Source organism: Cyanistes caeruleus, chromosome 6 (genome assembly GCF_971803275.1).
Source record: "Cyanistes caeruleus chromosome 6, bCyaCae1.hap1.1, whole genome shotgun sequence".
Lineage (NCBI taxonomy): Eukaryota > Metazoa > Chordata > Aves > Passeriformes > Paridae > Cyanistes > Cyanistes caeruleus.
Genome location: NC_141706.1, coordinates 42,108,348 through 42,252,526, shown reverse-complemented (window position 1 = coordinate 42,252,526; position 144,179 = coordinate 42,108,348). Strand labels below are relative to the sequence as shown.

The 144,179-nt window shown below is 38.2% G+C and overlaps 1 protein-coding gene and 2 long non-coding RNA genes across 24 annotated transcripts in view; all 3 read right to left on the bottom strand.

Annotated features, from left to right (window-relative positions):
* Positions 1 to 43,778: 43,778 nt before the first annotated feature.
* On the bottom strand, positions 43,779 to 52,851 carry LOC147652625 (uncharacterized). The gene is made up of 2 exons (XR_015288534.1): positions 49,086 to 52,851; positions 43,779 to 48,286 (listed from the first exon to the last, which is right to left on the bottom strand). It is a non-coding gene; the product is annotated as an uncharacterized LOC147652625 (long non-coding RNA).
* A 12,545-nt stretch (positions 52,852 to 65,396) lies between these two features.
* On the bottom strand, positions 65,397 to 142,225 carry NUBPL (NUBP iron-sulfur cluster assembly factor, mitochondrial). 17 transcript variants are annotated; one of them, XM_086894816.1, is made up of 12 exons: positions 142,046 to 142,196; positions 141,034 to 141,181; positions 135,562 to 135,596; positions 125,083 to 125,173; positions 113,241 to 113,280; positions 113,057 to 113,147; positions 110,053 to 110,112; positions 93,786 to 93,879; positions 83,104 to 83,189; positions 77,449 to 77,569; positions 73,462 to 73,544; positions 65,397 to 66,325 (listed from the first exon to the last, which is right to left on the bottom strand). In XM_086894816.1, exons 1-12 carry the CDS (start codon positions 142,184 to 142,186, stop codon positions 66,263 to 66,265), a joined length of 1,053 nt encoding a protein of 350 aa, XP_086750942.1. In that variant the 5' UTR covers positions 142,187 to 142,196; the 3' UTR covers positions 65,397 to 66,262. The 17 variants fall into 17 exon arrangements, with proteins under 17 accessions (XP_086750942.1, XP_086750943.1, XP_086750944.1 ...); XM_086894817.1 differs by lacking the exon at positions 110,053 to 110,112 and having other exon boundaries at positions 142,046 to 142,225; XM_086894818.1 differs by lacking the exon at positions 73,462 to 73,544.
* Positions 142,226 to 144,082: 1,857 nt separating this feature from the next.
* LOC111930870 (uncharacterized) overlaps positions 144,083 to 144,179 on the bottom strand; it is an 8,398-nt gene continuing 8,301 nt past the window's right edge. For all 6 annotated transcript variants that reach the window (XR_015288531.1, XR_015288528.1, XR_015288532.1 and 3 more), the window contains one exon: positions 144,083 to 144,179. This exon is cut by the window's right edge. This is a non-coding gene — a long non-coding RNA (uncharacterized LOC111930870).

Below are 144,179 nucleotides of genomic sequence, written 5' to 3'. Positions count from 1 at the left end.
TTGTTACAGAAAGGAGCTTGTAATAATTCAGAAGCTTTCAAAAAAGGAGGAAGTGCCTTTCTTCTAAAACTGACAAATTTGGATCACACAACCTTTTAGCATTTGATATTATCCTTTAGAGCAGTCTTTGTTCTGGAGAAAATATTCCATGAACACTGAATATTTTAAGATACTTCTAAAACAAAATAAAAATAAGTAACTGTATAAATTTGATACAAGCTCCAGAGCCACAGAAAAACAAACAAAAACATTACTTCAGTTCATGTTTACATCCCTTCAGTGGCAGGATAAAGAAACTCTCTTAAAAATGTGTGGTTTGCCTTTTATTTCTAAAGACAGAAATCTTTAGATCCCAAAAATTACACTCCTTCAAAGATGTCCTTGTAATTTTTCACCACAGTGGCTGACCCCAATGATTGTCAACAACATCAGAGACTGAGCACTAGACCCAGGAAAGCACCCCTGGCAGAAGGTCTTTGACTCATGTCCCACAGAAAGTAAGAGGTGACCTTCACCCATGAGTCCCCCTGCAGATGACTGCTCTTTGGGACCACTCCATCAACTTTTACCTGGGCAAATCTCCCACAGCTTTCCAGCGGACTCTGTTTTATCTGCAGAAGTACTTCAGGCCCAGGATCTGGATACCAATATAATGCTTCACAGTGGACAGTGACCAGTCATCCTCTCACGAGTTCCCAGTGTGTCTTTCATTATGACGTCTAGTCAGAAAGTCCAAGATCAATGAAGGTATTTGCATGCCACTCAGTTTTACTGCTATCGTCCTATGAAATATTTACTCTAGTTCCACTAACCAAACACATCTTGAAGAAAAACTGTGTCTAGTAAAAACTTTGCTGACATAAAGGATCAATTTATAGGCGTAGATAAAGTTTTAGTTAGTCACCAGAGCATGCAGCAAGGGTTTATGACCGGGGAAGATCTGATCCCAGGAGAAGGGCATGAGTGCATTAGTGTGCTTTTGAGAATTACAATCCCAAACTCTTCAGGTTTATTCTGCGAGACCAGGTGACATGAGTGGAAATGATCCTGTGATTCAGAACTGCAAAATGAGACTTGGGGTCTGTAAGAAGGTATTGCAGACTCTTTCCAGGACAGCCTTGTGTTGTCCTGGCTGGGGGTTAGGCTGCCAAGGAGTCTGCTGCAGGTGTCCGTACAGCCATGTGCCACCGTTGATACAGTGATGAATGTCAGTTCTTTGGTATTTACAGCCCTTATCTTACTGCCTCCCTTTTTCCCCTACTCTGAGCCATGAGCTTTGCATTTTTGTCTTCATGAATACACTAAACATGTAAAAGATTGCAAATAGTCTGAGAGCTTTTTAAGGCTCAAATATAATTAAGATTGGGGTAAGGAATACCCAGTTTATTGGTGCAGACTATATTGTTAAATTAGCTCCATTTCAAAAAAGAGTGACTATGCACACTCCTATTTCCTATACATGTCATAATTTAAAAATCTGTAACATTTGTGAGCAATTCCTTGATGATTAGAACCATTGAAAAACAGATTGGGGGTGGGGGACTATCATAAGCCCAGATGGAACTTCCCTTGTGACTGTGAGTATAGGCTCTAAGGACAGATTTTGGAGCCTCCTGAGAGGTGTGGCACCTCCTGTCCTGTGAAACCCCCACCACTGAGAAATTGCATACATTTCGTAGTGTTAGGTGTGCAGCAGCACAGGAAACAAAAATCACTACGGTTTTACAAAATGCCTGTATGCCTGCTTCCCCATAAAATAACAGTACCAGATATGCAAATGCTTTAAAAACTATAATAATACACTCCACAGTAAACTATTTAAGGCTTAAGTACCTGTAAAATCTGTCCCTTCCTGCCCAATAATTTTTAGAAAACCTTTTAGCTACAGAGACGGATTTGACTCGATGTTGTAGCTGTCAGACCAGAGCTCATATTCCAGCCATATTCAGTAAATTTTCCTTAGTGTTAGTCTTCATACTGACACTTTGATAAACTAGAACTCCAGCTCTGATGAGAAGTAGTGAGATAGTAATCTCTGGCAAACATTCACAAATGAAAAAGAGAAGTAGGAGCACAGGTGTACTGTATTGCTTCCCAGCATTAGACAGAGCTCCTGCTAGAGACAGCTGGGCAGTTCATCATACTTCTCTCTCTTTTGCGCTCTCTCTCTCCCCTACTCTGCTTCTCAAACACACTTTTAATTTTGGGAATCAGAAACGTAATGAGATGCAACCCGTAATTTAGCATAACATTAAAGCAGGAAGTCTGAAATCAATGGTATGCCTCATTCTTTGGCATAAATCAAGAGTATAAAGATGGGAAATCAGACCCTATAATCACAATGAACCAGGAACACTGAGCATGATTAAATCAAACCATATATGTTCAAATTAATCTTATCAGTGATTCACTTGATTTATTTTATTTTATTTATCTCTTATAATGCCTCTTCTCGTCAAGTCACCTTCACAAATTATGTAGGATTTTTATTGAACCTATTGAACTGAGGACCGGATCTGAAGTTATTTCTTTGGTTGACCACTGGTAACATGTTTTATTAAAAAAAATCTTTAGCTATCCTTTCCACAGTGTGTGATGCAATCAAGCTTCTCAGGTTGCTTGTAGCACAGAGCATGCTGTTAATTATGGCATGTCACAGTGGTGACAGACACAGTCCTAAGCATCTTCCCATCTTCCTCTCTAGTGCACACACTTGAGGTACTGTGTCACTGACTGCTTCAGACACCAAAAAGAAAAAAATAAGAAAAGAAGAAAAGAAAAGAAGAAAAAAAAGGGGGGATAAATGCTCAAAGTATTGTCTGCAAAACTGTCCGTATAACTGTACATTTTGTGTTCTTGTTCCTTCTACTGCACCTGGTAAAAGATGAGAATAAAACCCATGTACAGGTGATATAAGAACCAGTGTTTTTGGGACATAAGGCTTATATTCTGAGTTTAGACTAATTTGTGTATTTATGTGTTCATTAAATCAATTTCTAACTGATAGAAGCAACACATCAAAACTGTTAAAAATGGCTGCAGAGTAAAACTTTATGAAAACATCTGAATATTGACTCAGTGCTGAATTTCCAGTTCCCCAATGTTTAAAAAAAGTTTAAGCATAACTGAACATGCGTGAAGGCACCCATCATTGAGCTTTTAACTATCTGCATCTGTTGAGTGGTTTTAAGTATCCCACTTCCAAAAGGACCACAACTGTACCATTTCTAAGAGAGGAAAAGCCCTACAAAGTAGATATGTTAGTCTGTACATGTGTGCATTCTTAGATGAAGGAATTCTGGAACTGATGGAAGTCTTTTAGAGTGTGTAAAGAAAATGCAGGCTAGTTACAACAGATCTTTACAACTGAAAGATTCACCATAGTTAACTTCACTTAGCCTGATACTTGATACTTAACCATTCATCACTAAAACAATAAATGACATGAAAAACTACTTAAAAATTAAGAAACATTTCATACTTACCTCCAGTAAAAAAAAAAAAAGCATTAAAGTAACTCAAATCTCCTCTATAATTCTTATGTAATCTTGCTCCATATCTTCCTTGATAGGAAGAAATAGGGGCCTTTATTAATACAACTCAGAAGAAATAAGACATCAAGATCTAAGATGCATGTCTCTCAATTTTGTTTCAAAACAGTTACTTTCCCCTGTCGAATCTCCAGGGTATAAAAGCAGGATTTTTCGACACCTACTGTGTCTCCAGGTTTCAGAAGGAATTGTGAGGATGCCAATGGAGGATAATAGGAAGAAAAGGAGCGTCTTTGCCCCATGATTACCCTTGTTGTGCTGTTCCATCTCTTGTCAGAGATGTAGAGCTGGATTCTGATTTTAGCGACGATTCAATCAGGTTACGGTAAGCTCACAATAACTTGTGAAGGGCATGGAGAGTTCCTCTGGATCGGGAATCAGACACACAGTGTGGCTCCTTGCTGGCTGGAGAGAAGGGAAACAAATGTTTGCCTGGCACTAAGAGAAATGGGAATGCACCTGTGGAAGTGTCTTTTTGTTAGTGCAGAGACTCCTTGACTTTCTGAAACTGAGACAGAGAGACACAAGATAGAAAACAGAATAGAAAAGAAAACCATGAAAGTGTCCCCTGTTTTATCTTTAATTGACTAGTGAAGTCCATTTTCTAATTTTCATTATCTATGTATTTCACTGATACAGGCTAGTGAGGAATTTGAAGAGTAAATGTACAAAATTAGTAAATTTAATTACTCACCAGCTTTCATTTACATTTTAAATGCATAATTTTTATTATTTCTGAATAAATGCAGACAGAACTACATTATTTTCTTATTTTAATGTTCTGTTTTAAAAGCCAACAGGAATGCTTTTATTATTTTTTAAAAAATGTTACTGTATAAAAAGTACCAAAAGTTATGCCTGTATCTGTGCTATGAAAGTATCTTTGATTGTTAAAACAGAAACAAAATCTTTCCTGCCTCATTCAGAAGCCCAAGGGTTTCTAGCACTTATATTTCTAGCACTGAGATATAGGTTATTAAAAAATTATCAACTTGCAAGAATAAAGTGTAACAAAAATATTTATATTCTTTTTATGGTTGGGAAAGTCCTCTTAGCAGTCTACCCATTTACATATGTTTAATAACTTCCAATTTAAACTCTAACTACTTCCTAATTTGTCTTTACATTCCAATAGGTAGATCTGAGCACAGTGAAATAAATTTTTCATATTCTGGGCCTGCTGCAAGGAAGAACTCCACCTCACACTGCACCAGCTCCATGAAGGCTGCATGCTTGAGCAGCATCTTGCTGCAGTGCGTTGCAGCTCATCAGAAGTCCCCATCTCCCAGTCCTGCTAATATGTTAGCCTGGGAGAGACTGAAAACATTGTGAGAAGAACAGCAGCTTTTCAGATGTGTGTATCCCAAGCCTTCTCTGAGTAATCTACCACCTCTGAGAAGACCACGCTCTTAACCCGCTGAGCTAACATGCAAAGAGCGCTCCTGTGTTGTTCAAAGGCTGTCAGATGTCCAGCCCTCAGTGACCTTCAGGAGGGTCATTCCTCGACATAAAACCTACTAAGTGCACTGCTGCAAGAACAGTGTCAGTGTCTTGCCCCAGGAAGGAGCACCTTCCTGCATGGGCATCAGGCAGAGGTCACCCAGAGCTGGAGCCTGACCAGGGCGAGGGACAAGGGCTCCAACAAGAACAATCAGGTGAAGAGGGGGACATGCATTTGCATGTCTTTGATCACTGTGCCCTCTTCCAAATGTCCATCCACTACATGAGTTTTCTTTAGAGTTTAGAGAGGCCCAGATTCAAAGATGCTTTTTATTTCCAAGCTCTTCCTTGACCTGTAGACTTTTGGCAGTGTTTTAAATGCAGAAGTGTGGGAGAAGGGAATGATCTGGATTTTCCCTTCCTAAATACCCAGGATCCATCAAAAGGCCTTGCTGCACCAGTCAAATTAAATAGGTATGCAGTTCTCACTAATATCTTATTAACAGCCATTGTATTTTTGAAATGTGAAAGAATCAGACTAGTGAAACATACTTTCTATCCCTTTGAAATTTTACTTAATCCTGCTTAAATTAAATTAATCTTGTTTAAATGCTGACGTAAAGGCTACAAAAGGAGCCCCCAAATGCATTTTTATATCATAGCAATTATTTGGAGCAAAATTATAATAATCCTTATTCCTTTTATCATCATGCTAGCAATTCATTATTGCTTTGCTCAAAAGGATTTTAATATAACATGTCGAAAGGGCCCTTCACTTCTACTAAAATCATATTTACTAAATCCACCAGTTACTTTCTCAATTTTATTTAATAGGTTGCATTTTTTTCTCCTAGTTTCAGAGTCCTATTTGCACATGTACTGTACATTGACATAAAACAGGAAAATAACAACTGACAGGCACTGTAGGATTGCAGTAATTATTTTAAAATAAGGCTGATTTGTTCTACTGCTTTTTTCCCTGAGGCCAATAACTAGAGGCTAGCTATACTGAAATGTAACAAGCCAAAGGAAAAACACCTGTTTCATATGATTATTCTTTATTAAGATACAATGAATAATTCAACATGGATATTTTAAAAATTAGCATCCTTATCATTCTTCTCTTTTTTAAACAAAGTGTCTGTAGAGGAAGAGAGAGGGGTCAGCCCAAAATATCTGCTGCGTCCTACCAGGAATATTAGTCCACCCACTTTCTTACACTTACCAAACACACAATTGGGTTTTTCCTGATCATTGAGATAGCAATGATGCAGCTTCATTAGAACCATAGACTGGTTTGGGTTGGAAGAGACCTTTAAAGATCATCAAGTCCCACCCCTCTGTAAAGAGCAGACAGATTTCCAGCTGGGTCAGGTTGCTCAGAACCCCATCCAAGCTGAGCTTGAATGTTCCCCAGGATAGCATTCTGCTGATTTTCTGCATTGCATTATTATACACTGAGATGTAAGCGAGCTGAAAATACCCAACGGAGCATGGTGATGGATTTGTGCAGCAGTCATTCCAAATCAGCAATTCCAAAGCTAAGGCAGAGTGATTAAGGTGAATTTTATAGTGATATGATTAGTGTTTCATCTGAAATAATTTCCCATTTCACTAATGTCAACAGGTGGGTTCCTGTTGGGTGCAGTGGAACCTGAAGAGATATTATTTAGCAGGTCAGTGATTCAGCATGTCTTCCAATAATTCCTCTATTGCTAAAATTTCATGAAAGTTAAGGTAGGTCTTGTGCATCAGCACCCCTTTGGGATTACCAAAGCTCAAAAGATTTTAACTCAAATATGACAATTGACTAATAAAAAATTATGAGCATACACCTTCAACCTATATCAAGACTGCTTAATAGGTTGCAGCACTGGGCTTCCATAAAATAAGAGAAAATTTCTTACCAGTACAAATATACATTTCTTACCAGTAAAAATACATATTTAATTATTCTCAAACAGCATGTGAGGCAAGTTGTATGTTTTCAGCCTCAAGGATCTACAGAAAGACAGAAAGAGAAGCTCTATTCATTATTAGCAGCAACCATAACAGTAATTGTTTTACATCCTGTGACTCCTTGAGCATAAGTTAAGCCATCCAGACTCTGTCCTCATTCAATTTTACCAAGCATCCTCCTGAAATTCAAACTCGGCCGCCGTAAATATAAATTGCCAGAACTTCCATTTCTAAAAGCTCATTCACTCAGAATATGACTTACAGGGACAAGTTATAATATTCTTTCTATAGCTCAACACATTTACTGGAAAGACAATCAATAGTACTCATGATTCACAAGGGGAAATAACGCTTTTGTTCAGATCCTGCCTACTGGCAGATCAGGCAATGAACTCAGTAATACTTTCAATGATTTTTAATATCCTTTCACAAACCAATCATTAAAGTCATAGCCCCAGAGGACGGTCTAATCCTGATTAGACCTGTACAAAAAAGCTTACATTTAGGGGAAACAGACACATTATAGCACTGGGAGTGGTATTTCCAATGGTTTCTATGTTTTGCAGTACTTACAAAAAAATACTGTAAGGAACTAATTTATTTCTGCAAATCAAAATTTCTTTTCAATACTGTACACAAAACTTTCTGCCTTTACAGTTAGGTAGAAAAGATGTTATCAAAATTCTCACTGTGGATCAGCAAGGAAGCTCCTCTCCCCACAACTTCTTTACTCTTTTTCTACAAAACGCTCACAACTATTTAGTTTGCAGGCTGTGTCACAGCACTCCTAAAGTATTGTAGCAGGCTTTGCAATCATAAGTAACTTTAAACCAGCTACAGATAGCATCTCTGGAAATGGAGAGTTCTGTTTTTTTTTAGATTTAGGACTTTAAAAGTTTTCACACATTTCAGTTGGGCTGGTGACAAAGATTGTAGATGTCTCTATTTTAATTTTCACAGTTTTCTCTAAGACATTTTGAGCAATATTTTAGGTTCATGAACATTGTTAACATGGTTCTTCCAGCAACTACAATTTTCATGTTATCAGCCTTCTCTCCACCTGAGAAATCCATATCAGTTCAAAGTCAAGTTGAATGAACTCTACCTAGGTCAGGAGTAAAAGGAGTTCCAACAATAGATGTTGGATTTACATAATCATGTTAAGAAGATTCCTTATTTTTCATAGATTATTCCAATCTTTTTCTGGATTAGACACAATCTTCAGTTCTACAGCTGAACTTGCACAATTGCACAAATTCCTCTGGTTTGTTATGTCATTGGGATCCCCTTTATAATTACTTTATACTAACTGCTTACTTATTCACTAAGTGTTTACCATTTTCTTTTCTCATATCATTTATGAAATTGTGGACATCTATCATCTCCGTAAAGTTGTCCTACTCTAGCCTCACTCAGAAGGTATGAAAAATATATGGTTTTATAGTCCAGTTCTTCTTTTCTAATTCTTCTGCATTCATTTAGAGATGAAATAACCAAACTTAAAGCAATATTCAAGATATGGGAATATTATATGTCCACAAAGTGTTATAATAATGTTTTTGTTTTGCTCTCAACCCCTTTCCTAAATTTAATTAAATTCTCTTTGCACTGTTGTGTTGTTTTCACAGAGAACCCAAGAAATGCTTCAAGGTATTCTCCTGTGGCACTGCAGTTCTGTCCCTTGGATGTCTTTTAGCATCCATGCTTTGGCATCCAGCATCCAAGTCCTCACCATCACCACAGCATCTGCACTTCTGGTGAAGAAAAGCCACATAAAATAATCTTACTTCCCAGTTGTAATGTCCTCCTCTGTAGTGACCTCCTTCACATCTCATGAGTAGGTTTCACTGTATGAGTTGATAGGAATGTCACCATAATTACATATGGAACTGTTACCAAGCCATCTTTTTCCATAATGCCATGTGATGGCTGTCTCTGAGTGCCCACCCAGAGCTTCTAATGATACACACACAGCCAGGTTTATTCCTCAGGATAATTCCTCTTACATACAGGAAATTATGTAATTTATAATTATTTAATTCACCAAGAATCTTAAATTTTGATATTTTAAACAATAAGAAATCCCACTCTAAGTTTATACCTAAAATAAATGGTATCCCTAAAAGTTCAATATGTTTGAACAGCTTTTTCATGGTGGGTTTCAGCTATCATATGAATCACAAATTATTTCCATGGCATACAGATGAAATAATCTTATTTCTAGTACTATTACTTTTCCTAAAGAGTTTGACTGGCAAAATACTTCTGCAAGCTGCGAGCTACAAACATGTGAGAAATAAAAAATACACTACATCATTCTGTACTCATTTTACCCTTCCTTTATTAGTTTGTATTTTAATTGCACACTTTGTCATTAAATTATTTTAAAAAGAAACAAAATAATAACAGTCTACCAGAAGACAGCATTATTATACAATAATACCAATTTTAAAATAATTTTGCCTTGAATCAGTTTATTTGGAAAAAAATACTGGATAATATAAAATAGTGCTTTACGTTGAACATTGAAAAATATATGTGGAAGCAGAATTTATCTCCCTAGCATCTGTGAGGTTTACCTTAACTTACTAGCCACAAAATTCTACCACTTTCAGTGTTCCTCCTCCTTAGCTTAGTGAAATACTTTACCTCTTTTCTGCTCCTCCTTGGTTCTCCCCATTCAGAATATGGCACGCAGTGAGAACACCATCTGATTTCCTCACACGGTCCAAAGGAAGGGACCGGTCCAGCTTCTCTTTATGTCATACTGAAGCAATATAAGAAGCCTTCTCTTTGAAGAAATCCCAGCTGCAATATTTTAGCTCCACTTTGCAGGCTTTTATCACAGTTTTAATGAAGTATAGTTGGTTTGGAAGCAAAAGTCTGTCATTTTTTATTAAAAGAATTAGATTATTTTCTTGCACCACCTGATCAGCTTTAAAATAGGACTTAGTTCTCATTATCCTCTGAACAATATATTTTACAGAAATTAATTGTAGTGATACATTTTAACCTGATGTCACGACAGGCTCATTATCAAAAGTAGTATGCTAGCAGGCAAAGATGGATTACCTAAAAAATAGGCTCATGGGAAGGAAGTTTAAAAGATTAGGCTGTCTCCTGGGTAAAGGGTATTTTCACCAAAGTCAAGAGCATTTGGAAATGTTCTTCAGTTGCTTTTTAATAGAAAAGATACCTTATGGTTCTACAGAAATACCACAAGTGTAAATTCTTAGGCCATTATTTACTGGTAGAAGGCAAGCAAACATTGAAATAGAAGGCAATCCAGGAGGAAACTGCCTTGCCTTCTGTGGCCCCAGCACTCCAGCAAGCACCATGCCCTCAGAGTGGGAAGAGGTCAATATTTCCCTTGAAAATTTCACATTTTGATGAGATACATGGAACACATTAGGAGAAGATAAAGAGAAAATAATTAGGGTTTGCTGCCCCTAGTTAGAGCTCTACCACATACAGATGTCAGCCTACTGAATTCCTAACTATTCAATTTGCTTCGAATCCCACCCTGCTACGTTTGGCAATTTGGCTACTGCATCCTATTCCCTGTCTTTGGCACTTTGTGGCAGAACTCTATCTGGGGTCTTCTCCTGCAATGGAGATGGTTCCTCAGGGATTCTGGCCCCATCCCTCAAGCAGCAGAATGCCTGCCCACCCTGTGCCCACCTGCCAAAGCAGCAGAGAGCACCAACTTGACGAAGTTGGAACTTGAAAAGGTCGTTCCTTAGAGAGAAAGACTACAGTGCCCGCTGTCATCGGTGTCTGTGCACCGACACCCATGTTTTGTACGGTTCCACCACCCTCCGCCAACCTTCATCTGAAAACTCAGAACCAGATTGAAGGCTGTGAATGAGGTTATTCTCAGCTGGTGAGGGAAAATTGATACCTCACAATACTGTGCAGCCAGCCCTGCAGTCTCTAGTAGCAGTGCTTCTCTAGAGGGAAATAGGGAGATACTTTAATGGGAAAATATAGTATTTGCTTTAAACAATCTTAACTGAGGAAGAATTACTGATGCAGTCTAGTGGCTTGACTAAATTGGAAATAGAACAGGCTTGAGAAAAATCTGTCTCAGACAGTTTTTCAGAAAGAGAAAGGAGCATGTTGATATTTTTGCAATCTTTCAAGTGCTGTGAGCCACTAGGAACCAGAAGACTGTTCTTATGAAGATGGAATTGCAGGGAAATCTAAAATCTAAACCTTAATAACACAAAGATTGTTAAATTCAAAAAAAATTAAAGCCCTGAAGGAGACAAAAGAAACAAGAGAGAATATTTAAAACATTCTAAAGTATTGTTGAATATGTATAGTTTTCATAGGAAAAGGAAAAAAAAAAGCAAATTTAAAAAGCAAGCCACAGAAGAAGAAAGGGACTTTTCAGGAAGAATCTGGAGAATCCTAAACTTCTTATGAGAGAAAGACATGGAATGTCTTCTCTAGAGAAGATTTATATAACAGGGGAAACTCCCAGCAGGAGACCACCTCTATGATTAAAACCAGAAAAAAAACCAGTATCAACAAATTCCACTAGTTGCCAAATGTTTTTCATTACTTCCGCAGTGGAGGCTTCTGCCTTGAACTACAAAAAAAATGCTTTGACAAATAGCTTCCAAAAACTCAGCTTGAGGAAGCTACAAAGTTGTTTCATTTATAAGCAGAGACTACAAATTACTGGCAAAAAACATGGCTTCCCAGCTGCAAGACAAAACACCCCAAAATAGCGCACCCAATTAGGTGGGATTTTTGAAGGAGTGGTTGCTGCCTAGCAAAAATAAGGGAGCTGATTAACATAATATATCAGGCAAAGCACACTGAAGAGCCAGCTGCAGATTTTGTGACAGAAAGAGGCAACAAATTTGAAAGGATGTCACTCTTTGAGATTATAAACCATTGAAATATTTTATTGATGGTGGTGGTTAAACCTCTCTAAAAGCTCAATGAACACTAGTGGCTTCTGTAGAAAATATTTTATCAGCAATCAAAGCAGAGATTTCTCAACTTTCTGCCTACCATTTCTCTTTCTCTTTTATTTTGCCTTTCCCTGTATACACATGAAGTGGAAAGAGGAATAAAAAAATCTGGATATGTAGGTAAATGCCCAAGCATGCATGTAAATAGCTTGTATTAACTTTGAAGAACACTGCTCAAAAATAAACAGTTTTATGGATATTTAGATTTTCTAAATGGATATTTTTCCATTGAAAATTTGTAATCAAACCTCGATTTAAAATGAAAATGCATTAGGGTGAATCTTGAACTGTAATTTTTAGCTTCATTCAGAAAGAGTGATAAAAAGAACTAAAATTTTCACAGACATTGAAATAAAACTAGTATGAACATAAATCCTTGTGTTGTACAGTTAATATACTCAGTTACTTTTTAGTATTATGAAGTTCATTTAAACAGTGACTGAAGATCCACTATCTTTTCTAAAACTTAACCACAAACTGTCTGAGAATTTAGGCAAAAAATATCCTGAATAGAGTGACAAAATGTGGAATATTTATGCTATATGAACATGCAGGGAGAATTTCTATCTTCTTGCTTTGAATTTTCTCCAGTTTTGCTCCCAGGCACCAATTTTGCACCCTTTCAGCAGAAATTTTGAGAATACTAAATAAATAAGTAAATAGCAAACCAAATTCCATAAATAAAGCATGGCGTGCTCAAGATAGTAATTTTTTAATCAGATTTTCATTGAAGGGATGTCAGTGGAGAAACAGTGCACAGGAACAAGAATGTGGTTTATTCTGTGACCATGAGAGAATTCTCCCCAACTTTCTTTGTTACACTTCTCCTCAGCAGCACATCCCTGAAATGCCTCTCTACTACAGCTCAGTAACAATTACTCCTCACTTGCCTGCAGATGCTGCTACAGCCAGTATCTTTGCCAGATGCACAGAGAAGTGTTGCAAAGACTTGTTGCCTGTTAGGAGGACACAAAAGGAATCGTGCTCATTAGGGTCAGGGTTGATGCTACACAAAGATAATGGCAGGATACCAACCTGCAGCAGAAAGTCCATCCAAAAAATTGCCATCTATTGTTTTCTTTTGGATCTGGGGCAAGTGATTTCACCACAGGAGATATTAAGATATTTAAGAGCAAACATATCCGATTATTCATATGGTAGAAAAACCAGCGGCCAAAACATGACTACTGCTAAGGAACAAATGACAGAATGAGATCTAGTCAAAACCACTTTTCATCTGACCAAGAATTATTTAGAGGAAATTCTGTGCACATAAAGAGAAATTTGTGGCTTTGGAAGGAGACAAATTGTAAGTGACATTAGCTTTCCAAGCAAAAAGATTGAGAGAAATGCCACTAATAATTCAGAGGCCTACTATTCCCCAGTACAATAACCAATTGATATTTTTATCAAATAACTCTTAAAATAGCTGGACAGAACTCTATTTTAAGCTTGGTTTTGTTATTAGTGAAGACATTCAGGAAAGAATTTGGTCACAGGAACCAGTGAATTGAATGGTCTGAAGTAGACGCCGTTTAAATGGAATGGAACAACAAACAAGAAGCATAACTCAGTAAACTGTAATAAACTGGGGCATTAGCAGAGGTTGAAATAAAGCACCCTGGAGCTCAGGGCAGGCTGCAAAACCTACCTAAGAAATTGAGTAAGTTAGTCTAAACAAAACTAACTGCTGCAGTTAGTGCAGTGCAAGAGTAACTTAAATCAGAGCTGCCACGGATGTTTACACTGCACCATTATTACTGCAAGAGTTGCAGTACTCATAATAGTGAAAGCTCCAGGCTTAGAAGAACAAACTTTAAGGAAGTGAGGGGACTGGGCAAGTCAGCCAGGCAAAACAGCTCACCTCTATCTTCAGGAAGTCGGGAGTGTCATTAAGCCAAAGGTGCCAATCTTATCTGGAATTTATACACTGAGTCAGAGGTTTGTAGGAAAAGTCTCAAAAACATTACTGAAGATAAGGAAATGACAAAAAAAACCAAAACAACAAACCCAAACAGTCAGGCAAGAAGCAAATATTTTGCTGGTCAGGAGGTGTAAGAATAAAGTCAATATATTCAATATTCAAAGGAAATTAAAACAATGCCCTTTAGTCATAAAACTGGAAAGCAGGGAAAGAGAAAATTAAGCTGATTATACATGAAGGGAGAGTTATTAAAGGACACATAGGTACATTCCTAAAATTAAGCAATAACAGGTCAGAAAAAGGGTATGAAACTTGTCTTTGAAGTCAATGTCCACATCTGAAGGGCTCAGTCATCTCTTCAACTGAATTTCAAAAGGAGGGACACAGAAAATTTTGGATTCAATACCAACTATTAGGAACAAATTTATTCAATTGAATGCTGCTAATTAACCAAAAAATCATGTATATGATAGTTGTATGTGAAGTAGCAGGGAAGGAGAAAAAGGAGTGGCTGGGACTATGACAGGCCCATTGGACTGATCCAAAAATAATGAAAGCTGTAGAAAGAACTTCAAAGGGAAAAACAATAAGACCTGAAGGTACAATGAAAACAGAATGGAATATAACATGAGCTTACTCAATAGTTAAATACTACCAAAATCGTACCTTCCTTTCCCAAGGCAGCCAACTCTAGCCAAAGATAACACAGTACACCTATGCTGATTAGAGGTCAGTAAAGCACTTGATTCGAAAAATCAAATGAGAAATGGCTAGTGGTACTAGAGAAAATGTTTATTTCAACAAAACTAGTACTGTTGATAATGATGTGTAGCAATGTCATGTATGCCATAGTTGTCACTCTGGCAAGAGCTAAGGAAAGACTGAGAATTTATTTTCTCTGCCCAAAAATAATAACAATTTCATTTATAGTGTTTAATATTTTCTATATGCTTACCAATCCTGGAGCAATGTTTTGACCATTAGATGAGAAAGACACTGAGAAAATGGAAGATCAGCTCATAATTTATGGCAAAGTAGAAAATTATTTTGAAAGCAATGCTCAGCCTGAATTTTCACCATCTTGCTACCTGAATTCCCAGACAGAGAGCAGTTGTCTTTAGCAAAGGCAGTATTTGTTGCTGTTTGCATACTTGTATATGACCACATAAGACACAAGAGGCAAAATCAGACTATTGTGCCAATTATAACAGAGGTTCTGTTTATTTGGCTTCTCCTTCCTCTTCCCATTGTTACCAGAATGCTGTTGAGGAAACTAGAATTTACTGCCAGTTGCTCCAGCTGTTTATTTTCTGTCAAACACTTCAGGGGAAATACTTACCCTTTGTTAACACACTTGTTTGGTGCTCCACCCAGATGTACATGATGGAGCTGGAGTGGGCAGCTCGTGCAGCTACCCCATGACACACAGCCTGGCAAAAAGTGGTCACCACTGCCCAGGATTTCTCCAGCTGAGGGAGCTGGCTCTTTGCCACACTGTTTAGCCCACCTGGGGCTATGAGAGGAGCTAAGGGTGACTCCAGCTGTCATCCATACTTAGCAGAACACACACTTGTCTCTTGCTGAGCTCCCTTTCTAAATGCCATTTATTTACCATTCTGGAGGAGTAATGCAGTGAACTGTGTGAAAACCCTTCTAGAGACTGGCAAAATATCTCTCTCACCCTTGTATATGTCTCTGTGTGACTTAACTTCTGTGTGAGAGACACAAATAATGATCAATCCACCAGTGTGGGCACCTTAACAGATTACCAGGCAGGGGACTTCATGTTCAACCATCTACCATGGAGCAGCATATCCCTTTCACAGAGCTTTATGACATCACATGACTCACTGGATTTTTTAATACGGAAAATGAGCTGGATTTTTTTCTTAAGAGAGAAGAAAATAGCTATTCTGCAAAAACAATAATGTATAAATGCTTTGCTAGGTTTTACAGAGTTTAGCTTTTGTTGTGCTATGAGTCTTACCAAGTACATACTTTTACAGTTACACACAAGTTACAATAGCATTCACAAGGGGGCCATGCATACTGACATTGAGGTAATGCAGCCATTGCTGGCATGAATAAACCAAGTAAGTAAAAGAAACTGCAGATACTAACAAAAATGCAATTTTTTTTCCCCAAAGAAAACAAGAACATAAAATAATACTGGGAAAACCTAGAAGCAGAACATCTCCAAGATAGGAAAATCCTCCTGAAAGCCAGCTTCCCATGCGAGCTAACCCTAAATTCAGAAATAACCCCCCAAAAGCAGGAGAATTTAAATTAAAGCCAGTGTAAGATAGAAAGCCCCCGGGATATATTGTCAAAGTGACTCATGAGGTTTAAAGTCAATAGAAGTTGACGAGTGAGACCGAAATTCTGTGTAGTACTTTAAAAATATACCCTAAGGTACTAAGCAAAGAAATCAGGAGCTAATCCTGCATACAAATACCATGCTGCAAACATTACTTCTGCTTTTTTTTAAGAAAAGGTCACGAGGATTAGATTTTTCTGCCTATCCTGGAGGGCAGAAAATATTTGGAAAGAAGCCTGCCCTGCAGAGAGAGGCAGCCCACATCTGATGGTTTAAGTGAAGTTTTGTTGGTGTCCTTTATTCCTCTCCAATTCAGATTATGACAGCCATTACCACAATATGGTTATCTGTGAAGCACATGCACACCTGCTGTGTAGGAACTTTCAACCTCTCAGTCCATGTACAAATCTAAGATGGCTTTTCTTCTCACTTCTCTCTTCCCTTTTTGTCTTAAAGCAGGGACATAAAATAATAAATAAAATGTAATAAATAAATAAAAAGTAATAAAATGATCTGTGGCTGAAATCGTTCTGAAATCAGGACGATATGATTGTTGATCATATGCAAAAAATTATTTGACTTACAACTGATTTTTTAAAGTATTTATTTTTTGGATTGTGGTACAATCAGGGAACCAAATGAAATTTCAAGTAATAAAAACCCCAGAATGCATGCAAGCATCTAACAAAACCTACTCAATTGTTTGTTCTTCTGAGTCATGCTGCAGTCGGGAATGAGGCAGAGAGAGAAAGATGACCTTTTTATTTACTGAACTCAGTGCTGCTGGTGCTTACTGGAATTTGTATCCTTTTAGTAACTATTTTACTTTAGTATCATTTCCTATGCTTAATTTCTCACACTTTTTATTTAACATGGACAGCAGTACGAAAATGTGACACTTCCCTGTGGACAACTTCACCTGCCTCAGTTCAAGTTTCTCATCTGGAGTCGGAGGACGCTGACTTTTGGCACGGGAATGGCTTTCTGGGCTGTGTTTGGAGATCCCCCGTGCGATAACTGAGCACAGCCACGAACAATGGCTGGCTGCCTCTGCTGGGTGGGACACACAAGTGGGCTCCCTCTTCCCTGCTGAGAGATCCTGACTTGTTTCTCTCCAAGAATGTACTGTGTGTTTAGAGAGCAATTGTTGCAGTGGATAAATAAATAACCACATGCTGTAGACTTTTGGGCAGCAACAGCATAAATGGTCACTTCCTCAGTTACTTCCTATAAGCATGGCCATGTTATCCTCATCATAAGGACTACAGGCAATAATAAATTATACTGCCCTTCCAAAAAGCAGGAAAACTTCATTCATCTCCCTAAAATTCATGTCTTTAAACTTTGCCTGGTTATTTTAGCTGCAAATTATTGCTTAAGGGATTGTTCCAGCATGAGGAATCTCTGTGGTTTTGAAAAGCAACGTTTGAAGGACAAAGCCAAGCAAATTACTGCAGGACAGCACTCCTCTAATGGCAACATTTCCATATCTCTAGCTGCAAAGGCACTTCGTGAACTGGACAGGTACTGAGAGGTTTTCCAAAGGAGTATTTCTAGACAATATTTCTAGCAGTGCTTTAGAATAATGTTTTCTCATAAAGGAAAAGCTTCAGTTATTGTCTTTGTCCAAATTCCACTCAGCTGAGCAGCAGATGAAGCTATTAAGACAACGTCCTTGATTTAAGCTTATAAGACTGCGGCATTAAAGCCACAAAGGAACTTCTCTGATATATAACACTCACATAAAAGCCATTAGGAGCGGCAAATTAGTGAAGAGTAACAGAATATGCAGTTCTGCCCCAGCTCCCGTTGGACATAGCAGCGCATGGACACCCAGCCTCTCTGCTCTGTCATACCCCAGGGGCCCCTGGCACAGGTGCTGCCTCCACTGAGGCAAGGGTTCCTGCCTAACACTTTGAACACAGTCCATCCACCTGGTCCCTCTGGAGGGCCACTTAGAGCTGGAGTGGGCAGCTCGTGCAGCATGGAGCACTTTGAGGAGCAGCATGGGAATAAGCAGGTGCCAGCCGGGGCAGAGCCGTGCAGCTCAGCTCCCAGGGGATGGGCTAATTGAGGACTAGCAGGTGGCAAGCGACACGAAGCAGGAGTGGCCACAGTTAATGGAGTCCAAGCAGGCTCTAACTAACAAGTACTCCTAAGACCATTTTTATGCATGGCTCTCTTTTGGGCATGAGTTTGTTTTGCCCATATGAAATGCTAAGTGTTGCACAGGAAGTTCTACATAATGCCCCCAAAAAATCAAAAAATTAGGTAAGTTAGAACATTTTTCTACTACTAATCCAATTCACAAAATAGCATTCTTCCCATAAAAAAAAAGGTGTCTGTAAATTGATTTCACCATATACACTGCTCCTACTCCAACCTTGATGAAACTAATCTGCTCTCCCTGACAAGTCCTGTGTCTAGTCTGACTGGAACATGTGTAGCAAGGGGAATCAGAGGTTGTTATTTGGACAGTAAAAGCTCTGCCCAGGCTGACAGACCAATGCCATGGAGTTCAGGCCTGGATGTGAACTCTGCAAGGCTCTGGAGCAGCAGGTTTACAGAGCCAGGAGCCCAGACTCACTGTTAAACTGGAGTGCAGAGGCTGTTCCCTGTGCAAAGCAAAGCCTAGCCTTTAACAGCTAGAAAGTCTTTTTGTTGCGTCACTGATTAAATGGTAATTGCTGCAGACATGAACTTACAGGAAACCTGGAATTAACACAGTGACTATTGTTGCCTGGAATTAATGGTGAGATTCCTGATAGAAAGAAAAAAAAAAAAATCTATTTTTATCCATATTCTAATCCATTATTTTGTTTTGAGCACTTTATCTTCCTACTTCATTGCCTATTATTAGTGACCCTTTTTCTTTCTGCTCCATTCAAAATGGAAAAATGTTTACACTGATTAAATTCTGCCAGCAAGATTTTGCATACAGGGAGTACTTGAGGCCAGCTTTCACTTATCACTTCAACAGAGATGTTTCTCCTATATTCAGGCAGACATTCAGCCTTTCCATACTACCTTTATGAATACTGTAATCATATATATATATGCTTACATGCACACACATAACTTTTGTTTTACATGTAAAATGACTGAATGGAATTTTACTTTTAAACAACAACATTAGCTTTCATTTGCAGTGAGGCCTTCTATCATGCCTGGTACATAGGAAAAGGAAAGAAAAGGAGACTTAAAGAACAATCTGCAATATCTGCAAAGCTACAATAGATTACTCTATGCTAATGGATGTGCTGTGTGTATAGAGCTATATATATTTATATGCTCATATAATGTATATGTATTAGAATATATAAATGTATTAGAATAAATAAGTTTATGAATGCTAAATAGTCACCAAGTTTTTACTTAGATATTCATGATTATGAGAATCTTTAAATAACATTTATGACAATTAACTGCCTAATTATACAAATTAATGTCTCTCTTTTCTCATCTCTAAGTGAATAGCAGCTTTGTTTTCAGCTATCTTAGAGTTAAATTACACATTTCAAAAGTAGCTTTGTACACATTTGTATTTATTTACTTAACGCATTTAAGAGTAGACTACATTTCTTCCCCTGCATTTGAAATGCAAACACTTTAGTGGCAGTCAAATATTATTGTGACTTTGTGGTTAAAAATTGACATTAGTTTCCCCACAGACCGTTCACCTCTAGGAAAAAAGTTCATACAGTCGGTTTTTTCTTCCCTGCACAGTGATACTCTTATTTTATCTGACATTCGCTAAAAATAAATGCGAGTGAATGAAGGATTTAGGTCACCTAGTGACATTACCGGTGCTAGAAGAATATTCAAGGAAAAAAAGTTTATGCTGGTGCACCCTGAGCAGTGTCGTTTTGTGCCGTACAAGGGCAGGATGGGCACGGTGCTTGGCTCAGCGCTGGAGCACAGCGAGGGGTGCGCGGTCACCGGGGCCCATCTGTGCAGCTGGGCCTTGCTGTCGCGGCCTGCGGCACCCACCGAGGGCTCTTGGCTCCCAGCAGCTTTCTGCCACCAGCTTCCCTGTCACCCTGAGAATCAGGCCTTTAGATATCGTTTCCATCATTTCTAGCCACTTTCCCAGGAAAGTAACTATAAACATAGGTGTTTATACATTCCATTAAAGATATACCTTTTGATGGACATCTCTCACGGCCGGTGTGGTTGGGAAGGTGGTACCCTGACTATCCAATCCCTGGTCGTTATCGAAAACCTACAAATACTGAAAGAACAAATAAACTTCTCCTTTCACCACACTTTGAGCTGCGTTTGTGTGAATCATTTCGTGTCTGACAGTGACACTGCCCAGCTCCCTGCTGGATCTGCAGCTCCCCACGGACGGCTTTGGGCCCTGTCAGAGCTCAGAAGCCCCTTTGTACTGCCCCAGGTGCTTTACCTGGTGAGAGGAATGAGCCAAACCGGGAGCAGATATTGAGACAGCAGTAGCAGTGCACCTGCTTCTGTCACGTCACTTCACTCCCCAGATTTTCAGCCAGCTCCATTCTCAGTTTTAGAGCTTCCTGTGAAGCTTCGGGAGCTGTGCAAACCTGAACATCTTTTTATCAATAGACAAACCTGATATGGACATTTTACCTATTTGGGGAAGCAAAGACTTCATCATAAAAAATAGCAAACTGTTAGCTATGACACTGAGCCCGGATGAGGGAATACTGATGAGCCTTGACCTTCGTATCCATGCTGACTGAGCAGTGTGTGAAGACGAGCCTGTTCCCTGAGTGCAATGTATTCTTTTTAATAATCCTTGCCTCCTTACCCAACTGGTCTTTTATCATGACAACATTCCCTGTGTTTGAGAAGAATCGTTATGTTTGGTGTTCCTTGTCTTGCACCTCTGACTCCAAAAGCGCAGTGTTCTTGCTAAAAGTCCAGTATGTTCTCTGTGTAAAACTCACACAAGCTCTTTTGAGTTAGGGAACAAGTTCAGGATCCAAATCTAGTTTCCTGTACATACACCCCATACTGCCAGTGCTTTGAGGAAAACCCTTCCCAATTGTAATGCTTGCAATGCTTTCACAGACATCTCAGGATTTATACCATCACATTCATCAAAGCTGCAGCACACTGAGTTTGTAGGTGTGGTGGTAAAACAGCACACACTAATATCTCACATTGCTAGAGCTGTCACGCCAGCCACAATCAGCCCAGCTCATATGAAGCATTATACTGCCACAAAACAATCAGAGTGACCCAGAAAAACTGCACGTACAGTAATCTTTATATAGCCATTACACCGGATCTGAATTCAGCCTGTTTGATAAATGAGGAGCTTTATATTGCAGTGTTTGATTCACTGGGATGAGAGTCATGCGCTGAAAAACTCTGTGAGTCAAGAATCTTTCAGTGCAGTGAGGAAACGCATCAATAATGAGAGAGCAAGGACAGGTCACTTGTAACAGGAATGTGGGACTTCACAAACTGCAGCCAGGATGCAGAGCTTTTGCCATGGTACAGAAGGGGCAGGGATCCTGTGCGTGCTGTTTTGCACTGGTCCAGCAGTGTGAGAGACCACATTTTCTTTAGATATGGAACTAAAGTGACTCATGAAAAACTGGGAAGGGCAGGCATTCAGCAAGGAGTTTTCTTTCCTTCTACCTTTCACACTGTGGAAATCCAAGAAGGGATTAAATCCACTCACCATGGGAATCGTTTGTAGCTCTATGCCAGCCAAATTACTGTGAGCAAGACAAGTGAAAGCTACACATGCAGATCTGCTTACCTTGATCTGCTTAGTGGGCAAAGGTGAAGAACCCTCCTCATATCAGGGCTTTCCAGGACCCTTCCTCTTGAAAGCAACAAATCTCACTGAATATACACCAACAGGTTTGGTCTTCCAACACCCTTCTCAGGAATTTTACCAATGAAATGCAAAAGCAACCCCAGAGAGGGCCTCAAAGACAAGGCAAATCCACTGAAGCCTTTCCCCCTTGTTCCTGTTTGTGTGTTCCTAGCCTTGATCAGCTTGACCAGAAAGCAGATCTAACCATGAACTAATGACTTTTCCTGTAGGATGAGTTTTCATCATTTCTCTGGAACAATTTGTTCTGCAACCACATGAGCACCAGGGCAAACACAGGACTGGAAGTGAGGACAGGGACTCAGCAAGGTCAGTTTATGACCTGAGATGTTCTGGATGGGCTTATTCAGCATCTTCAGTTTCCTAACACTGTGTAAAGCAAAGTCATAACCCATCTCAAAGAAATTCTTCTCAGTTGTTGCAGCTGATCTGCGCTCATACACATGAATTATTCTGAGACTGTTCTCAAAAAGTGAGTATATTTATGAGCTGGTTGTCTAATGAAGCTCACATGAAATTCCTAAAAACACAAAACATATACTCATCACAAAGTTGACTTACTTTTGCAGAAGAATCTAATTTCTTTGGCCATAGCAAACTTTGTGTGCTTCCTGGCCAGCTTTATTTGTGTCTCAGCTCTATGCACAGTGATCTTTTCATAGCACAGCAGCTGCCATGCTGACACGTGCAATACCCTGGCCACCAAAATGACTGTCTGTCCTACTAAAGCGCTCTCACTGCCTGGTTCATTGAATTTTGATGACACAAGATTTTATTGTGATCCTGATGGACTGTGTTGATTGTTTTGTTTTTCACAGAGGTGGAATCTAAAACAGAAATTCTGTTCTGAACCTCAGATAGATAATAGCAAAAGATCTGTAGTAAGATGTTATATTTCACAAAACTGAAGGCTGTAAAAATGAATCTTTAGAATCCTTCTCTTAGGCATATAAATTCCTGCCTGCAGTTTTGTTTTCATTTTAGTGATCCAAACAAGGATCCTTATCCAAAATAAGGATAAAGCTGAAAACAGAGTGTTTCTGTTTCATACTGTAGGCACCTGCTAAAACAATGGTAAATATCATCCCTGCGCATGATCAAGTTTCTGGACTTAACACTGCTTTAACTATCAATACTTTAACCATGAAAGTATTTGGTATGAGAAGAGAAAAGAGGAGAGACAGAGGGCATGAGGCCTTTCAGAGAAGGGGCATTATACATGTTAATGCAACCTGGCTAAGGACATGGAAAGCTTCCCTGAGTGACAAAAATTTTTACAAAGTTCAACCTTTTGAAAATAAATTACTACTGTGTTTCTCTTTAAATGACTGTATAAAGTTTATAGGGATGTTTTAAAGTACCTTGTTCTTTTTTCTTGTGGCTGTAAATGCCACTTCAAGAACCAGAAAGTTAAAAAAAAAAAAATATTGGTAATTTTGCCTAAGGAAACACTGCTTTTTATCCAGCACACTGCTAGAGGTGAGTGTAGTCTTTTCTACTGTATTTTAATAGTGCACAGGCAGGAGCACATCTATGAGGGCTTTTTAAACCGGTTTATACATTTAGAACTAGATGTGCTAAAAGTCTTCAAATGCAGGTATGTAAATGAAAATACCCAATGTCACATGGACATGAAGATCTTTGACAGGTCCAGCTAAAATGACATAGTCTTCTCACTGTTCAGCAGTGCTCTGCAAAAAAAACCCTAAACCCCAAGCCCTAACAAAGCACCTACCTTGTGGCTAAGAAACCACAGCACTGCGTCCCACAGCCCCTCAGTGTGTTGGTGCTGAGCACAGGCTGCTTCTCACTTCCACATTCAGTGCATTTCTGAAACTCCCCTGCTAAAATTGCACCCATTTCTCTGTCCAGGGTAACAATTTGTGTTGTGTGTAACCCATTTTACTCTCTTCTTCTGTGTATGTGTCTGAAGCAAGGCCAGGCAAGTGGAAAGAAAATGTATCTTTCTCCTGACTGAATCCATTTACAGCACTGGAGAAAGCAGAAAGTAGTTTAGCATCTCAGCTATTTTCCAAACCCTGAAGAACAATTTCTGTGTTGGAAGCCCTGTTTGCTTTCTGTCTGTTCTTCGACTGCCATAGCTGCAGCAGCAGCATTACTACAGCAGGGCAGACATATCATGTACAATGTAAGCATAGCACACACATAGAACAACTAACTGCACTGAAAGGAGGCAGTCTGAGAGGCATCCATTATGTCCAGATACCTCCCAATAATATTAATTATATTCAATAACAATTTTCATGCAGTTCTTCAGGGCCTGTGTGTGGGAAAGCATCTATAGAAACTCAGAAACCTGAATGTCTAAAATCAGGTATGTGTGGTAATATTTATTTGCAGGTTTGTTAGATTTCTTGCAAGTTTGGAGGGCCTGAAAGGACAAAGCTGCAGTCTTGCACAAGTGTCTAAGCAGCCTGCAGAGCAGAGGAGGAAGAGACCCTCCCATGCAGACCACAAAGCCACAAGACAGCTCCTACACCCTGCCCTGACCTGCCTTTCCTCCCTCTTCAGCAGGGAAGGAGCTCTGCCCAGTGCACGGGGAAGGAGCTGCTTCCCAGAAGCAGAGGGTCTTGGCAGCATGGCCAGCCCCTGCCTTGAGGGACCAGAGGGCACAAGGGCAGTTTGTGTCACCGCTCAGGTGCAGAGTGTTGTGTCTGTGTTGCTGCCTACAGTTCTCAGATACACATGCATGGCTTCCACCTCTTTCATCTGATTTGTCTTTTATGAGATGGGCTGAAAATAGCTGAAAAATGTGTGGTTTGGGGTTTGCATTGAGGCTAATATAGATTTCAGCTTCTGAGAAGTTGAGGAGAGAGATTTAATCTGTACCCACACAATTCATGCACGAGCACATACAGATACGATATAGCATGCTGACACCAAATGTCAACATTTAGCTATTCCACTCATAAAGGAAAGTATCAAGCACACAAAAGATCTTCTTTATAAGCTTTTTTTTTTTTTCTTTTTTATGAGTCAGTTAAAGATGTGATCAAATATATTTTCTTTCCTTACTCTCTTCCTTCTCAAGAACTGTTCTTATTACCAGTGTTTCTCATTATCAGAGCAGATATGAAGGAAGCCCTGTGAATAAACAGAAGGGAATTTGGACTTCAGGACACACTTTACTGCAGGCTTTTATCATCCAATATAGTTTGCTAGAAGGCATCTTTTATGCCACTATTCTTTCCCCAAAGACATTCCTCATTACTGAATGCTACATGTTGCCCTGTTGGTCTGGAAGAAACATTTCATTAGCTACAATATCACTATAGATTGCATCTAGTTGCCATAGAAACTTTAGAGAAGAAGCTTGAGTTTAACCCTTGGAATAGACTGGATTTTTCATTCTTACAGCATTATAACTTAAAAAGATACCATGTCTTTTATTGACCTATATTTTTCAGTTTAAAAGCTGACAGCTGTTGATAATTCATATAGGGTTGATGACTGTGGAATATTTTTATTGCAATATATCTACAACTTAACTGGGACAATACATTGAGGGACAAAATTGCTGTTGACTTCTCTGCAACTGAGATTTCAAGCTCAAGCAGTCAAGGTCGAAGGCAGCTGCAAAAGTGACATAGAAAACTCCTTTTACTGGTGTGTATTGGGGTCAGAGAGAGAGAGAGACAGCATATGTGGGTGCTAGGCATGGCTTTGCCACAATTTCTGTTCATCATTGCCTGTTTCTGAGGTGCTTAGAGATCCTCAGGTGGAAGCTTACGCAAACTAGTTCATTTTCTTCACGTAATAGAGGACACTTAAAGAGATTTTTTTCTTCTGTAAGTAAAACCAGCCCTTCAGCCCAAAACTACAGATTAATCCATACATCAGGCTTTTGCAGCTCCCTAAGCAGCAGCACTGCTACTAAAATGGTGCTTTTTTAAACCAAGACTCTTTCCCAGTGTGCATAGACACACTAAACCTCATAGTATTTTCACATTGGAGCAATGCACTGCCGGGCTCCAGATCACACCACTTGATCTGATAGCTAAATAGCTTGCTCAGTGGAGAAACATCAGCTCTCTCTGAAACTGGAGCCACAATCCCGTATCTGTCTGTACTTCAGACCTGAGCAACAAAGCATTTTTTCTTTACTGCTTTCACCCCTGTAAAATGAAAAGCCTGAAGATTATGGCACACATACTCACATAAGTGTATGGGTAAATTGTGCAGTGGATGCTATTATCACTCAATAAAGAGTTCCTTCTGCCTTACCAGACTACATAAAAATGTGAAAAGCCTAGTCTCCAAAAGGTCTCAAGTTCTCCATCTCCCTTTTTCTTGTGTTCTCATTTCCTCTCTCATTAGAAATACACCAACATCAACAAATGATAGTTTAAGGTTACAGCAGTGGAAGGGCCTGGCTTCCTCCCCTGCCAACATTCTTTGCAGGGTGGCTTCTGCACACTAGCACTTTTGTTCTTTTTGCTACAAGCTCCTTTCAATTTGTAAAACTCAGACTCTAGTTACAGCTGGTTTTGTTCCGAAAGAAAAACTGGAGGGGGATGTGTGTGTATGTGTGGGGACGGGGGAGCTTGTGCCCAGGCAGTTTTGTGACTATTCTATGGCAGGGTTGTGGTGGGGGTTATATTTAGCTTGATAACAGAGGTTTTGTTATTAAGATCCTTTTAACTACATTGCACAGCCCTTACTCATGTTGGTGGACCAAGTAGTATCACTGAAGCCAATGGGCCTGTGGTGCTTTATTATTTCAAATCACATAAAGATCACTGAAATAGGAATGATCATAATGAAACACTTTCATCGTGAAGTCAATGGGTCTATTTGTACAAATGTTCACAAGCATGAATGAGAATTGCACAATTTAGGCCAACACATACTATTTTCTGACAAATTCAGTATCTTTTCTTGATAAAAACTCCATGAATAGCACTGTCTCACATGTGCAAACTACACAATGAACCTGGTTCTGCTTGGAATATCTAATTTGTCTCAGTGGCATTGCTCCAGAGAATGTATTTAACTCTTTGGAGACACTATTGGATTAGGACAAATCTGATGCTTTTAGCTGATTCACTAGGGATGATTCAAAATAAAGGATTTTCTGTCCTTGAGAAACACTGGCTTTAAATAGCACTTTGTCATTTGCAATGTCTCGCAGCTGAAGCAGTGCCTTAAAATGGCGCACCCATGGAAAGTCACATGAAGGAAACAAGATCCAGAACGAGAATTCCTATTAGAGGACAATTAAATAGCTTGAAATAATGAGGTATCACAGTGAAAACTGGCCAATGAATACAGAACCCATTTGCAAATAGCTTCATATTTAATTAGCATTCTCTGTTTTGAGGAAGGAAGAGAGTTTTCTACCCATCTGTACATTCAAATTTAGAATTACGAACACCAGTAAACCGAGTAAACGCAGGAGTTCTGTAGGGAGCTATCCCATTGAAGGTAGCCCCAGCAGCATGAATAGGTAATTTGGCTGTGACAGCAAAACTGCAAACAGAGAGCTGCTTATCAAACATCCTACTGTGGATGAGGCAGATTCTTAGGTTGTGACAGACATGCACCTTAGTTTTCCAACAGCACTTCCCATTACACATTGGATAATTCAATGTATTTCCTTTCTCCTTTTCTACTGGCAGATAGATTTCATCCATCTTTTTTATTTTTTCCTAAAATGACACAACTTGAACAGAAACTCGTAGTTGCAAAAGGGAAGGACAAATGATTGCAACGGGCTTCATGTTTTGAGCAAATAACCATCTGAAAGGGACTGAGGCAGCTTCACACCCAGCCTGGCTGGAATGGGAGTGCATGACCCAAAGAACTGAGATTACAGAGGAGCAAGCCCTTCCACACTATTTAAGGGGACTCCTTCTTCTGCTGGAATGTGGCATATAGTGGCCTTGTTTGCTTTGGAAGGGTGGCAGCATCAGTCCATACAGAAAAGCATGGCATTATTTCTCACCTCTGACTGCAGGAAGTCCATCTAAAGAGGTTCAAAAAGCATGAGAAAACCACATGGCTTCTTTCATGAGTGAGCCACAGTCTCACTCTTTGGCTGGCTGCAGCATGTCTGAGTTACTCTGGACATGTTTGGATGTAAAAGGAGGACTTAGGCTGCTTTTCTGGATATCTGGTATCCTGGTTGGAGCAGATAAGAACTAAATATGACCAGGTTGACTCTAAATGACTCTAAATGTATGCACAGTAAATCTGACATATCCAGAAGCTGGATTTATGGCATATGAATGACATAGTGGACACACACAAATGTATTCCTTGTTGAAATCCTGGACAGAAATATGAAAGCCTCACATTTTGGGAAGAGGCATATTCTGTCGGGTGAAACTTGTATTATCTGGGAAAGTGAAAATACTCCAATGGTCTGCAGATACTAAAGATAACCAGATCAGTATTTGTGATACTCTGATTCAAACACAAAAGCATTCTCTGAACCAATGGAAGTTCATCCCATTATCTCACAGTGTCACCCTAGTGGGACAGAGCAGTGAGCATAAGCACTGATGTGATCTTTCTCATGCTCATCCATCCCTACAAGATCACCAACAGCCCTGGAGTGAGTAGTCTCACAGCCAGACAACTGTAAGTACTTCTAATACTGCCCCCTCTGGCTCAGGAGTTCTCCATTTCGACTTGAGTCTCCTAAACTCCTGAACGCAGATTCTCAAGAACTAAATGTCATATAAATTATAAGATTAATCGTCCTTGTACTTTCAAGATGCAGCAGAAACATCTAAGAGAAAAATCTGACCTGAAAAGTTCCTAAATTCTCACACTCAGTAGGATGTACATTTAATACCAGTCAGGATTTGTGAGCTTATAAATCTGTTGACTGCCACAACCCTAAAACTTAGTGTACCTCAATTATCTAACAGATGCATTTCTACCACAATTCTACCTGCAGACATCCTTCCACAGAGAGGCCAGATGTCAGTTCAACATCAGAAGGAACATCTCTGAGCCCCAGAAGTGCAAATAGCTCTTATACAGTAAAAGGAAGAACATCTGTCTAAACAATCTTATAAAAACACTAGAGCATTCTAGAAAAAATAGCCCAAAAGCATGTAGCAATTACAGAATTCTACTACAGAATATTATAGGCTATTATTTTCAAGTTACTACTATTTGCGTTTTCTGAAACCTGCACCTTTTGAAATATACTGAAGCATCTTTTCACAGAGTCCATGCTCATATCCATTAAAGCCTGGTACCCCCAAACCGGTATCAACCAAAATCAAGCAATTTGTGAAAATCAATTGCTTCTAGTATTTCTTTCTCTTCAGGATAAAATTATTTTTATGTACATGTGTATTTAAACTAATTTTAATGAAAAATTGGTAGTTCCCTCTAAGATATGACAGAAGAGCTTGTGATGATGTTTGAACTGAATTTCATTTAAGAACAATACACACAGACCAGTGACACTGAACAGTGTAGGCCAATATCTGTTGAATGGTGGGGGTCCTGGCTTTGTGTAGGCTTGCAGGTGTGCCTGGGGTACAGCAGAAGGCACTCAGATCTGTGCTCCCATTGCCCATGGAAATAGGGTGAGGTTTAGTTTGGAATGCTCACTAAGGTGCACGAATGAGAGTGTACAGATGAACACCTTCCATAGAAATGAAGTACATTAGAACTAGAATTGTATTAATGCTGCTAAATTGAATTAATGAAATTTTTTCACTCAAGATATCCACAAGTATGGAACAGGTCTCACCCCAGCTTTAGACTTGGACTCTGACAGCTACACAGAGCAAGTATCTCAAAAAGGGAAATTAAGAACTTGTTAATAAATTCTAAGATATGTAAATGCCACAAAAATGGGTATGTATGTGTATTTTCTTAGAAACTGAAAAACAAGTAGTTAAAATTGAATTCTCTTTCCTTTGTCTTTTGTTAAATTCTCCTTTAATTGACTAATTTGCACAGCATAGACACCCAACTGTTGTTTGTAAATAAATGGTTAAGGGACTAGAAACATACAGCAGTCACCCTGCCAGATTTATTGATGAGTCCTCAAACACACAAGCCCTTGTAGAAGGATTTAAGTAAACAAAAAGCATTATGTATCTATAGAGACTGAGACAAGAGCTAATTGCACTTGCCAGATTGCAAACAGTACCATACAGAGGAAATAAATATGCGTTTAATTTCTAAAGGTGACTTGGGTTCAACATCTTAACCATCCTGCTGCCTAGTGACTCCTAAGCTCACTGCTTCATGTTTCATAGAGAGAAGGAGGTGCTAAAGAATAGGGTTCACAGACATCAGCTGACAGTGCAAGCAACAGCCTCAGCTTTCCAGCAAGAAACACTGCAAAGGCTGGGGCTTGAGAGCTTGAGCGCTCGCGAGCTTTCTAAGCTGCCATAAAGACTCACATTTAGATCCTCTTCTAGACATCAACATCCATGTCACATCACACTGTCTTGCAAAACAAATCACAAAACTGCTCAGGCCTTCTGATATTTCACAGTGGGGTTGAGCTCAGGTGAGCAGTCAGCAATCCTGAAGGAGCAACCAGGGCAAAGGCAAAGGCCCCTGCTTTTCCCTCTGCCCTCCACCACACGCTCTTCATATCAAGCTCTGCCCAAACAGTAGACTGAGAAGGGAACAAAGAGCAGATGGAAAAAAAATGGAAAGCAAGAGTAGCTTCCACCTACTTTTTTGCTACTACCTACACTAACTACCTCCTTCCTTCTCAAAGCCTTCCCTGGCTGTTTAACAAAACTGCTTCCTGCTGCTAGAGGAGACTGAATGAAATAGTCTGAATAAAGCACTTAAATGTTCAGTGAGACAAAGAGCTTAAAAAACCAGTCTAATAGCCTTAGTCAAGACACATCCTGGGAAAAAATACGCTTCAGTTTCTCTTCCACTAGGGATATTTATATGTAGAAAAGCAATGTTCAAAGGAAAGCTCAACAGGTCTGTCTTGGACTACAGATGTACAGACAAATGACATTCACTCCGTGCCTCTTCACAAGCCAAAAGAAACCACAAAAATTAATGAACAGATTAAGCAACATCCTCAAGTTTTCCACATGGTGAAAGATTGCACTGAAATCCTGACAGAGATGTAAAATATCCATTAGCAATTCCTTTGGAGCTCTTCCCTGCCGTGAGAACAGCTCATCCCGACCGCAGCCGCAGGCTGTCATGTCGTGACAGAGGTTGTTTTCCAAGGACATCCTTGCTCTGGCACAGTCCTTGCTCCAAGCAGCACAGTGCCTTGCTCCAACAGCTAGCAGGGGACTGTCACACCCTGAGTGCTGGCAAGCAGCATCCTGCAGGAGAGCTCGGTGAGAGCCCACAGTGCCCAACAGATGAGCAGCCACTTCTTTGGGGGGCACAAAAAAGGCTTCTCTGTTCCTCTTTCTTTATGACTGGGTTGAAATTATCCAGTAAAATACATACAAATCTTGAATCTTGATTCACCAGAGGGGCAAAGATTTATTCTCAGTGTTAGATTTTGTTCCGTGCTTCTCCCTTCGTTGTAGGGCAAAGAACCATTACCACTCTTGCTAAAAGATGGAATTTCCTGTTCTGGTTAGAACTACAGTTAAGGCTTTAAATTAACCCTCAACTGAATGTTTTCCTGGTTTAATTGCCAGGCTTTGGAAAGAGGCCTAGCACCCAGGCCCTGACAGGAGCACAGCTATGCAATATGCATCTGGCTGCAGTCCCAAAGCAGTTAGAGCAGCCTCTGAGGAGAGATATTTACACCCCTGTGGGATGAAATACTTGTAACTTCTCTTGCAGAGCTCTACCATCCCCTGCTACTGTAACCCACACTTTCCAAGTGACTGGGGTTTTTTTTTAAGTCTTGCCAAGCCTTGGGAGAGCTGGACGGGCTGCTGTGTCAGTCTGCAAATGCTGCTAGAGGGCTGCATAATGCTGGGATCTGCCCTACATGCAGCCTTGCCTCATGCTGGCTGAAAAATCTTTGCAGCTGAGTTTCTTCATGAGGAAGGGTGCTGGAGAACAACAGTTTCTGGTTTTCTTTGGCTTAGACAAAGTATTTCCACTACTACTAATGCATAGGGTTCACTTGTTAATCTACATCCAGAAAAAAAGAATTCACTTCTTATTAATGTCAACGTGATGGCTAATGTGCATTCATTCAACTTGATTATGATGATAGTATAAAGCCCCTGTTACTCTTTTCAGACTGTTGCTTTTTAGGCACAGCACTTAATTCTGTCCCCAGATCATTTGATTACTGTTATTTTACTCCCAAGCTGAGACTGAAGTAATTATTAGTGCCCATCTTTTATTTTTGAAAAATGCACAGTAATATTAGTCTCCTCCGGCTTTTTTTGCTTCTCCTGGGTTAGAAGGGGTGACAGAGAGAATAAATTATTCACATGAAAAGGCTGTAGCAGACTCAGATGTTCCTCTGTGGTGCATCCAGGGCTGCTGTGCCAACATTACCCATGTCCTCCTGGCCATCATTGCACTGCCCCATTTCCTGAGTACTTTCCTGGGGAGTTTTCAGGGAGATACTGGCAAAAAATCTTCTATGTGAACTGTGCTGAGTACAGACCCCAGGTACAAAAATCAGTTCCTGGTGATGTACACCCACTGCCAACCACCCCACTGGTTCATGAGCAGACCCCTATAGGGTTAGGGCAGCAATTCATCAGGTACGGTGATGGTCACAACTGTTCTGGGGGCCAGTCCCATCATTTTCCTGGTGCTCACACAGACTGTGACTATTTCCCAGAACTTTACCAAAGAAGCTGCTTGAATTTTATCATATTGACAGGGCAAGAAGAGTTGATGTCAAATGACTTAAGCCAGAAGCATCTCTGGTCTGCACATCAGTACTTAGGACCTGGGATGGAGACCAGATCTTCAAAACACTACACCTGCAGCCATGCAGCTAAGCCAGGATGCCTTTTCTCCAACAGGCAAGGAAGTCTCTCAGCCCTCAGAGGGCTAGAGGCCCTTATTAAGAGAATCTAACCTTCTCTTCAAAGGCAGTACGAATGGAAAAGTACAGGGGTGTCAGTGCCAAGCTCCTCAGTTTGCTTGGGAAACAGCTGTAGCAATTCAAGAAGAAAATATGTCACGGCTGCTCCAGACAGTAAATTCCTAGTATTTCAAAGTGATGAGAAGCAGAAGATGAATGCAGGAAAACATTTTAATATATTTCACTACAAAGTTTAACCAAAATGACTTAACCTAATCTGTCTGACTTGGCATTGGAGGAGGCTAGGAGGACTAATCCGGTCAACCTGAAATGTTCCTCAGCTGATGGCCAGGAACCAGTAGCTGAGAGTTCAAGGACACAGCTACGAGGTAACTGCAGTCCACACAATATGCCCTGAAGATTTTAAAATAGAAGTATTTCCCTGGCTTAGATTGTTCTTTTAACCATATGTTGCTCAGTGTGTTTCAAAGGATGATGGAAATGCATGCAGGGCGTTAAAATGATCACTGTGTCACAGCCCTAATCCCAAACCTATGGACATAATAATGTCTTTAGATGTTCCAGATTTATGTCTTTTAAAGGCTCTTATCCAGGTGATTAATTAACCTACAGGGTTAAAATATATTACAACTGAAGGTTAGGCCTTTAAAAGAAATATTTTGGGTTAAGGCATTTAAATTGTATTGAAGTTAACATCTTGGGCTTTATTAAACTGATTATTTGACATCCAGGCAAAATGTGGACATGACTGAAATGGGCTTATGGCTATCTGCTGTTTGCTGCATATGCCTTTTCTTATGAAAAGAGACAACCAGAGATTTCTTCAAAGAACATGGAGTGTGAATAAAATAGAGGAGATCTTGCTCACCTCAAGTTGCCTTAATTGCTGAAGACACTTCTGGTGAATGTTGTCAAAGAAAATGGCACAGAAGATTACACTGAGACACAAGATGTCCCAGAGAAAATACTGACAGATGGGAACTCAAAGTTTTAGAGACGGAGCAGAAGCAAGCAGCGTGACTTGCTATTTGTGCATTACTGATTTTGAAAAGCAACTTATTGACTTTTTTTTTGCAGGCCACATTGTTGCAGGCTGTTACCCTGACCCTTGGAAAGCCGGGTAACTCAATGAAATGCCACTGCAAATTATATTTTTGTCAGCTCTCAAGAACATTGCATTCTTAAAACAGGAACTGGCAGAGTTCAACATGCAGTTAGTGTGGGGGAGGGCAGAAGCAGTGTCCAGAAGGGAAGTGTCTTGAGGCACTGTTTCTAGGGAAGAGCCTGATAGAGCATAAGAATAGAAAGCAAAACAAAGTGCACCAGAAGAATAAAGCTCTAGGCAGTGCCTGCCAGGAGACAGACCTCTATTGCTGAAATACAGGCTTTTTGCACCACTGAAGGAAGATGTTCTTCATTTTACCCCCTGGCTGCTTGCTCAGAGAAATAGCAATAGATAAAACAACATTCATGCATAGGAAGGAAGAACTTGGATTCCACCTTGGAATATTTCTCTTTCAGCTTTGATGCAAAATCTTATATTTGGCAGCAACATAAATGTGGTTCAGTATTTAAATCCATTGAGAAGAAGAAAACCTCTGGACAAAGTAACAATTTCAGAGAAATTTTACCCCAGTTGGCTGAGTTTACTGTTCCTCATCAACATATTAGAGGAACAAACAGTGTTCTACATTTTGCTTAGGTGGATTTTAGATGTGCATAGAGCAAATGTACCCAATATGTTCATTCCTACTTCAGTATTACCACAGCCCACTGTCAGCTGGGTCAAATAACTATTACTGAACTACTTAGGCTGCATCAGGAAAACAAGGGAAGGAGAGAAGGTGAAGCTTAGAGAGGTCTGTGCCTGACGAAGCAGTGACCAAAACACAACTGCATACAGAAAGCACACTGAGGAAAATTTAAAGATTTATAGCTTTGGGAAAGGATGGGATGGGAGAAATGGGATAGTGCCATTGAAGAAGGGAAGTGGGGATCCTTTTCTGATAGTGTTTGGCTTTCATGGGGAACAGTGACCAACGATGTATGCTCAGGGAATCCTGTATTTCTCCCAGCTAAACAAGGTGATCAAGTGTAATTAATACACCCATTAAGAACAAATACAGCTGACTATACTGAGAAGTTATGAAAAGTAGGAGTGAATCAGGCAGCAACCAGAAGGCCGTTAATCTCATCCTTGCACAAGCCAAAATGCATGATAAATGAGCCTCCATGAAAGGGAAGCAGCTGAGCAATATGTAGTGCAATATAGACTCTAATGTTCAGTGATAAGAAAGCACAAGCATGCAGGATATACACAACTCGTGGGGAATGTCTGTGATATGATAATAACTTTGGCAGCTCTGCACATCACTGAAAAAAGAAGTTTCTCTTGTTTCTGTTACAGCTTGTGCAGTTAACACATTCCAGGACTGATAGTGGGCAATTCATTAGGGAAATGGATATTTTCTGCACGCAGCCTTTGCGCCTCATCACTTATGCATTTAACTGTGATCACTTCTGGAGTATATGGCCAAAATTCCCCAGGAAGGCAGTTCCCAGTAACCCTACTGATTTGTGTGCTCACATACTCCTTCCCTTTTAGTGAAAAATGTTTCTTACTGTGACTTTTTGCTCTCCCTGTTCTATCTAATGCAAATGAGGTCCAGAAGCCTGTGCTATTAATGCAGTTCATCAAATCAGATCAATCAAGCTAACATAACCTCGCTGTGATGTGTAGAGTCAATGTTTTGGCACCAAGACTGTTGCATCCCTCTTATAACTGAAATATGACCGAACACAGACCATGTGCACACATTTACCAGTCACAGGCTGTAATATTTCACATTGTTCTTTCCCTTGCCTGCTATAAGCAGTACAAGAATGCAAAAAAAAAAAAAATAAAGGGGCATGTTAAGCATTGTTCCAGAGGTAAGTTTGGTTTTAACTTCCTTATCTTTGTCCTTAACTTAAAGAAAAGATTTCATGTAGGACACGGTTCTGAAGATTAAGGAAAAGTCTCTGTTAGCTCTGTGACTACTTCGTTATTTTATACCATTCTTTCATTACATATTATTATAAAACATAAACTTTAAACCAGAATGTAAGTATTTGTATAAACAGAATGATATCTACAAAGAAAAATCATTTGAGTCTTTTCTATTCAGTGGCATCTACAATCATTGTCTGTAGGAAAACAGCCTTGTGTTGATTTCACAAATCATTTCACATTTATTGTGAAGTTACACCTGCTTCAAGTTAGAAAAACAATTATGAGAATATACATTGGGCAAATGTACTGACCTTTAAAAAAGTATTTATACTATGTATTTCTAATCTTTAGTCAAAGTACATCTGTGTGAGTTTCTCCTGAATTAAAACCTTTTAATATTTTTTTTATTCAAAGTCTATGAAAAAATAATTTTTGTTTAATACTTTTATTATGTGTAACAATGGAGAACATTCTCTGTTCAGCTTTCTCAGATATCAAATGGTTGACAATTATGTTCTTGCAATGAACATAAAGTCTGCCAGTTTTGATGCTGCCGTCACTGTGGGCAGGATAACATGTTTGAGCCTGTTTCCATGAGAGAAAGTAGAGAAAACTTCCCTGAATTTTCATGGCACAGAATGAAGATTTTTGAGGATGATCCACACTGTGTGGGTGTTAGATCTTTATTCAGAAGTCTCTGAGAGTGTGAAACGGACTGATTTGGTTCAATTGATTTGAATCAATTCATTAGCATGTCTTCCAGTCAGAGGTACATACCCATAGGTTTTTTTAGGAGAGGATATCCACTAGGATAATTTGACATCTTGAAGGATGCCACCTTTTCCCAGTGACCAACTAATGGTTAGGACTGCAAATATAACGCTTTAAGAAACACATGATGCAAACATCTCATTAAGAACACAGCGTCTGCGGCAGCTTTCTCATTTAGATCTTCTAATGGCAGCACATTATGGGGTTGTTTCCTTTAGGTTTTGTGCTTGTTTTCTAATTGCTGATGCAGGCACTGCTATTGGGCCAGTGTTTGAAGAATTGGTATGTCCAAGGGGAGAGAGGCTGTAGATGAGAGAATAATAGATGAAGGGCACTTGGATTCGTGCTGTATTATTTTAGTGAATTCCAGTCTTACAACACAGGTGACATTGCCTAATGATTGTAGGTGGGGAAAAAAAGGGAGTTTAAGTGCAATTGCTACAGGAAACATTTGTAAAAGTACAAGCATTAACATCACTTGTGGAATTTAACCCATGCTCTGTTTATCTGTTATCAGCACTTATTCCTGTTGATAGGAGAAAGGAAAAACTCTTATTAAAATAGTGAAAGCAAAAGTGGAATTTCCCATACCCAGTAATATCATCTGTGGCTCAGAAGGGGACTTTTCTGCTTATCTGGCAAAGAAATTATCACAAGGCTTTTTACTGATAAAAGCAAAGATGGTAGTAAAGTGGAAGTAGTGCAACTGCACCAGAGAAACAACCCCTGTGACATACTAGCTTCTGCATTGTGCAAAAATCAAGAATAAGTGAAATCTGCTTATAGGCACCTTAAAACAGCTGCTCATAGACAGCTAATTAAAAGCAGATAGTTTAAGTAATCACAGCAACCAAACTTAAGAAATAAAAGATACAAAAGAAGCTGTAATTACAATAGCTGTGAGCCTTGGCAAACTTGGTAAAATCACCTATTGATAGTAATTCGTGATAAGGTAAAGAAAGCATTGATTCCAATGAGGAAGAAAATCTCTGTATTCCCTACTGGCTCTCAGCTTGCTGGTTGTGGATTGGCAGATCCTTACAGACAGGCCAGGAGAAGTACAGAAGACAGCTTTGAAGTGGAATAGTTGTTTAGGTTATCGTATGCCTCTCTAAATCCAGTGGGTTTTCATCAAGTGAACTTCCCACTGTCATTTCTATGAGTTTGTAACTTGTCTAGTATATAAAAAGTGCTGCCATAAATAATCACAGAAAAGCAATTTTAATCCATATTCTTATTAATTCCTAAAATCTCAGCTTATGCAAATTTCTACTGAATTTAATAGAACTTTCCCTTGGGTAAAGGTAAAGGCATGAAGAGATCATATATCTGCTTAATACCAAGCCATTTTTCCTCTGGCTTTAATTGAATGCCCATACACCTGCAGGAGCTGGATAAAGAAATGTGCTTGACACACCACAGACACAAAAGTCCTGAACTGTTTCTTGGGGTTCAGGTGTCTGCAGCTGAAAGCCTGCCAACACACACACACCTCACAACACCTCAGGACACAGCTGGGCCCGGGGGCAGAAGCTACAGGACTGCTGTGAAACTGGGCAATCATCTTCTGCTGTATTGTGGTACCTTTTGAGGTGCTCTGGCTGCAGCTGCACAAACAGATCCCCAGCAGAGACCTGAAGGACCATGCCCTGACTCCAGTGAAAAACCTTCCTCTCTTTGCAGCCATTTTTGTCTGCCCTCTCCACAGAGGGGAAAACAAGGAGACTTCCTGCACAGAAGTGCAATCTTCAGGTGAAAAGACTTTGAGTGGGAACATGGTATTTCAATGTAACTGCTAGCCAGGGTGGCAGCAGTCCTGTTCTACCAGCAGGAAAAAAGAGGAAAGCTTTCTTCTGACTCTCTCCAGAAGACATGTTTGAAATAGTAATTATATCAGCATTGTACTTTTCGGTATTGCTCCGCACTGACTTCCAAGGTGGTCCTTTTTTCCCCTCATTTCCTGACATTACTGAAATTTTGTAGTATTCAAATAGGGTTCAAAAAACCACAAAGTGGGGTTTTTTCCCTCTGTGCACTCAATTGTTTTCTGTTTGGGAACCTTGCTTGCCTTTTTGGAAGTGCTAGAGGTTCTCCTGAGTTTCCAGATCTCTGATGTTCACCCTCAGGTCTGTGTCCCAGCCTCTTCTGGAAGAACAAAAATGTTGATGGCTCCTTAGGGGCTCAGAACTGAGCATCTGTCATTGAGAGCAGCCATTCCTGAGCACAGAAGGGCTCCACAGAAGGGCAACACAGAGCTTTCAAGGTTGTTGCAAACCTCCCAGGCTGGTGGTACTGCATAACATCATGCACTACTTCTCCTTTACTGATGGCCAGGTGCAGGTTTGGGTGAACCGAGGGAAGTTGCACCATTCCTCCTGCACTGGGAATGGCTGGAAATAGTCTCTTGCTCTCATCCTGGATCCTTTATGTTTTCATCTTATAGGAACATGAGAATGAAGTCTCCAGACATGACAGTGGAATCAGAAACTGGGAAAAACAATAGTAGTGAAGAGAAACCTATCCAAATTGGGGGTTTGCACATATTAGCTTTAATGCAGAAGCCTAGAGCCATGAGGACACATTGCATTGCCTCCTTCCTTTCTCAGTTTGTTCTTGGTTTGTTATTTTTCCTGACTGTTGCTGCATCAAAGCACTCACAGTGAAAAGGGCCTGGCATGACATGTCAGGAACAAGATTGTGCTCAGGCATGAGGCTTTGATCTTGGAGATTCTTCAGCTGTGTACAGTGCACAAAGGTGCAGCCTTGGTACAGACTAGCAGAGGGAAGAAATTCCAGTGGGGAGTTTGTCTGGTGAGTGAAGAGTTAGCGCAGGTCAGTAGTAGAGGCTGTGCATGCAGTTTTTTGTTGTTGATGCAGTTTTAAAACACTGAGCATATGCAGAGGAAGTCCTCACATGGTGGTAAGTTGGTGCATGCAAACTTTTTTTCTTATCTTTCTATGTATTTTTAGACATGTACAAGAAATTAAATCTTCAACCAGTAGGATGTGTGAAAAGAACTTTCGTTGCAATATGTGTTTGTAAACCAAATATGTAGAGAAAAATAAATAGATAAGAGGTAAAGAAAAATTTTCATATTTTTTCCAGACTCCTCCACATGTATTAATATCCAACTCACACTGAGGAAATTTTCTCTACTCACTGTTTCAGTATGCTGCGCTTTCAATACTTCTTTGATCTCCTGATTTACAGCCACGGGGATGAAAACCAAACAAATACTTTTCCTTTGTTTTCTAGAACTCCTTGTTTTGTTCCATTATAAAAACTAACCTGACAGACTTTTATATCACAGAGATAAAAAAGGAGATACAGAATGTACTGTGTGAACTGTGAACTTCTCTAAGGATAGCTGATACCTATGAATACTGTGAAGTAAACAAGCACACATCCCCCAGGGAGATGTGGTATACTTAGGAAAGGCTGGAACCTCACAGAGAATTTTTCAGTAGCACGAGCCTGATGCTATCTGTGACTGAAATCTGGCGTATATAATCCTTTTTTCTTCTGCTTTTTATCTTGTGGTCAAGGATGGACAGAACCTCAACAGGTGTTTTTAGACCATCTTCAAGAAACCAAACTAAAATAGCTACAAATGTCACTGTGCACAACACATCGGTGTTTTTGTCAAAAGCAGATGCATACAGAGAACAACATAAGTTTACAGAATGAGAAATTTGCTCCTGTACACTTAACTCTGTAAAGGCCACTACCTGTGTCTTAAGACTCAGAATAACATTTTAAAAAGGTAAGGCGTCACTCCACTTTTGCATTGGACAACTTCCACCTTTACAGTTACAGTTATATGGTGACATTTTCTAGATTAGAAAACATTTTACAAGTTTGAAAAAAAGAGAGTATAGCTGCTAGAAGTGACAGTGTGTTAATGTCGACATCTGATGAATACAAAATGCAGGGGGAATAGCTTGTTGCTGAAATACATTAGATCACAGCAGCAGCAGCAAAATGTAGCAGTGAGACGCCACCATCATCATTTCAACGTTGTTCCATATAATTGCAGAGTGACTGCGAGCTAGCAGGGAAAGCTATCTGTCTTTGGGAGTCTTGTAAATGACATGCTATTTAAAATAAAACATCAAGACTGTGAAAAAAACATTCAGAGGCTCTTCGACATCTACTGAATTGTGTACAGTCCTTGTGGAACGTCATAAATGCAGTTCTCAGAGGAAGTAAATGGTTGTCTGAAGACACATCGCTACCAATGCCATTAACACAACTCATCAGCTAACAAGAGCATACTCATCTGTCTAGACACAGATGATATTAGAAGAGTAATCACTATAGATCATATTCATGTCCCAGTCCTGAAGGAGCTTTGTGTGGTTCATTCTGTCCCTGGCTGGCCCACAGTCTGAAGGCAGCATCCTCGCTCAAAGCCAGTGTCAGCTATCCAAGCTCTGCATGAGCAGCAGAGCTCCTGCAGTCCAGACCTGATGAAGTATCTGTCTGGTGCAGATAGAGAGCTCATTGCCAAAACAAAGTTTAAAATGCTAAGGAAATAGCTCCTTGTCTCTCCTTCTCCTGTGACACTACACACAATGTTTAAAAGATTAGCTTAGATTAAATACACAGCTTTTTGAGAGGTAAAGAAGAAGGACACGATTTTCATTCAAGCTGTTTAAACTCTGGTCAAATACAGGAGCACAAATACTTGGTTTTTTATATATGCTCTGTTGACATAATGCTCTGTCAGTCAACATCATCAAGCAATGAATTCTACTTGAAATTAATTTATACGTTTAATCCCCTTCTTAATTTTTTTTTGCCTAATTCTGCACTTTTCCTTAAGAGTCCCCAAATCACACAGCACCTTGGTAAAAAAGAATTCATTTTCATCTGGTTCTTTTTGCCACTTTTTTCCCTTTTATCTGTGCTCTATTGTGAATATGATCAATATGATCTCTATTTAGTGATCATGAATATAATTTTGGCCAGTTTTCTTAAGTTTGTTATGCAAGGGATATCATCCATACAGAGCACATTTGTCTGCCTTGCCATATAATGTAGTAGATTCAGAAGTGGAAATAGTCCAAGTCTCCTCTTGAAATTGAATCTCTAGTATGGGCAGTAGGACACTACCTTTGTTTCTATCAATTGCACATTATAGAAACAGAAGTGATTCAGAAATTAATACAAATTTATTAAGGACCAGATTCATTGTCGATTTTTTTTTATGACTGCGAGCTTAGCCTAAGGACAGGAGCCTTGGAAGATTTAAAAGCAAAAACCTAGAGATGGAAATTATGTTGCTTAAGCAACTTCATGTAACCAGCAAATGGAATGAAGACTTACATTTCTTTTGCTCAAAAAAGAGAAACAATTGTCTCAGTATCTGTAATGGTTTTGGGATACTCAGTCTGTGAAATGTCTCTGACATGTTCTGGTAGGACACATGCTCATCCCACAACAGCTTAGAATAATAGATTATATCATGTCTGCAAACCTTCAAACATTGTGCCAAATATGTTAAAATGTAATAGTGGTTCTAGTGATTATTTGTTTGAGTACAGCTTTGTATGATAGCAGACCGAGGTAATGCCATGTGAATATAAAACATGAATCGTGCACAAGCAGTGCCTTTTCCATTGCCAAGTCTTATGCTGTCCATGAATAACTATGGTCAGAGTACATTTCATAACAGTCTCCTGTCAGTTTTGGTTTGAAAAGCACAAATACCTTCTTATATATATGGAATTCATTCAGCCTTTTCTTTTTTGTTAGGACTCAGCTTTTTTTGGTTTTGTTTTGTTTTGTTTTTTCCCAGAAGTTATTTCAGTAGTATTTTGAGAGATAAAATATTTACAGTTGAAATACTTACTTTCACTTAAATCATGTAGCTTTGTAAATAAGTATGGCACGATTTAGTAACAATTCCATAACAGGGCTGGAGCACAAACAGATGATTTTGACACCTAGCTTTTTAACATCTGCAGGGTGAATATTTCAAGTGAGTTACAATAGAGAACGGTAGAGGGTAATAGAAGTTTCTAAACAAATTATGCTTGTTTATTCCAACTGTGGAAAGATAACCATACAGTTTAAACACACCACAGTGCTTGGGGTGATTTTGTGTCTACTGAGTCACTGCAACAGAGAAAAAAAAAAAGAAAATGTTTGGAAAAAGAGCAGACTGGGTCCTCAGAAAACTTCTTCATGCACAGCTGCTGATGGGTAACTGTATTTTGCTCTCAGCTGAGACTCAGAAGGATGGATGGAAAAACTGTACTCTCAAAATCTACATTTTATAAAAAAGATGAGGTGCCTAACAAATCCAAATTAAATTAAAACATGTTTAATAACTTTTTCTTTGGGACAATTCAAGAACAATTTTCCAAACACAGCATTGCTGCATTACCCAGATCACAGCACTCCATTCGGAAGGAGGCAAGCCAAGGTATATCCAGTCCCATATGGAAGTCTGAGATCCAGGAGCAGAACTAATAGAAGCTGGAAGTACAGAGTCTGCCCTCAGTATATCTGCCATCACAGGAACCAGTCTGTGAGTCACACAGCCAAACAACTCTGACTTTAGGCAGGGAAGGAGAACTGAGACCCAGGACAGTCCTTCAGCTCAGCACCAGGGTCAATAGGACAGCTCTAGTTAAGACCTCAATAAAATATCAGTGCTATGACTCAGTCAGGATGTCCTCTCCAGCTCCATTCAGAAAAGGTAAAAGTAGCAGAGCTCTTGTGAGGACAGGAAGTTTAAAGAAATCAAACTTTGAATACCACTGATACATTTCATATGCTTCTGAGACTCCACCTGCTCTGTCAGCTACTAAACCTCTGTCATTTTAGGATATTGTTCTTCTAATATCTTTATTACTACCTCAGAAAGAGCCTGCACCTGTTCCCAGATCTGAACTTAACATATCCCATAGATTTCTCCCTCTCCTGTGTTTCAGAGTCTAGACAACTATGTATCTACTCACCACCCAGAACAGTATTCTCTTAAATCACTAGGATTTTTCCATAACGGGAGAGAAACTAACAATAAAAAAATAAAAAAGGTTCCAAGCAGCCAGACTTCGAGTACCACAGAAATCTTTTATTGGCAGACAGCACAAAACATCATGCACTAAACTTGAGAGTGAGCACTGAGTCTGCCCCCAATGGCATTGATCTCATTATCAAACACACAAAGCTGCTTCTGGTTCAGAGCCAGCACAAGCTGCACAACATGTTCCCAAAGTTATTTAGTACATCACAGACCAGAGAGCAGACAAAGATGGACAATGCTGTACTCGCCTTCTCATCAAATACCAGATTTCAGGCACACCAGCTGAAAACAGCTTCACTACAGATCATTTATTTCAAAGTAGCATTAGTATATCCACAGGTAAAGAAACTGATTCCTTTTGCATTGTTGGTAAAGAGCCCATGGGTTTGTTACCTTAAAAGATTTCAAGTAAACAGAAGCAACTGAACTGCCAAAGCTCCTCTCCTCATTTGTGACCCTAAAATTACTAAAATTAGTATAGGCATACAAGATTCTGTTGCTACATGATAGTCCTGCTGTGCTCCTGATATCACACAAAATGCCAAGGAGGACTTCACAGCACACCTCATCACTAGTGCAGTTTCCAGTGCTCTGGTTATAAGAATCCCCAGTTCCACCATCATCTCCAGTCCCATCACAAGAACCTCATAGGCTGTGGCTCACCCTCAGCCTACCAGCAGACACCGCAGCTGAGGGCACCTGCTGACTTCCCAACACTTTCTACCTTTGCCTGGACATGCTGGGCTTTCCCTGCTTCCACATGCATTTTCACAGTTTTCCAGCATCTCAGGATAGACAAGAAAAGTGAAATGTGAGAACAAGAAGTATGACAGAGAAAAACGAAGATGGTACAAAGAATCTGGAAGATAAAAGATGCCTCCAAGTTTATCCTGCAGCTTTCTTGCACAGTGAGAGAGTCTTATGTTCCATAGTGCTGCTGCCTGATCTCAGTTAGTAGAAATCTCCCTTGAAATGATAAATCACATCACCAGTCCCAAGTAACAACATGCAGCAAAACCAGACCTTAACCACTGCACAAAAAAGACCACTCCAGTGTAGAGATCACACATAGCTCAGGAAAACTTTCTCTAACTCTGGTTCTGCCAAGCCTGTGTCCACTTGTGCATCTGAAGTCCTGTGTAGTCACATATTTACACATCTCACATACATGAGATCTCAGGTATCTATTCAGAATACTTAAATATTAAGTGTTGCTTACCTCCTCATCTCTCTGTATCATAAACTCTTCACTGTTCTCATGACAAGAAGGAAACATACGCAAAAGTGTAAAGCTAGAGCACAGAAGAATGGTTCTAAAATAAAGGTGGAGCAAAATCAGAAAAGGGATGGATGAGATACAATTAGGAAGAAATATCCCAGGCAAGAAGAGTATATTTCTATAAATAGGTTATTAGTAAAAAGAAGACCGAGACAAGAGCTGGTTTGCTGCTCACTGGGGAGAAAGCTGTCAGTAGATATGTAAGAGGCCAAAGCATTGAATTAATGTAATCAGTTTGCTAACATTAGTAGTACCAAAAACAGATGGGTTAATACAGCTGCCTGGAAGAGCAAAAAAAGAGCAAAAAGAGAGTAGCTGGACATTTTCAGTTCAGCTGGTAAGGCTAATTTCATCATGAGATACTTCAAGGAGTAGGTGAAACAGTGTCACAAGCATTAGCAGCTCTCTCTCAGAGCTCATGAATATCAAATTATTAGGAAAAGGGAAAAAGAGCGATATCATGCTCTTTTTTAAAAGAGGTGAATGGAGGAGCTAGGGAATTTCAGACCAATATGTGTAAATACTCTAGCAGCAGCAGGGTTTTGTATCTTAGACACTGTAAAGATACATACCAGAAAGGGTTGATAGGGAGATGCAATGAATTTTATAAAGATAAATGACGTAATACATAAAAAAATCTCAGAGATGGTTTCAGAAGGAAAACCTTTTTAAAGCAGTCAGGAAAAGCAGCAAATAAACAAACTACTTCAAAGATCTTAGAAGAAGAGGGGGAGAGGGGGAGAGAGAGAGAGAGAGAGATGTAAAAGCCAATAATGGATTTGCCAAGAACAAGTCATGTCAAGGTATTGTAATTTCCTTCTTTGTCAAAGAAGCAGACATGGCAATAGAAAAGAATAAGTGCACATCACCTTGACTTATTAAGGCTTTTCACACTGTCTCTCATGATATTCCCTAGCACAAATAGGATAGGGAAATACAGTCTAGATGAAACCATTGGAAGACAGGTACAGAACTAGTTGGGAAAAATCCGACACAAACCCAGCAGAATGTCACTGTCAGAGTGAAGGACACAAAGACCGGGTAGTGAGATCTGCAACAATCTGGTTTCACCTCAGTGTCCTCCTGCTGAATAATTTTCTGGGCAGCCTGACCATGGGAACGTGAATTTACTGCACCCACAGGTGACAGAACTCCAACAGGGCACAAACTGTTTGGGGAACAGAATTAATCAGACCCAGATCACAACCAGCCCACCTTGCTGGTGTGTCTTAGCCATCACTTCCAATGCCAGTCTCTTCCAGGTCCTCCGTGAAGGGCTTAGCAAGGCCCTCTGAGCAAAAGGTGGGGAGGAACGGGGGGGGGACAACAGAGTTAATTTATGTGTTTGACGTTACTCTAGGTTCAATGAAAACTGTAAAACATATGGATTGCATTTCAGAGAGAGGTAGGAAAAGAAAAAGAAAATTGAAAAATCAACAAGACTGTATTTATAGCGGTCATTTTTTCCTGTCCTATCCCACCCAAAATGTATGGTGGAACTCCCCATTAGAAACTGAATAGCAAAGAATGGACTGCAGGTAAACACAGCTTATTTGCTCTTATCTATGCAAAATCATAGAGCAATTTTAAAAATATTTTTATTTGTCTGGTAAAAAAAAAACCTAGCCTCTGTTTATTAAGCAAGCGAGCTTTGCTCACCAGTAGCTCAGCTGAATTTTAAAAGTGAAACAACACAGAAAGAATTTACTTCCACTTAAACTTGGGCAGGGATGCTTATCTTTAAAGAACACATTATTTTATTATGATTATTGAACTGGTGCTTTACCTGCAGCATTCACTACCCAGAAGTTACTGCCTGTCACAAAGGAAGAGTCAACACCAGTAACACGGACATGTGCATTTTGCACTGGGTTTGGTGAAGCAAATGAAGAAAGCTAATCAAGTCTCCTGCCTCAAGATTGCTTTTACTGTTCACATCCAGCTGAGTTTACAGCGCAGCAGCAAGCAAAGGGTATAACAAAAGACTTTCACGTAGGCAATTTGAAAATGTAATTGGTTGGAGTCATTGTCGGTGCCAACAGGGGCACAAGTTTATGGGACAATTGGTAACAGAACACAAATACTACTTGTGTGAAAACTACTGTGCGTTTAACTACATGGAAATTAGCGTGTAGTGGCAGGCTGACAACACAGTGAGCACCATATCATTACAAGATTATAGCCTTCCAAACCACAAGGCAAGAATACAGGTTATATGCTAATTAGTTTTGGATCCTCTAAAGGTAATTACATGGTAATCTCCACATATTTACATGGTGTTTAATAGGAAACCCTATTAACTAATCATATAATTAAAGAGTAATTGCAAGATACTCCTTCCTTGTGACATCCATGGTGGCCAGATAAATTAAAAGTGATAGAACTGCACAGCATAACCTGTTCCAGTAACCAGACTTCAGGGCAATATCATGCCTCTTGAGACACTGAAGCAGATGGGAAAATGTACCAAAAGTCAGGATGTTTATCATTCGCTCAATACACAGAAAATAGGACCTCATACCCAGAACCACTGTTTGTTTCCACAAAATTACTGGGAAGGGAACCTCACCATGTTCTTGGTTTTTTCCTCATTTGATTTTCTTATTTCCTTTTTCTCCCCACTTTTGTCTATAATTTCAGTTTCTGTAGCTTCTCAGTCGCAGCCATCCTGTCTTTTCTCTCAGAACGTTTAAGACACATGGAGTCAGCTCTTGTTCCATTACCTTCACTTTTCCCCCCCTTTTCTTCCTCTAACAAATTTTCAGTACTTTTGCTACTATTTTTTTAATGTGAAATCTCCAGCAACTTTTTACTTCTTTTTTCTTTCCTGTCTTCTGCTTTCTTTTCCTAAGACTCTCATTGTTTCCTCTCCTCTTTGCAGAGGACACTGTCATGCAAATGACAAATAAAGTTATCAAAACTCTCCCTTCAGACTTTCCAAAGGCAGGACTGCAGCCAGTGAGGCTCCTCCATCTTCGTTTCCTTATCCAGGCATCTTTTCTGCCTGGCTTCAGCAGAAGTTGCTCACTGCTGCCACAGTCTTTTCTCCAGACTGACACTCAGACAACCTTCCAAGTGCTTCCTGACAGGTCACACCACTGACCACAGCAAAAGCTGCACAGCACAGCCAGCTGGAAAGAGGTGGACAAGCAGTGCAGACCAGTACACAGTGCTGGCCAAATTCAAAATGCCTCCCACGTGAACTACTGAAGTTGCAAAAATGGCTTCATTCCAGTGTGGACTGAGAAATTGTAATTTCCTGCAAATAAGCATTAAAAATCCAGTAAATCAAAACATTTCATTCTTGTTTTCACCTTTTTTTTTTTTTTTTAAATTCTGCCTTTTATCTTGTACCAACTAAAATTAGAATTGCATAATAGCATAATCAACAGCAAAATACAAGTGAAATAAAAATAAAAATCCATGTCCCCAGAACCATTCAGTTTCAATGAACAAGCACCTTTCCAAAGAAAAACATCTGTCCAGAAGTTTCCAACCATATGCAATACCAAGCCTGCCTCCAGGACTTCCCCAGCCTATTGGGGATGCAGAAATCACCATTCAAAAATGTGAAAGCAAGTGAAACGTTAGACTAATAAACTGCTAAGAGCACAATGTACACTCTTCCATGACTGTGAAAGGACTACAGACTCTGCTTAGTTTAAAAATACCAAATCCCATTCACCACTTTAATGAAGCCCAAGCCTCAAAAAGTTGCCAAGCCCCCCAGTAAGGAAATAAATGCCCCCACCTTTTTTTTTTTATTTTGGACAGAATTTATTCTGCCTAACCAGAGCACAGCACCAGCAGTGGATGCTGTTCCATCCTCACAGCAGGGAACAAAATAAAGATGGGCATGAATTCCAAAAGGAAGGAAAGCTCCTGCAAGCTTCCTTGGTGTAACCCCACACTAAGGCAAGCAAACTACTGGTGAGTACAATGTTACAGGAACACTGAGAGACAGGATTAAAATTCTGTCCACAAGATCAGAGTAGACAAAAGAGAGCAAAAGTGATGATCAGTGGTGTGATTCAATACAACAGATGTTCTATTCTCACCTTTCACTTTTTCATGTCACATTTGTCCACTGCTTTTTATACAGGTCTAGATCTGGATTTATGCAATAACCAAGGACCCTGGGGAGTCTGCTGTTATCCTAGAGCTGCCTGCTGCAGCCGTAAGAGTGAGCTGTGCAGAGAGGGAAGAGAGACAAGGTAAGCACGTAGAAAATACAACAATTTGGTCTTTTTACTATGCTGAGCTTCTCTGACAGCTTGGTGGGGAGATACATCTGCTTCTGTCCTCCCATTTGAGGGGGTTTGAAGACACATGACACACTAAATCAAGTCCATTGTGCCAGTGATGCTAGGAAGTGCCATTCCTTTCAGTAAACTTGGCCCACAAGCCCTAACTGTGCAGCTCCTAGCAGGGAAAATGCAATGCCTGAAAAGTCTTATTAGACCAACTGGTAGAGCTGGAAAGGCTGGACAAGCTTTCGGGTTTCTTCAGTTCTACAGCATCATCAGAATGGTGAGTTCATACTTGAGCTTCTGTTTCTTGATCAGTTTTGCACAGCACTCCCAGCTGACACCCTGAGATACCCCCTCCACCTGCAAACTTCACATTGCTTAGATTGCTGGTCTAGCACAACAGCAACAGTCTCAAGCAGAGGCAGCCTCACGTGGCACTGCCATCACCTACAGTCTGAGACAGCCGTATGTGCAGCTTGGTACCCAGCCAGGCCCAGTGAAACCCCTTGGTTACACCCCACAGTGAATTACAGGTCACAGGGCAAGGGGCTGGACTTTGTGTGAGGGCATCACACATAGGGCATTGCACTTTTAGCATGACAGATTATGCCATCTGACCTAGCTAAAGGATCTGGGGGGGCTTGCATTTCTTTTTCAGCTAAATTTATCTATATTTCAGTCCTACATCTCCTAGTACAATCCTTCAAAGCATAGGTTCAGAAGGCATTGTGAAGCTAAAGAGAAGGGGAGGAAAGTGGGAAAATAACTGCTTTCATGGCCACTGCTACCTTGGCATGGGAAGGGAAGGGAAGCAATGGGTAAAGCATAGAAAGCCCTCCCAAGTCTCACAGCAGGTTTTACTTTCCCGATCTCTGAGCACCTCATGATTGTTCAGAAAGAAGAAAACAAAAGCCTGCGTCAGGAGAGTTCCCTGAAAGGGAATGTGACACTGAAAAATTATGTCTGATTGTGAGGCATTCTGGCAGTGAAACAAGTCTGCTGGGCCAGCATATTCACACCACACAGCCGTTCCCACGTGTTCAGCATTACACGGGCAGCTTGCTAACTAAGGGTCCCCTCAGAGCAGGGGAACCTATTAGCACTGGGACTTGGCATCCAGGTTAGTCAGTGCTGACTCAAATGTCTGCACAATTAAGTAAAGCTAAGCAGGAAGCACGAGCAGCTCACTGTATTACTTCAATTTGGAGATAACAAAGACTTATTAATTAAGAACAGCAATTACTAGAGTAAAAGAGGTTATGAACTCTTTTTTTAACTATAGAAGTCTGTATACAAGTCTGCGTGCTGTGCTGACATTGACACTTTTCAGAAAGGCAATTCCATTTTATTAGCATACAGAAATAAGCTTCCGAAGCAGATTGTGGCTTAGTAAAAGACACTGGAGTGCAGAGATTATTCTATCACTGCTTCTTTCCATAAGCATTGGGAGCATGATGACCCAGCCTCACAACACTCACTTCAGCCCAAAAACTATGACATTGGTGCCTTCTTTCTCCTCGCCCCGTGCAGCTGTGGAGCTCTCAGACAGCACCGCAGGCTATTATTCCAGATTCAGCCCAGGAGGGAGCAGAAGAGAGGAGCATCGCTGCTCCTCACAGGCACAGAGCATGTCATCCCCTGAGCTCCCAAAACAACTTTTACTCACTGAGCTGATTAATTTCAAATATCCATTATCTCATAATTTATCGAATAGTTACAAAATCTCCAGAAACTCCGGGGATACTGTGACTAAGGAGCAGCCAGCAGCTGGTGAAATAAAACAAGTAAGGTCAGAACCAGGTGCACGAATGTCAAATGGCAACCTCCTGGAGATGTGGAAAAACTGGTGCTTTTCTAGTCTGTGTGAACAGTCAGTCACCCTGGGATCTCAGGCTGGAAGGGACATACATGTGAAGGGTACAAGAACCTGATGATGAATTTTAAGAACTGTATTGAATTTAAGATCACTCTGAGTCAGTATCAGCTCTTGATTTTTTGCTTGCATCTTCATTTGCCTAAAGAGGCAGTCACATTAAGAAACATAAAATGTGTTTTAAAATATTCACCTTTTCACACATATCAGCTGCATTTTAGCTACTCTGACCTCTTTTCCCCCCTAGAAATGAATCCAGAAAAGGCCAGTGAAGACTGAATTGCCTCCTTATAGCATCATCTGGTGCCAGCTGAAGTGTGTGAGAGCTGTTTGAAAGGTGTCACAGGAGAGGAACCTTATGGTGTCTGAAGTAATCTGTTTTCAAGCTGTGTAAAAGTGTTTTGCTCTTCACAGTAATTTCTCAATTCTTGATTAGCTTTAATTATCCCAAATTGTGCAAATACACCAAAAACTCACATGGTCAGTTCCTTTGTCACTCACTAAGATCCCTATTTTGATAATGCTCCCTCTGCAATGCTGTGTAAACCAGCAGGTTAGAAAAGAGACTTCAGGATTTTAAACTTTCCATTAATTCACACTGTGCAGAAGACTCAATACTCACAAAATGTCCAAGTGCCCTCACTGGCCATATGCAGACTGTGCCAACTTGGTAATCACCATTTCTTTAGTAGATATGCCAAGCATATAAGGAGGTATATCATGCATGAAAGCATATTGGAAACACAGAGGCTGTAACTTCCTCATCAAAGCTCCAAGTCACAAGGAAGTAACCTTGAAACACAAATCCAGGAGGTGAAAATATAAGTGCTGAAAAACCACATCTCAGCATGAAAAAGAAAAAAGTATTGGTAACAGACATCAGAAAAATCTGGCTGCAGGCTAATGCCATCATTCTAATGCAAAATCATAAAGCAAATCTAGGTACTGGTTTTGACTCTTTAAATTATTCACAGTCAATGCTGACCTTCCAAGATTGTCCAGCATTTCACTGTCTCATTGTATTGAAAAGATATTTTCCCTAACCTTTGCCAAGTTTGTCCATTACCTGGTATCTTGACAGAAAATATACCTATCTACAGCAGATATAAAGAGGGAAAAAAAATCAAAGGTATTTTCTCACTTCTCTGAAAAGAAAAAAAACATATCTCAAACATAAATTCTTAATTTTTTTAAATTATGTATTAAACAATATGTGCTTATTAATAAGTTACAAGGCAAACAGATGTAGAAGTCACTTTCAATGTGCTGTTGAAGGTGTTTATACCAATGAGACAAGCAGAAGAATTTTTAGATGATTGTTTGCATGAGATAAATACTAAAATAATGGCATACTAAGCAACTTTGAAATAGAAGTGATGGATTGTTCCCTGTTGTTCTGAAAGAACATCTGGCAGTATTTGTTCATACACACTAAAGGTGACCTTTCCTCATTAGAAGTGATTTCCACTCCCAGTTTCCAAGCCCATTGCTTGACAGACCCCTACTCTATACAATTACTTGAGTCATACCTAGATAGCTGAACTGATACGAACATGATTTTAATAGGAGTATCCAAATTGTTCTATGAAAACAATATAAAATCACAAATTTATTTCTTTTACTATCTCTTGCACATCAGAAAAAGCATTCTGATTCAACTGAGCATTCAACACACAGGGGCTTACTGTCACAATGGTGGTGAGAAGAAAAGAACCCAAAGGAACTGGAAACTAAAACTCTTCAAAAGTTGTGAGTTTTGATTTACTTATTTCATCTGAAGAAGGTATCTCTTTTGGAAGTGTATTTTGTTCCCCAAGACAAACCCAGGGCTGCCAGGGGGGTGTGAAGGGCACAGAAACCTGTGCCACATGTGGGGCTGCAGGCAGTGGCACCAGTGATGCCAAGTGCTGGGGCAGTTAGCAGGGATGCATTGTCAAGCCTGTATGCAAAGCAAATATGACGGCACAGAGGCTTCAGGTGGAGCATTACTAGACACATGCATAAGTAAATGCACCAAGTACTGTGTCCTTACACAGAGGTAGTTCCACAAACACCTTACTGCTGTATGTATGCTGGAATTACAGACACAGAGCAATCCAGGCTGAAAAATCTTCCCATTTTGGTAGCATGGTTTGTATTCCTTCTTACAGACAGGTTTCCATCTCTTCACAAGCATTCAGTTAGTTCAGACCTGTTCATTCCCTGGAGCAGAGACTCTTTTGTATGCCAAATTTGAGTGCGTGGGTATTTTCGGTAGAAACATTATACCTTCAAGATATGCAGGCAGCAAGTATTCAGGATGCAAATGAAGATTACATCTTTGTACAAACTGTATTCAAGGCAATTGTACTGGAGACTGAGATAATTCCAACCTTTTTGCGTATTTTTCTTAACATTGTAAAACTGGGCTAAAGCCCAATTGTCCTCCTCTGAATGACAATTACCTGAGCCAAGCCGTGATCTGTGCCATCTCCTCGTATTTCATTTTAGCAACATACCAGAGAGGATCTCCCAGGCAGAAGTTTCCTTGCCTCTGCTGTTAACACTTGTGACAAACCTATTTGTTCTGTAGATCTTAGAGGAAGACCCCAGGGCCACCTGATGAAAGCCACCTCCAAACTGGACAAAAAGAACAGAGGTTGCAAGGCAGACCACTTATTCAGTGCCTTACCTAGCCACACCAGGTGTGCTTTACAAAGGGGGAGGAGGATTACTCTCCTCTCTTTTCCTTTCCAAAATCACACTATTAATATAAGCTGGGTCAAAATAATGTTATACATGTACACTATAGTGTTCCATGATATGTTAATTGCAAGCTTATAGAAGAGAACATTATATAAATATAGTCACAATCAATTAGTTGGATTTAGAAGCAACTATATGTGGTATATATCCTATTACTATACACTTAGAAAAAGATCTGAGGTAATTGCACATCTATTTATTTTTGTCACAGGATTTTAAAATAATGCACAGAATTTTAACAGTAGCCTGGTATACAATATACCAAAGTTTAGAACTAAAATCCTTAAGATATAAGATGCAATTCATTCCCGTTGGAAAACCAAATCCTTCATATTATCAATTCTGTTTTGAAAATTTAAAGAAAATGTATATATATATATATTAAAAGAACACATGAATGTCTTGAAAAAAGCTTATTTTAACATATTGCATGGGTAGGCATATAAATATGAAATTACCAAGGAACATAAGTTTCTTGGCATCTGTCATGCAGATAAAGCCAAGAAAAATTAGGGTATTTTCTGGTAAAGAACTAAATTAATGGAATCTACCTCAAATGACTATACTGCTTGGGTTGGTACATTGTGAAGTCTTCACCCAAATGATGCTGCCAGTTCCAAAGCCTCCTGCTGTTTAGAACTTAAGACCCAGCTCAATGTTCTCTGTTGAATAATTGAGGCCTTTAAAACAGGAAGAGTAAAAACCAGGGAGGTTTAGCTGTTTGTTTTTGTTTGGTTTGGTTTTTTTTAAATAATGAAAGGCAGAAGAACAGTCAATGAAAAGGAAGTCACTGACTTTTCATGGGGAAAATTTTTTATGAACAAAACCATTCATGTCTCATGTATCTGCCTCTCTGTGAATGCAGTTTACGTGTTTTGTGTGGTGAGCTACAAAAAAGCACTCCAGCAAATTTCTAAGAAATATAATCTGATTTTTTTTTACTCCTATTCCTATCAAAGATAATCAAGAGATAAACTGCTATGTGTTACTTTATTCTGTTACAGCCACTTAAAGAAACAATCTCATTGATGGACCAGAAGAACCAGGCAATAGTAGTCACCTCTGCACAAAAGTGCATGTGCTAAAGAGTTTTTTTGTGACACTGTGACTTTACTCTGATGTTAAAAAGGTGACTCTACATGACACAACAGCTCAACAGCTCAACATAACTCTTATTTCTAAGGTGCTTGCAAAGCAGAATGACCCTTACAGGCAAAATCCCTGCCCCAAGTCACTTACTTCCTTTTATATTAATAGAGGCTGTTATTTCATCCCCTAATGGAGTAGTGAGACTAAAATTATGAAAGGAAACATCTCATTTTGGGAAGTTAGAAGGGTGATTATCACAGTCATTCTGAGAAAAAGAAGTCACATTTCTCTTTGAAAGGGAATTTCAGGTCAGATTCCTGACTCAGAGAATTACTGCATTAGTTACATTTGTGAGAGCTTCCCCATACAACCACAACTTTGCACTTTTGCTCTCCCTCTTCCTTGCCTCCTAATGAGAAAAAGGCAGCTACTGGGACATTTTTCTTTTAAAACCCCCTGCAGTTAGTTTGCAAACATACACACAGACTTCTGTGTATCTCTGTATTTCTGCATAACCCTAGTGCTATGCAGAACTTCATTCCCTGTTGAAACTGTCCCATGCTGCACTTTGGTGCAGTGTGGCACCCAAACAAACCATACCTGACACATATGTCTTGCTCCAGTTCCAAGGAAGGAGCAGGAAATGCTGGGCAGGACACAGATGGGATCTGCAACACCTGGATTTGATTTACAACTTCCAGAGCATTGAAGAGTGAAACCCATATGGAAGCAGCAAGGATGGGCCAGGCCCTCACCAGGAGCTGTGGGAGATGAGCCTTGCTCAGCCTGTCACTGGGCCCCAGTGCTGTAGCCCATTCCCACAATCTAATGTCTCCCAGGGGGTCACTGGGTTAGGAAAATGTCTCATACCAAGGAACACTAGGAAAAGCTATTTTAAAAGCTATTTTATTTTATTTTAAAACCATTTTATAGCTCTTTCCCAGTGAATTAAGGAGGCTGATTTTCCCCTTTCAGGTGGAGGTTTTGTGTTTTGAGCCCCTGTAACACAAGGAAAGGGGTTGGTTGAGGTGTATACAACAAACACCAAGATGCACACAATGTCTTGCAGTCCACATGAGTGATCCTTTAGTCGCTGCCCCCAGCTGCGAGAAGCCAGCAGGGCCCACAGCAGAGCAGCACTGCCCACATGTGCTTTGAGTGGAGCTAGAAATACATTTCAGCTGCATCTGACCCCCCCAAAAGCAGTGTGATCTTCTGCTGTCAGATCACTTGACACTGCTTGACAAAACAACAGAAGAAAGCAAAATAACACTGGTAATGAGCAGTAAATACAAGCTCCTGGATGAAGGCTTTGACAGTATTTCTGCTCTTGTGGAACCTCTGCTTCACAAAACTATCTTCCAATGTAGCTCATTGAAAGAGTGAAATGCTCAGAACTCCCTTCAAGGAAGCAAGGCAGTGCTTAAAGTGAGCCAGGCCGAGGTTTCCTGGGTATCGAGATGATGAATCAGTACAACTTCAGCAACACATGGGTCCCCCATGCACACACAGAGCTGTGCACCTCTGGCTGGAGGTCAGTCAATGAGTCTTGGACCATGTGCCAAAATAAACTCCCAGATGTCTTGTGGGAAAAAAATCCCTGGAGGTTAAAATTCAGCAGTTTCAAGGGCTGAATTAAATAGTTTGTGTACAGTCATGACAAAAGATTGATCTTAATCAAAATGAAACAATCCTCTTGAAGAGTTTGGCATTTACTGTTAGGAAACTTTATGTTGTTGTCTTGTCAAGCTGTCAACTGGCCCTCTACAGAAAGAGACTGATCCAGTTCTCCCCAGCACATCACAGGAGTGAAATTAATTCTTTTTTACAACTAGGGATTAGTAATCATTATATTTCTAATTTGCAGAAAGATCATTACTAAGAGCTTGGCTCTGAGATCCAGGCAAACAATCTCTGTGCTACTATGCAAACAAAAAATCTACCTCTCTGCAATTTATTTGATGCCTTCTGCTCCATGGACACCAGGGTCTATTATTTTATACTTTATTGGCACTAAGATGAGCAGAGGTTATAGCAAATATGCATTTCATATGGCCCATCAGAAACTATAAAATTGTATCATAAACAATGTTCTGAGTTTTCTTTTTAGAAGTTTTTTTAAAGATTATGAACACACTTTCAAAATAACTTGAATACCAATAGAAGTGTTAGAAACATTTTCACATTTTGCTCCAAGTCATGCTTGACAAGTGCACATTAGAATAGTTAAGGTTTATTCAAACTTAAGAGACACTTCAACAGAAGCAAATCAAATGTGTACTCCTCTTTTTGCAGTTGAACCCCAGTGGAAATTAATGTTTCCAAGATGAACCTGCTTCTGGCCATTGCCAAGCTGTCAGCAACAGCAGTAGCACCTCTGGGATAATGTATTTAAGAAGGGGAAAAAAGAATTCTTGGGCAGAAGCAAATTGCATCCAGAGAACAGAGGACAGCATGTGAGAAGACCAACTCTGCAGACAGCAAGGTCATTGAAGAAGGAAGGGCAGGAGATGCTCCAGGCACCAGCGCAGAGATTCCCCTGCAGCCCGTGAGGAAGACCATGGTGAGGCATCTGTGACCCTGGACACCCAGGGTGGAGCAGAGATCCACCTGCAACTTGTGGAGGTCCCCAGGGAGGAGGAGGTGACCCTATGGGAAGGCCATGCTGGAGGAGGCTCCTGACAGGACCTGTGGTGCCATGGAGGACCCACACTGGAACAGCCTGCTCCTGATGGACACCACATGGAAGGGAGACCCACTGGAGCAGTTCATGGAAAGCTGCAGTCTGTGGAAAGGACTCACTTTGGAGAAGCTTGTGGATGGAGCAGATGAAGAATGTGCAGACTCCTCTTCCTTACAAAGAGCAACAGAGAGACAGCCATGTGATGAACTGACTGGAGCTTTCATTCCCAGTCATCCTGTGTGGCTGCTGGGGAGAAGGTAGAGAATTCAGGAGTGAAGCTGACCCCAGGAAGAAGGGAAGCATGAATGAAAAGTGCTTTTTAAGATTTGGGTGTATTTCTCATCATCTTATGCTGATTTGATTGGTAATAAATTTAACTAATTTTCACAAGTTGAGTCTGTTCTGCCCATGACTGTAGCTATGAGTGATCTCTCCCTGTCCCTTTCTTGAATCACAAGCTTTCCATTATATTTTCTCCCACATTTCATGTCTGAATTATACTATGGCAGGCTACTTCCTCACACCATTTTGTTGACCCTTAGCTGTCTCAAGCTGTCCCAAGAGGCCCAAATAAGTCCTTAATGAGTGGGTAGTTCTGCCACAGTCTCCCAGCACCCATGCAGAGTTCTTTTCTAAGTGGTAGAGTCACAAGGGTAAGGTGTCATTTCCAGAGGCCATTCTCAGGGCAGGATTTTATCTTGGGAACCGTAACACTTGAGAATTACAGGGTCATGCATTGCCTGCAAATAACATAGCATTAATCAAATGCAAAGCAAATCAAAGCAGAGATCAGAGCCTGGAACAACTGCAAGGTCTGCTGCAGGTGCAGAACGTGAACATGGTTCCTGAGCATTACACACAACAACTGTCCTTCTACAAACGGAACAGCAGCAACTAACAAACACTGATCAGCACCAGCCCTGGCAGGTGCATCCTAGAGCCTGGCAAGAAGCACCAACACACTATGGAGTAAACAGATCCCTGTTTTCCCAGGAGAGCAGATAACATGAAGAACAAACATTTCAGTGAGTCACTTCCTGTGTTAGCGACATGCAAACCTACGGGTCTAAAGGTTCAATGCTGACACAGTTCAGGGTGTGACTTTTCTCAGCAACAAATCACAGAATGAGTTTGAGGTCATTATAGAGGCAAAAACTGCTGTCTGAATCCTGCTGGCTCCTCCAGGGTCAGCACAAGAACATGCTGCATCCAGAACCTGGGTTCAGCAGGTGTATTTTCATGATCCTTAACCATGACCATTTACTCATGTGGTTTTCAATTCTAAGGATTGCATTTTATCTGCCACAGTTCTTTATTTTTTCCATGACAATGACAGTAAGGTTAAATAAAGACATTCATATACTCAAAGAGAAAGATCTTTATGTTTCTTGTGGGTTTGTATTCTCAAGGTATGATTAGCAACTGGTTAGAAGAGTTACAATCTGACAATCCAAAATTATGTCTAATTGGTATCCTTCCCACTGGTGACTGTCATTCTTCAAAACTAAACAAAAAAATAAAGAACAACCCTAACACTGACCATTTTGTTTTAAAGACAATGATACAATCTCATGTCAAAGCACAAAATTCCCTCTAGGAGCCCCTGTACATAAATCGTTTTATCTTTATCAGAGGCACAGACCGTAGTGATGTGCTGGAAATGGAAATGTGAAACCTTTCTTATAGAAAAAAAAATATAACTGAATAGAATGAAACTTCAAGTTACTGCATATTAAACTCAGGTACAATAATTCAGCAAGATATTCAAAGTTTTCCTGACACCTGGCATCACCTAAGTGTAAGACAAAGTGCTTTGCAGAGATTATATATCTTGTTATTGCATTCAGCTTCTGTGGTAAAGACAGCTAAAATGCCACCTTTAATAAATTATCACCCTTGGATGGCACATTATCTGATGTGAAACAGACTGACCAAGAACTGAGACATCCCATTCCTCATGGAACATTCTGTATCAACTTGTTTCAACTATTCACTTGTAAATACATTTTTCAGTCACTTCCCTAAATTGCAGAAAGTGTTGTAAATGAGAGCTCCTGATGCTCTGCTGAGTCCTGTCACCTCTCTGAAGCACAATAGGAAGGACTAATGCAACCCCAGGGTGCCAGGCATCCCAGGTCATATGGCTGCACTTTTCTGGCAGAAGTGGGAAAGAAACATTTCCCATTTTATTTCTGACCATATAATGTTTTATTTCCTTTTATATTCCAGTCACATTTACCAGCTAATAAAACATCCCCTGCTTTGCCCTGACCCATCTGCCTTTCCTAAAAATGCAACCCTGCTTATATTTTTTGCTGCACCAAACCAACTCCTATTGCTTCTCAGCACGAGGTCATTCCAGCAAATACTGGTACGTCATCTCTCTTCCCTGCTGTCACCTGCTACTGCAGATTCATATTTAAGATGATTCTGTAGACAGGCACTGATAGGGAATAATACATAATTTGTCTGAGTCATATTCCTTGTGAAAATGGCAGACCTTTTCAGGCAGTGGAAAGCAATCCATTTCAACAGCAAAGCCCTTGTCCAAACATCTTAAATACTATTACTTTCTTAGAAAAAAATATTTTTAAAAAGTCTATAAATGGAAGTATTTTAAATAAATTTCTCTAGAGTGTGGTATTTTTAATGCTCACGAGCTGCAAGCTCTAAATAATTAACAGGCATTTTATCAGCAGTTTCATTTTGTTTTAATGAAGATGTATATCCCATCAGGGTAACAGAATCAACAATTCAGTGAGACAGTGACTATAATTTCCTATATTAACCCGACAGGGAAGAAGGTATTCAGCATCAAACAGCTCCATCATTTCTTTCTCTAGAGAAGTAACTTTTTGGATGCATTACCAATAGGCAAGGAAAACTGCTTTTAAAAAAAGGATGGTTGCTTACGCTGTCAAGGAATTAAGACAAAAGTGAAATAGCACTGTCTATGTTAATAAGAAATGCATTTCTAAAAAAGTTCTACCAAACTACAACTCCCAGACTCTCTAAAAGTTTAGGATATTAAGGCATTACAAAAGAGATGCCAGTAGTGCTGGCACTCATGAACAAATGTGGGGTTGGTTTCAAAGCCTAGATGCTTACAAGGTGTATTGCCCCAGCCTTTTAACACTTGTTTTAAAAACCAACTCTCCATTGAGTTTAAAAACTCCATTTAAAAACTAACTCTCATGGGGCCATTGGGCCCCATTATCCTGCAGAGGGAAGCGCAGAGTGCTCCTGACTCCCTCTGAAACGTTGATTTATTAGAGACCACAAGGTACCACAGACAAAAGCCTGTTTATATGGAAATCCCTTCTCTGAAAAGAGATATGTAGAAACTTCCAAATTCGACAGATAAGTCAATGTGGAAACTCATCCTTGCCTGTCTGACCAGCTACAGACTCATCTCTCATCACCCTCAGATGCCTACTGCTGAGCAGGAGAGTGTTCTGGCTCCTGAACTTCACTAAGCACTTTATTTTAATGAGATAAAAAATATTTGCAACATTTACATAGCGGACAAACATTCCAAAATTACATCTAGCAAATCTGGCTAAATAAGACAGTTTCTCATCCTGTTTATTCTTCCTAAATATGCAGCAAAACTGGGCTTTAAAAATATATTACAGCATTTTTTCCATAATTATTTGGGGGAAAAAAGTTGTCCCTAAAAGTAAAAAGTACTTATAAGAATCATTAGAAAGTCATAAGCCAACTTTTCAGAAAAAGTAACCAGAAGTTTGTATTTTTAAAACAGATCTTGTTTAGTAACAGGAAGCATACACGGGGCAGGCAAGTATGGGGAGTCTCCTGCCTTTCTCTCAAAGAAAAGAGAAAACCTCTGGACCACAGGAAATAACACAAATTTCAGAAAATCCCAGTGGTATGAGGGAAAACACTTCAAATAAATCTGTAAGCCCTCAAAACAATGTTAAAGGACAGCAGATGTTCTTCCCCCCCCACTAGCTTGTTTGGAGACTCAGACACTCCCTAGGAGAAGTCCTTTATTTGCATTGATTAAAGTGGGTATTCAGATCCAGACTCAAATAAATAGAGAAAGTGAGACAAATAGGTGCATGAGGAAGGACAGGCTGTGCCTGTGCTCTTCTTGCTGAAGAACACCCACCCTCTCTGAATACACAAAGACAATGGAAAAATACAGACCTTTGAATATACTTTTTCTTCAGACTTTATAATGTAAAACAGAGCCTGGGAAAAAAAAAGAAAAAAAAAAAAAGCAAGTCTTAAATTTAGACTGAAAACTACTTTGGGAATTAATTTTTTCTTTTGCTGCTTTGTGATATGTGGCTGACAAACCAGTGCCTTGGCTGAAATGCTGCCAAAATAAAATGTAATCATCATTGTAACTCCTACCATTATAAGTCAATTCTGAAATTAAATCAGCAATTCAGATTCATCTTATGGTCAACTGTTCTTAAGCAGGAGGCTTTCCCCTTTCCCCCAGCCATCTCCACCAGGAAGCATTTCTGTTAAATAAAAATGACAACAATATAGGCCCAGATGTGGCCATGAGAAAATAAGGGTATCAAAATCCAAATGCAAAACCCCAGAGCTTTATCTCAAATTTGTAAGCACCTAAAACGCCAGGCATTAACCTAAGAATTCATAATTTTATTCATAACCTCATTAGGTAAAAGCAATCAACAAGGCTGGGAACAAGGATCAAAGAAAGCCCAGCCCAAGCCCCAAAGCCAAAAATAAGTCAGCTGTGATTGGGACTATATTCTTTGCTTAGACACAGCTTTATCACAAGGAGTTATGAATATTCCATGATGGTCCTGAGCAAAGGCTAAGCCAGGTGACTGAAGACCTCTCCGAAGTTTAGGAGCTAGGGATTTGAATCCTCTTAACCAAGGCTGGGTGTAGAACAAATTTCTTGTGTCTTGAACAACTACTGCAAACTATGTAGGAAAATAAGCACGAAGATCCTATCCCCACCAGTATCTATCCGGAAGGACAAGCATGGTTCCTGTGACTTGGGCAGCTGGGTACTGAGCTCCTGTGTCAATGTCAGGACTGAGAATGCTCTGCAAGAACCTTTGCACATAAGTACCAAAATCCCAAAACATAGATTCTCACACAGCAGTCGCTCAAAGTGAAACCCACACTTATTATGGGAAAGATGTTAAAAGGGGATTTCACTTGCTGAACTAGATCTGAGTCCAACTGTTTGAAACAAGCTCAGAATTACAAGAGGTGTTCAGTTAATACACTGCCACTCCTCCTTTGCATTAATATTAATTCATAATCATGAGCACCAATCAAAGCAACTAAAACAGGCTGTACTTTGAACTCTAATTGAATTAGTAGACAAAAACTAACCTGCAAACTACTTTTTCCTCGTAACTTCAAATAACAATTATTTTTGTTGTGAGGATCTAGCACCTAAGTATTGCACAAACCACAGTCTCAAAGGTTGAACATTTGAATTCATTAGCTGAACATAGCAGTAAGAATTTTATAGAAAAATACTTCACTGGCACAAACAATTTTATACCTTCTTTCAGTTTCATTTTTGCTCAAATCAAAAACTTCTGAAAACCAAGAAATACACTGTGTTAAGACACAGCCCACAGGCTCCTCACCCAAGAAACTGCAGGAATTATCTGCAAACACAAGATCTGTGGTTACTGTACAAAGAGTCATGTTGTGAACACAAAACTAAGTCTGACAGCAATGCAAATGGATCTTGGAAGTCTCGGGAATCTTGCTGTTAACCTACACAGGAGGTAAACTGGGACTGACAATCGCCTCTGTCCCCATTCCTGCCTGTTTAGTCCCGTGCCTCCCTAGCCTTCTCTTTCTTCCTCTTTTCTCCTCTGAGGGATTTTCCAGTGTAACTGAACTCACAGTGCTAGACTTTAGTAATTCTGTGCTGGAAACCCATGAGCACAGTAACTCTCCCTTGCTGGTGAGCATACAGCTTGGAAAAGATAGGCCTTCTAGCTAGGATTAGCATTTTTAGAACAAAAACATTGTTATTACACTAGGAAATACCAACTAGAATAAACTGAAATATTGGAGCTGAAAAGAGAAAACAGCACTGTGTGTCAAGTTTATGATTTGTATTTAAATACCACCTTCTCCTGCTAAATCTCTGAGTGATCCAACCAAACCCCCATCCAAAAACTTACATTAATGATTTTGTGACTACAACTTCAAATGTCATATGTTAACTGGAATTGCTCACTATGTATTTAACAGTGTACTGTATAATAAAAAATACGAATATGTGTTTCTATAACATTAAGAAGCAATAACACTTTGCCAGTGCCCTTCATTTGCTTTGCAGGAGAAGGTCTGGGAAACAGTTTTCCACTCATGAGAATGAGGGAAATAAAGCAAACACGTTCTCAATTTAAATTTGGCTTGACTATATTTTGGTATCCTTAAACACAGAAACGTCCTACCAATTCTGTACAATTATATAAATATATATGTATGTACATATATTTAAAACTATTGAAATTTGAAACTAATAAATCAATTACATTGTGTATCCCTTCTTCCACAAAACTCTTAACTAAATATGATTTTTCAGACTGGTGTAGAAACTGTGCTTAATCATTATAAAATAATTTCTTGATAAAAGCATTCAAAATAATTCTGCAGCTGAAAGATTCAACAGAGCAAAACCACAGTACTTAATTAAAATAGGGGAAAAAGGTAAAAAGGAGTAAAAATAAAACTTGAAAGCAAATTTTATCCTTCAACTAACCCAAGAAATAATGTAAACAAAAGGGGAGATGAACAATCAGTTATCTGTATACAGATTGTTCAACCAAGCTCAACATGAACTGGGTGTCAGACATTCAAAAACTTCGAATGAATGAAAATTACAAATATTAACATCCACATTATATCATCTTTTGTTAAAAACCAGTCATAAATCCCAGGTTTTCCACTGAAATACAAGACTGTATGAGCCAAAACCACTACAGGATACAGACATGTATATCAACAATTATGCTATGTAAAGCAAAGCTAATAAATATGCAGAGACAAAATTTAATTTAAAAAAAAATGCTATCAATAAAGTATGAAAGGGCAGAACATTCAGCCAGTTTTAATTTTTGTAAAATATATCAGACAAACTGATATTTTGTCAATTCTACAGACCACAATAATACGCTACTGAAAAAGCTGACCACTGATACGAGATTTCATGGGGGAGGCTGCAGGGACAGAGGTTCAAAGACTGACTTGAAGCAAAAAAATCAACGGTTTTGGACTGTATGATTTACATATTTAGAAAATCACCTAAGTGTGAAATTTAACTCATCACTTGTGTCTAGACTTTTCATGTAAACTCTGGGTAAGAATATTACATAATGCATAAATGTAAAAATGTAAAATATTCTTAATGTAAATGTATACCAATTTTTTATGTTTTATCATTTCAGTAAGAAAACACTACATGAAAAATTCTGACTTAAGTACCTGGAATACAGGGAAAACCTGGGTCCCACAGAGGTCAATAGCAAAACTCCCTAGAATGGTTAAATTCACTCTATTGGTAGAGTTACAATATATGTTTAAGATACTGATACTTGACTGTGTAGATGGAAAAGTCTAAATGTCAGCTCAAAGATCTAATTGTACATGAAAACTCATTCCCTGAAGGCATAATCTTTTAGTTCCACACACCAACACAAAAATAAAGATCACAGGCAATGAAAAAATAAACCAGAAGGCCATGCAGTTTGAAGACCAAATATTTCTTTACTTCAAAAATATATCTTTATGTTCAAATTCCAAGTTTCTGCACCACTGTAGTAGGAATATGCAATCATAAATTTAATTTATCTTGATCATTTGCATTCCCTGGCAAACTGAGCTCAGGAAAAACGACCGGTTTTCAGTGAAGACCTCTGTTACCTTGTCTTCTGTCTGGGTTCATTATAATGTAAAACAGTTGAGAATTAAGCCTCAGGGTCATGTAATCCATTCTCCACTAAACTGTGAATTGCCTCACGATCGAACTTTATCCAATAATGAATGAATTTGATCATCATCCATCACAAGAACTCTTCAGAGTATATATGGAATTTTTAATTTTCTTTTAAGATGAACACAAAAGTACAGCAGTTACAGAACTGATTTTGCTTCTTCAAATCTTGCAGAACTTAAGGTCAGTTTGACAGCTAACCATGTAAAAAGCTGAACAAAAATGGAAAGAAGTAAGAGTATTGAAAATGTAATTTTTTAAGCAGGACTTATATCTTGGTATACCTCTCATCATTCTTGCATGGAGAGGCTGTTTTTCATTCTTGACCTTAAAACAGAGCACAAGTAAAAAAATATACTTCATACTTTCTTGCTTGATGGTGTTACAATTCAGCAGTTAAATACTGTCTATTGTCATCTGCATACTTGAATCCTTTTGGACATGGCCAAACAATGATGTGGAAAACAGTAATTACCACAATCATAATTTAACTCTGGTAAATTAATTCCTAAAGAAGTTCTCAGAACTAATATACGGCCTCCATGTAATAAGGTAGCAGGACTCTTCTGCATTGGCCGCATCAAAGATCACTTTTTTGCTAAGTTTCAGTGGAACATGCTTCAAGCAGGAGGTCTTGGTAGTCTTCTTACTATTTCCATAGCTATCTTTAGATAAGCTTTAGCCTGCAAAAACAGAAACGTACATTAAGCACTCAATTTTCTATAAAAAGAAATATTTCCACAAGTAATTAGGTGTTTGTTCTTTTAAACACAAAAAGAAAATCAAAGATGTTTAAATAAATGGGTTAAATTTAGCCTGTGTTCAGGAAAAACAATGCATTAATACACAGAATAAGCACAAGCATTATATAAAAATATTGGTGGGGGAATTTAAATTTAACTGAACAATTAACAACAAACAGTCAATAATCTTCTGGAAGAGAAGTGATGAGGAAGACAGACTCTTTAGTCCCACAGGTACTATTAATTATAAACTTCCTTCATCCTGACAATTAGGGTGCACAGGATAGAGAATCAGAGAAACCAAAAAACTCAGGAAAAAAAAAAAGCATTAAAAGATTTTTTTTTTGAGACAATTAATTCATTACAGACTAGACTATCACTATGGAATTTCCTATTCAGATATTTAAAGTATATTAAAAAAAGACACCTTTCCAAAAGACTGAAGTAGGTATTGGAAAGAACTAATTCCACAACACTAGAATCCACAAAATTGAAGCTCCCTTTCACACCAACCTGTGGTATCTGGTCAGACACCTGAAGCTGAAAGGTACAATGGCACAGAACTGCAGGACTATGGAGAGCAACCCAAGTAAGCATACCTATGTTAACATCTCTAAAAACCATGACACAGCTAGGACCATGATCAGTCCACCACCAGTTATTAACAAATTTAATGTCAAGGGACTTATATAAAAACACTGTATAAAGTCCAACACAGAACAAACCCCAAAATTAAACCAAATTATTCCTGTACCAGGTGCAACAACTTGAAGTCAAAAGAGAACATATTTTAAAAATCTCAAAGATTGATACAAGAATGTTTAATTAAAGTAGTATTTCTGTGTGTATATATATACTGCACATTGTTCCAGAGGTTGATTACTTCCATTGTTAAAAATGTACACTATCTATAATTTGAATTTGTCATACTTCAGTTTCCAGCTGGTGCATCACATTCTGTGTTTGTATAGTACATAGCAAAGTCCTTTCCGGGTGGAAAACCAGCAGAGAAAGCGGAAAGGATGAGTTCTTATTCATCACCCATAACCTTTTTCATTTTATCAGGATAAAAGCAAGCTTCTCAGGTCAGTTACTCCCTTAATGTTTGAAAGCTCTCAATGAATGGTTTATAGACTTTCTGAAAACCATTTTTTTGCTGATGGACAACTTTATATTTAACAACAACATACAGATTATCATTCTTCCCACTTCATGAGGATGAAGAAGTGCACAGAAAGACAGAATGCCCTAAAACCAGAATGCCAGACCAGACTCGTTTATTATGAACACTGCACAGATGGGGTCAGAGAGCAGCACCAGGACAGACAGGGGTAGAGGTGGAAGGTGATGTTCACAGTCAAAAAAAGAGCTGTGAAACAGCCACATGGAGAGGCTGCTCACCTCTCAAACAGTGGTACAGTCCCAAAAGGGCACAGCTCTTAAGACCTCAAGGGCACAGCTGATGATGAAGTGACTGATGACAGCATAGATGGTGAAGTAGGAAACAGAGAACCTGTAATGAAGTTCACCGGAAAATGGAGTGAAAAGTCCTACTTAGCCTAAATAATCAGAACATCCTGATTGATCACTCTCTAACAAATCTGTTTTATCATGGGCTAATAGATGTGGGGTACTTTTAAACTGGAAGACTTTTTACAAGCCCTACAGTAACCCTAGGGAAATATGAGCCTTTCAGTTATGGCATTTCGTTCTCCCTAAAAATCTTACCTGTGAGGGAAGAATGCCTCATTGCTAATATTACTGCAGACTGTACAGGTCATGGCTGACTCTGCCCTGGTATCATGGATTAGATTGGTTTGGCTTGACCTGCTGGTTTGCTTCCCATGGAGAGCAGATCCTAGCCTGCCAACAGCTCACTACAGCAACTGCCAGTATCTGGTGCAATGGCCACACAAAACTCAACTTACAATCAACAAAGTCAGGGCAGGTAGGAGCTGATACCACATTTTCCTTCACCCAAACCACTGCATACAAACTTTAGACCAGCAACTCAGAAACATACACTGATCAAATGACTCAGTTGTAGGCCTCATACACCATAGGATATAAAACCCAGTACTGATATGGCTTCTAATGTCTATTTCTGATTCCGAGACTCCAAGACCATTAAGCTGCTTTATCCAGCCCAGCAATCCAAGGAAGTATCTGTACAAGTCCTGACTGCCTGGAATATCAAATGCTGTGGATGCTAATATACTTGTAAAGAAGGAAAAAAGGAATTTAAATCTGCTCAACTGACTGTTAGGGTTTACAATTTATTAATTGCTGAAGGAAACCAGCCACCATGAGCAATTAATCAAATAGTGATTATCACAAGGACAAATACTAGTCTTAGCTAGCATCTACATGAAAATAAGTACAGCCAGACAGTCATTGATAACTTTGGTTCTTAGCACTTGCTGCACAAGCACGTTCCATTTGCCAGTTCAATCATATTTTTAAATGGCTTTAATGGCTTTTTTAATTTCCATGGAAATTGCTTGTTACTTTTACACAACTCCAGCCTTCAGTGCATGACTGGAGCTGCCTTCCAATGTCTGTATTTTACTGTGGTCAACTCAAAGGCACTAAAAACATGATGACAAACACAGCTTTAAATGAGTCTACTTCAGATAAAAGCTTCATGTCACCCAGAGAAATTCTTGGTTGCTACAAGAGGTCCAGAGACTATCCCACTCTGTCCTCCTCTGGGCAGCTCTACCATAAGATTCTTCTTTGCATGTACTTGCCAAATTACGAAGAAGTCTCAAGTCAGAAAGGTAAACTTAATAAGATAGTAAAAGTCAATCCATACATTATAACATGAAATGGAGGAGACAGGTAAGTAAGCTGGATTTCTGAAACTAATATCTCCAAGAAAAATCCTTACTCCTCATGGGAAACTTCCTATTAATCCTATATAACAGCAGTTGTAACAGCCAAACCGTTCTTGGAGGCAGTCCCACCTGGGTAATACTGCTATCCCAAGATGCCATTACAAACATCTAAAAACACATCCTGCCCAAAAAAACATGGGTAAGGAGAACAGTGCAAATCAGATGCAGTATAGTAACATCCCTCAGACTATCCTACACTCAGCATTTTCTTCAGTAGACAGAACCACAAATGAGGGTCTGATGACGCATTGTACTATCTACACCCTGAATGAAGGATTTGAATCTACATGTACCAAATGCTACTGTGATGATTCAAAGGAAGCCTTGATGATAAAGGCATATTATAAATCATACCATGCAACCTTCTTTAGGGTTTGCTTTTCTTTTAAAAATATCACACCTGGCACTGACCACTCATTACATGGAATTACTGATGACAACTAAATCACAAAACAGGATCCTATGACTATTTGCTACCAGTACTTCAATTTTTCTCCAACTACTTCTTGCAATCTTTAAAAGGTTGTATGATTTAACCCTGCTTATATATCACCCTTTTATAAGTATTCTACAGAAAAAGTGTTTCTGAATACAAATTTGAGTTGTCTCTTTGGGTGGCACCACAGGAAGGTTTGTAATGTTCTGATTTAATTGAAAAGGGATTATTAACCAGATTTATTTTCTCTGTTCCATCAAACTGCTAATGCCTTGTGTCCTTGCTTTCCACCTAACTGGGCTTTTTCTCTTCCCTTATAGATCAGTTTGCAATTTACTGGACTCAAAATCCTCCACCTGTATATACAGGGTGTGAATGGACACACTGGTACAGCAAATGTATTTTGTACTTGTTTGAGCTGCTTCTTTGACCTTAAGACAGGTGGGAGTTTGGTGCTCAACAAACAGATAGCCTGCCTGTTCTGCCAAAGTACTGATAAATCCTCTGTGCCATCCAGGCTGTGATATAGTCAAAGGTTTCTGGAAGGAATTCCTCACAAGATAACCACAAACTGCTCCATAACTCTCTGGACTTCACACTCACAGAAGGAAGAGCTCTCAGGAACCTCTACTTATCTTTCTCCCAGTGTGATGGAGAGTTCACTGGGTGTTTATAAGCAGCTCCTTTGGGGGAAGAATAACTCCACTGCAATTGATCATATTCTATATCTCTTGCTGTTCCTCTAGTCTTCTTATCTGCAAGCTTCAGGATGCCTTTTCCCAAACAGGTTTTGCTGCTGGCTACTTTCCCATGGTCCACAGGAAGTTCCAGTACATCTGAGCATGATCAATATCACCTGGTTTCAGTGATTCCTCTGCAGTGTTCCTTATTCTACCTTTTCCCCTATGCTACCATTTTAGCAGCATTCCTGATTTTTGTTTACCAGCTTCTGATGTCCAGTGACTCATGCATCTGTTTGAGTGAGAAAAAAAATGGAGCCTTGGCCAGCTAATCTACCTCCACAGTGTGACAGAGGAGAATTAATTAATCTCAATTAATTAATTACTCAATCTCCAGAAGGGTCTCACTCCAGAAGGTAAGCCCTCACTGTTGATTAAAGTAAGAAATCATTAGCTTCATGTAGCGGATCTTGGGTCACTCTCAGCTGCTGCATATAAGTACAGCAATATTCCATTTCTACATCACAAAGTTTTATCTATGAAGACTATTAAGAAAAAGCCACAAAAAACCCACAATTTAAACAACTAAGCTGACAGAAACACTAACATAGACAATGCTATACCAAGAGCAAAATCATTTTACCAGCACTGTTATTTCTCCCAGGGGACTGCCTCAAGCTTCACCAGAAAAGAACTCCAGTCATCAAACCTTCCTATCCTTGAGCTATATTGTCAATACTTTCCATAAGCAGATCAGTGTTGTGTATTCTGTGCCTTCCCTGAGGAAGAACTTTCTAAGTTCACACATGCACCATTCTACAAGTAATTTTCTTTTTTAGTTCTCAGTAATTTCCTTGTCATTTGTGAAAAAGGAAACCCCTTTTCCACCAACTATATCTAAGCTTTAAAATAATAAATTTAGGTAAGTTTGCTTAGACATTTTGAAATTCTAGTGTGAAGTCAGATTTACATATCTGCAAGGCAAGACAAACCCCATGGCAGATGTGTAAGCAAAAGTGTATTAAGTGACATATTTTAGAAACCATTTTATTCTAGGCTTGACAGAGCTCAAAAGGTGTGACAACATGCTGGGTTTCTAAGAAGTCAATCACCATCCCTATTCCCTACTGTTTGAATCTGCTAGGTATTATTTCAGGTCTATGATTCTGTATTTGATTTGTGTGTTCTAACAAAATCAGCATAGAATTTTGTATGAAATCCCCTGCCCATTTAAACAACAAGAGTAGAGAATTTCAGCAGACATTGTTCTCTATCTGAAAAGTTGTTAATGCATGAATAGCCACAATTTCAGTTTATTTGAGAAACATGGTGATGACTGTCATGTATTAAAGATTAGAATCTGACCTTATACAACCTCTTCCACCATCAGTTATGTGTTAAGAATTTATTTTTTCTTTGAAAATATGAGAGAACAATATTTTTTGTGTCTTTAAAATGAGAAGACAACCAAGGATAAAGGAAATTGTTTTTTCATTCTGTAGAGATTACTGACATTTTAAAAAAATGCATTCTCCGAGGAGAATGATTATCTCACAGACACAATGGCAGAGAAGGATATTAAGAGTTTTCCCCAGAGTCACACATATTTGTCAATCTTTATTCCTCTGCATATTTAACTTAATTGCCACAAATGGTGATTATAACCCATCCTTTTGTTATCAAGAACATAGTTCAAGGAGGAACAGATGGCAACACAACAGACTTTCTTGTCTTTTTATTTTCAGAATTCTATCCCATACATGTCTGAATTCTTAGATCAATAGTCCAGCAGGCTACAGACTCTTGGTTATTACTGATTTCAGGTACTGTGAGCCTTCCTTTTAGTTTCCCAGCCGTTTTACTTCAGCTTTGACCAAAACTATGCATCCATTCAAACCTTCACACTGCTGATCAAACTTCCCTGAGAGAAACCACATATGGATTATAGGGATTCCTTTTCAAATAGACCTGGACTCAAGATCATAACATTACTCCATAGCACAGGTCTTGCCCAAACCTAGCAAAAATATGGCATTCAATTAGAAGTCAACACACCATAGTGCTGCCCCCTCTCCTTCAAAACAAAATTACAATTTTAAGACTGCCACAGTTCTTCCAGAATCCTGTTCAGTGTATATTAGTAACACTGGATTAACAATGTTAATCCTCTCCTCCTCCCTTCTTTTTTTTTTTCCCCCTTCTAAAAGAATAGGAAGGAAAAAACATATTTGAGCATGTGCCTAGCAATCACAATAGTGAAAAAGCTACCAATATTCAAATGTTCCATAGGTACAGTCTACCTTACTGTGAATTGATTCTACCATCTGTTCTCAGCATTAATCATTACATCTAAGCAGCAGTCAAGAGTGGGGCTGCATTATGCCATAGACTGTGCACAGTACCCTGCCCTACAGAGCTTGGCAGACAAACTCTAGCAGAGAAAGAAAATAGCAGACAGGAAAATCTTATGCTACCCACATTAAGAAATTCTATATGTACAACTACTTTTCTTTACAGATTTGCATATTTGAGTCCCACCACCTCACCAACTTGCATTTTCCACTGACGGTAAAATGTTATGGTAAATACATTGAAAAATCCATTTCCTCTTGTGTGTAAATTACTCCACTTCCTGCTGAAAACAACCCAGGTACTGACAATAAATTTTGCTCCAAACATCTTTGGATAAGACCCTTTGACAGTTTCCAGGCTCAGCTACCAAAGGCTTAAACTGACAGTTTTAGAGGACCTAGATTAGCTGCAAGGTCTCATGAGGCTCGACACTGACCTTCCTTTTCTTAGTGTGCCAGGACCTGGATCAAATCTTCTCTGTCCTGAATGATTCAGCCTAATTAAACAAAACCAAACCTACAGAAGCAGAACAAATGACCAGCATTCCAAAATCAAGGGCCTGAGTTACTCACTGATACTATCTTCTTATAGTTTATTTCCTTACTTCATTCAAGCACACATTTCTTTCCAAACAGCAATAAGAAGCAGCACTCTCCATTCACTTTCAGAGGAGAGCTTTCTATTGCTCTAAGTGCAGTGCACCAAACTTACAGCATCACTTTGAGGCTGAGAGATCACAACAGGCTGTCCTGAATCACACGTCTCCCGTATATTAATGTGCAGTGGAACATCTCCTGCATCAAAAATACCAAGACACACATATGTGAAGACCCAGTATTTCTTAAGTGTTTGCTTAAAATAACCCTAAAGCAACTTGAAATCTAATTTCCATTCAGTATACTCTTTAAATTGCTTTATCTCCAAAAATTAGCATTTTAAATGAAAATTGGCTGCAGTATAGTTCCCTTACATCCATAATGAATAATGCCAAGCATATTTTGGATTTTTCATTCTCTGAATAGAAAGGATAATGCTTTAGTCATTTATTAGAGAAGGAAGGGCTTTTTGCCTCAAACACATAGAAAAAATACAGGCTGAGATGCAAATTATTTTGTTTATGTGAAATAAATTGCCTGAGTGTTAGGCAACCATTCATCATGCAACTTACTGTTCAGCCTATCTCCTCATTGTAAGTTCTTTTCAGTGATGTTTTAAGATTTTAATTACTGTTCAAAGACTTCTTTGAATATTTGATTTCTAAATAATAGCATTTGTTATTGTCCTTATTAGGCCTTGGATCCAATTCAAAGGTGGACAGCTATTCAGTTCATTCTTCATTCCAACAGAAATCTTCTTTATATTCTGCTTTAATAATGAGCAGGGAACTGTCAGAGAGGAAAGGAACGTTCTAAAGGACAATCAATTAGCAGCCCTAACCCATTCTGAGACATACTTTCTGAAACACAGATTTCACTTCTACAAAAAACCTGGAGATTCCTATGTTTAGTTCACTGTGACATAAATAATTTTCAAGTGAACTGAAGACCAACTTTTTTTTACTGCAAGACCCAGCTACAGTTTACATTATGGATAGATGAAGACAGAACAGGCTTAGTTCAATCCTGACATTATCAGAAACTGTGTAAGTTTAATTCATACATTTTAGCATCCTGATTTAACTCAAACCAAGGCCAGTGTAAATTACTGAGATTCAATGTATTCAGAAAAAGTTAAAAAAACTGTATGCAAATTAGCAAAGTTTAAGAAATAAAAAATCCAGAACCCAAAGCAAGTAGGAATACAAACAATAACAAACTAATAGTAAACACAAAAGCTGTGGCTCCATGATTATTGAGCTAAATCTTTGAAGAACTTTATTATTATTTAGGATAATTACAGTCCATTTACTTCAATTTTTTTTTCTTATTTATTTCAGCCATGAATAAATTTAGGTATAATAGTCTGTTCATGTATTCATTTTTTAAAAAATTCAGGGAGTCCTCTGAAAGTTTTCTAACCATAAATGTTCTTATTAAATAACTAACTTTGTAAATCTCCCTGACATTCACTTCCTACTCTTATTTTATGTAGAAACTAATCTTCTCTTTTTTCATAAGGATGTTTTGTTAATGAAAAAATACTTCCTCACTATCAGCTTGATAACAATCTCCAATAATTACAAAATAGCCTCCCTCTTTTCCTCTTCAGACTTACAAACATGTGCTGGTCCTACAGGAGCATAATGGGACTTGTAAGAACAGAAGTGCAGTCAGAAGATAAAGAAAAATGCATCATAATTTTAAAAAATCAAAAAATTGTAATTTAAGCAGAAGACATCAAAACCATCTGCACAGCTGTTTGGGTGATAAGGGTTTGAGGAAGATAGAACTTTTGCATTATTCTTCACTACCCAATGTGATGGGAACTTGTCACTGTAAATTTTTCTGATATTAACAGCTAGTGCTGAGTGCAAAGAAATTAAATAATTTTACTGTAGGAAGAAAAACCAAAGAATTTTAAAAATCTGTTAGTCATTGCTGATGGTCAGGAGCCAGACAGTCAGGAATTGCAAAGTCAGGATGGAACACACAAATTATTATCTCAGTATCATGTAAACCAATGGCATAGCTTTCTGGTCACGGTTACAGCCCTCAAACTCCAGGGAAAGTATGTCAGACAGGGAGAGAAAAATCAGCAGCACAAAGTCTCTCTGACAAACCTTGTCACATTTTCCTTTAGAGAATAGTAAAAACACAAGACAATCACAAGTATATGAAATAATGGACTACACTTGAAAGTCTCCTGGCAACTGCTAATAGTTTTCTATTATGTTTGTCATAAACAAAAATAAGGTACTTGGTAATACTAATGACAGCCAACTCTGAGAATGTGGAAGGATGACGCTTTTCAATCCTGCACACTTTTAGCTTGCAGAATTTGACAGATGTTGGGTGACAAACCTCTTGGTGGGTTTCCAAGGAGGACTAGGTGCTTACATAAACTAACAGAACAGCCACAGGTATCAGAAAACATAGGCAAAATAAATTTAGAATTACTGATTTTAAATATATACACTTCATAGATATATATGAAAAAATATGTTCTCAAGGTTTTTGGGGAGAATTCAAGTAATACTGAAATAAAACATCCATTTGGGATAAATTAACAAAATCTGTAAACAGTAATTCTTACAATACCATATGGTTTTATTATGTAATGGTCATCCCTGGAAGGAGGAACATACTAATCACATCAAGTACCGTAATTCTAAATTTAACCCTTGGGCATTATTCTTAATCTTATTCTGGTTTTGCATTAACAGTTTAAAGTTAAACTTCACTCTGCTTTATTTTATACATCTCATCTATCCCCTGCTAAATCTGTACATCTCTCACATCACTCCTAATTAAATCCAATCACAATCAGTTCTGCACTCCTAGGAAATAACAAAAACCACCTATGGGACCAATGCCATGGCACATCATTTGTGCCTGCATAGCTAAATGCATGTTTGATTCCACTGCTTGCAGAGCATTTGCATCCATCCACATAACCCAGGGCTGGAGAAGTCCCCTTGGGCTCTGATCACAACTCATTATACATTCAGAAAACTAAAAGATAGCCCAAAAGCATGTCTTTAATTATGTGTTGCCTTGCTATCTTAAGTCTATGTCAGACCTTGATGTTTCTGTGTTGATCTTTCTAAGTGAGCTTCCTGGTTCTTTTTAATGAATTAGCTATGGAAAATCATTGAGATAATTAGAGTAATACATGGAAACACATCATTAGCACATGCAATTACCCCATTTACCAACTTAATTACGCTGTGTTATATTCTTTACTTACAGCGCAGGTTGAACCATGCCTTTTTAAATCAGTAGTGTATATTTTAAAGATCCATGTATATTTCAGCCTTCAGGCATGACAGATATCTTAATCATAGCTAATCACAGAATGGTTTAAGTCAGAAGGGACCCTAAAAATCATTTAGTTCCAACACACCTTCCATGAACAGGGACACCTTCAAATAGAGCAGGTGGCTCAGAACCGCATTCATCCTGCCCTTGAACATTTTCAGGAATGCAGCACCCATAACTCTGGACAACCTGTGCCAGTCCCTTACAGTAAAGAACTTCTTCCTAATATCTAATCTAAATCTAGCCTCCTTCAGTTTAAAGTAATTCTCCATGGCCCTACCATTGCCCACCTTTGCAAAAAGCCTCAAACTTTCTTTTAAGACTCATTTAGGTACCAGAAGGCTGCCACAGAGCCTCCACTGAGTCAAGAGAAACAACTTATTTAAACGAAATAAATGAGAAAACATTTATTGATATTACTGGACAGAGTTTAGGTCTGTCCTAAGACTAAACAGAATTCTTGATTATTTGTAAAAATTGCTGTATAGTCAACCACATAATGAATTTCAGGTAACATAGCACACTGATATCAAAACAATTCATGTTCTGGATTGTTTGTAAGTACATAGATTTAAGATGCAATTCAAGAATTTTCATATGCAGTCAACATCACCATTACAAGACTGACAAGGAACAGAGCATACTCCTTATTAGTTCCATTATATCTGAAAATGGTCTGAATACAAAATAATCTAGGATTATGCAGTTTCATAGTTCAGTTAATGCTTCATGCACAGCATTAAGTTTTTCTTCAAAAATATACACATTTCCATATTCTTACCCAAAATATCTAATCCAAGGGTTTTTGCCAGTTCTCTTACACCATCAGATCCAAAAATATGTGTCTCATGCTTACATTTGGGACACTGGAAAACACTCATATTTTGAACCAGTCCTAAAACCTGTCAAAGTAAAGGAAAGGAAAGGATGTTCAAACCAAGCACTGGAATTTCCACTATTCATCTCTAACAATATAGAATAGATGATCTAATAAGCAGCAACACAGAGTGGTTATTTAAAATAGGAATCAAACTCATTAATATCATTATCAGCTCTTATTAGTCATCTCAGTGGCATCATCATCTGTGCATTATTTTAATTTTTTCACATTTATACCTCTCAAAGACTAACAGCCTTATTTGTAATATAAAAGTATTTCTTGCACAAACCTAACTTGCCAGTAACTAACTCTCCCTGCCAGTATTTCATTTTCAAACTGAATACTGAAAGAATTTTCATGCTGTGTTTTACAGTTTTGTACTTCGCAGTTTCAGGAAAGACAAAATAAAAACATACTGTTACAAGAAATTACACAGACATGCTTTTAAGGTATTTTTATAAGTTATCCTGTAGGGAAATGTTTTCAAAAAGAACCGTATTTGTTATTCTTCTGAAGAGCAGAAACACGTTTTAAAGATCAAACAATAGAAAGAATTACGTGAAACTAAGTGGCAAAATCTATAGCATAAAAATCTAACACACTCTAGGTACCTTTCTGCTGACGCCAGGTTTTCAACATCATCCTTATAAGATACGTCAAATAAAAATTTGACAAAAAAATCTTCTTTCACAATGTGAAATAATGCTAATGATCTCATTTTATTCCCATAGTAAACAAAACTCTTCATTGAAGCAGCATAAAATTTCCTGAAGTGATAAAAACAGTGTTCAAATGCTACAAGGTGGAAGTTTCTATCCATCTGCTAATGAACAGAACACCGCTTTAAGAGATTCAATGTTAGAATATTTCACTTTCAGATTTATGTATTACCCAGATACGTCACACAAGCTCTAGCTGAGTTTTATAATATACCATTTATATTGTTATTTATTTTGCAGCATTTTGTAGTTCTACTATTTCCTGAACCTTCTAGTTTTGTGCTTGAACTAGGTGGTCTCTAGTTATTACAAAAGAAACATATTCACTATGCTAATGAAGCATATTTAGGGGGAAACAACAGTGTTCAATGCAACCAACAAGTATGTTTAATTAAAAGTGAATATACAGCTTCTGGCACTGAACTTAAAATAAAAAAGTACGTTATTTACAATATCATAATAAAGGTTTCCTTAGCTATAGACTGAAATTTATCAAAAGATGGTCACCTCTTTTTTCTATAACATCATAAACTATATTTACTACATCTTCCTTTACTTATGTAAAACTCTCAGATGGTTTAAAGCAAGGAACATTTTAAGAAATAGTAATGTTTAAAAAAATTTTACCTACTTCCAATTTAATGTCTCAAACTGACCTTCCCCCTTTTCTACTCTCTACAGGGAAGCAAGAGGAACAAGATTCTATTTACTGGCATATTAGTTCAGGTAATTTTATCATCCAGTTCTGAAATTAGTACAGACATGAAACACTACATGTCCGAGGGTACAAGGTGCAGGGACAGTAAAAAGGGACCTGTACAGCCACAGCCTTCTACGGATGACCTCTAAGCAGCATTCATCCTGCTCTCCCCTAAGGTCAAGTCACGGAGTTTTTACTCTGTTGGTAAACTGGAGAACACTGAAAAGAGTATTTTTTGACAAAAGTATTATTTTCACCAGGATACAAGGAGGCCATTTTTGACAGAACACGGTGGGAAAAAAGCACTATTTGAAATTTACACTTTAATTAATTTTTAGGTATCTCGGGATTTGAACTTTCTGTTCTCTTCAAAGTACTTTTGAACATTTTGAACATACAACATCTGTGATTCAGCAAATTCATCATCAAATAAAAATTTACATAGTCTATTAATGTTTTGTGAATAATTAAGCATTATTACAGATGTTTTGTTCATATTTTAATAACCTAGTAACTAAGAAGTCATTCAGCCAATACAAAAGCAAATGCTGAGATACAGCTGTTTCTCCAATGCTAGACCAGTTTTAGAGGCCTTATACACTGTCCTTTTTTGCTTCCATTTAAACAAACCTTACTAAAAGCAAATGACATTTCAGCATTACACAATAATTTTAATTTTTCAATGTTGGTCCTGTTTGTCAGCCAATAAATACTGCACATCTAATAACATATAATTTACTCTTCTGGAATATGAAGATGGCACTTAAAATACTAAGTATAATATAGAGTATTTGCAAACATACAACTTGACTGCTGCACTGCAATTTTTACCATGCATATTTCTGCACATGTATTTACAGAAGGGAGCTCCTATGACCTTCAGAGCTTTTAAATCTACAAAGTAATAGGTTTTGCTAATGAAGTCAGTAATAATCCTCATTTCCCTGCTCAAATAATAGACTTGTAATGGCTTCAAAGCAGCTGTTACTGTCTACACCAACTATTCCATAAGTATGTCTGAATTCTATTTCAGTCCTTGTTGAGCTTGGCAAACTTGGCTGAGGAATGACATGAAAACTTGTATACACAATACAGGAGCTAAGCTATGGTAGCAGCATGGAGCTGCATTCCATTTAGTCTAATCGTTATTTTAAATGGTGAAGAGGCATCTGGCAAGAAATAACAGGAAATGAAGAGCCCTTTCATTATGAGCTATCTGCACACAGTTTCTGAATGTTTACGTATTTCTTGTGCTCAGCTAACCTTTTGGTTACACAATAAATCATGCTTAAATCCAAATATACATCCTTCTAAGTTCAAGAAAAAACAGTGATGAAATGAAAGCTTTCTGTATTTACATTAGGAGACAATTCCTGAGAAACCTACTTCAGTCATTCACTGTAGTTAAGAACGGAGGGTGCTGAGGCCTGACGTCAGTCTGATGGGGACTCAAGTGACCAAGCTTACGAACGTTCCTCTGCCATCAACTTCCTGCGTCAGTCAATCAGTCACTTCACATTGAAGTGCTTCAAGTAAACGTGCACAATATTTCTGTCTTCCTACCTTTCATCTTATAATGAGCAATTTCTGCCTGTAATATCTGCTCCCAACATGAAGCCATAATCATAGATGGTTACTCTGGATGCCTCAGAAATACCAGTAAGAACAGAGCAAAGTAAGCCATTTTAGTACAACTCAGAAGGAAATACATAGCTGAGTTTATTCTAAGCAGTTTTTTAAAACCTGCAAAATCCATGGCATAACCTTTCAATTCAAGGAAACTTCCAGAAAGTTGCAGATTTAATTAAAACCCTATCTTTTCTTTCAGGGATATGATTGATAAGATAAACTATAATGAACTGAACTCAGCCTCAGCAGGTGAAAATAGGCAGTTTTTTTCCTGAATGCTCAAAATTATTCACTTTGAGTCACACTTGGGAATGCAAGAAAACATTGGCCAAGACAAGAATCTTGAAACTTGTGATAGGAGTCAGCAACACTTTGTGAATTCCTTCTTCACTGTAAGTGTAGGAGTGTTCCACTGCACAAGAGATGTCACTCCTCTTTTAATGACTATGTCCTAAGACTGAAAATACGATTTTTGCCCTGCAATTCTGCTTTTAATGCTGACTCTCCTTGCCAGAATTTCAATAGTTCCTTTCAATCATTCTACTTCAATTTGAACAAAGGACAAACAATATTAGCAATTGTGACTTTACTGTGATAATAACTACATGTGTCATCTGAGTCTTTGATAACTAATAGCAGTGGGGGCAAGGGGAAGGTGGAATATATAGGCCTGTATGGACATGGGAGAGACTGCAGTTCATTAAATATAAGAAAGCATACTCAAGAGTTCAGCAACCTATAGACAGTGCTTCTTTGAAAAATCAGCTCCTTGCAAGCATTTTCTGAAAGATTAAAGGTTTTAGACATTAGAAACTTAAAGATCAGTAATTATGTAATCAGGATATTTAATTTTAGCACAGACCTACAGATTCCACCTCTGACGTAAACCTAAGGTGTGAAGTTGTCCATGAAATATTATGTCACTTCACTTTCTTTAGATCCTCATATTTAGCTGACATTTAGAAATGTAGAACATAGACAGAAGCTACTTTAAAACCCAAGTAAAAGACACATTTGTACACTAGTACCTCCAGGGCAGAATAAAATGAAGCAGGGTAGACTAAAATAAAGCAGTGTAATGAAAAAGGTAAGGCCTGGTAACTTTTTAACACATCCAAACTCAACATGTGGTGCAACAGCTTTATTGTGACTTTTCACTTAATTTGACAAAATCTGATCATTCCAATGAACCAAAACAGATCATCTTCCACTAGTCAAATCAGTATTAGCCAAGCCCATCTTAGAATGCACCATTTTCTTGGAGGCCATCCTCTTCAAAGGACATTGAACAAAACAGGTTTTTAGAACAAAATCTTGGTAACTTCTCTTGGTAAACAAAAGGAAAATTCAATGAAGTACTAACTTGAACACAATTTAAACTGAAGGAAATAATTGTACATAATTTGAGCAAACCCAAACATAAAATCAAAACAAAATGTTCTGTAGATTATTCTTCTTGTTTTCCTTCTGGCAGCAAATTATAAATGTTACAATACTTTCATTTTTATGCAAATATGCTTAAAGAATAGTTAGTAATAAGGAATTCATCAAAGTATTTGTTTTGTTAAGCCATCCTGTAAATGAAAAAAAGGGAAACCATTCACTTCAACTTTCTGATGACTTTTTTTTAATTAGGAAAACATTAGCTATGAAAGAAACTTCCTTTCTTAAGAAAGAGAAAAAGTGACCTTCACACAGATAAGCAAGAAAAACATTTTTTTTTCCTTACAGTTTATGATAAGGAAGCATTTAAAATAATTTTCTTTCATCAACTGCCCATTTCAAAGTAAAAATGAATCTCTACATAAACATATTGCATTCAGTTACTTAGCAACTTGTAGCACCCAGAGAAAATATCAAGTCAAGGATGTTAGTCTGTTTAGTATTTTCTCCTAATTGTGCATATTCTTAAATTTTTTATTTCTCAAACAAGTAAGCTAAGCTATAGACCTAATGAAAAACAGTGATTAGACAGCCTTCTACTTGTCATGTACGTTACAGGGCCCTTCAAATGGCAAAACTATAACTAGATATATACATACTAGATATATACTAGATATACACATATTTCCACAAAAATTCGAGTTTGCTTCTTAAAAAATACCAATAAATGATTTTTCTGTATTTCATGAAATTTTACGTCTCAACACAGGCAGTGCTGAAGAAGACATGTAATGAAGACACACAGTATAACTGAACGGCATGCATTACTTCATAAGATATTCTGTTCAGCAATCTGTTCCATTCCACATGATTAAACAAACAGATTTAAAACAAACCATTTATTACTATGGCCTCAGCCTGAGAAAACTCTCTCCTTACTGTTTAAACAAGTTCCTGATACAGATATAAGATGGACTCTAAGCTTTTTAACAAAAATTTATTAAATTCAAGTGATTTCTGAATGTTCACCTAATGCTGCATATGAATTTCTTTTTTCTTTTTTTTTTTTTTTTAAGTTTTGGAAAAAAAAAAAAATCTACTGGTGTTTTTCATGCAGAGACTTACAGGTACATGGACTTTCCTAAACATTTCAGCTCCTTTGTGTGCATCCAATAAAGCCACATCTTGTGGAGTAGAGACAATCACAGCTCCTGGGAAAAGAAAACATGAAATGCTGTTAAAATGTATATTATTAATTATTCTGATAAATATTTTAAATATTTAGTACATGCTACTAAATTCAAAGTATAGTAACACATCTATATGCTTTTAGGGAAGAAAATTATGCCAGGTTTTTTATTATATAGTGATCAAAATAACTGAGATATGATATGATGGCAGAAAAATATTTCAGATACTTTCACCATAACTTTTTCTATGTAGAAACCATTTATACTTTCTAAATGAGAAAAATTATCTGGTATCATACAACCATCCACATGCTGACAGATTGCAGCGGTGGTATTCCAGGAATACTTACACAGTAACAGTCCCATACCATAATTGTATTTGAAAGCTTCTAATTTAACAACAATCTTTGTTCTAAAATCAGGAGGCAGCTGCTTTTAATCATACTGCTGTGTTCCAGAGCTGATACACTTTCTTGAACCATGTGACACTAGACATCAGTGCATTTGTATGAGTGATACCACAAGGGAAGAAGCCAACTGATGCATGCTTGCGCTAGGTTTGAATAAAGTGTTGCTCACCGTTCAGACACGGCTCCAGGTTACCTGATAATTAGTACTCCTGAGAGCTATTAAGCATAAAAAAGAGCCAGAGCTCCTTGTCCAAGTTAGATTCTAAAGTAAAGTAAGCCTACAGGTTACTACTATCCCATATTGTTATTACTTCTTGATTAATATGGCATGAAAAACCAATATAGACATCAGAACATTCCACATCACAAAGAGCATCTATTTCCAAATGCTCAGGGGTTTCCTTCCTCAAAACTTGCAACAAAAACCAGTTCACGCTTGTCCCTATTTTATAAAAATGTCATGAACAAGGGAGCATTACTGGTCAATTGATTAGCTTTGGTTTCAAACTGACCATCTAGTGCCAAAAGTCTCTATTACAAAAAGATTTCTGTAGAGCCAAATGACACCAACCATGCACAAGAAGTGTATATCGAGCTTCACACTAATAGCAATTACAACAGATAATTCTAGATGCTTGGGACAGTTTCTTACTGGGCCAGCAGTAGCCAATCCTCAGTGTACATGGCAAAAAGGTGAGTAGATTTCCAGAGACACTCAACCCTGGCATCACTGGCAGGGACCAGAGCACCAGATGCCCTGGCACTGAGAACACTCCTGGCTTTGGCAGCACTGGGACAGGGAACCCTGCCCCTTACACCATCCTCCTTCTGCCGGGTGGGATCTTGCCTGCTGACAGCCAGCCGTTTCCAAACACCGCCTGACAGCGTGCTTAAATGTTTTCAGCCAGCATTCTTAACCACTAATTTGTGAAAGAAAAATACAATCTGGCACCTCACTCCTGAAAAGCTGCCAATCTCTGCCTTACACAGTATTATACACAAGTCCAAAAACTGAATGGCACATGTAATGTACCAAGCAAATGCAATTTCTCTATTTGCAAAAACTCTGGCACCCCAATAATTTGCTGCTATTCCCAAACAAATCTGTCTCCAATGGCATCACAAAGAATAATGTGTAAGCCTTTCACCTTAAATCCCCTTAGCTCCTCATTTCACCAAACACAGGGTTACTTTACAAGCAGCAATGAAATGTAGCGTCAATTACACAAAATGAATGCACCTTCCATAGCACAGGCCATAAGTAAATAATTTAGACTGTGTCCTTGAGATTTTTGCATATTTGTAAAACAAAAATTTTTCAATACTTGAAAAAAATGCTTTCTTTCAAAGCAAAATTGGAAATATATGCCTTGTGTGTATACACACTTTTATTCACACTCTTCTCTGAAGACGATGGCTCAGCATTTCCTGGATCTTCCCACAGAACCTAAGATGCAAGAACCTAAGTCAGCAAGATTAAAGTCTACATTTTCTGGTTCATTATTAATTGTTTTAAGAATCTAAAAATTGGCATGGCATGAAGGACAGACTATGCACAAAGAACCACAGAGAGATATTTTTTATTAAATTCTCATCCAAAGGGGAAAAAAACCCTAAAACTGCCAAAAAGACCCAATGGCACATTACAGAGTTTGGGCTTCCACAAGCACTGTCTGTACAAAAAACCTCTGGTTCCTGAAATACATGAGTTAAAATTATGCTTCTGGATAATTTCCACGGCTTCTTCCATAGAATGAAAGCCAACATGCTCAAGAAGCTGCTGTTGAAGGTGTAATAGTAGTTCACTCCTATTTTCCTTTTTTACTCTGAGCTAGTTCCAGGCAAAATTTATTCACAGCCAGCTTGTACTGACTTACACCAACTCCTCAGAAAACAAATACCTTCTCTCTTTCTTTGGTACATCTGCTAGTCCAACAAACCCAACCTGAAGTTCAAGAATTCAAATTATTTGCAGCATTATTTCCTTTACTAGCAACCAAATATGGCAAATGAGACTTTTCACTGTGCTCCCCTCCCTGTATAAGTTTGCATATGTTTAATTCAGAAAATGATTCAAATAATAAGCAAGAAAAAATGCAGCCTACGCTTTCCTTGCTATCTTGACTCTACACAGTTAACAGGAATATCAAACAGTAAAGAGTTATTTTGATCAATAAAGTAATGAAATATGATGGAATTCACACACACAGTATGTCTCTTGAAGCAATACGTGCAATGTTTACACAAATGTCTGAATGAGACAAACTGAGGCTGACAAATGGAGAAGCTGCAGAAACTATAATGCTGTAACATCGCACATTGAAACATACTAAAAATTCTGTGCTTGCAGTTGTGTGCAGAAAAATAGTTCCTGTGCCTTGAGCATACTAAGGATATCTTAAGTATCTTATCTAAGCAGAGCACATTTACATTTAAATCTACTTACTCATGCATTTAATTTTTTTTTTTTTTTTTAAATTCCTATGTATTTTCTTTGACAAAAAGTTGATTCATATTCACTGAATCACCCAGAATCTGTGCACAGGGCAAGCTGGAAGGCACCACTGCAGGTCATCCAGTCCAATCTCCCTGCTCAAGCAGGGTCCCTTGTAGTATGTTACTAAGGATTCTGCTCAGAGGACTTTGAAGTATCCTCAGTAATGGAGACTCCACAACCTCTCTGGGCAGCCTGTTCCAGTGTTTAATCACCTGCACATTAAAAAAGTTCCTACTTGTGTTCAGGTGGAATTTCCTGTACATCAGTTTCTGCCCACTGCTTCTCTTCCTACTGCTAAGTACCAGCAAGAAGAGCCCAGACCCTTTTTGATAGCCTCCCTTCAGATACCTATATATATATTGATAAGATCCCCTCAGTCTTCTGTTCTCCAAGCTAAACAGCCCCCAGTCCCTCATAAGTGACATGCTGCCATCCCCTATTCCTCTTTCCCTTTCTTTTTTCCCCTCTTTGCTGGTCTACCTACATGCTCCATGACTCTCTTGTACTGAGATCCAGAACTGGACTCGGCACTCCAGGCAAGACTGTATTAGTAAAAACTACGTTAACTGTATTTTCAATCCTTAGGTCACATTAATACCCTGTAACACTGATGTCTGCCTTTCTATTTCAACCCCAAGTCCTTAATCCTCAGTAAAAGAGAGATGTGCCTACACAGCACACTGGTACCCTTCTGGTGGACTGGTGTTGAGGAAATTACAAGCACTGAAACAGCCTATATTTTCTGTGTATGGAAAATATCACCTATATTCACCGCATCATTAGAGCTTGCATTAGATGCTTGGAGTTACAAAGCATAAGGTGAAATCTCACCAAACCTTAGCTGTAGTCAATTTGTACCCAAGCAAAAAACAGAGCTCTAAAAAGCAGCAGATCAGCAGCAGTGTAAAAGGTCCACCTTAGGATGAAAAGGATGCCCTTAATATATTCTTTTTCTCCTCCAGTGTCTTCACAGACAAATTTCAGAATAAGGGTGCATGTCTCTCATCCAAGACAGATGATTAAGGATCCCACCACAACAAGTATTAGACCATGTCATATATACCTGCCTCTTAGCAAACCGTGCCATATCAAAAAGCTGTGAAGTATAACTGACCAGGGAGACTGACAGAGTTCTGGAGGATAAAGACACAGAATAATCATATCTGCTGACTGACAGGCACTGAACACTCTTGGCAAGGAACCACATTAAGGCCTCAATACAGCTGTAGATAGACTGATCTGACCACACCACTTATGCACTTCTTGTAGGTTTTGCTACCTTTTCCACTGCATTAAATTCAAACTTTTAGGTGACATCCTCCAGTCATAAATAGCCTTATTAAGCTGACTTTTCTCCACTGTGAATCTCTTCACAGCCCCTCTTTCTGTTAAATTTGTCCCTTCATAGATAAAATTTGCCTGCAATTACAGATACATTTTTGCAATTGAAGATGCAGAAAAAGGCCTTGCAAGAACAAAGACTTCTGTCTTTGCTGTTATTTCAATTGGCAGTGATTTGAGATAAACTTTCCTACAGCTTTTGTGTGTGAAATCTCATTACAAACAACAACTTAAAAGAACCACGAGTGTGATTTTGCATTACAGGACCCTCACTTCAATCTCATAATGTAGCTCAGAACTGTCCTCAAAGCTAGATCCTGGCTGCATCACACCTCCAATATGTTTGCTGCCTTCTTCTTCAAGGAATCATTGAACAACTGCTTAGACAGGGGATGTTTCCAACAGCCACACATCCTCTTCTGCCCAAGAAATAGCAGGTAACATAAAGAGATCGGGACACTACCAACTTGCCCACATGAAAAGGGAACAGAAATTTTACAGCAATATTCTTCCTCCTGCTCAGTGGAATTGTCAATGAAACAACTGAGCAGAGGAATATCACATGCTGGATAAAGCTGTCACCCTCAAGCTAAACTGACCTCATCTACACTGATCAGGAAGTATTGTAACATCCATTTCACACCAGATCACATGGGGAAAGATGTGGAGTAACAATTCTCACAGTGGTAAAATGTTTGGTTTTGATCATGGCAAACTGAACACATATGTCACACTATCACCATTTACAATGAAGTATTTATTTAGTGAAGTGAAAACACCAAAAACATTCATCATAACATCTGTGAACAAGCATTATCTGCCTAAAACAAAAAGCTAATCCCTCACAGACACTGCCACATTGCACTCTTTCTTGGCTATCTGAATTAGCATTTTTCTGCTCAACTCCATTCCACCTCCTGCTTTGAAGGGCATTTTGCCAGTCGTGTCTAGATTATTATGAGAATTGAACTAGGCAAAAGCAAAGGCCAAATAGTCTCTCTGACAAATGAATATGATTTTTTATTTATTTTTTTTAAGAGGTCATAATCCAAAGAGGAAAAGAGGTAAAAGAGTAATTCTACTGCAGAAAAAAGACAACAGTGAGACTTCAAAATCAGCTCCCCAGACCATTCTGTTGTTTACTTTTTTCCCCTTGAGGTGGGGATGGTAATGAGCAGATTTGAACATTTACTTTTTTCAGAAGAAATAGCTAGAGGAGAAAATGCAGTACCATTATTCATATGAATTTGCCTGAACCTTTAGCAATCTTCAGCAGTACACTAAGCTAGTTTGTACCTCCTATTCAGAATAATTGGTCTAAAGACCAACAAGGCAATTGCAGTTAACCTAGTACTTAGCATACACTTAGCCATTGCTGCCAGACCTCAGAAAGGCCAGTTTGCAAAGCCTGTATTCTTCACAAGTTTTTCCTGAATACCTGGAAACTATTTTTCAGAAACAATAAAACGTAAAGAACTTGTACTGAATACACTATCAATTCAGCTTCAACAGATAATGTGTGTTAAATCAAACTCCATGAGACAAGAATGAAATTTAAATATATATTGAAAGTGTGAGGTATTAATGTGTAAATTCATACTGTATTTTGATCTTTAAATTAAGTTTACAGCATCTATTAATTCTGACAGTTCATAATGAAGCACCAGGAATGTCCAAAGCTAAGATAACCCCAACAATAATTTGCATTTTTCAGTTACATTTATTTTGACAACACAAGCAGACTATTTCAACATAAAAATTATATTGGGATAAATACAAAGAACTGTTTTAAAATCCTCACTGGTGCAACTCAGGGGTTTTTTGTGTTTTTCAATCTATGCTAAACCCACTTGCCTTTCCTTTCCTGCAGTATTTTAAACATCAAAATACAGCATCAAATGAAAAGTAAATCTACATCAAAATCTGATATTAAAAACATTTGCCACTCAGAATTAGAACAAGTAAAATTTACTATTACCCAAATGGCTCTCATAAAACAGCTTCAAAAATTTACTGCAGAAACTAATTACGTATCTTCACCATAGAAGAAGAAAGGAAGCTCAGAAATGGAGAAAAGGATTGTATACTACCAATAACTCAAAAGGAAAGATCAGATGCCTTTCATCGGTGCTGTGCACCAAAGAGATGTGCAACAAGAGGCAAACAAACACTTATACAAAGAGCAATGACAGAATACAGATACACTTCTTAAACTGTGTGCTGCACATAATTTGTACTGTAGCACCGGGCTTTTTTTGATCACTTCTCCTCAGAAAAGACAAGAAAACAGCACCATACCTACTCAGCTTTCAATTTCAAATAACTTAAAGTCACAATTCTTTTCCATGCTAAATCATGCACAGCTTTAAAAAACAGTATTTTTTTAAAGCTGATTTGAAATTCTCCACTTACTTTGTTTAATGTTCATATCTAAAGAGACAGTTCATCACCTGGAACTCCCTGTTCTTCTACATTCTTATATACTGAGCCAAGATCTGGTTCTGTTCATTCCCCCCCACTGCTATAAAATAGTTGTGCACAAGGCTACACATTGGTCTGTGTGACAATGACACATATATGAGTAAATAATTTGGTTTGCAAGTTTGGTGTGTCACATGACAAAATTTTAAAATGCCAAATGTTTTCAAGTTAGTGGCATCCCTTTACTTTCTCCTATTCAATGTCTACTGAATAGAAATAAGATTTTTAATGTTTAACCAGTAGAAACAAAAATATGCTTTTTGGTTTTATTTAAAATAATCTATCAAAACACTGCTGCCAAAAGAAATTTCTTTAATAAACATTTCAGCCCTACTAGAAAAAGGCATTTAGGAGATAATTAAGAAATGCATATTGCTGCAAAATGCAAACATTCAGAAAAAATTACACCATTTATAGGATAAGGCAATTTAAAAATGATAGGGACTCTGTCCTACTTTGATTGTAAATCTGAGAGGTAACAAAATAATCTCCTGTATGACAAGCAATGACAATGCTTCTGCTTTAATAGAACTTGAGAAACAAAATAGTATTCACATTGCTTTCATTTTGTTTATCTTCACTAACTGTCTTTCTGATTTGTATTAACAACCTTTTTAGAGCTTATTATTACAAGGATTATAATGTGTGCTCTGTATGGAGGGGAAAAGTTACCTTCAGAAGGTGGGAAAATTAAGAGCACTGAAATAAAACCTGAAGCCTTTTACCTCTCAGTCTCCTTAGCAAACACAGTCAGTTGAATACTAATTACTATAATTATTAAAAGATTGCCCAGTAAGATGTCAAATTATTTGTTAGTCTCAGTCAGCTTCCCACTGGGTGGATGTATACTTCTAACAGTTTTCACTGCTGTGGCACCTCAATATCCAGAGAAAAGGGTGATATGACAAACTTCAGCAAATGGAACGATTCCAGTATTAACCTGGAGCTGGTTCTGCCAGCTGAGGCAGGATCAGTCTCTAGAGCTGTCAAGCTGTCACTAACACTGGTTCCACTTAGACATTAATAAGGAGCAGGCAGCAGCCAGCCTAATTTAATGGTCAGCCCCCACAAGGCAGCTTCTCCACGAGGCAGCAACGCTTGTGCAGGACTCTGAGACTGCCTCTTGAGCAGAGATGCTCTTGCTGCTGCCCACACAGCCCTCACACTCTGAAGGGAGAGAATAATAAACTGCTCTCCCAGTCTTTAGGGAGGCTAATTATCCATCTCCAATGATATTTATTAAATTTCTGGCTCCTTTAGATAAATGATCAAACAAGTCCACAGAATTAGATTACTCAATTTAGCAACTAGGTAATGCAAAGGAATCACAAGACTTATCTTCCATAATATCATTAGTTCATACTGTATCTTGATAGCAAACATCATAATGCCAATCTGAAACCCTCTGCTTTTAAAATGTTTAAAAAGCTAGACAATGTGTAAGGATTTTTCTAACTTTTCATAGCATGCATGCTTAATATATGTTGAAAAACCCATTTCTGGAAGTTTTGGTCATGCAAGAGATGGAACAGAATAATAAAATAGAAGTAAGGAAGCAGACTCAACACAAATTAAATAACAATGGACATGAACAAAGCCTTTTTCTCCAGACTGACCCTGGATTTCTATTTGGAAAGCAAACTTGCATCTAAAGAAAGCAGTGGTGTTTATGCAGAAACAGGTACTACATTTTCAAACTATCGTAACATTTCTCACCTCTAAGTTTATTGAAGAATGACTGCAATATGAACAAAGTTATAGATGATTAAATAATAACATGCTAAATAAGACATGTTTCCTTGTAAGGTGACTAAGACTAATAAAACCAAAAGTCACCGTAGTTTCCTTTTCCACCTTCTTTTAAAGAAGGAAAACTGCTGATCCAGCCAAGGTTGTGTGAGGCTAACAGTCTCTTTCAACACTACTGGAATTATAAGACATATCTTGTTGTGTTGCTTTTATTACGTATTCATCTAGTCTCCTTTTGACTCAAGAAAGCTATGGGACCTGTGATGCAGGAAAAGAAACCTGTCTTGTAAAATTAAAACCCAATACCATTTCACACATCCTATCAGTGTCTCATGCTCAGATGTTGCAAAGCTATGGTTTTTCATGCCCCATCTGGGAAAACCCACCACAAACAAAACATCTTTACCAGTGCTCTTTCTCCCACTCACAGAAAATTCTGTAAGGGGCTGGCAAGAATATGTGTGTGGGTTTTGTAAATTTATTTAGAGGCAAAATAAAAATATTCTACACTGCCTATCCTGAGGAAGCCACAGATTAATAATGAAGGAATCATAATGCAAATACTGTATCTCACATATGCATGAATGCAAATCAAAGAACAACTTTCATGCAAATTAGATAATGCACTTTAAATTTACTAAACTAAGATACGTATGTTGTCTCTGAGGAAAACCAGAGAAATTATTCCACTAATACCATGACTGTTCAAGGCATCTTCAAAGGATAAAGAAAGAACAAGAAAATCGGAGAGGGAACAGAGTTGCACAACACCAAATACTTTCTGTACCGAAGTGAAAGACAACAGAGTGCTTAGAAAATAGGAATTGCAAATGGAGATGGAGTTCCCAAACCAACAGAATTCTGCACACTGCTCCAAAGACACGATCATCAAGATCTGTAATATTTTCTTCCACATTCTTGAAAGGAACCAAGTTGAAGACAATAAAAGCATGCTAACCAATGTGATGGACTCTGAGAGAAGAGACAGAAAGCAAGTAACAATCAAAACAAGAACAAAGAAGAATAAAGAAGTAGTTCAAGCTATAATACACAAAAATATGTCCTTCCAGTGAAAAATAGCCACAATAAACAAGAGAGAAAACTCTTCCTAAATCACAAATTCATCAAGTAAGAACACAGATAATTACATATCTTCTGTGTGTCTGCACTAAAAGCAGAATGCATTCTTTTTTTTTAAAATGCAAGAGTCAAATTCAGCATGGTCAACAAAACCAACTAATGGGAAATACAAATATAAAGTGATGCTATCACTCCTAATTTTATGAAGTTAGGATTGATGAAAAAATAAACTGAACTAAACAACTGTAGGAACAAAGTGAAGCCATTTCAGAATTCAAATAAAAATCAGCAATATTTATAAGACATCCAAGACTAAACTAATTTCCATCACCTCTCTGTCCCAGAGGACCCAATATGCACTACCACAACCACTCACACTCCTGAAAGCATTGCCAAGTTCTGTGGGGAAAGGGCACAACAATCCTTTGAAAATCAAGAGTCTAACGACCTTTTCTCTGTTAAATCAAGACATTTAGGTGCACTGTAGTAAACAGGAATTATCAGTACACATTCTACTTTAAAAAGCCCTTAATAAAGCCAAAACTCTTTAACTGCATAATTCAACTGCCCTTAAGTACTTTATTCAATCAAATTCTACCTTACCAAAAACTTCCGTGCCACAGTCATGTCTCATTGCTTAAAACCCTGAGAGTTAAACACCTTCCTGCTTTGCTTCTGACACATGCAATTTACTAGGCATTGTATCTAAACAAATGGATATCAATCACTATTTTATTTTATTCTCTTTACTGTAAAGTAGGCGCAAAGAAATAAATTTTCTACTACAAAATATGGCAGTTTTTGGAAAGACTGCCTTTCCTTCAAGAGTTACAGCTGACTTCTTCATCTTTTCAAAACTTAGCTTAAAAGAAAGTAACACAACTGTAATGCTAACATGTTAAAAATCACTGATAATGTTTCCAACACCACACAACTGATAAAACAATTTCTTAGCATGCTGGAAAGGAAAATAAAAGTAACTTTTGACTGGTATTTTTTTCCAAAGTTGTCAAACTTAATTAACCACAAGTGTCTGAAACAGTCAAGCAATACACATACCTGCAATTGGAATATTCTGTGATACTGACAGCTGTACATCTCCAGTCCCAGGTGGCATGTCAATCACTAAATAGTCCAGTTCACCCCAGTCAACCTGGAAGACAACAATATAAATATAAGTGGAGATTTACGTGTTTTTATTTAGGGCACTTTGTTGACTGCACTGTTTTAGTGCAGTCCTTGTTTCTTGTAATGCAAACAAGTGAGCCAAGGACATCTTTACTAACCACTCAGAACTATGAGTACAACTTTGGCATAATTATTATATAATTATTCCCCCAAAAAATTAGCATTATCTTCAAATGTTTACTTTGCAGCTGCTTAATCACAGGTTAAAACTAAATGTTAGGTAAAAGGCTAAAAACAAGGGGTTTGTGCAACAAATGTCACTTAGGAGTCATTTCCATTAATTTAAGACTACTTTCCTTCCTTCTTATCACTTGTGGAGACTACACAGTTTATTTACTACACACATATTTAGCCTATTTCTTCTGTTTTGTTGTTATGAAGTTGGAGCTATCAATATTGGATTTTTTCTGAGGAAAAAAGATATTTGGATATTTAGTAGTTTTCAGCTCTTTTCTCCATGAGCTCAAATTCAAGTCCTTTTTGATACAGCACTGCCTTACGGAGTAGTACAAAACAACACAAATCCCACCCTTATCACTGTTAACAGGAAAAAAAAGTATTTTCTCCTAAAGCTAAAAGCTGTCTGGTTTTGCAGGCCCTAACTTTTAAAATAGCTCCTCCTGTGAAACAAGGCAACTTTCTGGGCTTGACCTAGAGCTATTCTTTTCAGCCTTACCAAATACTTTGCTCCTCCGAGCTCTACAAGTACCAGTCTCCAAGTTCCACGTGATCGTCCAACACACCAAGCATTACTTGTGCAACACTGCTGGAGGCAACTGCAAATGCCAGCAGCTCGAAGCCTTTCCTAGACCTTCAGATTTGTGGGGATACACAAAGTTTTGCTCTAGAAGTTACTTTCAAAATTTACTCTGTATAGGAGTAGGGGTGAAAGGGTCCTGAAAGCAGAGGGCACCAGAGCTTTCTGTCTCAAGCTTCCTAGGAAGCGACCCCATATCATCCAAATGCACTTTCTGGATTGTCCTACAAATAATGATTTTTAATAAAGCTATAAACCTTTGAAAACAGAAGTTAATAAAAGTCTTAAGCACATGGTGAATCTCATGGTAAATCTCATTGCTAGGCAACAGGAAAAATACTCTGTTAACACATAGTGTAATTAAATTATAACGCTTTATTTAATTTATGGCAGTGTAAACATCTTATTTCACATATTTTCTTCAAATTCATGGATTGAAAAGAAAAAGAAATGAGCTGCCTATCAAATTAAGTGTACTCTGTTTTAATGCTTACAAATTTGAGCACAGAAGAATAGAGAAGCTACAGCATTTCAGCAGCAGAGAAGAGGACATCTTGTCGCTGTGTAGAGTAGGAGGAAGACAGGCTTTTGTCCCAAAAGTTCAGAAAGAGGCACAGTAAAGATGCCAAGGTTTCTAAGTACTGAATATATAAGAGAACTACCCGCCACAAACCTCTCTGAGCCATGCCACTGCTGGTGGTGCTGAACTGGTGAAAGTCAGGTGGCAAACTCAATTGGAAAACCATTCCTAATTAAAACTAATTTTTTTTTTTATGCTGAATTCAGTCCATTAATTATCCTCACAATTTTGTTTTTTCATTTGTAATTCAGAGCAAGAAGGGAGAGCTGCACCAAAATGATACTGGAATGATTCTGGAAAGAACTGAACTATTTGCCTAGTAGTGAACGGTATTTTCTAGACATGTAGGTTTGCTCAGACTTGGGCTGGAAAACGCAGCACATAACCCCATTTCTCACTGTGGACTTCCTCTTATTTGCTTCTATTCTGCAAGGATTGGATGACATTCAGTTGCTCCTCCATTACCCTCCCACAGGAATACAGCAGTATGAAAATCTTTTATTAAACACACTATTGAATGTAATTTGGATAATTTGTTATGGAAGTGTACACTTTATTTAACGGGAGAAGAAATTCCAGGTCTGTTACTAAACTGCAGCATAGTAGAAAGAAAGAGGGGAAAGACATTTCTAATTAAATTTAGAACTGGAACATAAAATCAGGAGTAGCTTTTTGAAACCTACTATTGCCATTAATTCAACATTATTAAAATGGAACACACAATCAGGCTGTGATATAAAACACTAATTTGAATGCAAATCCTGTTTATATGCAACAATTTACCAAATCAGGACCACTGTCCTCATGTTCTCATTTCGTTCCAAGGAGCGTCTGCATGCAAATGTAGTTTCACACAAGAAAATGGACTCAGATTAACAGCACATTACAGTAAATGAGTTCCCTTCCAAAGCAATAGGCAGACAGGGCTACAAAAGCCTGCCTTGTAGCATCTGAAATCTGTCAGCACCTTTGCATGTACAGAGGTGTTAATGTCTTTGCCCCTCTAATGTATACAGTGTGTAAAACATTTCAAAGCATAGAAATGGAATTGCATTTTCCTTAAGTACAGCATTCATCTTTTTTTAAAAAGGTTTAACTTGACATTTATTGTTAAGCAAAGTAATTAAGTGCCATGAGCTTCTGTGTATTTTCCCTTGCTCAGAAACCCCACGAATGTTTCTATGTAAATTACTTTAATCAATCATTCTGTTTATGTGACAATCCATAATCAAAATACCAGATATACATTTTGAGTAGAGGTTCTAAATAGCAAGTTAAAACCCAAGGTAGAACACAGAGATATAGAGGACATTTCTGCTGAGGAATGAAGCCTGAGCATCATCTGTGCATGAGGCAGAAATGATAGAGCATTAGAACAGAAAAGGGATTGCTACTTATGACTTTGAAGTAATCCTCGTGTTTGGTTGTTTGGTAAATAACAGAAGATAATATTCATTTGTACTTAGTAAAAGGAATACATGCAGAGTTACAATCAAGTATTATGCAGGTGCAGACTTGGCAGCAGCCAGCCAAACTGTGAACACCAGCATTGGAAAAACAGCAAGAGCTACACTGCAGGCAGCTTAAGTTCTATTCATTCCAGATTCATCCTCCTCTCCTAACTACTTTGGGTGTATGTTAATAATGAATGTTGAACAAAGTAAAGGTAAAAAATTATGTTCCTAAATTAAGATTTATATACCTATTCACATGTACTTATGTGTTAAGATAAAACATGCTTTTAAAATAAAAAACATGTCTTTTAAGATTAAACATGTATTTAAATATAATTCCCTTAAAAATGACTTACAAGATACTGCTTAGACACACACATACATTAGGAATAAGAAAATAGTTTCACAGTGTAAGCAAACAGATAATTTAGGAACAGTATAATGAAGCATGGCAATTTAATCTAATTTTTAGTGTACTTCAGAAGTATTTTATAAAGGAAGGAGACATTCCCCAGACATAAACCAGAAGATTTTTAGCCCCTACAGAAACTTTCTCTTTGGTAGTATGGTAACACGATATGCATAGTGCTTAACACAACTGGACACTTTCTGAACAAACACAACTGCCCCTTTGACTTGTCCTCTGATGCTTAACCAATCTCAAAGCCTTGAAATGTAACACCATGAAAAACAGATGCACTGCAACAGTTCAAATTCCCTCTAAGGTATTTATGAGCAGTCCCTTCTGCCAAGTTCAGAGAGAAACTGAGGTGAAGCATAAGAACAGTTCCCTACAAAGACATCCACAAGGAGAATGAAATTCTCCTAGTCTCTCCCTATATGGGTTAAGAGTAACTTTTAGAAAAAAGTGCCTAGGAAGAGTGCCAGAGAGCTGTTCAATTCAACAACCAAAACAGAATCTGGCCTCCTCCTCCCTGCTGGCTTTTAGTAACATTAACTGAACGCAAACACAGTAACCTAAAGTTTTCTATCACCTTCATTTGTATAACCAACAAAACTAAACACCTGCCAGAAAGCAACAATAAAGAGGTTATTCTCTATGTGGTGTTGCAGGAGACAGGAAGGCACTCAACACCAAGCTTCTTCAGGAAGCTCAGTCAATACCACATCAGCTTGAAGGGGAGACAGAATGCAGCTGTGGGACAGTCTGGAATGTCCCCGAAGAGCCTGGGGATGATCTCTGGGGGTGACTGACAAGGAATGATTCTGATTAACACTGTATCAGCACTACCACATATAAAAGGCTCTTCCTCTAGGTTCAAGCTGTTACTACAAAGAGCTTTTGTGAGCTGTGATTCCCATTTCCCAGAGTCTTTTCTGTAAAAGATGACAGTTTGGAAAGAAAACTTCTATTATTCAGTCTTGAAATTGATCATTGGTCTGCTGCTCACTCTACCCTTGAACCACAGTCTGCAACACATAATTTCCAGATTTTTTTTTTTTCAGAAATACACCATGGGGTTTTTTTCCCAGTACAGAACTGACAGTAGTTCAGCTGCTGAATAACGACAACAGGAAAAGAAATACGGAACACATTAGTGTCTTTCCCTATTTCTTTTTGCAATAAAACTAAGCACAAAAGTTGAGTAAAGGTAAACAAATCAGAAGAAACTGGGCCAGCGTCACATCTTCTAATTAAACTAATCATCAGGTTAATATAGCCATGTTAAAAGTATCTTCTAAACCACAAATTCTCTTTGAGTTCTCCACACTAATACACAAAAGCAAAATCATTGTTTAGCCATCAAACCCAAAGAACACATTTTTAAGGCAGTATTATCAGGACACAACTTAAGCTTATAAGATTTATATTAGCTTTCTGAATCAGATTTTCCCTAAAACAACAGAAGGAAATATTACAAGAGTTGGCAACAAACATCAAAAGGGAGACGCTTAATAGGCCCACTCCCCATATGTATTTCAGATAGTATTTCTGTAATAATGTTAAAAGCTGATATATAATTTAAGACTGAATACTTAAACTATGCAATAGAAAGCAATGTTCCTAAATTGTTTCGTATGTTATTTTACTTCCTTAAGTTTCAGTTCATTTTCTGGTATATTAAAAAAAAATTATAAATTCTTTATTGGGGTACCAACAGACTATTATACTGTTTCATGATCATCACTGAAACAATGATTTTAATTCAGAGCATAAATTAAAAATCAGTATATTAAAAGTGTCAGAAAATTCTGTTTCTAAACTACAGTGTATAAGCTTTTTTTGTACAGTTAAGGGGACTTCTAGGCCAGTCGAACGCCTTCTGAAAAAGGATTACAGAATAAAGTACCACGATAGGTGTTATTCAAGTAACTTAAAATGCTGCTGAAGAAAACCCTCCAGTATTACCATAAATAGTGCAACATAAAAACTAAAATAGAATCAATTAGATGTAGACCACTGAACAGAGGCCAAAAGACAGTAAATCTCAATATAGAACTTAATTTTCTGCCTGGTGAGAAGTTATCGGGTTTTAAAGTAACTAGTCTTGACTTGAGGTATGAACTTAAAATAATAAAATGCTGGTTTTGTTTTTTCCTTTAAACAACCTGTTTTTCACAAATGTGGATTAAAATTTGTCCTCCAAAATTTCTGTACTTAAATTCACAAGTATATCTTCCACAGTCACCAAATCCAAAAAAGTCACCCCTTACAAATGAAGTCAGTGTTGGAGAGTCTGCTTGAATTATCTCAAAGCACAAAAATCAATACCTCCAACAAGAAGTAACAACAAGGCTTCACAAAATATAGAACCTTTCAACTCTACATGAAGATTGAAGAATATGAAAGTATGAGAAAAAAATGTAAGCAAGAGTATGTATGAGAGTGAACAGAGCAGATTCATGACCATGGGACCGTGACTGTGAAGTTGGTATATGTTCTCTGTCAAAAAAAACTGCCTTTAGGTCAGAAATGTGCAAGAAAAATTGCATATACATTGTCCTCACAAACAGCAGAGCACAGAAAGGGCATTAAAGACACAGACAAGATGCAAAACAAAAAACAAATGAATTTTAAAACTATATATACATTCTGCCATCACACACATACCATAGCCACAATTTAAAGATGTGCCAAGTCATGTTCCTGGAGTACTAAGAGTATTTACTATGAATTAGACAACAGATAATCTGTTAAAGTGTCAGATTATAGATTGCCAAAATAATTGATATGCCAACAGAAACATGCTTTTGCATTCACCAGTGTCCTCAATTACGAATCTGCGACAATAAAAGTTTTACTTGTATTCTAAACCTAATTAAAATAATTTGCTCAAGGTGCTGATGAGTCTCAGGGACATCCAGAGATTAGTGCCAAGCAATGGAGAGTCTTCATATTTTTATTCACTTACTAGCTTTTTCTTTAGCTCCAGATCTTATTTAATAGTTTTTTTATACAGAATAAAAAATCTAGCAGAAAAAGAATTTTAAATGGGTGTCCACTTTAGTGGCATAGTTGGAGCCAGATTCCAAAGGCAGCATTCTGCTAGGAGAACATAATCTTTCTTTTAAAAGATATTATTGATGGAGCAAAACACAGTAAGAAATGAAACATCTTCTACAGCTTCATAAATAGTACAGAAAAGCAGTTTTTTCTTTGTTAGGGAGGGGGAGGGGGAAAAAAGCCCCATGACACTAATCTCTGGTACCTTAAGCACAATTACTTTACGCTTGTGTCAATCACTTGGGATGTGAGAAATAATCACTTTCTACAAAGAATACTGGTACAAAACCTGCTGCTATTCTTGGATATCTGCAGTTATTTTCCAGGAGCAAAAGAGATACGGGAGGATGGTTTGAGTGAAGGATCAATCTGTCAGCTTCCAACAGACAGAATGCAAGCTGGATTATTAAAAAGAAAAGAAACAACTAAGTGCAATCGGTTTAACATATATTGATTTAATATTAATTTTTAAAAGCTGTTTATACAGTTATATTCATACTAATTTAATAAATAAAATTCATGCGTAATGCTAAATAGTGTGTCAACGTTCAATCAATATTCCAAGGTAGCAAGGCTCCACTTTTATTTTGATCAAAAAGATGAAAAAGAAAGGCTGAAAAAGAGGAAAAAAAGACCTGCTCAAAAAGCAGCTTTGGTGAGCTCCACCTACACATTCTCCCAAACATCTTGACTGCTCAGAAAGGGAAATAAAAAATCTCCATTGAGCATAAAATTTCATCCTGAAGCCCATTTGGGATTCACTAATGATACACATATTTGTGGGAAAGGAGAAAGTCTTACAAGCCCAATCTAGCAGGCACTCTCTAAATGCACCTGCCACTGGCAACACTGAACCTAACACAAAGCTGAGCACGTGGCCATAAAAAAACCAAAATAATCAAACCAAAATCAAAAAGCCTGTGGTTCTGCTGTTGTAATAGCGACTGCTTAATATCACAATTAGACATATGAGAGGACCTACCTATGAATGGAAAGATGTCAGTTTTCATTTCCCAGGCAGGTGGCACTTAGCTGGATAAAGCTGTGTAAGCAAAAATGCAAGAGCCACAGAAGCTACCATGATCCTATATAAGGCCAGCCGCTAAGGTATTCACCTGGAAAGCTAAAGCTTCAGGTGAACTGAATGTCCTGCACCCCCTTCACATGTCTACCCTGGCTTCAGGAATCCTGCATCTCTAGCTGTAGCACAGAGGGTTATGACTGCTGCATGTGATTCCAGGGCACTCTCAAGGTAGCAGGAAACACAGCATTAAATGCTGAACTGTTAACACAACCAAACTTGCACCTCTCACATCCAGGCTTCCAAGGCTGTTATTATGACCAGAGAATAAGCCTGTGAAGTTCAGCTCAAAGAAGGATCTTGGCACATAACAGAAGATGCTCAGTTTTGGCTTTAAATCATCCACACAGCTGTCCAATAAGGTTACATTTAGGTGCTGAAACCCAGGACAGACAGAAAGTAAGCCCACAGGCTTTTCCTTATAGCCCTCTCATTCAACATCTTCAGCACCACTTAATTCCACTCAGCAAACCTACTCCCACTGACTTACACCATTAATTTCCACTTGTTGCACACCAAGCTTTGAACTTCAGCACTCCAAGATACCACACCTATTCTGCCAAGGCACTGCCAAAGACTCTGAAGGTACCTCCAGGAGGGCAAAGTAACCACTCAGTACCACTGAGAATGGTAGGTGATGTATTCTCACCACTCCAGGTAAGCAGTGACTCCAGGCTAAGCTTTGGTTTAACTTTTCATTCCTGCAGGCAGGGCACCAGCCTCTTAGGCACAGCACAGCCATGCCCATGTCCCTTTTTGCATCTAACTTACAGCAGCTAGAAACAAAAAACAAACCCTCTTTTTAGTGGAGGAGAAAAGAAAACAAGCAGAGCCTTCTCTTCCTCTCATTCCTCTACCATCACTACTGCTACATAACAAACACTTCAAACCCTGCTTAAATCACTACCTTTTCCCAAGACTGATGCTGGATACCATTTAGGCATGAAGTTCTGAACTTTGCTGCAGAGAAACCTTAAACCTCAAATCACTTTCCTATAAAACCTTGAGGGAAAAAAAAAAAAAAAATAATCTAACCCCAGCACAGTCATTTTGAGACACTATGAGCTCTCTGGCATTTCTTCCTGTCCAGTCAACAAACCCACCAAAACAGTTGCATGTTTTGCATTTGTTTGTTTGGTTCTTTTAATGCAGAGGAGTGCAGACACATGCATACCCCTGTGCCATGTGTGCGAGAGATGAGACTACTGGAAGCACAGCAAAGGAAACACTCTCCCAGCCTGTTCCCACAGCAGCAGTAACTGCACAGTCATAACCATGACAGCTGAGGAACCAGGCCAATAAATGTTTGCTGTAAATACATTCTCACTATGCTGTTAGGCTTTTTTTTTTGCCTTTTTTTTTTAATCCTCAAAGACATTTAAAATACATTTACTGCAAATGCCTCCAGTTCAGCAGTAAGATGTTGGCTAATATTTTTCAGGTTTTCTGGTTTTCTTAACACTTCTTTCTATGACTGTCAATTCCTTTCAGCAACTATAATCCCTTTTCATATCAGCTGTTAATGCAAGCCAATAAAGCAACAGGGAGCTGTATGGATCCTGCTTCATTAAGGGAAGAAAGGCAAGAGAACAGGTTCTGTAGCTTCAGCTGGAAACAAAAAGAATCAAACCCATATTCCTTCAGTCACACCCACTGCAAAACACACAGGAATACGAAAGACAAAGGGTGACAATAGAAGTACTCTAACTGGGGGACAAAGGAGTGGAAAGAAAGACCTTTCTGTTATCTCCCACACTTCTGGCTACAGTACATCTCCTCTGCATCAACATACAGCTTCTGATCTCCAGGAAGTACCAACATTTCCTTTAAATATGCACATACTGATTGGGACTGGTTAAAGCAGTTCTCTCTGGATAGACAGGACCTTTCAAGGTGACTATTAACATATGAGCAAATCAGTGATGATTATACAAATTCCTGTGGCAGGCTTTTCTAAACATCAACATTACAGTTGAACCATGGTGTAGAAAATAGTGTAGAGATTTCTGCTGACTTAAGTTGGTTCTGAAGAAGAAACTAGTTTATTTGTCCTTTAGTTTCAGCAAAATAAACATGACAAAAAATGAGTATAAGAATTTTTAAAAAAATTTTTTAAGGTATGAATGGGTCATCTTATCTTGCCCTAGAAACACTTTCCTTAATTTCAGTAAACAAAATAAAACAAGAGAATGAAACTTAACCTTCCTTGATTTAAAGGAAAGATCATTAAAGACTTAAGAAAAATCCCACAGGCATTCAGAGTTATTGTTTACCATCTTCCAGCTGTAGACACAGTCTTAGTGGCATATCCTAGTGCAGTTGTAGCACTGGCAGTTTAGTCACCATTTATTATTGAGTGTTGTTTCTCTTTCCAAAATACCTTCAATAGAGAGGACCTCTCTAAATAGAACAAATACATAATACCAGTGATCTTTTGTTTAGGGATGAAATGCCCAGATTTTTCATTCTCAGACTGTACATCACAAAAATAAAAACACAAAAGCTTTCCAATTCCCTAAAAATGTAATTGATCCTATTTCTTTGATTAACTTTTTCCTTTTGCCAAAACTATAAGGTGACAGACTTTAGACTGAACTAACCATCTCTATGTCCACTTCAGGCTGAGGCACTTCAAAACAGAAGAAATAAACAGAAGAATTATTTTTTTAATTGTGGAAAAGCTGGCAAATTTGCCACTGTGGTGACACTGTAAGTATGAGTACTGTATTTCAGAATTATGCACTCAAATATGCAAAAAGCCACATCTTTGTTGTTTATAATATAAGCATATACATATAGCAGCTTTATTTTGTTCTAAAAAATGTAAACTGTAAATATCTGCTAATCACTATCTGCCTCAATTACTTGGAGATAATTTGGATAAACACATGAATATTGTGAAACACATGTCAGTTTTGAATTAGCAAGTATCCCAAGACGGATGGATATTTGCCAAAACACAAAACATAGAAAGAGGGAAATAGTATCAATCTGCACTAAGCATATATATTTCTGGTACATATCTTCTGTTGATACACAAATAAGTGTGCATAGACTCTTACATTTGTACTGAAACACGAAAAGACTACAAAACGTTGAAAAACAAAGAGCTATTTATGCATCTTGCCCCTTTTGCTAAAATCTCACATTGCACCATTTCACTCTTTCCTGTCTTGAAAATTTAGTACCATAATGCAAGTTAAATGCCTTCAATGTTCATCTTTTGATAGACTTCCCTTCCTAAACCAAAAAGTGTTAAAAAAAAATCCACACACAAAAAAAAATACAAAAACATCTGGCTTCACAGCAGTGCTCCTTCTTCACTTGCTCTTTACATTTACAATAAGAATAATTTTCAACATTGATTCATTATTCCTATTCTGGGCATCCTTTCAATTCGCTGAAAATATAGCTACAAAAAAATCAGAGCCATCAAATTGTTATTGTCTTCCTCCTGACCCAATATGTGCCATTTTCAGTTAATTCCCATTTCACTACTTCCTTCCATCCACCAATGCTGTCTCACTGATTTTGTACTGATAAGACAGTTTTAGCCCACACTAATAATAATTTCATCTTTGACATTTACCATGTAAGTGATAAATCACAGCAAAAGCAGAACTCTCTGCCAACTTGTTTAAGAAATGGATCTAAAGGATGAAAAGTTTTTGCTATCCTCAAAATCCAAGGTTTGTCAATTATCTTAAGACAGTGCCAAAGAGCGTGGAGATAAACCCAGGAGGGGAAAATAATCCCTCAAATAGTGCCACTGGGAATGACTATTGATGTATTCCCACCACCCCAGGTATGCAGTAGCTCCAGACTAGGCTTTGGCTTAAATTCCCATTCCTGCAGGCAGGGCACCTACCACTGAGGCACTCCAATATTCAGTGCAGCAATACCAACGTCTCTTTTTGCATCTAACTTACAGCAGCTAGAAATAAAGAACAGATGCCTTTATTAGTGAAGTGGGGGGGAAAAAAAAAGTGTGTCATGAAGTTTCTCCTGTAGTCCACATTTCGAAATTTTGCATATCAATAAATGCAACCAGTATTCCTGTTTCAAAAACACTTAAAAACATGGTAGCCTTCCATTCATGTCTCCCGGGTCCACTCCTGTGCTCATCCCTGCTTGTCTTTCATCTAAAAAAAGGTGACATAAAATATTTATTCTACTTGCTTTTTTAAGATGACTTCTGCTACCATCTTTGAATTTTTCCTTGTCCAATTAGACTTTAAATTGCTCAGGGCTGATACTGATGGCAAGATTAAACAGAGAAATAAACTCAACTTAAGCTTCTCCGTGCATGACAGAGAATGGCCAGATCTCTTAATATGCGTTTCATAGAGGCCTGCATCCTAAACAGTAAGCTACTAAAGCTAATGCAAAAAAAATTGCTAGAAGTCTTCAGTGAAATTTCTTCATGCCATCCTTACTCAATTCTTAGTGCCTGATACCGATGTGTGCTTCAAACTTCTCCAAGATCAAGGTACTTCTATAAAAACAAGAGGTATGATAGGAAAACAAAAAATTTATTTCTATTTTTTTCATAGTTAATATTAAGGATGTTCAATCAAGAGATAAGGCTATTTGGGTTTGACTGTTATGTCTTCACCTCAGCAACTTTACAGTCTAAAGAGACAAAGGCTACTGAGTAAAGGATGGCCTCAATCATTATGTTGAAACATGCTCACTTGACTGTAACACTTAATTGTGTGACATCCTCGCTTAGTGGTTAAGACAGTCATATTAGAGAGACACCTACATTCAGTTTAGGTTTTGACTGAGTGCTCTAAGCAATGATTTCTAATAGGCAGAACCATTTTCTTCTCTCTGAGCTTTAATGGAGTTACAGCCCAACAGTCAAATAGGCAGTGGAAAGCCTATTTTAGAACTAATCCCAGATTCACAGAACTTAGGTTTGCAAGATCTCGGGGGCCTCTGTCTGCACAAAGCAGAAACAACTCAGAGCAGGTTACCCAGATTCTTGCCCAGCTACATTCTTACTATCTTCCAAAAGAGAGTTTCAAGAATCTCTTCTGGCAACCTGTTCTGACATGCAATTGTTTCAACTGTAAAAAAAAAACCAAACCACCAACACCCCCTCACATTTCTTACTATATATTGAAACGTACATTCATTACCTCTTGTGCTATTAATGTGCACATCCACAAAGAATCTGCTTTCATCTTCTCTGTACGCATCCATTAGGTAGTTCAAGACAGCAGTTCATGTCTCCCTTTAACTGCCTCAAAACAAAATAAACCCAGCTGCTCAGTATCTCTTTGCACATTGCATGCTTCATGCAGTATCACCTTGATGGCTCTTTCCTGGAGAATATACAGGCAAGGTAGCATGTGCAATCAAAAGCTAAGCAACTTGCAAAAGAGATTTAGGTTCTGAAGAACACCAGTCGTGGTGAATGCCAGTGATACATTTACACTGACCTCAGGCATTCTTAACATACATGTCATTCATATGCACAGACACTGAGAACCAGGAACACAAAATGTATTGTGCTCAAAAGAGAAAAGGTTTTATAAATTTATTTTATAAATATAAAAAGCATCAAAGAAAGAAGGTTTAAATGTATTTGTAAATCATAAATACTAGATACATTTGTATGTCTCTGTATCACAAAAAATGGTAACTCACTGCAGTGCTGATCAATGCATAAACACAGAATGGGATTTCCATGGTCCCAAAAATGTCAGGCAAAAGACAATACATGGTCACAACCTGAAGCCAAAGGACAGCTCTTAGGAAACCATACTAACCAATCAGGCAGCTGGCTCAGCACGTAGTACTTAACTACTTCAGTGACTATGTTCTCGCTGTTTATTGCTTCAAATCAAATACACATTGTTCCTCCTAAAATGGAAAGCTTTCCCCTAGTTTTTCAATTGCTCTGTTGATAAGAAATGCATTTATACACACAGACAGATAAGGCAGTGCAAAGCTGAAAATTTACAGACTGAAGAATTTATGAGCTATAACACAGGAGTGTTATGCACACACATGCCAAACAAGATTGGACTGATGTCTACAGACACCATATACAGCATATTCTGCTGCCTAGAATGTGCACAGTAAAACAGCCAATGGCAGCATGTTAGCTATTTTACCAGGTATAAATACATTTGCTCTCAATACCTTATTTATTTTCGTCTTCAAGTGCAGCATTAACATACAGCTAAATAAACCACACTTAAAGAAATTCTGTCCCCAATCCATATCTGCAACCTCTCCAATGTAAATGGTGGAAAGGAGGATACCAATGACTATATACACACTTCTCAAATAGTAGCAATTGCATGTAAGAATTTACTATGTAATGTCACTCAAACAAAAATAGAATTGATTACATATAATCTCCTCTACAGAGATTAGTCACTTCAGACTGATCAGAAACCCAAAACAACATAGCCTCCAGGTATCTACTTTCCAAAAATTAAATACTACTTTTGTTTCCAAGTTACCTTAATCCCAAATCTTTAAAAATGAGTTTTTGCTCTTCTATTCACACAATGATTGCTTTTATGGCAGCTTTCCCATATAGACTCTTGAAATAACCCAGACCTCACAACCCATGTTCTGCTTAGTATTTTAAAGACTGTTTATCTGTCTATGTCTTCCCTATAATGTATGTGTGCTGGTTCTGGCTGCAGTAGAGTTAATTTTCTTCACAGTGACAACATTATGTATACTCTACAACTACCTATGTATGATAACTGAGCATCAGAGAATTATGTTACGAAAAAGGTCCAAGTACATATACATACACTCACACACTCCATTATATGGTCACTACCATCACTACCTCTGGCAGTATTTAAAAGTATTTACTTTTAAATAAAGTAGCACACACAGTCCTCATTGCTAGCCAAATTTTCAAAATTATGTACAGAGTAAATAATCACATAAACCGAGTTCAAATTTTTTTTAAAAGGATAAGGTGGAATCTTTAGACTACAGCCCTATTCAGCTCTGGGTTAGCTAATAAAATAACTTTGATCCTTCTGCTTAATTTATGGTTTTCAACACGAATTTACAGGGATAAAGCCTGTCCAAGCATCAAAGTGCAAGGCTTCACTTCCTTTTGCTGATGTGCAATGACTCTGCATTGGAAGTTTTATTTAATTTCCTTTTTACTAACTTCCCTGTATTCTTCCTTTCTAATTATATCCTTCCCAGTGAAACTCTGTTTTATTTTAATTTCCTTTCAATACATACCTTGACTAAAACATAAGCTAAACTGGTGCTAAAATAAGCAGGAAGAAAGAGCTGGAAGAATTAAAATTCAATGATAATAAGAGCATTTTAGGGACTCATTAGAATTTAGCCACTGCAGGAAAACCTTCATCTTTCTGGGAACACAGCTTCATCCTTATCAAGTACATCAAAAGCACCTTTAGGATTCACAAATATTTAGCAGCGCCGAGCTTCTTCTTTATAGCCATAATATACCAAAGATGTAAAAAAAAAATGTTCTGGATACTCTTGAAAGCTATGATAAGGAAGAAATACAAGAGAGTCCTGCCTCTTAAGATCTGACTAGATCAAAACTAGGCAAAAACATAGGTTAAAATGTCAAGTCAGGGTAAGAAGTCCTGTTAAGAGTGTTAATCAACCTGAGATTCATGCCTTGAAAAAAAGAACAGATTTCTAGGCTAGTTTCAAGGGGACTGTTTACACAAAACAGAATTGCTGGTATCTATAATCCATGCTGTGTAGGCAACACTTGCTTCCAGTAGTGATATAACTTTATCTATTGATAAAGCAAAGATACAGGGAGAATATTACATAATAAAATATGCACTTGCATTTTATCTTTAGTCACATTTTTATTTAATTTTTTTTAAAAGAGAAGCAGGCTTGTGTGCAGAATATTGAATTTTTTTCCTTCTCTGCTGATAGTTCAACTACGTAGCACACATAGTGTTCAAGATCAGAGAAACCAACACTTGCTGTCTTTAATACTAAAAGTTTTACTGATTACTCCCTGAACAGGAAACCCCCTCCATTTGTATTGCTTCTATGACTATAGCAGGTAGTAAATTTGCAGTCAGCACAGTGCCACTTCCTTTCTCAGAGCCTTTTGGCAGAGTAATTGCCACAACATATTCCAAGACACACAGCAGGTATGTATCTGCACCCTAGTAATTGCTCCTTTGCCACTCAACTGTCAGGATGTCCTAAGACAGAACAGAGAATGGTGCTAGAAAACTTGCCATACAGACTGAGACAGTGGTAATGGTATTTGAAACCCCTGTTGAAAAAGTAGCTCAAATCACAGAGCAAGTTTTGCTTGCCTTGTTGGTTTTTTTTTAATAATCTTTGTATGTCTAAGGTTCTTAGCTACCTACTTGATACTTATTTCAACAGTTTTTCAGACATATTACTGTTCAAGTACAGGCTTTAGGCAACTCTCAAAAAAACTCGTATCTTTACTGTGCTTAACCTAATGGTTAATCATAAGTCATTCCCACGACAAATATAGCAAGACAATGTGTTTTGAGGTAGGTTGTTTAATCTGAACCAAATACCATCACTGACTTCATCATCATCACTTGACTGAGTCAAGATACACAAAGCAAAGGAACAAAGTAAATGGGACCAGACAGAAGAGTAGGCAGCTTCTCAAGCGTGGTGAAAACTGTATAGAAAAAGCCCAGTGCTGTGGATGACACCGGAGAACTGTTAAAGCTTCCTTACCTGGACTTTAATTATACCTTTAGAGAAAAGAGTGCTCTTTTAAACTTAAATTTTCAAAATAAATACTCTCTTCTATCTCACCTACAGGAAAGCAAGATTCAAAGGAGGTGTTAACAGAGGTGGAAGACTTTTTACATGAAGGTAACTGTGACAGGGAAATAAGAGTTAGAACGAGCTAAGTAATAGACCATCCTGAAGTGTAAATGGGCCTACAGTATGTCTTATTATGTTAACAAAGAAGTCACTTCTCAGCCACAACAAAATTTTGAGCAATTTCATGACATATAAACTAAAGATATATTCAACAGAAAGAGTTATGTATATGTTTATAAAGATCAAATGTTCCATTACTGTTTGCAATTCACTTTCACTACAGGTGAAAAATAATTTCCTTCTGTATTTCTTGTTCTTTCAATAGCTTAAAATCATCACTTTCCTTCTTTTCTATTAACCAATTCTTTTCTTATAGAATCAATATACTATATATTTTCATTTATATACTACTTTGATACACATACATGAATATATAGGTAATGTAAGGAATATAGTATCCTAAACCATTTACTTTGGTATTATCAGGCACATTTCTTTCAAATTCTGCTAAAGGAAAATATGATGTGTTGGTTGCAGAAGACCATCCTTGCTCACAAGATACACATGACCAGAGAAATACGAAGCGGTTACTACTCAATACTTCACTATTATTGCCTGTTATCTACTAATCTGACAGTATTCAACAAACCTGCATTACAAAGAGTGAGATCACATGCAGTAAGTACATACAAAAACCATTATGTATATATTTAACAAAGTAAGAATTCCACAAATTTTTTAAAGTTCCAAGTGTAAGAGAAGCATTTAAACCCTCATTACAAGACACATACTTATGAGTCAACTGGTCCCCATTAAAGAATTTGGAAACAAAATAATTCAAATGCTTTACTGCAATATCTGAAGCACGATAAACTATGGACAACAGATTTGTTCATATGGAAAAAAAAAGAAAACACATCCAAAATTATTCACAGAGTGAATGCACAGTCTTGATGCTATCAAACAAATAAAAACCTCTCCACCACCTAACAGTAAACACAAACATGAAATACCACCAGCGCTTTTAGGGCAAAAGTCTGAGAACATCTGTGTTTTCTGTCAGGCTGAATTAATCATTTTAAGAACTTAGTACTTTATCAGCTTGTCTGAATGCACAGGGACTTCTTACACTTACATTATACTACAGATCTAGATTAGGGACCTAATTTAAATGCTTTCTATGCAGCTAATGAGATAAGCTATTTCTTAAGAATATGGTTTTAGAAAGTTAAATACAAACAGAAGTAATTTACTCTTAGAAGCAACCTTATCCTGTTAAACAAGAGGTAATAGCTAAGACCAACCAGAACAGATAAAGAGAAAACAAGAAAAAATTTTGAAGTCCCCAGCAGATCACAAAACTATTTCTAGTATAAAATAGAACAATAGCATCATTAAAAGGATCATCACATGCTATGGTTCTCTCTTGTTTAGGTGTCCAAGGTTATTAAACTTTTGGCCTTACAGTTAACCTGTTCTTGACACTGGCTGGTAACTACAGAAGGGAAATTACAGTTTTTAAAAACAAAATAGCATGTCTCAGTCTGGAAAATGCATTCTTCCCTTTCTTAAAGCCACCTGGACATCAGACAAACCCACTGATTTTCCCTGTGACCTGCGAGCTTCTCTTCAAAGGAAAAGATGCAAACTTTTTCCAGCTCAGATTTGAGACTATCCTGGTCATCATGCAAAAGTAAAATGCATGTGGGCAGGAGAAATTTAGCCATAAAGCCTTCCTCTTTCACAGCTTAGGTCTCACTGCCAGGGAAATCAGTGATGCCCTGAGCATTAATGGACTTGTCTCGTTCCCACAGCATGGTTGGCCAGCATGTAACTGCACTGGTTGCTAGGGAGCAGCGAGCTCATTACACAGCATCACCCGCACCCTGCGCAAGGATGCTGGCACACGCTTCCCATCTGGGGCACACTGACTGAGGAACAGCGCTGCGGTGCCTGCCAGCCTCCAGCCTCCCAGGGCAGAGCATGCCAATACAGCAGGTGCTAACTTTAGTTCCACCTTCAAGGTTTTACATTCTAGTTTCCTGAGCCAGCCAGCAGAATGCAGCACACAAAGAGGTCAGAATGGTCTGCACAGACATTGGCATGGATACCCCTTACTTTTAAAGGTCAATGCCAGACAAAGATGTTCTTACTGAATTTCTGACAGACATATGGTTTTTTTGTAACCAGAGAAGTAAGTGCTGCTATTCTAAAATCCATATTAAAGGAAAATTCAGTAAAAATGGGAAAAGGCTGAAAAAAAATTATTCTTTTCAGTTGTTAAAGGAGCACAATATTTGGAAGCATTTAAAGAAGACATACAGAAATCTTGTGATCTCCAGGCTGCATGGAGTAGATCCCTAGAATGGATGTCAGCTGTGCACAATCTGGGTCACTTCAAAGACTAAACATGCAACCTTAATGCATTTTTTCAGCTGTTTGTCTCATTAGCACTTCACAGATCTCTTCACAATAAAAGAAAAAAAAACTGCCACAGAAAAAAGAAGACACCCCACTTCTACACGCCAGAAAATTTATTAACTAACAATTCATCTGCATTACACAGAGAAAGTAGCTAATGATTTTCCTGTACCTGTCACGTCAAATGCCATCCAATAATTCTTAGTGCTTGTGAATTAACAAGCACATAAGGGAATACAGCTGTAGATATGCACAGCTATCTATATATTCAAATCCTTAGGCAACTTCAAAATGCCTTTTTTTTTTAACAACTGCATAAAGAAACATAAAAAGGAATGAGAAGGAAGGCAAATTGGGATAATTCACTCATCAAAGGCATAGAACAACAGCTTTGTTAGAGGAGGACAGGTAAACACAAAAGTATCAACTTTCCCCCTTACCTGAATCTAAGAAGACCAAGACACAAAAATGCACACCACTAACATAAGAAGTAATGCCATGGACCCGCATGTATCATTAAATGCATTTTAAAGTAACTGATTACTTTGAAGCAAAAATACATAACTAAGCCTTACCTGTCTCAACAATTTTTCAACAGCTGACATGACCATGAGCCCTCTCCACACAACCGGGGCAGTCTCTTCTATCAAGAAACCCATAGACATACTGAAACAACAACAAAGCAAAATCTTGAGCTTTACAGCACAGTACCAAGTACATCTGAAAAGAAGCTTGATTTAAATAAAAACATATGCTCACCATGCGATTCCATAGTTCTTAAGGGGCCTCATTAGATTTTCTAAAACAAAAGCAAACAAGGGAGGTTTTTTTGGAGGGGAGATGGTTTTAGGGTATTTTAGGTTGTTTTTTTTAAGAAATGAGCTTACACATTTTTTATCTTTTAAGGGCAATTTTTCCCACTCTATTTAAACAGTTGTTTATTTTTTCCCCCTCATCTCTTCATTAAATGTATACATTTACCTATTCTGCCCAAGAATCTGACTCCAGTCCTTCTCAAGTTGTTAGATTTTACTAATACCATTCATCTTTTGCCAGAATAACAAGGTATTTTCCTATAATACAATGTCACTTTTGCTGCCAAAATCAATCTATTTTTATGAAATCCCTATGCTGGAAGGCATAGATTCCCTATCAGGAATCACTAAAAGCTGAGTCATTTATATTGGAACAATACCAAAGTCATACAACATGAGATTTTAATTCTTTTTTTTTTTTTTTTTTTAATCTATCCTATTCACTAATCTCATGAATCAGTAGAGTATTCCCACTAACATACTAGAGTGTTGGAGAATTTGTCTCCTTCTGTTAAATAGGCTACAGAAACCCCAGAGTAGAGATACCAAATAAAGCCACCCCTAAACTATACGTTGTCAACAGCCCCAGGTAATTAGTCCCAGATTTCTTCAGGTTGATAGAAATCTGCAGGACTTCTAAAATTTCAGTGGAAACAAAAGATGCTTGTTTGCATATTGCAGAGGTATTGTCCTTGTCATGCCTGTTATTCCTATGCCCTCCAGTGTCAAGAATAAAAAGCAGGGGGGAATACTGTAATTGTTCTGATGGCAAAGGGGCATGCAAGCAGAAAGCAAACAAAACAAAGAAAAAGGTATTCAAAACAAAAATTTCACAAAAGCCAAAACTCTTCTTTGTGGTTTCTACCATCTAAATCCACACCTTATCTCAAAATGGCACGCATACACACAAGAAAGAACAAATGGAATACTATTTGGTATAGCTGATGTCTTGGAAGAGCATGCACTAGGCAGAGATCAGCAGAAAACAAGAAGACTACTTTAAGCAATATACAGATTTTGACAGAAATCCTTGATGCACCCAAAGTAAAATACATAAAGAGAGTAAAATAAAAACAATGTGAGCAAAATAAAAACAGTGCATTCAAAGCTGAACTCCAAATTCAGACAAAATAACAACCAAGAGCATACAAATTAAATAGCTAAACTGTGCAGATGAAAGCTTTCAAGCAATCAAGTAAGTGAGCATTCAAGCCATGTAATTTTGTAGAAATATGGTGAAGAATAAATTGGATGTTTTGGTTTACAAATCAAAAATAACAAAACAGGAAGACAAACAAATCACTTGTATGACTATTGCATCCAGGAATGAGTTGGGAGCTATTATGGAAAAAGAGATTGGCTTGGACTGATACACTGTACCAATGCATACAGCTCTTCTTGATTTGTGCAGCTTTTCGGTGTTGAGTCAGGGCTTACTTTGGTGGCATTATACTGTATAACAACATTTCTAGAAATCACAGTCTTACTTCTCCCCCTGCAGTAAGACAGTTTAGTTATGAAGAGGTTGATGACATTGGAACTACAGCCTAGAGCCGTCTCTAGGCACTGTTTTGGTGTCTTTGCAAACAAGATAAATACAGCATCACAAGTTAAAATACTGTTAGAAGTATTGAGAGAAATTACTACAGATTTACCTAAGACAGGGCTTTAAAAAAAAGAAACAGGAAAAAAAGTATTTGCAACAGAGTCACTGCAGACTCAAGGTCTTCTTCATTTTTTATCACAAAGTAGGGACAATTTCATGACAAAACAAACCAAAGAGGGGAGGTCAAGCTTTGACTGCTGATCATGAGGCTCAGGAACTGGAGAGTAAGATTAATTTAAAAGATGCATTATTCTGGGAAGGTCATCAAAATACTAAGCCACCTCTCAGTTCAATCCAACTGCTCTACACTAAGTCAGTCAAACACAGACATCTCAACAACCTACAAGGACAATTTCCACTGCACAGAAACCAAGAACACAGGTGGAGCTCACACACCTTCCAGCATCTCTCTCTCCTTCACAAAACAGGACAGTTGCTGTGAGTAGATAAACACTGACCTACAGAGCAGCAAAAGGGGCCTCTGTTTTTAAAAATATGTGCACGGTTTATTTCTTAACAGCAGAGTTAACTTTCATGAAAACTGCATCTTATTTTCTTTGGTTAACAACAAGGACTATAAAACGCTCCGAGCAGCAAGATTTAATCAAATTTATACAATGCACAGGAACAATTCACAACTTGCTGTATATTCTAGCTATAATGTTCTTCATATTTTCAAAGTAATACAAAATACTGCAGAGCTCCCTACTGTTTGCCTACTGCTAAAAATCATTCTTAAGACTAATCTCAAATCTAAAGTGCTTCAGTGGGCATTGGTAATCACCCTTGCCTCATCAAAAGCAACAGGCCCTCCTTCTCTTTCGCCATGGGTCTCATGAAGATTTTCTAAAACATAACATATAAAGAAGATTTAGCTTAATGAGATCTCAGTAACATCTCTAATTCCCATTGCTCTTAGAGTATGCTTTTCTGTTATCAGAAGCCTACCATACAGCTCCAAAAATTCAACACACAACGAAACAGATAAAATCACAACACACAGCAATACCATACCACCTATTCCAAGAGATAAAATAGCCTAGTTTCCAATTTTGCAGTAGGCTTGATGGCCCTAAGTAAAAGACTGCTGTGTTTTCTCTGAACATACAAAATTAGATCAGTAAGATCAACACAGTACCAATGACATGTCAGTAAATGTTTTTTCTGACAGAATACAAATAGGGCACTAGAAAAGGCAGATGTGCAAATTCATGACAGCATTATAGCAGACTGCTGATTAAAAGAGTTCTGGAACTGTTCTGAAGATTGAATTGTTACTCACATGGGGAAGAGTAACATTCATGTAATGAACATGGATCTTCATTACATCAATGAAGATCTATTTTCTAATTTTGTACTAAGCTTTTTCTCCCCAAACAAATCAAGCCTTGCAAACAGACTATCCTAACAAGGTATAAGAGTTCACTTTTTGTCTAGAAAGACTGACATAGCTGTTCAATGATGGTCAGGGTCACAGGGACAGTACAGCACAGAAGGCATGTGCAGAACTACATATATATATATACACATATGGTTTTGGCTGGAATACAGTTACATTTCTTCACATTAGCTTGCATGGTGATACGTTTTGGATTTGTAATGAAAACAGTGTCAAAAAAGTGCTTGGTTTCTGACACCGCACTGTGGGAAGCTAGGGCCCAGCGCTCGGAAGATATCAGGATGTAATGGAAAGACAGTCACCCCCCTCCTCTACAGTGTATGGTAATTGCCCCATAATTAACCAATAGCACCTAGCTGTGATGAAAGCAGATGGAAGTAACACTGCGAACCTAGGTTATAAAGTGTCAAATTCTTCAGCAATAAATGCCATTTCTGCCATCCATCACATTGGTGTTGTGTGCAGATGGACCAAGTGACCAGAGCGGGGTCACCGTGCTGCTCCTGAACCAGGGTGTCTGCCTTGCTAAAGGCAACACCACACCACCAGCAAGCAGCCTGGGGGTACACAAGAAACTGGAAGGGGACACATCCTAAACATGACCACAACTGACCAAAGTGATATTCCACACCATACAACCTCACGTGCAGCATATAAAGCTGGGAGACAAAAAAGAAATGGAAGCACACTCAGCATTATGGCGTTTGTCTTCCCAAATAACAGTTACACATGATGGAGCCCAGGGTTAAGCCACAAAGAGCCATTCCAACTCTTGGCTTAGTTTTTGGAAGTGGTCTGTTGAGTGATATGTTAGTGCAAGCAAAAGCTTACATTCAGTTTTACCCCATCAGGTAAGCAAAGATTGTTATTCCAGAAGATTGTGATCTTACACTACATCTCCTTAGAAGACATTATACTGTTTAAGAAAAGCAAAGGTAGCTCATAATTATTAAATATTAATATAGTGGATCATGCAACACCCAGGGAAGGGGGAAAAAAATGGTTGGGCTTTACTTGTGTAAACATAGATGTTTCCTGACACTCTGGATGCCTTAGGGGGCTGAGATTTGTACAGGGCCAGCAGATTTGACAGAGGGCATGGGGAGAGACATACCTTCTGAAGCAGGAGCTAGAAGCTTGACACCATATTCCAGGCATGTTTAAAGTAGTACTGGTTTCCTAAGCAAAGACAAGTGAATTCCACCCACAGAATGGTGAAGAGGAAAGAAATGCCACAGTGGGGAGGGGAATGAACAGCAACAGGGCCTCAACGCAACTTGAAATAAAATAGTCACACCAATCTATGAAAGAAGGTAAAGGATACTGTCACGAAAAGGTTAATTAAAGTCATAAATTTTAAATCCTGGCTTTAACTCTAATCATTGTTTTAGCTGCTTATGCCGGAAGTCTAGAATATTCCATGGCAAGTGACAGACTAATTGAGACTTCAGGCTTGATTTCACAGTGTTGTAAGTTTATTTGCAGGATTGCCCCAGAAATACTACAATTTGTATTTTAAGCTTGAAGAGCTCCACACAAGGAAGGCTGTGATTGCCCATTACATTCTGCACTAATAGTGTTATCTAACCACGAAGACTTCCCAAATACTTAACCAAAGCAAACTAGTAATGAGACTTTAAGAGCATAATCCCATGCTCACCATTCTACTTCAAGAAATATATGCATAATGAAATGCAACTTTTCCCCAGAGATTTGATTCTCGTATTTAGAGGGTCTACCAGTCCCATTACCTGAAAAGGTTTTATACTTTTTTTTTCTCCCAACAGACTGCACAGGAAACAAAGCTCTGTAAAAGCTTTGTCATTAACAGAACAGTTTTGCAGATATGACTTCATCAGTCCTACCTAAAAGCAGAAGAACTAATTGCTTGCTGGAAGACTGTACTTCAAAAGCAAGTCTGGCACAAGTAAAGAGCACAGTGATTTAGACACATCTTTGTTACATTTTAAAGCAGCACTGACTTGTTAGGTTTAAAATAGGTTTAAAAAACAGGACTAGTTTTAAGCATCATGCCATTACCTTCCACCACAAATGTCTTCCTTGAGATTGCTAAAATAACCCACATTTTGAAATGCCCTCAGATCCCTAAAGAGCCAAAAAATTATTTATAGTGGATCAAAAGCTTTATTAGACTAATTTAGGTGGGTTCTTTTAGTTCATTATACCCACAAGGAATGAACTAGACTAACCCAACATTCAGTTTAAGGCATCTGTCCTGACACACAAAAACCTCTGGGAAAGCTCATGTCATTTGAAGCAATGACTTGCTGCTGTGACAGGGGGACTGCCCTGATCAGTCACATATCAGGGTGCCAGACAGCAGAGCAGAACAGGGAGCAGCAGGAAACCCAGGGGCAGAGATTCACTGCGCATCAGCTTTAATTTAAGACCCAATTTAAAAAACATTCCCATTAACTAGGGACGGTCATTGCTTTCAAAGCAAAACTACAGAACGCAATGCATTTGTGCCAGTCAATTCAGGTTTAGGTTTACTGAACCTTTTTAGGTTCAATATTGTAATAATTGTAATACTGTAATACTGTAAAGACAGCCCCCCCACCCCCCAAAAAATTAAGGAAGTTTAGGTGAAAAGACATAGGAGAAAAATAATTTTTCAAAGGATTATGTGTAATTGTGCTGATTTTGGCAAAGACTAAGCTATTCTTTTTCAGAGTAGCTGGTCTGGGGCTGTGCTTTGGATTTCTGAGGAAAACAGTGTTACTAACAGAAGTATGTTTTCATTATTGCTAAGCAGCGCTTACACAGTCCGTGTCTTCTCTGCTTGTCACCCTACCCCAGCAGCAAAGCAGGGTGGGGGTGTGTGAGGAACTGGGAGGGGACACAATCAGAACAGCTGATCCCAAGTTACAAAAGGGATATCCCACGCCATACAGCATCACAATTAGTATATAAATGATTAGGACTATCAACTAAAGCAAAGAGATGCTAGCTTTTAAACTCTTATTCTCACTTTTGGCTTCTGGGCTCTATAGGGAAAGGATTGGTTTTTTTCCTGTTTTTTATCTATTCTACTTCATTTCTCTATTACAAAAAGTCACTCCATAGTACTGCAGAGAAAGAGAAGAGTGAGAATACAGCAAGAAGCCCACAGAGGAAAAAAAAAGCACAAAATTAACACTGCAAGGTAAAAATATTGACAAAATTCAGAACTGGGTACAGTCCTTCATTTTTTCTTCTAGCAGAGAAATGGAAACATTTATTCCTCTGAAATAAGCAAAAAGGTAAATGTGTTCATACAAAAACATTATTAATTTCTTTTGTTTATGTCTGTATAATGAAAAGAGTATTTATCATGTTCCTGTAACAAAGCCATTCTGCAATTTAATTCCAGTTTTTATATCAGTTGAACCAAAAAAACATTTGTATCTCTAAGAGTAAACTTTATAACATAGTAAGGAAATATCTGCTAGCCGCAATTCAAATCAAATCATTTGGAATTACTGCACTGCAGGATTAACAACATAAAGAGTAATACAAATCTGCCTTCAAGTACTTCAAATGTATTATTTCAGGTTATAGTGTTTCAGTAATTTACACTGGAATGGCATTTGGTAAAATTCGATTTGCCATTTATCCAAAAAGACAGCACTCAGTAAGAGGTTTTAATTACTACACTACATTTCTCATCTTATACTTTTTTGTAACTGTATTAATTTATGTATAATGAAGAATAAAATTTTAATAAATTAATTCCCTAGGGATTTTTTTCTTTTTAAACAGCAGCTAACAACTGTATGCCTATAAATAATTCCTTGCAGAATTGGGTATCCTCCATCTCCTTTCCCTTCCAAAGTCTTTGATTTTTTTCCACAAGTGAATCCAACAATAGCTGGACTAATCCACCTTGAGGTTTATTGTTACAGGTTTGAGGGTAATAGTCAAGGTCCAGAATAAATATGAAACACATAAATATGAATTGTCTTCTCATTTTCAACTACTTGATCACATTTGAAAAAGCTTCCAAAATATAAACCACAATTAATTACCACGTTCTCAATCATTATTTTGTCACATGTAAGACACATAGTACTACTGTACTTCCACCATCCAGATAAACTGGGGTATGACATCACCAAAAGTAAAACATAGGGTTTCAGTTCAGGCTACTTTCAAAATAGAATCAATAAAACATATCATTAGACTATATACAATCTAAAAATCACTTGCTCACCAATCAAGAGCTAGTGTCAGTAGCAATTTTATTTTTTTTTTAAATAATCACATATAGTGTTGGGGTTTTTTAATTAATTGTGATGCAGTTCCACTGATAAAGCAAGATCATCACATTTTGAAACTTCAAGCCTTACCTTTAAAAAGTTAAATCCTTAGCAAAGATCAAGAAATTTCTTCATGGTTACCAAAATAACTATGCTACCTACATAACATTTTGTCTATTTCACTAGTCTGCTCCAATTTTTCTATTTATGGCCCTCAAATGAATGCACCACAATCCCTTAATTATATTCCAGCAGACATCTCTAAACAATCACAACTATTTTAAATTTTCACATTCTGTTATGAGAGTCTGCTATCACATTCTTAAGATATGCGAAAAATTCAAGTGTCCATTTCTGTAGTTCCTGCAGTCTTAATAGATTCAATGTGGCAGCCACAAACACTGTTAGCTTTCTCTAAGAAATTACATTTCATTCTAAATTGTGAAAATAGATGTCTACTACCAATCTTTGGAATATGCTATTTTATTAAGAAATTAAAAACACTGAAGCTATCATAAAATGGCAACAAAGCTTTGAATTACTAAGAGTAGAGTCACCTGTCAAAGATTTACCCACCAAAACCTTTAGAATCAAACTAAATAAAGAAACTTTATCTATCTGGTAAAATGGCAAATGTTTTTGGCAATATAATAGTTTTTACTCTCTGCATCTAGTTTAAATGGCAGATTAAAAAGGAAAAAAATGAAACCATGCAATTCACTAAGCCAGAAAACCATTTTTAAGTAAATTATTTGGGGAAAGAAGTAATGCTTTTGTAACTTATGCTATTAGCATTGCCTTGCATCTATATTGTAGCTGATGTTAATATTAATTCCATAGTTAGATAATCCTCCATTAGCTAATTAAATTCAGTCGTGAACTTATTAACCAATATTTCCCTGACCATTTAGTTAAAGTATTTTGAATGACAGCCTATTAAATGTTAGCAGACTTTTCAATGTACTACAGTTTGCAAAATTAAATTAATGTAGTATCTTCCATTTATACAGACTCCTCACTAAGAACTCTTAATTCATTCTAAGTGCTTAAATTATAGCATAACCATAATAATTTCTGTTCAAAGTAATAACTGCTGCATGGACTTATTTTGTATGCTACTGGGCATCCCTAATCCCTTTTCATGTGAGAATAGCAATCAAAGATTGCAAAAGTACTCAGAACCTCCCAGGATTATTCTACAGATTCATTTTCAAATCCATGCCTTACACTAAAGAAAGCATCAGACTTTAAACATATAATTTTTTGGATTGCTATGTTATGAAAAATATCTTTAATTGACTTATTGTTATGTAGACAGTTTATGCACTTCTGCAACACAGAACTGCCTGGGCTCTCTCAGCTGCTATGCAATATTTCTTCAGAGCTTGCTTTACTCTTGAAAATATAGTAAGAAACCAGAAGATAACACTAAACCTCTTTATACCAAAATACAATAGTCATATATATTTTTATATCAATATATTTATATACACCTATATATATACATACACACCTATGATTGATCACTTCTTTGCAAGCTTATTCCATCTGTCACTCATTAAAGGAATCCTTGATTAAACTTTAATTTAAAAGTTTCATATGTCATTCCTATTTTGCAATTAAACCATCTTTGACAGTACTTCTCTTGCTGTTACTCTTCAGTTTCATCAACTCAGTAGTTAAAAATACAGAGTAGCGAACAGAATCCCTGAAATACAAATTCTATCTTGTTTTCATACCAAATTACTGTGTCTTAACAGACTTGTGTCATCTGTCAAGCTTTTGAAATATACAAATTCATTTTTCTGTCTGTTAAAAAAAAAAAAGGCATGTTCTTTAAATCCTGATATTTACTTGTGCATTCCACACAGAACTAGAAAGAATATATTTCAGTGATCAAAATGTTAGTGCTTACAAGACAATGGCAGCCATTTCAGTTCAGGGAAATCTTCCAATTTTTTTCTATTACATTGAATTCCACAGTTTTAACAATGCTTGAAACATGTTCAGACAAAGCTTACAGTGAGTTCTATTCAATTGTTTACCAGAAATATCTAGCCACTGAAACAAAACTGAGCTGCTCAATATCTGAGTGAACGCAGTCTTCTTACGTTCTTGCATTCCTAGCAAGTAGATTTGTACAACCATAAGAAACAGAGTGGGCAATTTTTTTTTTAATTTGTGGCTCCAGACATGGATTTAAATTAGGTAAGGATTGATAAAATGCATAGCAAAATGACCAAGGAGCTCTAAATTATCTAATCCATTTTTCAGACAGCGAGAAAAAAAATGGAGAAACAAAAGTCAACATCATAAAAAAAATGAAAAGAGGAGAAGTATGAACACCACAACATAGTCCCTTTTGTGTTCATATTGCGCAATGCACTTCAAATACAAAATTCATAGCAAAAAAACCTGTTATGGGAAAACACAGCCTGTATGACATACATCCTCAATGGAGGTCAAATACAAGTGAATGCAAGAATTCTTCTATTTGTATCAGGAATTCAGATTATACTGATTATACATGAAAAGGCTCAGTTATTTATTTATTTATCACTCAGCAGCCTTTTGACTTCAAAAGATGTAACAAAAATCCAACAAATAAAACTAAGTACTCTCCTCTCTTAGGAATTTATCTAAAGAAAACCTGTATTTGTAAACTAGGTACTTAAATGTAGGAAGTACTCAATTTGATAGCTGTCTGTATAAGCACATGCAGTGCATCAGTACATGGAAGTATATTACTTTTTCTTTGTCCAGAGTACAGAGCATAATTGTAAGGAGATAGAATTTTAATTATATAAGAAATCCTAAGTTTGTCACATTAAGTTTTCAGCGGCTGATACTGCAAGCTTAGTAATAAACCTTTAAAGATACTGGCACTGTTTCATTCTGCATGCTTTATATCAGGTGAGAATACATAGATCAACAACCATAACACTCATATACATGAACAAATTAAGATGAGTTACAAATGAACATTCTACAACAACATTAGAGTAGATACAGAGGGATGGAACACTTCTCCTATGAGGAAACACTGAGACCATCAGGGCTTTCAGCCTAGAAAAAGGAAGGCTCCAGGGAGACCTCAGTGAAGCCTTTTAGTACTTAGAGGGGACTTTGTAAGAAAGGTGGGGACAAACTTTTTAGTAGGCCCTGTTGCAATAGGACAAGAGATAATGGTTTTAAATTAGAAGAGGGTAGGTAGATTCAGACTAGACATACGGAAGAAATTCTTTACAATGAAGCTGGTGAAACGCTGAAACAAGTTGCCAAGAGTAGTGGTAGACCCAAAACACTCAGATCAACTCTGAGCAACCTGATCCAGTTGAAGATGCCCCTGCTCATTGAAGGAGGGCTGGACTAGATGACCTCCAAAGGTTCCTTTCAACCCAAACCTTTCTATGATAAAAACAGACAGATCATGGCATGAAAAGAAGCAGAAGGAATATTTAACTTTCCTTTTACCTAGCAATAGCTGCCCAGAAACACAGCAGTTGATTACTCCACTGAAGCCCTTTTACGTCCTGTTTGAACGGGTAGCTGTCCTTGATCCCTCCCTGACAACACATATGGCCAGTCTGCAGTTTCTTCAGAACGGTCCTAGTACATTTAAATGCACTGACCAGCTGCTACAGCGCACAATTAGTTTTGTATGTGGTTACTTGTTTTAAATTTTTTTATTTACATGCACTCTCTCACAGGATAATCAAAACAAAGAAGTAATAAAACCGTACCACCCCAGTATCCTTATCACCCTAAAAAACCATGCTGCCTTACACTCAAACATTGTATGAAGAGGGTATCAAAATAAAGCCATTATTCACTTTCATCCTTGGTTGGCCTGGGTGAAAGTTAAACTTCTGAAAGGTAAACAGACTCAAAGGGATCTTTCCACTTTGGGTCACCTTATTTCTCTGAAGACTGCTCTACCTGAATTTATGTTTCCCTAGAATTCTTCCCAGTAGAAGGAAAATTAGGATTTTTGTCTTCACCTTGTGGTAGGGAAGTGACCACCACTGAATCCCTAAAGACAAAACTTGAAATACAAATGAGTCAAATGGTGCAGCACATTTGGTTGAAGAGAAATCAAACAGAATCATTTTAGTGACATTTGATACAAGCTATTATAATGACCCCTCTCCTACTGTTTTTTTTTTTTAGTGTCTCATTCCCTAGATTAGTGGGTTTTGTTCTTTAACTGAAAGACATCTATTGTAGGATACTATATAACAATTTTAAAACTACTGATAAATAATATCCCCTTCCAGAGTCTCTAGTAAAAATCCATGAGACTGCATGGACCAAGATTAATGAAAAAGAGGACTCTGAATATGCTCCTAGTTGTACAAGGCACCTTTGAAAGTAACCTCAATAGTAGAAGTTAATAAATGCATACACATACACTCATTCTATCTTCTGTTTGTATCCCTTGCCACACCAAGGAAGCACCCATGAGTGGACCGTGCTCAACCCTCTGAAGCAAAGACAGCAGGAAAAAATCCTTTCCACTTACTTGGTGTTAATTCTGGGTTTCCTTTTAAGTTCATCATCTTTGGAATTGAAGGTCCATATATGTCTGCATCAAGTAAACCAACTTCTTTCGTCTGTGTAAGGAACAAAAGAAGCAATTGTCAAAATGTCTTTCTTTCTGTATTATTAACTGAACATAACTGAATACTGTTTAAAGAAACAAAAATAAGATCTTGAGACATCAATTATCACTGTTTCCTTTCTCTCTAGATAGCAATTGAAGAATGAAATATAACAATGTCTACAAGTTGGGTCAGTTGCCTTTACAAGAGCTGTATTCTCCATACAGAAAGAATCCTCACTTGTACAGTTTCTTAATTACAGTTCAGACCACAGACTTTATATTAACAAGCATTATAAACAACATTCTCTCTACTCCAGGTACTTTGATACAAAACTAATTCCTTGACGTTTTATTCAAGGTATCAATTTTTTTAAAAAACAAACAAAAAAGCAAAACAAAACAGGAGGTTTGTAAGTACATGCAAATGAATGCAGTTTAAATCATACTACTGATTACAAAGAATGTGAAAAAACATAGAAAGTATACTTTTATCTTCCATTTAAGTGACCAGAGTACACTTTTGCAGACATCTTGAACTTACTGAAATGCAAGTCCCTGAAGCTAATTAAGCAGGCATAACATTTTAATCAATTACATTTACACAAAAGTATGCTAAAAATGGGTTTATTCAACTACATTAGGTACATTAGGCAATAAACTTTAAATAAAAATTATTTCAACTATGTAGTCTAGACTTACAAAACTCCCTTCTATATTCTTTTTTTTAATAGATACACACACATTTTGTGGAAATTAAACTATTTTTCCTACAGATGGCAAGACACAGTACCAATTACCAAGTTCTGCAAATTAAGTAGTAAAGAGCAAGCCCTTTAAAGTGCTGAATGTCAAGTTTCTCTAATATAGAAAACTAACTGCATTCCACATTTTGCAAAATTGCAAACAAGTATGTTTAAGAGCTTGATTGAAAGGTTAAAGCAGCAAGAGGAGCTTTTCCAACAATACCAAATCAGACTTTCACTGTCAGTGTTTCAAACTGTGTACTTCATTTTTTGGATGATACTTTCCTAATCTGGTATCTTATATTAAGCCATTTTGTTATCACAGTTTTGATGGGAAAGATAGAAAGACAAGTAAAAAAAAAAGCATTACCATATTTGATCTACTATGTACTTTGAAAAGTAAGTTTGTACTGCAAAAATGAACCAAATTTGGATTGTTTTTCAATATACTTTTTATTAGTAAAATAGAGCAAAGCATATGTAATTATAGGGATTCTTTAATTTAGATTTTTTTTTAAACACTTCTTTGTAACATGAAAACTGTTAGACAAAAGTTAAGGAGTGACTGTAACAAATTCTTCTCCTTCTTGCCTACTGTTGAAAGCTGCAATTTGAAAAAATTTTGAAAAGACCCATTTTATGTTAGACTTTAAAGACATGGAAAACAGACTATTAGAGCTTCTTTGTTCTTGTACAAAACACATATTTTAACAGATTAGAAAGATTCATGACTCAGTCCCTTGATCTGTGTCAGCAGCTAATCAAACCCATCAAAACATCATCTACAGGCTGCTCCACCTAAGTCCTTCCCAAATGAAAGCAAGTAATTGCTGAAAAAACTACACAGTGTTTTAAACCTGACAACATACTTCCCCTGAATTTTTTGAGGATTTTCCCCCTCTTGCAAGGATTATGACTATTTATTGATTGCAATGATCTGACAACTCACTTTCACCCCAAAGGGGCTAAAGATTTAAGATGACCTAAATTAATTAGAACGACTTCATGATCTCCATGACATAATCAGGTATTTACCACTACAGGCCACTTGCTCCTAGGACTCAGCAGCACTGTATCTACTACATTGATATTATCTAATCTAAGTGTACAAAATTTCCTGAAATAAAGAATAAATATATCCACTGGAGAAAAACATCCTTCAATTATCTAGAGGACTTTACAAATTCAGCTTCTACATTGAATTACCAAGCTTATAAAATAAACCTGACCATTTCTCTAAAAAAATTTACACACTTTTTCAAAAGTAAGAAAAGTGCCTTTTCTGAGATGCACTCTTTTTGTTCATGCACATGAACAAAACAAAATCACTGTCTTCAAACAGAAGAATAACTAACAATCTCAAGTTTCTACGATTCATGTTAACTTAAGCACAAGTGTTCCTGTAAGCATGGTGCTTTCTCCAGGATTATAGTAAAAAGGTCTTTTGGAAATCTTTAAATCGCTGACAGAACCTCACTTAAGACAGCCTAAGGCAGGGGGTTTTTCTTCACCCAGCAATTCAACACGTTACAAAAGTAGAGTTTACAGCACGTAGAAGTAGCAGCTTATACAGAAAGCATTGGCCCAATAAGCCATGGTTTTCTTTCTCCCAAGTATCCCTGCTTTTGCAGTATGTAAACATCCCTAGAATACCAATAACCCTTTACTCAAGGTTTAATTATCTCAGAAAAATATTGTGGTAGCTACCAAGGGATTTTTTAAGACATACACAGTACAGTCCAGATAATTTCTTCCAGCATTTACAATGTTTTATATCCCCAAAAGAAATATTATGCACACACCTGGATGCTACCACATGAAACTGTTAATCAGAACTACCAGATACTTCTCATGCTAAGTGAAATATAATCCAGATGCATGAGTTACAATAATTAAAAAATTAAATTAAATTTTAATTTTTTTTTCCCATATAACCCACACCTCATATAAAACAGCACATCTTTCAAAGCATGGCTGCATTAAAACAAAACCTAAGAAAACATACATAACATTACACAAGGTAAAAAAAAAACAAACATCTGGGCACAAGGAATAGATTATGGGGAATCAAAAGCACAACCAAAACAGCAACTTAGGAAAAAAGGAGGAGGCGAAAAAGCGCTAACACTTCTCTTACGTCCTCTGACATTATTTTGATATGCATATACTTCTCATACCAATGGAGCATCTTTTTTTTTCTGAAGTAATACTCATTACACAGAGAGAAATGCAATACTTAAAGCACACCCAAGCACACAGAAGTCCCCCTGCTACTAAGTGTTTTCCAGAGCAGAGCACACACCACTACTACGGCCTTCCTAGGCACTTTGGTAGGAAAAGGATTCAGAAAATACAACTCCACCATCTCCTTATGGTTGTATTTTCTCCTTATAAACATATTTCTCTCCTGTGCTATTAAACAAACAGCATTCCATCTCTCCAGATGGCACTGCAATAACCAAGTTCAAAACAGCTGTTCTCAAGTTAACATTTGTCCTTTTCCTTTCATCTGCCCAGCTGTGAAACAAAGTTTATATCAATCTTCAGGTTTACTACACTTGGAAAATATTTTCTAGAAACCTTATTTTTTGGTTGCCTTACTGCAAATTCTGCAGCTTAAGCTCTAAAGATGCAAGTGACCATGTAACCATTCCCATGTGATTTAATCAGGTCACTGGAAGCTACTTTAAAAAAATATACAAACAAATGCAATATCATTGACCTCTTCATGCAGTATAAGATCCTTATCAAAATTCCATCAGGCAGAGACCATGAAATTAGAAATAAATATATTGTCAACATATGAAAACACAAAAGTACTCCCATGTCAGCAAAAGCTGTACTTAAAAACTCATAAAAGTTCACATTTACCTTCTTATCAATGCTTTTAAGGTTGCCCCCCCACAGCTAAACAGTCTCTAGCACAGGCTAACTACTGCTAGAATTTAATATTTTTGCAGTACTTGTACTGTCATGGTCTCGCCTGATCCCTGGTGACCTCAAGAACACACAAAAAATTTACATAATAAAGAACTTTAACTCATCTTCATCTTCTACTTTTACATCATTGACTAAGTAATTCTTTCTACTTCACTATCATTAATCTTCTCAGCAAAATTTTAGTTTGCCCATTAGATCTCTCTAAAGAATTCTGACAAACATTCTTCCCGAGGTTCTGTAATTTACATAATCACTGCAGCTCTTAACCAATTAAAAATACAGGGAAGTTTTCATTCTAATTTAGAAACTTCTCTCACCTACATGAAGAATCAAAAACTAGTTTTCACAGTCACCAGGTAGATTCTATATTTACAGAAAAACCAAATGCTACATCAATAAACAAAGAAGACATTTTGCAGATATCCCCGAGAGATAAGAATTCTACAGCTTCATTTTGCTCAGTGTACAGATTACAGGCACAGATAACCTCCCTAAAAAGATCCTTTCCCTTTACTTCTCTGGCAAGATTCTCTACATAATTAAATTTCAGCTCAGTCCTTGAACCTGGCCACTGCCTTGTGAGTAATAGAGATCTGGAAGACAGCAGCATCCTAAATTAATGATTTTCTGAACTTAGCTGTAATTCTTTTGGGGGAAAAAACTAAAATGAAGTTGTTGAAGGACGAAGTCCTGGCAGACAGAGGTCATGTAAAAAACCAATAAACTTTGCCTCCTTTTCTTTTCCTATGCAGATTAGAAAGTATTCAATTGCTATTATGTTTGTTCTCTTAGGCAGGCAAATGTTACTGTACAGAATCCTTGTTCAGGTGGCATAAATTAATGCTAATGACAAAATGATGCGTATCTTTCCTCCTCTTAGCTCTTTGAGCAGATCCTTAAGAATGGTTTTGTCCCTCCCTGCACTTCCTTAATGTAGGTTCCCTTTTCTGTTTTTCAGGGAATATTAACTACAAAATCAATTATATTTTCCAGTAACAAATTTTCAACCAAATGCAACCAGTTTCATTTACGTATCACAAAAGACCCCTCCACAAATTCTGTGTGCAGACAAGAATCTGGTGATATTAATTTTTCCCATGCTGCCAAATGCTTTATTGAGGAACAGACCTGATTAAAGACTTCATACCAAGAGAGAAAAAAGGGAGAAAAAAAATAATAAAAAAAAGAGGAGAGTTCACAAAAAGCTTCTATAAATAGCTGTTAATTAATATGTACATATGTTTATGTATATAAACATATAGTTTATGTTACTGCTAAACATCCAGAGACTCTTTGACAGCATTAATTTCATTTTTGCTCATATTTTCTGAGACTTTTTCCCACACCTGGTAGGGCATATGTATCCTCACTGGATACTAGTAGATACTATTTTACTTTGAAGAAAATACTGCCAAACACCAGAGTTCCCTGGTGTTTAGCCTGAGAGGGATAAAGGCACAGGTTAATGAGATGTTATTGTTCTATGCAGTGAAGAATTTCCTACAGTAGTAGTGCTCCCAATATTCAGCAGCTGCAGTCCATTCCAAAGACAGAAATTCCAGCTTTGCCAAGTGAAGGTGCCAGTTACTTTAAAGCTGGTGCTCTTAATCCACCACCAGGACTCTCAATTTACCCTTTTAATGTCATTACAGATTTAGAGCTAATCCCAAAGTTCAAGCAGCAACACATAGGACAAAAGGGAACTTTAAAATCAGGATAGGCTATGGATTCATCATTTGACATACTGACACAATGAATAGCCATCTTTTAATCCTTAATTCTCTAATTCTTTCAGCTGCACACTATTTAAGTGCCTAGCTGTAAACTGGATTAAAGCCAAAAATGTACCACGGCAGTTTCTTTACCCTATCCTAGAAATGCAAACTTGCTTTAAACACTCAGTCTGCTGCTGGTTTAAAAGCCATTTTCCTCTATATGAATTGTTTCCAGTTTTCTGCCAGCCACAGGACTTCTTTTCCATAACAGCCTGCAGTAGCAAAATATTGCCAAAACAGAATCTCCAGCATTACCACATCTCTACAAGATGCTTTTCCACTTTCACAGCATGTCAAACTATCATAAAAAAGGGTCTACCTTTCACATCAGTCTCTCTGGTATCCGCACTGGGCTTTCAATAACTTGAAGACTAAGGACATAGCTATTTAATTTCAAAACAAACAAACAAACCTTCAAATTAAGCATATAGTTATCTGATTTAAGTAATATATTTTAGGAGGTCTACATTAAAATATGTTTTTAATTTTGTTTAAAGCTTTATCTCATTTTTTTCAACTGATCTAGAAGCTAAGCTATCACTGCAACTAGAGCAAATCAATTCTAACTGGCATCTCTAGCTTTATTGAAACTTTTCAGCATTAAGAAACAAGCATGAAGACCTTAGCTACCGTAATTAAAGTCTTCCGATTCTCTATGCAACAGAATTAAAGATGCCTAGAAATCAAACCCAAACAATTAGAAAAGCTGCATAGGAAAAAACAAGTCCAAACCTGCCTTCATGCTATGATTACTCAGTGAAGGATCCCATTATTGTCTAAATTCTTCTAGACTTGTTTTCCCACATGGAATTTCTCCCTTATCAGCAAGAAATGTACATGCATTGCAAAGTCATCTACGAATGTAGCAATGATATATTATCCTGTGGATAAATAGCCAAATTTAAAAAATAAATAAATAAAAAGAAAAAAGCTGGAATGTAAAAAGAGTAAGCTGGGTGGCTTTCGGGTCGTTTCAAAATGCCTGGGTTTTGATTACATACACGGTCTGAAGAAATTTAAATTAATTTTATTATCGCAGCAGTGAGTTGGCAGGAGGAGCCGGCTCCCACCCGCACGATTACCAAGCCGTGCCGGCACGGAGCCCCCTCCCCGCCGCTGTGTGCTCGGCCGGCTCCGGCGCCGCGCGCGGGCCCGGCCGCAGCCGCACGCGCAGAGCCCCGCGCAGAGCCCCGCGCGGTGCCCGCGCAGCGCCCGCGGCCCGCGCGCCCCCTGCCGGCGCCACCCCGCGCTGCGCACCGGCCTTGCGGGAACACGGGGAAAGCCGCTCCCGGATAAACAGCGCCCTTCGGCCGAGAACAATCTCCCTCCGGTCGGAACCGCCCAGTAACCCCCGGCGCCGAGCTGCAATAGGGAAAACTGCTGCCCTGCACCACGCGCCCCCAGCACTGCGGGCAGCAGCCGCTTGCCTATGCGTACATGCTAACTTGGTCCATATGGTTCTACTTCTTGCTCCTCTGTCCTCCACATCGCAAAAAACATTTCGTCCTATGGTGAAAATGTAAATCTTCCCGAACGAAAAGGCGAGCCAAAGGAAATCTGACTTGGGAGCTTGCCTCATAGTGACAGCACAAGCATGCAGCCTCCCAACTGGATTTGTGCCATCCTTAGTCATGCACAGCTGGTGTTTGCTCACTAAAATACTCTGTTCATAAACAAGCAATCCCTACTCTATTATTGCTGCCATCTATTAATTCAACTTGTTTCTACTATAATAAATTGTCTCTGGCCAGGCAGCTTTCATAAATAGTCATCCTAGTCTGAATATGAATTGTCCTGGCACAAAACCCAAAAATTCTTCCCAAGTGCTCCTAGGGGAGCACAACTGACTGCTGATACATCATGAAAAGAATCAGCCGTCAAACTAAGCAAACAATTAACAATAGGACACAAGGGTAAAACTTGAAGTTATTTCTTAACACAAAAAGAATATTGTATAGATTTACAGGCCTTGGTACAGGCTCAAGAGCTTATATATATCTTAACTAATCCATCTACAACAGGTAACCCAGGGTACCAAAAAAGCTAATATTCTAGGAAGGCATAAGAAGCTGCCCTGCTTGTTTTCCCTGGATCTGAATCAAAAAAAAAAAAAATTTACTCTGTCTTGGACATGGTATCTAGGCATCTAAATGCACTTCTGTCTTGAATTATTTACTCTGTAACCATGAGGTAAAAATATGCAAAGCAGACTGAGCTCCAGCATGGAAGACTTTGAACTCTCAAGTTCTAATCCTAGCTCTGCCAACAACACTGCGACCGTGACAATGTCCAAGGCTCTGTCAATGTCTTAGTATTTCAGACCATCACTACAAAAGCTTCCATATTAAAAAAAAATTAAATACATATATCAGTAGAAACAATGGGATTTTTGTTTTGTTTTTTAACTATAGAAAGTAGATTTTTAAGATAGAAGGATGTTTTCTTTTATCAAGAGGATGAAAAATCCTTTATGCTTTGACTGTTAATCTTCTCACTTATGATACGCCAAACAACAGTAAGATGTCACAGCTGTTACTGAAAGTAGCAAGAATCTACTCTAATCCAATCTCCTCTGAGAGGACAGCATCATTCACAGATCTCACCAGAAAATAGTTGCTTTCAATAGTCTGTAAGCTGTTTTATTGTAGAAATAAGAGTACCAGTTACAAGCATAGAACTTGTAACACAGACTAATAAAGGAAGCACAGACCTTTATACTCATGGTGACCTATTTTCCTCCACAAGTCCTTTCTTTCCTCCTTTAAGCAGTACATTGAGTTCAAGTTTAGATTCTATAAATTTGTATTTTGTTTCTAAAAGACATAAGGACTGTTAATGAAGTTGCAGGGGCCTCCTGAAGCTCTGATCTACTAACAATCATTACTGCTTCTTCTGAAAGAGACAAACTTACAATAGCAGTGAAGGAAACAAAAACCATGACAAGGTGAGGCACAATCAGTAGTTATTATGTAACTACTGATTAGTTAAGATTTACACTATAAATGTAAAATAAAGGCATCCATTGCTGCATACCTGATGACAAATTTACTATAAAATACAGCGGACTGTATTTCAAAGACCAATAGACTCTGAAAAAAAACCTCCTTATTTACTTCATTCGCCATTACAAAACTGAAAATTTCAGTGATTTCTAAAATTCAGAGCACTGGACAGTTCCAGCCTGTAACAAGGTAACAGAGATTCTCACTTCAAAACCTTATCTCACAAAATTAATGAACTGAAATCAATGTGAGTACACAAATGAACAAACCAGCAACTTCAAGCCCAAAGGTTAAACATAAACATGATGTATGCCATCTTCATCTTAAGGAAAATAAACCACAGAATAAAAAATATATTAATGCATGAACAAACAGGACAGTTGTTTATTTAATCCACCTTAATTTCATACTTTATAACTTGTAACTACATCAATGCACAATTTCACCACAGTAACAGCTTGCTAAGCTGTGACCACCAGTTCACACAATTCACAGCTGCTTCATCAATTTCAGCTGCTCTTCATTGACTAACATCCACCAGATGCTGGCCTCCAACTTCACACAGCACCACATAATTGTAACATCAATGTAACAACTCCTAATACAAGGCATAACCACAAAACTTGTGTATATCAGAATTACTAAGAGATACTTTATCTAAATATATTTTTAAAACGCATAAAACTGCATGTTTGAGAAGTATCAGACACCATCTTAAAATCGCGTAAACTGGTACAGAAAGTTATGTGCAATTTGTGGACATGGTTTCCATGGAGCTACTCAACGACCATCCCACGACACAGATCACACTGCAGACTGGTATTTGTTTTGCAAAATATTAGAGCAAATGCCATGTTTTAAAGTTGATTAGAAGGAACCATTTAAGTAGTTTTGCTTTTCAAAATGACAGATTTTTCTCTGAGATCCAATTATTCCAACAGCCTATTCAAAAACAGCATTAAAGACTGTGAAATAATAAGATCAGATGCCATCACAAACAGTACATATTTCATATAACAACTTCAAACACTCTTCTTATTAAGTGTGACTGAGTTTATGGAAATATTTTTAAATCTTTTACAAAACTCCTCCAGGAAGCTTGCAGACGGCATGTAGTCCTCACTCCTTCTACCTGTTGATTTTTGTTTTACTTGTCTTTTACAACAAGAAGATGCTACATTTGCCTGATAAAAGCACTTGAGGATACTTTGTATTTAATGTTTTATGAGTACAAAGCCTGCATTATACACCTTCCCATTGCAAAGAAGGCTTGCTTCTTAGCTTATCTGTGGCAATAATGTGCACAATGGAAGTACTCCCAGTCTACAGCAGCAGGTGGACACAATGAACACCTGTGGTTTTTACTCTTGAATGATTCCTGCTGTCTATTTATAGTCCAGGCAACAGTTTTAGTAATACTGAACTGGGAAATCACTCAAAAATTCTTATTTCCAAGCTTTAGGGAAAATACATAGTTCTTGGGATTTCTTGCCTTAGCTGTTTATAAAGTATTACTATACATAATTTCTCCAGAAACAGTAAATCTGTGGAGCTATTAAAAAAAAAGTTTTGGACACTATTCAGCACTAACTCCTATTTCTTTCAAGCCAGTGTTCTGAAGTGACAGAATTTAATTATTTATTGTCTCCAACCTACAGAAGCATTCTCTACATCATCTACACATCCTTCCAGAATTGCAGTTCAACTCAGTGACACACAGGGAAAGGACAGAGCCAAAGCCAGACATAGGGTAAGATCTACTAAGTTATTCATGGTACTGATAAAATATAAACAGACAAACTCAAAAGCCCATCAAAAACAAATAAGAAATTAACTAAAAAACATTAATTACATTAAACATATGGGACTGCCCAGCAGTAACCATATGATTTATGACACACATTTCACATTAAAACTGATAATTAAATATTCACCTACCGAATCATTTGCTGCTAGGGCAAGGGCTATATTTACTGTAAGAAAGAAGAAAAACAAAAAGATTAAGTGTAGGAAAACTTAGTTCCTAAATATTGAGAATGTTATCACTGCTAACAAGAGAAAATATAAATACATCACACTTACTTAATAATTACATCATTGTCTCAGTTCTCAGCTTCTTGCATCTCTACATTTTCAATTTAAGTGGCAGCAGCACCTACGTTTAAGTCCATATTTGTTAACCAGCAAACAAACTCAAGCTAATCTGCAAAAACTTGCAGATTTGCAGTTTCTAGAGGACACTGCAAAATAAAAATGCAGTCTCAATGTATTCTTGCCAAAGAATAACATTAAGAAAAACTTTTGGACATACCCACTTTTTGGAAGTGGACACCATACTATAAAACCAAATTAACCCTACCATCAGTAATCTTCACCACTCTCTCTAGTGAACTTTCATAAAACTAGAAATTAGGTAAGCACTGACATAAACTATTAAAAGAAGTGACCAAAAAAGATTATCATATCCCTTTTTTTGTGTTCTTGCGATATACTGAATAGAGATGTTTTCTGGAAGATGGTGCAATGCATGCTTTTCACTTAATTTTTATGTCAGAAAACAAAGTCACAAGTACCTGAAAGTATCCGTAACTAAAAAAAAGAAACCAGTCAAAAAGAGATGAAGCAACTAAAAAGCATTTGTTTAAAGCTTTTACATTTCCATCAGCACTTAACTCTCATGTGCAATAGTATGTGGAAATAGTATCTTCAATGGTTCACCAGCTTCAGTTATGTTGGGAGACATCCTAGAAGCTTTTGTATAAAAAAATACTAAGTTTTATAATCCAAAAAGTCATATGTTTTAGAAAAAAAAAGAAAAAAACAGGAAAAAATCCAACACACACAACCCTTTCTTGGGTAACATCTTTTGTTTCCTTTACATATTGCTGTTTGCCACTCTTTCAGGAAAGGTAAGCTGCAATCAGCCTTGTGCTGCTGGAAGAGTACAGAAGTTCTGAGAAGCTGGGGAAGCCAGATTCCTGTCTTGAAGAACTTAACACCAAGAAAGCTAAGTTCCTTCAAACAAAACAGGGGATTAACAAGGACAACTGTACTGCTTTCTCAAAGAGGCACACAGCCTCTTTCCTCCTCAGCTAACAAAATACATAGATTTTGTTCTTCAACTTTATATTTAAACAGATGCTCAATTAACAATTCCGTGAATCAGAGGAAAATTCACCCTCTGAAATGTGAGGAAGGGGGACAAGACTTTTTAAAAATCACTTTGCACTTTATCTTCTTAAACAGCTTTCATGTGTGAAAATTAAAGTATGATCCACAATGCTTCTTCAGTAAGGGGTATTTGACTATTGAAGGGAAAGAAGGGAGACACTGGGAACAACATAGCATGCAAACCTAAGGTATTGAGCTGGGTATCTAGCTGAACACTATTGTGAATCCCAGCTGAATCTTGCATTCCCTTGTTTTTGTATTACTATAAGTTCTAAGGGGGCGTAAGCATGTACAATAGGACCTAACCTGAGCCTGAACATCCATACTGGCCCTAATTAAGTTTCCATAACCAGAAGTGCAGGACATCAAGGCAATACATGCCAGAAATTACATACAACTTTACAGCAGGCTCCAAGAAAAGCCACTAAGGTCTCTCCAACCATGCTAAACCTGCCAACCAGTATAGGGAATGCCGCACAGAGTTTGCAACCTAATGCAACCTAAACATCTAGTTAGTCTCATCTAAACTAAACCTCCCCTGACACAGCTTCAATGGCATGAAGTGGAGTCAGGAGAAACTTCATTTGGGTATCAGGAAAAGGTTCTTGGCTCAGAGGGTGGTTGGGCACTGGAACAGGCCCCCCAAGGCAGTGGTCACAGCATCAGCCCGGCAGAGTTCAAGAAGCATTTGGACAATGCTGTCAGCACAGAGTGTGACTCTTGGGGATGCTCCTGTGCAGGGACAGGACTGGGACTTAATGATCCTTGTGGGTCCCTTCCAACTCAGCACATTCTGTGATTCTATGACTCTAGTCCTCTTGAAACCACTACAAGCCTGCGAAGGTTTATTAATCTGTAACTTCCAACTTTCTAACTTCGAAATCCAAACTGGCCCTAGGAATAGTACAACTGAACTCTCTGAACACTCAGCTAACAATACAACTAAAACTTGATCCAAAATCAGACAAGTACAGAGCCAGCTTTGTGTCTGTACCTGGCATGGTTAATATACATCATCACTAAAATACCTATACATAATTTAGATAAATTTAGGAAGGAAACTTTCAATATCTACATCTCAATGTAAGTGCCATTTAGAAATAGAGCTTATGAGAATATTTTAACATATAAAGAAGGTCCCAAATCAAAAAAGTTTCAGTAACAGTACATCCTACATGCAGAATACAAGTATGCAAGAGGGGAAAAAAATGTTAAAATGCAGTTAATATGACTGAGATATAGTCAACACACGGTCAAATGTATCAGCTTTCCTAAACAGTAATGAAAAATCTCAGCCTTCGTTAAAAATGTATGAAGGTCTATGTAGTCAGTTTCTGTATTTTCCTCAAATAACAGAATTAGCAGAATGTGAGCAAGAACACCAGCCTTTAATTTTGTCCTACTTCCACAGCTGAAAACAGTAAGATTTCCAGTAATTTAGAAATTTCCCCTCTTTCAAGACTGCTCTTTAATTTCTTTTCATGCCAGGATCAAGTTTCTTCAGTACTCTCATCTTTATGGTAATGCAAAAATGGAACAGATGAAGAGGAATTAAATAACAAACAAACAAAAGTAAAAAATCCCAGACTTTGGACAGATGCAGTAAATATATAAGAATGCCATTAAAAAACAAGAAACTTGACAGGAAAGTCACAAAGAACATAGGAAACAAACAAACCAACATATTAGACAACTAGAAACAACAAAAAACAAGCCAAGTACCTAAATATGGATTGAAAAAATATTGTTCCAGTAACATAATTTCTTCTAATCAGTGATTTCAGAAGACCAAAAAGCACTGAAAGCACCAGAAACTACAATGTGAAAGCCATATGCAATAAACAGAATTAGTTATTCAACAGGTTAGGGAATGACCCTGACAAACTTGACCAGAATGCAGATGCTGTTTTGCCCAAATGGAGATCCAGAGCAACTGAAACACAACTATAATATAGGAAACACAAAAAAGCTCCAACAGGCCTTCTGATATACACACAAGACTGACGATATTTTCAGTGATGCTTTAGGAATCAGAGGTGCTTACTAGTCTTCTTTTCAATTCCTGCTCTCAAAATATATCAGCAGAGCTGTCACCAAACATGCTCCCCCACAAACTTCAAGCAAAAACATCATTTTAAGTGTATAATTCAGTAATGATGCCATGCAATACTTTTGTTTATACAAGTTATCTGAAATTCAATTGTTCATCTGAACCATGAAATTTACCCTCATTGTAATAAACAAGAATATAGATTTCTTTCTCAATTATTATGAATTAAAACATTCATTTAAAAAGGCTGTCCATTACAGAGATATGTATATGCTTCACTTACATTTCCAGTATCTTACCTAATGCTTGTTGAAACCACATTTTTTATTTTTAAATGCATAGGAATGAACGTACAGCTCTAAGTATTTATACATGAAAGTATTTATATATGTGTTATGTAGAAATTGCACACAGATGCCAGTTACAAGAACTTAAATTCAGATATTTGTTTGCAGACATGAGGAAAATAATCTGACTTTACTTTTCAATTTATGTTCATTTTGTAAACTGTCAATTTATTAACAGGTATTTGGTATTTTTAGTAACTGGCAACAACCAGTCTATGCATTATAATGATATACCTTTTGATGGTTAAGAAATTCAAGTTCCAATTGTTTTACATGTCTTTGTATAGGTAGGTATATCCTATGCATACAACAGATAGAAGAAAAATAGAAAAAAAAAATCCTTTTTATTAAGAACAGTTACTTTTAGTGCAGATATCATGTTAGTCTGTTCTAGAAATTATTAGACAATCAGTCTGTTTCAAGCATGGCTGAAATACAAACCCCAAAATGATACGTTAAGTTATATCCATGTGTTTATTCACAATACATGGAGATGAACAGCAGACATCCTTCAACTAAAGGATGACTTTTCCAGCCTAGATGCTAAGAAAGACATCTTTAAACAAATTTCTAACAATTTACAGAGATCTTTCCAGAGAAGTTTACTTTCAGTGTCATAGAATCGTAGCATGGTTTGGGTTGGAAGGGATCCTAAGGATGACCCAGCTTCAAATCCCTGCCATTGCCAAGGACACCTTACACTAGACAAGGTTGTGCAAAACCCCATCTTGAACACTTCCAGGGATGGGACAACCACTCCTTGTCTGGGCAACCTGTTCCAGTGCCTCACCACCCCCACAGTATAGAACTTCTTCCTAGTAGCTAATCTATATCTCTCCACTTCTAGTTTACAACTATTCACCCTTGTCCTATCTGCTCACATAAAAAGCTCCTTCCTTTTTGTAAGCCTCCTTTAAGTACCGGAAGGTTCTCTAAGAGTCTCCCCAAAGCCTTCTCTTCTCCAGGCTAAACAACCGCAACTCTCTCAGCCTGTCCCCAGAGCAGAGGTGCTCCAGCCCTCTGATCATCTGTGTGACTTGTTGGACACACTCTCCTTCCTATTCTGGGGACCCAGACCTAGATAAAATGCAGCCATCCAGCCATGTACTAATCCACCAAGTGGTCCATCCATCAACTCCCGATCTCTCCAGTTCAGAGACAAGGATGCCATGCAGGACAGTGCCAAATGCTTTGCAGAAGTCCAGGTTGATGACACCAGTCACTCTTCCTTCATCCACCACCACTGTAAGAAGGTTACCACATTTGTTGGCCCGAGTATTTTTCCACCAAGGAACAGGTGGCAGAGAAAAAAATGAGAGAAAAATTAATTCAAAACCTAATGGTGGAGTTGAGAGGTGCTTCACAAGGCTCTGATCAGCTTGTGATATTTTTAAATACGGTTTCACTTTTTCTTTATAAAACACCTACATAAGTAGTTGAGAAAATTGAACAGTTTTGATCTTAAAACTTTCTAAATATTTGTATCCTCTACAAAGAATGACTATGCTGACACAGCACAGAAAGTCACTGTATAGGCATACCTAAGCAGCCAGAGAAGGAGGAACAGTGTCACTGCACTAGCATATGATCCCCTTCACCTCAGCCTACATCAGCTCTTAACATGTCCCAATATCTCAGGACAACACTGCACTACTACAAAGATTTATACCTAAATTAAAGCCAAGATTTCTGTATCCATGTAGATTCTCAATGGCTGCAACAGGACTTGTCAGAGGTGAAGGGCAATGTAAAGGAACCAAATTACAAGCATCTAAATATTCCATAAAAAGTACTAGAAAATGTGCAAAGGAAATTATTTAAAAAAGAAAAAGAAAACCTTACCTGCTGTTGTTGATTTTCCAACTCCCCCTTTTCCAGAAGCCACGACCACCACTTGCTTAACCCCTTCTATGGGCTTTTGCTTTGGCAGCCCTCGTGACAGGAGCCGAGCACGTCTGTCCCTCAGAGCCTCATCCCCAGAGCTTGAGGACTAACAAAACCAAAAAGCAAGTGAATGCGTGTGCACCAGCCTGCAGTTTCCGCAGAGAAAGCTGACAGGAGTGAACCTACCTGTACACTGAGAAATTTTCACTACTTGTCTAAAAGAGCATTCCGCACAGGGGCTCTCCCAAAGGGAGTCTGCTTCACAGGCAGGCAAGGACTGGGCCAACTTAAAGACAGTCACACCGTTTTTTGACAAACACATAAGCATGACTGATCTTAACAGTCAAAAGAAAAAAAAAGTTTGTGTAGAAATAAACCAAAACACTGCTTAAAAGTCGGAAGCTTTACGAAACAGACTAGACTTGGCGGTCCTTTCAATACTGTTGTTTCAGGCACAACAAATACAGCAAAAGCGAAGGAGCGAAGCCGAGGTGCGGAGGGCAGGCGGTGCCGAACCGGCAGCTGTCCGAGGGCTGTCGCTGGCCTCAGCCAGTGTGCCTGAAGAGCCACACTGGGGGCCCCCACGCTGGACGGACGGAGCAGCCGAGCCGAGCAGCCCGGCAGGCAGCGTCCACCTGCTCCCGGCTGGCACAATGGTACCGCCACGGGAGCTGAGCACCGCGCACTGCTCCCGCGGAGCTCCCGCGAGTCCGGGTAAGCGGGCAGAGCCCATCCATCTTCCTCTCCCGGACCGGCCCCGGCGCCAACGCCTGCCGCGACCGCATCCCCTCCCGTAGGGACACTGCTACTGAGACGGCTGCTACAGCACACGGCCCGTCAGGGCACGGACAGACCGTCCCGCCCGCTGCCCCCACGGCACAGGGACAGCCCAGCCAAGCTCGGCCCGGCCCTCGCCCGCCCCGTTCCGCTCCCGCCCCTGAGGCCGCGCCGCGGCTCCCGCCTCACTCACCGCGGAGCTGGCGGACGGAGCGGCGCAAGCGATGGGCGCGCGGCCCGTGCCGCCCCGCCGCGCCGCCGGAACCACAGCCCTGCCGCCGCCGGGCAGGAGGCGGGCGGCGCACAGCGCCCCGCGCCAGGCAGGACCCGCCATGCCCGCGGCCGCCCCGGGCGCGCTGAGATGGCGCCGTGCGGCCGCGCCTCGGCCCGCCCCCCGCGCCGCGCCCCGCCCGCCGGCGGAGCTGGTGCAGGTGGGCCCGGAGCCTCGGGGCAGCCTGCACCTTGCTGGACCTGAGAGGTGCCGTGGTTCCGGGGCTGCAGGAAGCGACCCGCGCCCTCCCGCCTGGCGGTGCCACTGGGAAGTAGCAGCACGGAAGGCAGATCCCCGCCGCTGTCTGTAAGGAAGCCGGGGCCAAGGCATCACCACCGGGTGACCGCACGCATTGCAAACTGCCTCGGGCTAATTCCTCGTTATGCTGTAATTGTCCCCGCAGAGGCTCGTTCTGGCGCTCTCTGCAGTGCTCCTTCGGCTCGTCGGTGCCTTCTGAATTCTCATCTTGGCCCGCATAATGGTTGGCCAAGAGTTCTGTCCCGTCTGGGTTTGTATCCTCTACAAATATAATAAATATATCCCATTTCTTCCTTTGGATTATTACGTAAAAGAACAAAAAGAGCTGTAGCCGAGACGGATGGCACCTGTTTGGTTCGGTTTTTTGTATATTTTGATTTGGATTTTTTGGTTTGTTGGGGTTTTTTTTAATAATACTAAAGCACAGAATCACAGAATTAGTCAAGTTGGAAGGCCACCACCGTGGATCATCTAGTCCGACCTCCCTGCTCAAGCAGGTTCATTCTAGGTCATGCTAGGGAAGATTTATTGCCAAAATAACTCCAAAACTTAAAAGCGAAATAACATTTGAAAAAGGACTTGGTAGAAAATTAGTTTTGTTTGTGTGCAGTAGGATGTAAGTCGCTTTAAAAAAAGAGTATCCATTCTCATTTCTGGGTGTCTGCATAGTACCACATTAATAATATAGTAACTGCAAACTCATGACAAAAGAAAATTTTTTCAGAACCAAGGAGTCATTTTATCTTTATGACCAGACCTGCAACCTTTGGCCACAGAGGTATACCACTGCATACTAGGGTGTGTGTGGCATGGGAATCTCAGATTCTGGGGTTTTTGTCCCCCCCGGCTGGCTGGCCAGCCCTTGTACCTTTAAGATAAATAAGGTTAAAGTGATGCTTTTTAATCTTATTTTGTCACGTGGTGATAATTAGTTGGTGATTATGAGCATCAGGCTCTTAGCATTACCTCCTGGCTCAGCCCTTGCACTGTGTCTCAGGATAGCTGCCGCTCCTCCCTTTGGCAGCTCTGACACCATACTAGAGCATGCTCTTGCCAAAACAGCATTCTCCTGTGCGGTAGACAAGCTATCAGGCTGCAAAATAATCCAAGCCAAAATGCCTACTGGTGTGAGTTCTTTGTTTTATCTTTGCTGTGCTCTTCATGGAAGTTAAAGCAACTTCTACGTTGCTTTACTTAATGCTGAAACACTGATCTGGTCCTACACAGAGCAACGTCAGTTTGGCAGAGCTTGTGCACAGGCGCACAGTGGCATACCTGGGGGTTACAGGCCAGATTTATCAATAAGGCACATCTCAAAAATGTGTAAATGGGAATTTCAGGCATTAAAGGAGAAAACTGCAGGTGTATATGAGGAGAGTCCTACTGTATTGAGATATTACCTCTATGTCATTCACAGGAATTTTTCCTCTACAGTCTTCTTCCTGCTAGGCTTAGACACCAAGGTCAGCATCACTTACATCACTGCATGGAGGCAGTTATGCCCACTTGTTGCAAAGTAAATTTGGATCAAGGGATTTTAAAAGATTCTGATTTCAAATATCCATTCAAAACAAGGCAGGTTTACATCAGTTTTCATATAGACTGTTACCTAGTTTAAGAAGAAATTTCTGTTTATTATGAATGGCAATACTTGAAAATGTAACACCTTTAACAAGCACAAAGAAAACACACAAGAAACAGTAACAATTTAATAATTTTTCTTTATAGTATGTATTAGAATTGTCAATAAATATAACACCACATAAGTAGCTTCATTCAGTGTGAAAGCTTTGCCAAA

Coding starts and splice junctions, on each gene's coding strand:
- NUBPL (XM_086894816.1), bottom strand. CDS start 142,186: ATGGCGGGTCCTGCCTGGCGCGGGGCGCTGTGCGCCGCCCGCCTCCTG. Junction 141,182..142,045: donor CTCCGTCCGCCAGCTCCGCG/GTGAGTGAGGCG, acceptor TGGTTTTGTTAG/TCCTCAAGCTCTGGGGATGA. Junction 77,570..83,103: donor TTAGGAAAGTCCATGTACCT/GTAAGTCTCTGC, acceptor TTACTTTGACAG/GTTTTAGGACTGGTTCAAAA.